The 130,492-nt window shown below is 41.1% G+C and overlaps 2 protein-coding genes, 1 long non-coding RNA gene and 4 pseudogenes across 10 annotated transcripts; 3 read left to right on the forward strand and 4 right to left on the reverse strand.

Annotated features, from left to right (window-relative positions):
- Window positions 1-30,975: 30,975 nt before the first annotated feature.
- On the forward strand, window positions 30,976-71,111 carry LOC112133472 (uncharacterized). The gene is made up of 3 exons (XR_002915146.2): window positions 30,976-31,209; window positions 64,805-64,946; window positions 70,898-71,111. It is a non-coding gene; the product is annotated as an uncharacterized LOC112133472 (long non-coding RNA).
- Window positions 71,112-76,395: 5,284 nt separating this feature from the next.
- LOC129059341 (TATA-box binding protein associated factor 11 like protein 2-like) lies at window positions 76,396-76,999 on the forward strand (annotated as a pseudogene).
- Window positions 77,000-81,096: 4,097 nt separating this feature from the next.
- LOC129059343 (histone H3.X) lies at window positions 81,097-82,206 on the reverse strand. The gene is made up of 2 exons (XM_054555438.1): window positions 82,078-82,206; window positions 81,097-81,985 (listed from the first exon to the last, which is right to left on the reverse strand). The coding sequence occupies exon 2, from the start codon at window positions 81,896-81,898 to the stop codon at window positions 81,488-81,490; it is 411 nt and encodes a 136-aa protein (XP_054411413.1). The 5' UTR covers window positions 81,899-81,985; window positions 82,078-82,206; the 3' UTR covers window positions 81,097-81,487.
- LOC129059342 (TATA-box binding protein associated factor 11 like protein 2) lies at window positions 81,566-100,136 on the forward strand. Of its 8 annotated transcripts, none has more exons than XR_010139927.1 (3): window positions 81,566-81,778; window positions 85,088-85,574; window positions 86,412-86,884. XR_010139927.1 is itself a non-coding variant. In XM_054555435.1 (3 exons), exon 3 carries the CDS (start codon window positions 88,831-88,833, stop codon window positions 89,353-89,355), a length of 525 nt encoding a protein of 174 aa, XP_054411410.1. In that variant the 5' UTR covers window positions 81,587-81,778; window positions 88,521-88,630; window positions 88,743-88,830; the 3' UTR covers window positions 89,356-89,962. The 8 variants fall into 8 exon arrangements, 7 of the variants coding, with proteins under 7 accessions (XP_054411409.1, XP_054411410.1, XP_054411411.1 ...); XM_054555435.1 differs by lacking the exons at window positions 85,088-85,574; window positions 86,412-86,884 and adding exons at window positions 88,521-88,630; window positions 88,743-89,962 and having other exon boundaries at window positions 81,587-81,778; XM_054555437.1 differs by lacking the exons at window positions 85,088-85,574; window positions 86,412-86,884 and adding exons at window positions 88,521-88,630; window positions 88,756-89,962 and having other exon boundaries at window positions 81,592-82,009.
- On the reverse strand, window positions 94,853-108,827 carry LOC129059652 (histone H3.Y-like; annotated as a pseudogene).
- Window positions 108,828-113,532: 4,705 nt separating this feature from the next.
- LOC129059344 (histone H3.X-like) lies at window positions 113,533-113,975 on the reverse strand (annotated as a pseudogene).
- Window positions 113,976-125,915: 11,940 nt separating this feature from the next.
- On the reverse strand, window positions 125,916-126,482 carry LOC129059653 (histone H3.Y-like; annotated as a pseudogene).
- Window positions 126,483-130,492: the final 4,010 nt, after the last annotated feature.

Genomic DNA, 130,492 nt, shown 5'->3' on the forward strand with positions numbered 1-130,492 from the left:
TGAGACGGAGTCTCGCTCCATCGCCCAGCCTGGAGTGCAGTGGTGCGATCTCGGCTCACTGCAAGCTCCGCCTCCCAGATTCACGCCATTCTCTTGCCTCAGCCTCCCGAGTAGCTGGGACTGCAGGCGCCCGTCACCACACCCGGGTAATTTTTTGTATTTTTAGTAGAGACCAGGTTTCACCATGTTAGCCAGGATGGTCTCCATCTCCTGGCCTCATGATCCGCCCGCCTTGGCCTCCCAAAGCGCTGGGATTACAGGTGTGAGCTACCACTCCAGGCCATTTTTTTTTTTTTTTTTAAATTTAAGTTCTAGGGTACATGTGCACAACGTGCAGGTTTGTTACGTAGGTATGCATGTGCCATGTTGGTTTGCTGTACCCATTAACTCGTCATTTACATTAGGTATTTCTCCTGATGCTATCCCTCCCCCAGCCCCCCACCCCACGACAGGCCCCAGTATGTGATGTTCCCTGTCCTGTGTCCAAGGGTTCTCATTGTTCAATTCCCATCTATGAGTGAGAACATGTGGTGTTTGGTTTTCTGTCCTTGTGATAGTTTGCTCAGATTGATGGTTTCCAGCTTCATTCTTGTCCCCGCAAGGACATGAACTCATCCTTTTTTATGGCTGCATAGTATTCCATGGTGTATATCTGCCACATTTTCTTAATCCAGTCGATCATTGATGGACATTTGGGTTGGTTCAAAGTCTTTGCTATTGTGAATAGTGCTGCAATAAACATACGTGTGCATATGTCTTTAAAGTAGCATGATTTATAATCCTTTGGGTATATACCCAGTAATGGGATCGCTGGGTCAAATGGTATTTCTAGTTCTAGATCCTTGAGGAATCGCCACACTGTCTTCCACAATGGTTGAACTAGTTTACACTCCCACCAACAGTGTAAAAGTGTTCCTATTTCTCCACATCCTCTCCAGCATCTGTTGTTTCCTCACTTTTTAATGATCGCCATTGTAACTGGTGTGAAGTGGTGTCTCATTGTGGTTTTGATTTGCATTTCTCTGATGACCAGTGATGATGAGCATTTTTTCATGTGTCTATTGGCTACATAAATGCCTTCTTTTGAGAATTGTCTGTTCATATCCTTTGCCCACTTTTTGATGGGGTTCTTGAAAATTTGTTTAAGTTCTTGGTAGATTCTGTATATTAGCCCTTTGTCAGATGGGTAGATTGCAAAAACTTTTTCCCATTCTGTAGGTCACCTGTTCACTCTGATGGTAGTTTCTTTTGCTGTGCAGAAGCTCTTTAGTTTAATTAGATTCCATTTGTGTATTTTGGCTTTTGTTGCTATTGCTTTTGGTGTTTTAGTCATGAAGTCCTTGCACATGCCTATGTCCTGAATGGTATTGCTTAAGTTTTCTTCTAGGGTTTTTATGGTTTTAGGTCTAACATTTAAGTCTTTAATCCATCTTGAATTAATTTTTGTATAAGGTGTAAGGAAGGGATCCAGTTTCAGCTTTCTACATATGGCTAGCCAGTTTTCCCAGCACCATTTACTAAATAGGGAATCCTTTCCCCATTTCTTGTTTTTGTCAGGTTTGTCAAAGATCAGATGGTTGTAGATGTGTGGTGTTATTTCTGAGGCCTCTGTTCTGTTCCATTGGTCTATGTCTCTATTTTGGTACCAGTACCATGCTGTTTTGGTTGCTGTAGACTTGTAGTATAGTTTGAAGTCAGGTAGCATGATGCCTCCAGCTTTGTTCTTTTTGCTTAGGATTTTCTTGGCAATGCGGGCTGTTTTTTGGTTCCACATGAACTTTAAAATAGTTTTTTTCCAATTCTGTGAAGAAAGTCATTGGTAGCTTGATGGGGATGGCATTGAATCTATACATTATCTTGGATAGTATGGCCATTTTCATGATATTGATTCTTCCTGTCCATGAGCATGGAATGTTCTTCCGTTTGTTTGTGTCCTCCTTTATTTCGCTGAACAGTGGTTTATAGTTCTCCTTGATGAGGTCCTTCAGATCCCTTGTAAGTTGAATTCCTAGGTATTTTATGGGAGAAACTTAGTTTTTAGTTTAACTATGAAACAAAGATGATAACAGCCCTTTCCCAAAACAAGCCCCCTTCTTGCCTGGGGGCTAGACTCACTATGTAGGACTAACAAATTAGCCACAAGATTAGAAATTATGATTTAGGAGTCATGCAGCTAAACATGCAGCCAAACAAATTCAGAGTGATTTGAGTAATCATAAAACTCTGGTCTCCTGTATAGCCGGCTCTGCATGAATTCAACTCTTTCTCTATTGCAATTCCTGTCTGGAGAAATAGATTCTGGGTAGTGGGCAAGGAGAATCTGCTGGGTGGTTACAGGAGTACGTAGCAACAATGTGTACCCTTTTCTTTACAACTCAAGACAATTTATCAATCCCACTTTACAAATTAGTTGAATACAGGACTCTCTTAACTGCTCATTCCAGTGGTTTTCAAAGTGTAGTCTCTGCACATTTATACACTGTTGGTGGGAATGCAAATGAGTCCAGCCCCTGTGGAAAGCAGTTTGAAGATTCTCAGAGAACTAAAAATAGAACTACCATTCTACCCAGCAATAAAATTGCTGGGTATATACCAAAATGAAAATAAATCCTTCTACCAAAAGACACCTGGACTCATATGTTTATTACAGCACTATTCACAATAGCAAAGACATGGAATCAACCCAGGTGCCCATCAATGGTCGATTGGATAAAGAAAATGTAGTACATATACACCATGGAATACTATGCAGCCATAAACAATGAGATCATGTCCTTTGCCACAATATGGATGCAGCTGGAGGCCATTATCCTAAGTGAATTAACTCAGAAACAGAAAACCAAATACCAAACATTCTCAGTAATAGGTGGGAGCTAAACACTGGGTACACATGGACACAAACACGGGAACAATCAACACTGGGGGGTCAGGCACAGTGGCTCACGCCTGTAATCCCAGCACTTTGGGATCCCAAGGCAGGTGGATCACATGGAGTCAGGTGATTGAGACCAGGCTGACCAACATGGTGAAACCCCATCTCTACTAAAAATATAAAAATTAGCTGTGCGTGGTGGCACACATCTGTAGTTCCAGCTACTTGGGAGGCTGAGACAGGAGAATTGCTTGAACCCGGAAGGTGGAAGTTGTAGTGAGCCAAGATCGTGCCACTGCACTCCAGCCTGGGTGACAGAGTGAGACTCCATCTCAAAAATAAATAAATAAATAAACAAATAAACAAACACTGGGGATTCCAAAAGTGGGGAGGGTGCCAGTGGGGCAAGGGTCTGAAAACAACCTATTGGGTACTATGTTCACTACTTGTGTGACAGGATCATTAGAAGACCAAACCTCAGCATCATGCAATACACACATATAACAAACCTGTGCATGTACTCCCTGACTCTAAAATAAAACAGAACAAAAAACAAAACCAAAGTGTGGTCCCTGGACCAGTAACATCAGCAATATCTGGAAGCTTGCTAGAATTGAGAATTCTCTGCTGCACCAAGACCTCCTGAATGGAAGACTTTGGGGTGATGCCCAGAAATCTGTATTTTAGCAAGCCTTCCAGATGACTCTATGTATGCTGAAGTTTTTACTATTTTGAGATTTTTGCTGATGTTTTTATAACAATATTGGTACTTTCAAATTCGTATTATCAACACTTATATTTTCATATTCATATTTGTAAAATGTTTCATCCTACACATGAGAAAACACACCTAAGATAAAGCGAGTGGCTTCAAATCACCCAGCCAGTGGGTGAGAAGCCAAAATCTTCCAGTCTGGGATGTTTTTCATTCCATTACATTGAAATGCAGAATTAATGTTTCCTTTACCTACGCATTAAAGGAGAGAATAGGGTTAAGCTCACCCAGGGAAGGTCACCTGGCTGGCCAGAGAGGTGGCCCCCACCTTGGGAAATTTACTGTCGATAGCGGCCCCACAGTCTTAGAGATCTATATTGTCTGAAATCCAAAAGGAGAATCCAACCCTTTCCCAAACAGAGGGATATTAACCAGGCCCAGGGCCATCAGTGCCAGCCTCTCTCAGCAGCTCATCCCCACTCGATGCCCAGAAAGCCAATTCATCATGGGAATTCTGTTTTTTTTCTGCAAAAGGTCAGGAGAAAATGAGTGAGTGTGTGTGTGTGTGTGCATTTAGTTACATTACTAAAATGTTAATCAAAATCAAGTTAAAAATGGCCTGATTGGTCCACATGATAATTGGGCCATTTTGAGGAGCAGAGGAGAGAATGCAGAAAATAGCTCTTTGTAAACTAAATAAAGGCAAGCAGCAGTATTATTATCATTTACGTGTAGACAGTCAAGGTGTTTCAAGTTTTTTTGACTAAATTTTGCTAGATTTATGGTACATACCCTTCGGAATTCAAGAAAGCTTTCAGCATTAGGTGTTCAGAGTTCAGATCTTTTAAACTGTCCTGGAGAATGAACTTGTTAACAGAAAGTTACATCCACACACATTCACTCTTGAATATGTGCTATGGAGTGTCTACCAAGAAATCCTGTTGGTTTAGTTGTGGCTGCAACAGCACGGTTTCGGGATAAAAAGGGAGCCTCTGCAGAGAGCAAGGGTGCTCAGATCCAGAGTCCCCAACTCTGTTCTCTGTCACAGCTGTGGTTCTCCAAGAACTTGCATTGGGCAACTTCCTTCCCTTCCCAGTCTGGCAAGTCCTACCTGGGTTCATTTCTTCCTCACTCGTGGTGTCCAGAGCACTTTGAGTATTTTGTGATGATGATGATTATTTTTCCTGTTCAGGGAAAATTTCCCTTTCTGCCCATAATACTATTATTTTTGGGCCACTTGTCTACACACTGCCACTATTCCCACCCATTCCCTACCCACCCATTCCCTCTCCAGTCCCTGCACACTGAGGACATCCCACTCTCCTGACACCAGCTTTCCTTGGTTAGGAGTCACATATTTGGGTTTTCATCTTCATTATTTTTTTACTCTTCCCAAAGTCTTTTTTGAGTTCAGAAAGCTGTATAAAATTTAGAAAAGATCAATTTTCTACTTTTATTTTGAACCAACTAGTATTTAGTTTATGAAAGTTGGGAATTCAAAACTCCAGTTGTTTTTGAATCTTTAAAGCTCAGTTTACAAACTTTCTTGTTTTTTTTTTTTTTTTTTTTTTTTTGAGATGGAGTTTCACTCTTTTTGCCCAGGCTGGAGTGCAATGGCACGATCTCAGCTCACTGCAACCTCCACCTCCCAGGTTCAAGCGATTCTCCTGCCTCGGCCTCCCGAGTAGCTGGGATTACAGGCATGCACCACCACGCCTGGCTAATTTTGTATTTTTAGTAGAGACGGGGTTTCTCCATATTGGTCAGGCTGGTCTCGAACTCTCCAGCTCAGGTGATCCGCCCACCTCGGCCTCCCAAAGTGCTGGGATTACAGGGGTGAGCCACCGCACCCTGCCCACAGACTTTCCTATTCTATTCTATTCTATTCTATTCCACTTAGCAGATTTTCACTATAATTTCTAAAGGGCCTGAGAATAATGTTGGTTCCATTTACAGACCTAGATAAATCCCATTTCATCCTGGTATATTACTCTAGTAAATAAGCATTTATACATTTTATAGTTTTTACTTTAATTTTGTTATCTGCCTTAACAAATAAAACTTTCCCTCATCCCAAATAACTATTATAAATATAAAAATATACTTTATAAGGAGAGCCTTAATTATCTTTGATATTCTAGTATAATGCCCAGACTTAGTATGATTTTATCTTAAGACCTGAAGTTTAAGTCAATGACTCAAACATACATTTTAAATGAACATTAAAATGTTGTCACTTCAACAGGCCAAATCATTCCAAGTACTTTGAAATGTTTGATTTGAGAAGTTTGTCATGAGAAGCACCTAAATGTGTATAAATTCCATTGTAATATAATGATGGCCAATGTTTATTGAACACCTTTTTTTGTGCGAGGCATTCTTCTACATTGTTATTATTATTATTATTTGAGAAAGGGTCTCACTCCGTCACCCAGGCCGGAGTGCAGTGGTGTGATCTCAGCTCACTGCAACCTCCGCCTCCTGGATTCCAGTGATCCTCCTGCCTCAGCCTCCCGAGTAGCTGGCACTACAGGCACATACCACCACACTCAGCGAATTTTTTGTATTTTTTTGTAGAGATGGTTCACCATGTTGTCTAGGTTGGTCTCAAACTTCTGGACTCAAGCAATCTGCCTGCTTTGGCCTCCCAAAGTGCTGGGATTATAGGCATAAATACATTTTTTTTAATGAAAAGTGTTTAAGGAAAATTTTAATGGTGGGATCTTGCTATGTTGCTCAGGCTGAACTCAAAATCTTGGGCTGAAGTGATCCTTCTACCTCAGTCCTATGAGTAGCTGAGACTACAGGTGCACACCACTACATCTGGCCTCTCGATTCTGTTTTAACACAAATAATATGCCAAGATCTTCAGGCTCTTAAAATTTTATTTGGTAATGCTATATTTTCCCAAGGTTAAAAGATGCTTCCCAATTTATGGAAGAGAGTAGGCTCCTTCCCTATTAATTCAGGTTACTTAAGACTGGGAGTCTTGTGAATGATCACAATGGGATACATGGAGCCCCGTGTTACAGTTCTCATTTCATGGACTTTGAAATGTAATAAGGGTGGGCCTCTTTGGTCCTGTAGCCCATTCCTCTGGCTTGATGTTTCATACACATAGCTCCCCAATTCTTCTCTTTATTCACAGAAATCTGCAGATTTTATCCAGGTTGATCACCTGATGGAACTTAATTTTTTTTTTGTTTTGTAAGAGTTGTAAATATATTTTTCCTTGACTTCTTAAGACCATTGTACCATCTAAAGACAATTGATGGAATCTCAAGATATTTTAAAGTATAGTTTTTATGAAGTGGTAAATATTTTTTTTCTTGATGTGATTCTGCATTCTTTCATGGTCTTAAGACCTTACAACTCTGATGAATATGTAAGATGATGTTCAGTTGAATTTTGGATGGCTCACTTGGCTTTCTCTGACTTGCTGTTACCATTTATGAGGCCATTCTAACAACAGAAACACATATGCAAACATTTATGCACAATGGAAAAAAAATTTGAGCTCACAGTCCTACTTTCCACTTTCTCTCCTCAAAAAGTGTAACTTTGGTTGGAATAGAAAGAGAGGAATTGAATCTTCTTTTATTCCCTTGTGGATTATGTTGGAGAGGTAAATTAATATTAAGAACTCTATGTAAGAAAAAGGGAATTCCAAAATTTGCAATGGAGTATATTGGTATATTGGTAAGGGATAGCATAATTTTAGCTATTTCCAACTCATCTTTCTTTCAACATTCATTACCAAATATTTACTGAGCCCCTACTATGGGTCAAGTATGGTTCCAGGTGATTTGAGATATACAAGTGAACCAAATGAACAAAGACAGATGATAAACAATCACCATAATACAATAGTAATTTATATAATATCCCAGAAGAGATAAAATGCTGTGGCAACAGGGAACAGTGGAGTAGGGTAGTGGGGGAAGAAGAAAGGCAGTGGTTACCATTTAAATAGGGAGGTCTGGGAAGACCTCACTGAAATGGGATAATTTGAGCAAAGATTCGAAGAAGTGAAGAGAATTAGCTATGCAGATATGTAGAGGAGAGGTTTCTAGGCAGAGAGGAGCTGCAACCAAGGCATCATTGAGGGCAGCAAGAAGCCACTATGCTGGATCAGGGATGAGAAGGAGAGCTCTAATGGGGACAATTCAAGGAGGGCCTGGAGGCCTTTATGGGTGTTGGCTCTTCCTCAGAGGGAACTAGGGAACCATTGTAGGGTATTGGGCAGAGCGGTGACATGATCTGACTTATGTTTTCAGAGGGTCATGTGTTTGGAATAGACATATGAGGAATGTCTATTCCATGTGATTACATGGAATCACAAAGAGTCTATGTCCTAAGTGAGGGAGAATGGCTTGAGCCAGTATGGAAGCAGAAGAAGGATTGAGCAGTGGTTAGGTCCGAGGTAGCCTTTGAAGGTAGAGCCAAGAGCATTTTTGACATTGGATGTGTGATAAGGTGTGTTTTATTTATAAAATAAACATATAGTTTGGTGGAAATTTTCCAACTCAGTCTATTGAAGGAATTTCCAGAACTAAGCCGGATTTTTCAGCTTTTGAATGAAAGGGTCAAATTGCAGTGCATGCAATTTTACACTTTACTCATTTACAACTTGTCATTTTATTCATGGCTGTGAATGGCACAGACTTTATGATATGCAACCCAGAAACGGTTTCAAAGACCCCAACAAAACCTACTCATATTCCACATTGAGATAATCATTTAAATTGAAGAGAAGCACATTCTTTGTGGTCTTTGGAAGCAGCTCAGCCCTTAATGATTGTGACTCAAACAGAGGCAACACAGTTTTCATTTGAACGTGTTATTCAGATACAGCGATGATAAAAAAGAATATTGAGCTGGAGGTAATTTTTAAGCATTTTTTTTTTGATAAGAAGGATATCTGCTTACCATTTAAAGAGACTCAACTTGTTACAGAAATATATAATAGAGAAAGGGAGAATCTCCTGTACTCTTGCTCAAGAGTTTGTTGAAGATGCTGAAGGGAGAAAAGACGGCTGGGCTGGAATGTGTCTACCTGCAGACGTTTCGAAACCCCTCTGAAGTTTAATCATGGGAGTTGTTGGGATTGCTCTGGCCACACACAGATTGTAATTAGTTTGAGCTTCGGCTTTGATTTGTTGGCCCAGGCTGATGCATTTCTGAGTGCCCAGGAGAATCACAGCAACTCAGCCCCCGCTAGGTGAGGATGCCTGGCAAGCTCCAGAAAGGTTCTGTTCCGTCCGGTGCAGGCAGCGCAGTGAGGCTCAATCTGACCGCTGCTGGCTCTTCTCAGGCCCACCGCCTCTCTGCCCCTGACCAGGAGGATTTGATGCCCTTCAAAATGTAGAGCCTATTGATCTGTTTTCTAGGCAACGAATGCTGAAGCCATGTCCACTAATGTGGCTGCAGAAGGTTAAATATGGATTTGGCAAGAATTACGAGCTGCCCACAAATGTTTTCGAGATGGTCTGAAATGCAGACATAAAGAGGCAGCTCAGTGGCGGGTTTTGTGGGCACGTGTGTATCTCCTGAGGTGAAAGTTATGTCCTTTGTGTTTAATTGGCTTTGCAGTATCCTGGATCTTCCTTATACAATACCCATACCTGACAAATTAGTAAAAATGGGAGGAACACAGGCAATGTCAAAGACAAAAAAAAAATTCTCTTTACACATGTCTTACACATTTTTCATATTATGCATGTATTAATCAGTCACCCTGTCATTCTCCCATTGCACTCGAGAAGGTAGAGTATTGACAGAGAGAGAAAGAATATAAAATCTTCTGTAGAAGGCAGACTTTTAACATATGGGGACAAAGAAAACAAGAATTTAGCAATATGTTACTAAGTGACAGATTTAGAAAGTTCTTTGTCATTTGATCTTCAGGCTTTTTTCTCCTCTTGCTTTTTATACAAAGCGTGGGTAATAAAAATAGTTCTGTTGGTTTTCATTTCGAGTCTGGTTTCACGTCTGTCTTTTATGTGGTGGTAGCTGTAGTATGCTTGAATTCATAGAAAATACCTCAGGGAATGCTTACAATCTACTCTTAGGATATTTTCTAGATTTTTGTTTAATAAAATGTATGTACATATGGCCTGATTCATATTAAAGTGGATTTTTGCTGAACATTTCAGCCTCGGAAAACCTAGGTATGAATCTTGACTGTAATAGCTCCCAGCCATGTAACCAGTAATAATATTACATCGCCTCTCTCAGGTCACATTTTTTATGTGTAAAATGCTGATAATCACATGTCACTCACATGACACTTCACAGGGTTGCTTGGTGTGTTTCAAGAAAAATATATGAGGTAGTGAATTGCAAATGATAAAGCCCACTAAAGACTAGTTATTAATATTGAAATATTTCTACCTTTATTTGAATATTACCATTAAGAGAACCTGTTTGAGAAAAAGTCCTAAAATGGAGTTTAGAGCTCTCCTTGAGTAAAAGAGATGTGGAAATGATGGGATGGTTCAGGCTTCTGGATTTAGGTATTAGCCCTGGAGACAAACTAAAAAGGGAGGGGAAATTTTTCTAAACAGGCTTATGGATAAGTAGATACCTCAGAGACGTGTCTTTGATTTTTCAGGTTGCTATAATTGATTTATTGTGCCTGTGTGAAGTTTGTGTGCAAATGTGATATTAACCCATAATTATATTCTAAAAATGTGAATTATATAGGCAATTAAATGTTATGAGACTGAAAGGTGATGCTATCCCAGAGGTATGATTTTGTAGGATCAGATTTCCATTGTGTGTGTTGGTTTCCAGAATTAAAAACAGCACCCTACTCCCTCACCAGCTCCACTGTAAAAGTAACATGGGTCTGCGTGATTTAGAAAACTTTCTCTTCTGCTGGTAGGGCGGGGCTTAAAAAAAAATTGAAACTCTGCTTGTCTCGATGATCACATCTAAAAGCATATGATGTGCCACCAGATACAGGAACAAGAAGTTCTGTTGGTTTTTCTCTGGCTTTTTTAAGAGGGTGAGGTAGAGATAATATTCTTTCATCTTCTGTGCAGTTCTAAGGGCATTGTGGATTCTCAAAAATTCCTAAACTACCCATGACAGTTTCAGATCTATGGCATGGAAGAGTCTCTGGATGGTTTAATAGATTTCACCAGTTATTTGCTTCCTGAATGAATATTCAGCTTTTGCCAAGTTCAGGAGAACAGAGCACTTTAAAAATCAGGAGAGTGAGAAAGCATATTTATTTTGTGGATGAATGACAATGACTGCAGATGTAGCAAGTAGAACCAAATCAAAAAGGCATTAAAAATGCTAGTTGATGCTAATTGATTTAATGTGTTGGAATATCCGAGAGTTCAAAAGTAGCTTCAAATAAGCTGCTTTGTGGTTGCAACCCAGTTTCATCACTTACCACATGGGAAACTTTGGGAAGGTTGCTTAGTCCCTCTGAGCCTCAGTCTCCTAATCTGCAAAATGAGGGTAGAGCTATTGTGAGGTTTCCATAAATTATTACATTTAAGGAACCTGAAAGTTTACCTAGAACATCACACTCACTCATTAATGCCAGCTATTAGTTAAATATTTTAGCAAAATAATTTAAGCAAGGAAATCTCTTCATATACTGAAATTCCTTGTAAAGCCAGAATAAAAACAATGTGTTCAAATTCTTTGGTTGGCTTTTTTTTTTTTTTTTTTTTTGACAGCGCCTTGCTTTGTCACTCAGGCTGAAGTGCAGTTGTGCGAGCTCACTGCAGCCTTGAACTACTGGGCTCAAGTGATCTTCCCACTTTAGCCTCCTGAGTAGCTGGGATTACAGGCATGCACCACCATTCTTGGCTAATTTTTATTTTTTTATTTTTAGTAGAGATGAGGTCTTACTATGTCGCCCAGGCAGGTCTTGAGCTCCTGAGCTCAAAGAATCCTCCCATCTTGGCCTCCCAAAGTGCTGGGATTACAGGAGCCCCCGTGTCCAGCTGTCTGTTGGCATTTGTATTATGACATTTGGCACAGTTGTTAACGTTAATAGAATTGCTGAGAAAAAAGGGTATTTTGCTAGGTGAACCCAGGCTTCATTTTTCCTGCATCCCAGCCCTCACTGTGATTTAAAGAGGGACACTGACATGTAACAATAAGAGAAAGTACTGATGTGTAACAACTGGGCTTGAAATGTTCCTTATACATAGCACAAGATAGGCGTGCAGCAAATTCCCATTAGCCAATTCATTTTCGAAACAACCTCTGCTATTGCTATCCCAGTTTCATATACAACATATATGGCATCTGGCCAATAACCATATCCCAAGAGTCTCTCTATCTACATGGAACTGACTCCTTCTCCATCCTATCAGACATACCTCTTTCTTTCATTTTTTCTGTTTCCTCCTTTCCCTCTCACAGTTTTACCGTACTCTGTTTTCTTTAATTTTTTGTTCTTTTTCCCTGTCATGTCTGAAGTTTTCCGGAAAAAAACTGTAGACATCCTCTACTACCAATTAAGTGACGGAAATACAGAAATTAGGCTCTCCTTAGCAGAGTATGCTTTACTCAATAAAGGAAGGATAGCATAATTTGGCCCTTCTAAATGTTAAAGTCACTGCACATATCTTTTGTTTGAATTAATCATGGTTTCCAGTCATTGTTGAAGTGAGGGTTAACTTATTTATTTCTGTAATTCTTCCTGCCCACATATGAATACAGGAAATGGTAACTTGATCCAAGCCAAAGACTCCAAAAAAAGGAAGTAGTGGTGGGTTGTGCTTCTGTTGCTCTGGGGTTATACATTTCTTAGTGCTCTTTGGAAAAATAAATGGAGATACCAATAGGCATAATTATCACAAAGCGAAGGAGGGAAAGAACAATGAAAGTGACATGAGAAGAATTGTGCACAGGTTGGCACTTCCGAATGTGGAAGTGTTGCTGCCAGGGAGGAACAGAACATACCGCTTTGGGCTGAGCTCTAATCCTGCAGAACAGGAGACCCGGCGGGGAAGGGGAAGAAAACGTGGGTGTAGCACAAAAGAAGCAGAAACAAAATGAAGCAGTTTCCAAGGAACAGGTGACTAGGGCTCACCTAGTTGTGAAAACAGATCAGCTTCTTTTCCAAGTTTTGTTTTACTATTGAATAAAGTACAGTGACTCCTTAGACACTGCCACAGAACCTCCTTGTCTTGATGAATTGTCCTTCTCCTTAGCTTGCAGTAATGGGATTGTATACTTCCTTCTCTAGCTAGACTGGCAGCCTGTCCCCCATGTGTTATTCCTCAAGTTGTGCAATTGCACAGCCATATTTTCTTCTTTGTTCAAAGGGTGTGCATAAGGCCTTGGAAACTTCACTGTTTTGAGCTGAAGTCAGTCTCTCTTACTCTGGTCTCAAGTTTCAGTGGGTATCTGCCTGTGTTCCAGACACATTTTCCAGTTGTAATTTTTCTTTCTACAATGCTTAAAAGTCAATGGGAATTGATCAAGATGTAAAAAAAAACTTAGAGTTGTCTTTGGAATACTTTCATACTTTGTGATGCCCTTCTTAGAATTAGGACATGGAGAACGTGTCTACCCTACCTCTTTAGGGCCCACACTAGGATATGTGGGACTCTGGGCAAGTATTTTTTTTTTTGTGGGTCTCCCATTTATACAAGCAATTCCTTTGAAAAATGCTTTGCAAAATTTTAAACACATACAAAGTTTAGTGATTGATCACTGAAGATTTAGAATGATGGGTAAAGAGGTACCAATGTATTTGTTTATTGTCCAGACTACTTGATAATTCTTTGCAGCATCCTGACACCACCTCTTTCCTTCTGGATCCAGGAATCATCTCTTCATATTAGTTATTGTCAAATGTGCTGTTCCTGAGTAATTCATATCTCCCACTGTGAGAAAAGGGTAGCAATCTTGTTATTATTCAAGACCTATAGCTTGTCAGAACCTGTCTGTGTTGAGACATTTTGACTCTTCTTGCCTCTAAAGTCCCCAGTGCTATTTGTTTCATGCTGGCTACATCGTTACTCATGATGCTGTACCATCCATCCTGCTGCCTGTGAATACTGGCTTCCGATGGCTTTTTCAGAGGTTGTGCCAGTGCTTCTTTGAAGGTGACCACAAATGCACAGAGTATGCAGGAAAATGTGCATAGTCATTTATTTTATGATCATGTTAAATTTACCCTTTGGAACTTTATGGTATAAATATAGAACAACACATTTTCCACCCATGTCTTCTCTTGAACCCTTGAGGCTGTAATCACAGCACTCCTAAAATGTGATCTCTTTTCATGTTGACTGCACCCCTGGTTTCCTCACACTGTTTCCACTGGTGGAGCAAGAAGAGTGATCCCATTTATGCAAGGAATCCCTGACCCTTATCTGGCTCAGCTTAACCAGGGAGGGCACAGTCAGCTGGAGGAAAGAATGAACATGGATTGGAAGAGCCTGCTGGTGTTGCAGAACAACAATCTGGAAAGCCCTTGGAGGAGGTGGGTGAAGCCACCCTCGAGCACTGTGGTGCAGCCTGCAGACGGATGGGGGATGACCCTGGGTTTCAGCAGCAGGGGGTGCACAGCATAAACCTGGCCTGCCACCGCAGGTGCTGCAGAGCAGAGACAGCACCACAGTAGCAGCAAGGGGGATAACTGAGGAGGCAGGGAACCTCACATGCAGCTCAAACCCAAGAGCTGGCTGACGGCTGTTGGGAGCCCGGAGTCCTGAACTCATCCTGTGACCAAGTGAGTGAGAATCATTCAAAATCAGGATGTCAGCACCATTCTGGCAGCCCAATTGCACACCATCCCATGATAGCAATCCTGTGCCAGTCAGCAGAATCAATCCACTCACTAGGCTGCTTTTCTGGAACTGGAGGTCAGCCCCAGGGCCCCAGGATGACCTTGCAGGCACGAAATCTGGAGCTCTTTGGAATGTGAAGCCCACCCCGTGCATAAGAAAGTGGGTTGGAAAGAACTCTAAAGCGGAGAAAGGGGGACTGGGTACAAGCAAATCCCCATTTGGGCTCAGGAAACCTGCCCAGACCACACTACCAGCTCCAGCCAGGCCCAGGAACCAGAGGGTTGGGGGTGGGTGTCTCAGAAACTATCATGAAAGACATTTTCACGGGCCCCTGAATCATGAGGACTGAGGGAGGAGCCCAGCTCACCTGGGTCTAAAGTGAGCCCTGCCGTTTGTTTCTTTCTGCAACAAAAAAGAGTGAAAAGGATAAAACAGAGGGTAGCCATGAAAGAGATGAGGTCAAGTATGAACCGCTCTTGGAAGCCTGAGTCCTGATAAGGGCTGTCCACAGGTTGGCCCCTATTCAAGGGCTAAAAGTTTTCCATCAACTAATTTAACTAATATATAAACAGTCAGAGCAGCAGCAACAGCAGCAACAAATGCTTTTATAATGAAGCTCTACCAATTCTGCACTGGAGGGAGAAAATGCAAGAAAGGACCTTATTTTGTCAATGGACAAAACTAGAATATGATTGTTAGATTAGAAAAAATTATTGTATCAATGCAAATATATGAAGTTGATAAGCCTATGGTGGTTGTAGAAAAGAATATGCCGTAGGATACACTGAAGTATTTAGGGGTAAAAAACAATGTTCAGAAAAAAAGTATCTATTTATCTGTCTATCAATCATCTGTCAGCCTACCAATCTATTGATCTACTGATCATCTATCATCTATTGCAAATGACAGAGCAAATGGGAATAAACTGTTAACAGCAGCAAAATCTGGGTAAAGGCTAAATGGATGGATGATCTTTGTACTATTTTTATTTTTGCAACTTTTTGTAATGTTAAAAATTATTTCCAAATAGAAAAGTTAAAAAGGTTATCCCAACACAATGTATCACTTCTGGTAAAATTAGTTATAACAATGTTTTCTTTCCTTCCCTTCCCCCATCTTCCCCTTCCCATCCCCCACCCCCTTTCCTTTCTTCCTCTTTCCATTTTCCCTTGGCATCATATAAATGAATACAGTCAGGAAACTTCTGGCATACTGGCATATTCCACAGATTGAAAGAATTTAAAATTAAAGAATTAAAGGGAAGTATTGGCTAGATCCAGGATGGGTGAGATGGCAACAGAGTTGCAAACAGAGGCAAGAGGATCCAGAACTCGACTTTGTGTTTCTGTAGCTAATAGGAAACTTGTATAGAGAACTTGAGTAAAAGAATCACAATAGGCTGGGCACAGTGGCTCACACCTGTAATCTCAGCACTTTGGGAGGCCAAGCTGGGCGGATCATCTGAGGTCAGGAGTTTGAGACCAGCCTGACTAACATGGTGAAACCTCATCTCTACTAAAAATACAAAATTAGTCAGGTGTGGTGGCGTGCGGCTTCCCTTCCCTTCCCCGTCCCCTCCCCTCCCCTTCCCTTCCCTTTCCTTCCTCCTCCCTTCCTTTCCCTTCCCTTTGTTTTTCTTTCTTTCCTTTCTGGCTCTATTGCCCAGGCTGGAGTACTGTGGTGCAGTCTCAGCTCTCCGCAACCTCTGCCTCCCCGGCTCAAGCAATTCTCCTGCCTCAGCCTCCTGAATAGCTGGGACTACAGGCATGCACCGTCATGCCTGGGTTCTTTTTGTGTGCGTTTTTAGTAGAGATGGGGTCTCGCCATGTTGTCCAGGCTGGTCTCGAACTTGTGAGCTCAAGTGATCTGCCCACCTGGGCCTCCCAAAGTGCTGGAATTACAGGTGTGAGCCACCGGTCCAGCCTAGAATGTCCATATTTCTAATCTAATGGTTGCCAGGGGCATCACAGCATGCCATAGTGGTTAGTAATGTGGGCTCTGGGAAAAAAGAGTTTGAGTTTAAACTAAGGTTTTGCATTTCCCACCTGGGTGATCTTGGACAGATGGCTTCATTTTATCATGTCTCAGCTTCCTTACCTGTAAATGGCATCTGATAGGAATATCTTCACCTGAAGGTACCAGAAAGTATGACTTACAGTAGCTTAAACAAAGAGAAACCCAAAGAGCAGGTGCTGCTGATCAATAGTGTGAGAGAAATGAGGTTTTTTGTCTCTGCCATACTTTGTGTGCGATTCTACTTTTCATACAAAAAGAAGGGAAAAGAGACATGGGAGAATTTTAGCTGAGTCGGCCTTTTTATCAGAAAATCAAAACTTTTCACAAATTTCCAATAAGCAGAAACTCCCTATGGGCCTGATTTGTGTCTCCTGACCACCTTTGCTTGAATTTGGGAGAGAAAGGAGATTATAGATAGGGCTTAAGTCAGATAATCGAGTGTGGGTTATTGTGTGTTACAGGATTCTGAATATTAAATGAGCGAACAGCTGTAACATTCTTAGAAAAATTCACAAGTGCTCAATTGTTAGCTTGTTATCATTATTGGTAATACTAATAGAAGTAGAATTTTTATGTACATATTGAAAATATCATCAGAAATAATTTTGATAAGACCTGTGGAAACAGGGGAAAAAGGACGAAGTCAACAGCTCCTTCCTTAGTTTCACCCTTGGAGAAGGCTTAGAAGGAAGTGAAGCATTGATGTGTAAACCACCTACATGCTTGCAAACACCTGTGACTGACCCGCTCCGTAGGCCAGGTAGGACTGTGGGACCTGCTTCTATAGAGAAGGGCTTGTAGATTTCAAAGAGGATGCTGGGATCCCAGAGTAGCACAAGTGGATGCACTTATTCACTTACTTTGATTATAATAATATATGTGGTCATCAGTTTCTCCCTTATTTTCCATGTGGATGGGCTATATTTATTTTGTTGGGGTTGGCTCAAAGTAGACACAACAATCTTTGCCTTGAACATTTTCGGTGAGCCATGTTGCCCCTCCTGGAAGTGGGGGTGCTTTGTCGGTCCACTGGGGCTCCACGTACACAAGTACACCCACATTTTATTGGTGGCTCTTTTCCAAGTTGCTAGCTTGGCGCTTTTCAAAATGTGCTGAATGGCTGTTTGGAACTTGTCTCTGCTGACTCCGCTGGGCTCAGTTTCAAATCTCTCCTAATCCACTAATGAACCTTTATTAAAGTGGGAGAGAGAGGTTGAATCAGTCTTTGGACGTGTTATTAAAATAAAGTAGGAGCAGTGAAATGATCAAAAGAGAACAATAACAAAGGAAAGCTCAGTCTCTCCACCACTCTCTATTCAGTTCTTTAAAGCTGATATTTTGGGGGAAGAAATGCCAATATTATTAGATTAGTTTTCAGTAGTCTTTAATTTTGTTTTATTTTAACTTTAATTTTGTTTTATTTTTCAGGGAAGAGACTGTCATTCACCAGCAAACCACTGCCCCCTCACTTTTTCTTTTTTGTAATTGGAAGTTCAGGTTGAACTGCTCTGTAGTTATTCACCCACTTCTGCCGGTCAAAGGCCCATGAGGATTTAAATGACTAAATAGGCCATAAAATGCTAAACTTTTAGAAGTCTAAAAAGTGTCTGCTGGATCAAACAGTCATCACGAACCACCCTTAGATTCCTCTGCCACCCACTTTGCTCCCTGTGTCTGGGACACCCTGAGTCCACAGTGACTCTGTGCCAAACTATAAAGAAACCACCATGTACCTTTTCAAAAATGTCCACTCATCCTTAAAGTCATGAATCAAGGAAGAGATGGCTTCCAGATATGCAACTGGACTTCCGACAGCCATCATCCTCTAAAATTTCCCTGTATTTTGACTGAAGTTATCCACTCACTTCTGCTGGTTCCTGGCTCAAATAAACACTGAGCAAGTAACTTTCCATTAGACCCAGAGGATAGACTAGGATAGACTTCTGAATGTCTGAAAATTCCTGGTCCCCAACAAAGCTGTGTTCTGCTCAATAATTTATTTCATAAGAAGAAGTTATAATAAGTCTAGTCATTAAATCGAAAGAGAAGAACCTTAATTAAGTATAATATTGCTTGGTAATTGTTTTTGTCCGTTCCATTCCTTCATTAACTTTTTGATTGGGAAAATAAAGATCATTACACAAATCTATTCTCAAATTTAGCCATGGATGATTTGATTTCTCTTTCTGTCTCTGTCTGTGCATACACACACACACACACACACACACACACACACTCAGAGAACAGAGTTGTCTCTTTCTCTCTCTGTATATACACAGAGCATATATATATGTATATATATATACGTATATGTGTGTATGTGTATATATATACATATATATATATAGAGAGAGAGAGAGAGAAAGATAAAGATGCTCCTCAACTTATGATGTGTTATGTTCTGATAAACGCATGGTAAGCTGAAAATATTCCAAGTCAAAAATGCATTGAATGCACCTAACCTTTCAAAAACCATAGCTTAGCCTAGTCCACGGTAAATGTGCTTCGATACTTAACATGTAAATGTGGAATACTTACATCGGTCTACAGTTGGAGAAAATCATCTATCACAAAGTCTATTTCATAATAAAGTGTTGAATATTTCATGTAGTTTATTGAATTCTGTACTGAAAATGAAAAACAGAATGGTTGTGCGGCTACTTGAAGTACAGGTTCTACTGAATGTGTTTCACTTTCACACCATTGTAAAGTTGAAACCATCATAAGTTAGGGACCATTTGTGTATATACCTATATGAGATATATGTAAGTAAGATATGTATGTAAACAACATATATGTAAATGAGTCATATAAAAACATATAAATAACACATAGATCTTGTTGAATCCTACTGTGTACAAGACATAATTTTTTATGCTGGGATTCAGCAGTGAAGAAAAGGGAGGAAAGCTCTTGGCTTCACAGAGCTCACACTCTGGTGAGGGAGACAACAAATATACAGAATATAAGGAGGTGAAGGCTGGGCATAGAGGCTCATGCCTGTAATCCCAACACTTTAGGAAGCCGAAGTGGAGGGATTACTTGAGGTCAGGAGTTCAAGACCAGCCTGGCCAACATGGTGAAACCTCGTCTCTATTAAAAATACAAAAATTAGCCAGGTGTGATGGTACATGCCTGTAATCTCAGCTACTTGGGAGGCTGAGGCATGAGAATCACTTGAAATCAGGAGGTGAAAGCTGCAGGGAGGCGAGATCGCTCCACTGCATTCCAGCCTGGGTGACAGAATGAGACTCTATCTCAAAGAAAAAAAAAAAAAAAAAGAAGAGGGGAAGTATCGTATGCAAAAGCAGAGCCAGGTGGGGGACAAGAGTCTTGAAGAGTTGTTATTTACCCATTTAGACGATATGGTCAGAGAGGCCTCCCTGAAATGGTAATGTCTGAGCAGAGACTTACAGGAGGAGAGAGAACAGGGTGAGAAGATCTCTGGGGGAGGAGTAGAAAGTGCAAAGACACAGAGGCAGCGATAAGCCCCATCCGGTTGGGACAGAGTGAAAAAGGGGTTCAGCTGGAGGGGCCTGAGAGGTGAGGGTGGCAGGGCAGGTGGAGGTGTAAGCTCAGCAGATGGTGGACCCCCTGGAGGCCATTGTGAGGCTCTGGTTCTCCCTCTGTGTAATTTCAAGATCCATTGCATGGTTGCAGCTGAGAAGTGAACAAGCCTTATGACCTGGTTTCTCTTGAAGAGGATCATTCTGGTAGGTGCCTTGAGAAAAACATAGGAGGGACTGGGAGGATGTAGAAAGTCCTATTTGTAAGGGTTTGCGATCTGGGTATATGTCCACTGAGCCGTGAACTTACCGTCTCGAGTTCTGTATTCTAGTTGGGACTCTTCTGCTAACTGCTGGAGGATATTGGCACAATCACTTAATGTTGTATTCAGAAGGGAAATAGAAGTGAACACTTAGCATTTAAGTTTGAGCCAGTTTCTTCTTAATCCTTATGATCTGTAGCCTGCTAGGATCCTCAAGTTTTTCTTTTTTTCCAACACCAGAGCATGTGTCTTTGCTTGCCCCACCTCTGTCCTCATAGTTTCTTTACTAACAGCTCTGACTTCCCTTCCCAACCTCTCTTAGCACATGCAGAAGATGAGAAGAGTGGACAATGGCTTTGCTAAGCCCTGAATTGTTCCGAAGTTTGAAGTTGTAACCCATGAGCTATCTCTTTTATGAAAACAGTCAAAACTGGATGTTAGAAAGGATCAACAAAATTGATAGACCGCTAGCAAGATTAATAAAGAAAAAAAGAGAGAAGAATCAAATAGAGGCAATAAAAAAGGATAAAGGGGATATCACCACCGATCCCACAGAAATACAAACTACCATCAGAGAATATTACAAACACCTCTACGCAAATAAACTAGAAAATCTAGAAGAAATGGATAAATTCCTCAACACATACACCCTCCCAAGACTAAACCAGGAAGAAGTTGAATCTCTGAATAGACCAATAACAGGAGCTGAAATTGTGACAATAATCAATAGCTTACCAACCAAAAAAAGTCCAGGACCAGATGGGTTCACAGCCGAATTCTACCAGAGGTACAAGGAGGAGCTGGTACCATTCCTTCTGAAACTATTCCAATCAATAGAAAAAGAGGGAATCCTCCCTAACTCATTTTATGAGGCCAGCATCATCCTGATACCAAAGCCTGGCAGAGACACAACAAAAAAAGAGAATTTTAGACCAATATCCTTGATGAACATTGATGCAAAAATCCTTAATAAAATACTGGCAAACAGAATCCAGCAGCACATCAAAAAGCTTATCCACCATGATCAAGTGGGCTTCATCCCTGGGATGCAAGGCTGGTTCAATATACGCAAATCAATAAATGTAATCCAGCATATAAACAGAACCAAAGACAAAAACCACATGATTATCTCAATAGATGCAGAAAAGGCCTTTGACAAAATTCAACAACCCTTCATGCTAAAAACTCTCAATAAATTAGGTATTGATGGGACATATCTCAAAATAATGAGAGCTATTTATGACAAACCCACAGCCAATATCATACTGAATGGGCAAAAACTGGAAGCATTCCCTTTGAAAACTGGCACAAGACAGGGATGCCCTCTCTCACCACTTCTATTCAACATAGTGTTGGAAGTTCTGGCCAGGGTAATTAGGCAAGAGAAGGAAATCAAGGGTATTCAATTAGGAAAAGAGGCAGTCAAATTGTCCCTGTTTGCAGATGACATGATAGTATATCTAGAAAACCCCATTGTCTCAGCCCAAAATCTCATTAAGCTAATAAGCAACTTCAGCAAAGTCTCAGGATACAAAATCAATGTACAAAAATCACAAGCATTCTTATACATCAATAACAGACAAACAGAGAGCCAAATCATGAGTGAACTCCCATTCACAATTGCTTCAAAGAGAATAAAATACCTAGGAATCCAACTTACAAGGGATGTGAAGGACCTCTTCAAGGAGAACTACAAACCACTGCTCAAGGAAATAAAAGAGGATACAAACAAATGGAAGAACATTCCATGCTCATGGGTAGGAAGAATCAATATCATGAAAATGGCCATCCTTCCCAAGGTAATTTACAGATTCAATGCCATCCCCATCAAGTTACCAATGACTTTCTTCACAGAATTGGAAAAAACTACTTTAAAGTTCATATGGAACCAAAAAAGAGCCCGCATCGCCAAGTCAATCCTAAGCCAAAAGAACAAAGCTGGAGGCATCACACTACCTGACTTCAAACTATACTACAAGGCTACAGTAACCAAAACAGCATGGTACTTGTACCAAAACAGAGATATAGATCAATGGAACAGAACAGAGCCGTCAGAAATAATGCCACATATCTACAACTATCTGATCTTTGACAAACCTGACAAAAACAAGAAATGGGGAAAGGATTCCCTATTTAATAAATGGTGCTGGGAAAACTGGCTAGCCATATGTAGAAAGCTGAAACTGGATCCCTTCCTTACACCTTATACAAAAATCAATTCAAGATGGATTAAAGACTTAAATGTTAGACCTAAAACCATAAAAACCCTAGAAGAAAACCTAGGCATTACTATTCAGGACATAGGCATGGGCAAGGACTTCATGTCTAAAACACCAAAAGCAATGGCAACAAAAGCCAAAATTGACAAATGGGATCTAATTAAACTAAAGAGCTTCTGCACAGCAAAGGAAACTACCATCAGAGTGAACAGGCAACCTACAAAATGGGAGAAAATTTTTGCAACCTACTCATCTGACAAAGGGCTAATATCCAGAATCTACAATGAACTCCAACAAATTTACAAGAAAAGAACAAACAACCCCATCAAAAAGTGGGCGAAGGACATGAACAGACACTTCTCAAAAGAAGACATTTATGCAGCCAAAAAACACATGAAAAAATGCTCACCATCACTGGCCATCAGAGAAATGCAAATCAAAACCACAATGAGATACCATCTCACACCAGTTAGAATGGCAATCATTAAAAAGTCAGGAAACAACAGGTGCTGGAGAGGATGTGGAGAAATAGGAACACTTTTACACTGTTGGTGGGACTGTAAACTAGTTCAACCCTTGTGGAAGTCAGTGTGGCGATTCCTCAGGGATCTAGAACTAGAAATTCCATTTGACCCAGCCATCCCATTACTGGGTATATACCCAAAGGACTATAAATCATGCTGCTATAAAGACACATGCACACGTATGTTTATTGCGGCATTATTCACAATAGCAAAGACTTGGAACCAACCCAAATGTCCAACAATGATAGACTGGATTAAGAAAATGTGGCACATATATACCATGGAATACTATGCAGCCATAAAAAATGATGAGTTCATGTCCTTTGTAGGGACATGGATGAAATTGGAAATCATCATTCTCAGTAAACTATCGCAAGAACAAAAAACCAAACACCGCATATTCTCACTCATAGGTGGGAAGTGAACAATGAGAACACATGGACACAGGAAGGGGAACATCACACTTCGGGGACTGTTGTGGGGTGGGGGGAGGGGGGAGGGATAGCATTGGGAGATATACCTAATGCTAGATGACGAGTTGGTGGGTGCAGCGCAGCAGCATGGCACATGTATACATATGTAACTTACCTGCACGTTGCGCACATGTACCATAGAGCCTAAAGTATAATAATAATAATAATAATAATAATAATAAAAAGAAAAAAAAATAAAATAAAATAAAAAAAAAGAGAAAAAAAATAAAAAAAATAAAAAAAAAGAAATATTTTGGAGGTTAAAGGAAGAGCGACTTGAACCTCCCTACCACCGAACTGTTTAATATTCTAGAATTTATGTTACACAGTAAAAGATAGACAACTCTGTCTGCAGTTCTGGGACTGGGATATGCCTGTGCGTACACGCATCTGCTCTGTTTTGGTTTCACTTCACTTTAGTTATTTGATTTGGTGTCTGCAAAACCCTGTGTGCGCATTTTTATGAGCCTTGGGACAATTTACTGCCAAGCTTGCTTGAACTCTAAAATATGCCTCCAGTTTCGGAAAACCACAAATTATTTACCAAGGAGGCAAGGAAATGGAGGTCACTGGGCTCATTTCTTACATAATTTTCAACTTCCTTTCTGAGGCCTGACATCTCCCGGCAGTCACAGTGATGTCTTCTTTAGATAGATTCAATAATGGGGAAGAACAGATGAAAAGTGGCGAAAGTTGCTAACTGCTGTGTTCCTCTGCTTGCTTTTCATGCTGTGTGCCAGGAATCAAAGCTGGAGGAATGGAAGGTAGATAGAAAGTAACCCTATTTCCTAGGTTATTGTGTTTATAAAGCGTTAAATAGGAAATGCTAAAAAAAAAAACAAACCCTCTACTTTGTGGGAAACAAGGTTATTTAAGGTAGGATAACAACAGTATTAAGCTAAAACAATAGAATAAATAATCACTAAAATGAAAGTACAGAACAGGTATAGAAAGTCAATCTTTGAAACATCAGCTGTTGTCAGTTTCTTTCAAGATAATTCAAGGGTGGCTAACATATAAGTAGCAGATACATTCAACATACAAGAGAAAAAGAGTGAGGATAAAAGGGGGTAATAAAATAAATAGGGGAATAAGTGATGACCATAGATCAAATGGAAAGGACAAGGAAGGAGGAAAAGATAGCTCCTATGTGTCTAGCTTGGAAAGATAATGACTCAATTGAGTGAATAGGGGAGACACATTGAGGGTTTGAAAGCCAGGAACTCAGGAATTTTTATTTATTTTTATTTTTATTTTTGAGACGGAGTGTAGTTCTGTCGCCAGGCTGGAGTTCAGTGGCCTGATCTCAGCTCACTGCAACCTCCGCCTCCCGGGTACAAGGGATTCTCCAGCCTCAGCCTCCTGAGTAGCTGGGATTACAGGCATGCTCCCCCACATCCGGCTAATTTTTGTATTTTTACTAGAGATGGGATTTCACCTTGTTGGCCAGGGTGATCTCGATCTCCTGACCTCGTGATCCACCCACCTCGGCCTCCCAAAGTGCTGGGATTATAGGCATGAGCCACTGTGCCCAGCTGGACCTCAGGAATTTTTAAAGACATGGCAACATTCTTGTTGTACGGGTTTACTTATGACAGATGGGTACATAGGTCTGTCCAAAGGGGCTGGGACACTTTGTTACGTTTGAGGCATTTTTTCTGCTAAATTCTCTTTTCCCTTTCTTCTAAGGAGGCAGGGTAAGGAGAGGTACCAGGTGCTGGTGGATTGTTTACCCTGGAGATTCCCGCCTTACGGAGGAAATAGCTGGTAGAGTCAGCAGAGACCTCTTCTGGTGGGCCTCAGAGTTGTGAGTTGAGCACTTGGAGCAGGGAAATATTGGATGTTTTCATGACATCAGTAGGATTTAATTCAATCAATGAATAGGACCCAGAAATAAATTAGCTGAGACAGTGGGGGAAGAGCGGCAGAATCCCAACTGTGCTTAGTTATAATTTGAGATGTAGAATAAAGAGTGCTCCAGGAAGCACGGCTCCAGGCAAATGATGAGTTTTTGAATCCCTTCATGTTTATGATTTCATTTTTTTTCCCTTCATGCTTATGATTTTAATTATCTCTGTTTCCCAAAGTGATTAGCGGAGACAGTTTAAGACGAAATGAATATATGTGCTGGAAGGGGAGGCAAAAGTAGGGTGACATCCTACTTCATAGTCAGGCTTGTGGGTGGGGATGGGATGGTGCAAGTGAAGAGAGAGAGGGCTTGGTAGTGTCTGAGAGGAGGAAGAAGAAGAGGAACATGAGCTTAGTTCCTGAAGAAAGAAATCGATGGGAATCCAGGCTGATTCCACTCGGATCTGCAACACTTCAGACAAATCCAGAAGCTGGCAACTCGAATGAATGTTTATTTCTCAATGGAATGAAAAAAGAACTGAGATGGAGCTGAAGATATTGTACTGTCTGAAATGATTTACCTTATGGGCATTCAGGCTAATGAATGAGTTCATTTCCACATCCATGTGTGGTCTATGTGAAGTTCATTTCATATCTGCAATGCTCTCTGTAAGAAATGTAGTCTAATGCCTGGCACTATTAAGGGCTCAGTAAATATTGTTTTCTTACTTCTGATTCTACTTCTGATTCTACAATTATACCTGATTCTCTATTATTCTGGTATGTGAGCAATCTCAGTCAAGCTTTCTACAGTGTATATCTGTGCTTTCTACAGTGTATATCTTACTTTCTACATACAAAGTGTATATCTTACTTTCAACATACAAAGTGTATATCTTACTTTCAACATACAAAGTATATTGTACAGTGTATATCTTACTTTCAACATACAAAGTAAGAGTTAAGGCCGGGTGCGGTGGCTCACGCCTATAATCTCAGCACTTTGGGAGGCCAAGGTGGGTGGATCACCTGAGGTCAGGAGTTCGAGACCAGCCTGACTAACATGGTGAAACCCTGTCTCTAGTAAAAATACAAAAATTAGCTGGGCTTGGTGGCACATGCCTGTAATCCCAGCTACTCAGGAGACTGAAACACGAGAATCGCTTGAACACAGAAGGCAGAGGTTTCAGTGAGCCGAGATGGCGCCATTGTACTCTAGCCTGGACAACAAAAGCAAAACTTCATCTCAAAAACAAAAAACAAAACAAAACAGAACAAAGTAAGAGTTAAGATGTAAAGTTCTAAACTCCACTTCTTTTGAATTATTTTCTCAATGTTCCAATTCACTCATACTTGTCAGGCATAAAGTTTCTCCTTAAAATTGGTTTTATTTATCTCAGTTATGGGACAATTAGAAACAAATAGTTTCTATTTGTTTTGAAAAGCAGCTACAACCTTCAAATGATAAACACAATTTATCCATCTTTCATCTGTTCCTTGTTTTGACTTTGTTGAAATGAATTTCCTTTTTAAACTAGCGATATTCAAATAATTTGTGAAATATTTTATTTGGGTTTAAAATAAGGACTGTGGCACATTGATCATCTAGCCCATTAGAAACAGCAAGTCTTTCATCTTCAGCAGTTTAGTTGTAAAATGCCTAGCTATCCTGAGTTGGCTGAGATTCTTGAATGTGAAGATTGCTAGCTTTAAGAGTTTTGGGAAATTCTTGACTATGTTTTCTTTACATATTTGTCTCTCCCTATTCTTTCTCTTTTCTTTAGTAACTCCAAGAATAGAAATAAAGGGGTTTGCACTGTGATTTGCATGTGACTGATATGTGTATTCTTTTGTGTTCTCTGTGCTCTAGTCAAATACTTCATGTTGATCTGTCTTTGGGATCACTGAGCCAATATTCAGCTATACTGTTCAACTCATCCAATGAGGTCTTCATTTCAAGTATTGTATTTTTCAGTCTTAGAATGATTGCTTTTTACAGATTTTGATTCAATGATTAAACCCCACATCTTTTCATCACTTTCATTCATATTGTCTTTCAATCTCTTTAATATATTGATCATTGTATCAAAATGTAATTTTAAGATGCTAAATAAAATATCATTTTCTTTTTTTGCATCTGCTTATATTGTTTGTATGTTTCACCTGGTAATTGATCACAATCTCTTGCCTCTTTTTATATTAGTAATATGTGACTGTATGCTAGATATTGTGGACAAAGCACATGTCAAAGCTCTGTATGATGCTACTTCGACCAGATAGGAATCTGTGCTTTCTCTGTGGGGCAGGTAAGGTGAGGAGGTCATCACCCCAATCCAAGAGGCTGAGCTAGATCAAGACTGGGTTGACATTTTAGTAAGATCCCCTCCACCTCTAGCTATGTTTTTATTCCTCAGGCCTGTCTCTTCCACTCTGTTGATTGACGGCTCTGAAAGAAAGTGGAAGTTTCAGGCTGTGTGGTATCCTGCCGTATGCTCCATCCAAATTTGATGAGCATCTTGGGGAGACCAGCCACGTTCTGAGCAGACTCCTTTCCTCCAGTGGAACTTTTCCTCCCAATTATTATGGGACTTCTGAAGATTTTAACTTACTTTGCAGAAACTCCTAACCTTTTACTCAGCCTCAATTTAGCAAGGGTACTATGAGGAAAATTGGCAAGGCATTTGGGGATACTTTTGTTTCCAAATTGTTGTGGTTGCTTCTATGAATGCCACAAGCTTTGCTGGCTTCTCTTTCCTTCCTACAGTGCTTCTGCATGAACCAGATCTGATATGTGTTTCAAATCAGCAAACATCCCAAGAAAGCAAATAGCCTGTGAAAGGTAGCTAATCTTGGCAAAACACTCTGCTCTCTGGAATTTTTGTTCTTTTAATTCTTTTTGTTTCCATAATTCACTGATCTCTTTAAATGGATTTTTTGCAAGTAATTTGTTGTTTTTAGTTAGTCTAACAGGATTGTGTTCTCCTGCAACCAACGGCATTCTACTGATAACCACAAGTCCCCTTAGGGTCAACTTTTAAGAAGCCTTGGGCAGCTATGTCCTTCCAACCTAACAGTCCATAAGATCTTCCCCTATTTTTCCAGAAGCTTCAGATGAAACTATCACAAAGAAAAGTATGGACATATGTGACAAATAGAGGTTACAAATTAAATTCTTACTGTCCAACATGAAAAACTTGACTGTCCTTTTTTTCTGTGTGTCTAGAGATACGAGGAGTCCACGGAGCCTCCCCTGCAAGCATCAGTACAGAAGTCGATGATAATCTGGATGCAAGCCCAGGAGTGTGGAGTCCACTGACTCAGAAGACCTGCATCTAAGGAATTGGCTGTCCTTATCCTTAAGAATGATGACTGTGTTTTCAATTCCAGTAGACCCTTTGATGTGTTCTGAATAAATATTCCTTTTGGAATTGAACTTCTAGAGCCCTTAACTTTGGCCCACTCTAGCTTTCTGTCTGTTTTTTTTTTTTTAAATAATTTTTTTTTGTAAAGATAAGGTCTTGCTTTGTTGCCCAGGCTGGTCTTGAATTCCTGGACTCAAGCAATCCACCTGCCTTGACCTCCCAAAGTGCTGGGATTATAGGTGTGAACCATTGTGTCCGACCGCTCTCTGGTTTTTCTAACATCATGTTATTCCAACTCTGTTCTTTATGTAAATTTCCCTGATCACATGGTTGTATCTTGGCATTTCAAAATCCCTGACAGACTTTGTTTTGTTTGAATTTTACAATGAACTTACATGACTAGGCACGGTCCCCAGTTCAGTTTTATAGACAAGGATTCTGCAGGTCAAGAAGTGAAACACAACCAATAACAGCAGGTGACAGGATTTAAACCTGGGTCACTTTACTTATTTTTTTTCTACCCTATCATTACCTGAATCTATCCTACCTCTGCAATGACAGATGGCCCTAGAGCAAGAACACTTCCTTACATCTGGTATACAGTCAAAAAGTAAAAATTCCACACAAATAAATATGGAAAGAATTTTTACCTGCTCCTATAGCTTCCTTTCAGGGACCTGGCACCCACAAAGGTTGGGTAACAGAAAGAGGACTTATGTAACTTAACTCAGAGCAGAAAAGTTGCAGAGACTGTCTTAGCATAATATAGCATGGAGTGGTCATGCTTGGATGTGTAAAACGTCTGATGGTCTTGGACATGGCTTGACCCCGAATTACATTAGTGGGGCAAGTTGCCTGGGGCAAAGCAAACTTATTGGACCCAAAGCTCTCATTTGAGAATTTTGTTGCCAAAAATTATAAAACATCAGCAATTTCATATGGTTCAGCCTAATATTTTATCACTCTTCCTTTTTCTATTCTAAAACAATAATTTTTAATAATGTAAGCTATACACGTACATGCTTTAAACATACAACACCCCGACTATTATATAGTGGATATTTCAAGAAGTAAATGTTCAGCATGTCTTCACCCCCACTTGAAGACATAATGTATGTATTAGGCTGTTCTTGCATTGCTATAAAGAAATACCTGAGGCTGTGTTATTCATAAGAAAAGAGGTTTAATTGGCTCACGGTTCTGCAGGCTGTACAGGAAACATATTGGGTCTACTTCTGTGGCGGCTTCAGGGAACTTTGACTCATGATGGAAGGTGAAATGGAAGCAGGCACCTCATGTGACCGAAGCAGGAGCAAGAAAGAGAGAGCGAGCGAGGTGCGACACACTCTTAAACAACCAGAACTCTCTCTTGAGAATTCACTCACTGTCTTGCAGACAGCATCAAAGGGATGGTCCTAAACCATTCATGAGAAATCCTCCTCCATGATCCAATCACCTCTCACCAGGCCCTACCCCCGACACTGGGATTACAATTCAACATGAGATTTGGGCCTGGACACAGATCCAAACCCTATCAATACATTAGCCAGACACTTGCAGCCATATGAAGAATACCCTGGTTACCCAGCTACAAATGCAGATGTTATTGATAAGGGAGGGGGGCAGGGAAGTGCTGGGAGGAGAAAGGCAGGTCTCTGGTGAGGGCTCCACCCCGGTGCCTGTGCCCACAGACCTAGGTAAGGGCAGGCACTCCTGCCTTTGCGCCCAAATGTTGCATTTCCCAAGACCACCCTGGCCCGCCACGCCCCCATCTTGTGCCTATAAAAACCCCGAAACCCTAGTGGGCACTCACACAAGCGGCTGGACATCCAGAGGACGTCAAGAAGAGCATGCCGACAGGCAGACCCTGGCAGGCCATCGAGTGGCGGAAGGACATGGAGTTTGGCTGGGCGGTCGGAGGTGAGCCAGGCAGCTAGGTGGCCTGGCTCCAGGAAAATACACCTTCCCACTCCATCCGCCTTCTGTCTCCCCTGTCTGCTGACAGCTACTTCCTCTCAATGAAACCTTGAACTCATTCTCCAAGCCCACGTGTGATCTGATTCTTCCGGTACACCAAGGTAAGGACCCTGGAATACAGAAAGTCCTCTGTCCTTGAGATAAGCCAGGGGGTCTAATTGAGCTGACTAACACAAGTCGCCTACAGATGGCAAAACTAAAAGAGCACCCTGTAACACACGTGTGCCCACTGGGGCTTCAGCTGTAAACATTCACCCCTAGACACTGCTGTTGGGTTGGAGCCCCACAACCCAGCTGTCCGCATGCTCCCCTAGAGATTTGAGTAGTGGGGCACGGAAGAAGCGAGCCACTCCTCCTGTTGCACACCCTGTGGGTGGCGCAAGGGAACGTTTCCTGTTTCATCAACAGGGATATTGTATCGGTGTCTTAAATAACACTAGCATTTTGCCATATTTGGAACTGCTACTGGGCCAGCTCTGTTTCCAGGCCTGCCTTTCAATCTTTTCCTTGCTTCTGGCATGAGTTACCATCTCTCTTGAGAAATCGGTTATGCATTTGAAAATACATGTAGCTATACATACTTTAAACATATCATTTAGCAAGGATGCTCCTTATCAGACTGTCTTTCACGTTGCTGGGAACAGAGAACACGACAATTACAGGTGAGCGAAGTAGTGTGATCTCATACATGATGAAAGCTAAGCAGGCAACAGTTTTTCCATAAGTAAGCATTTCAAAATGTATTTGTAGAAAGGCAGTAAAAGAATAAGGTGCAAATCAAGCTATTTTTAAACCATCGTTTTCAGGGCCAAGGAAGAAATTATGAGAATGAATTTTTTAGAAAAACATTATAAGGTCTTTAGTGGTGTTTTTAGTTGAAATAATTTAGAGATGATTAGGTATTGCTATTTTTGATTCAATTCTTTAGAACAAAAGCTTACAGAAATAGAAAGCTTTGCCATTTCTTTTCCCCACAACTTTAAAAAGTAAAGAGTGAGTGTTGGGTCACAATAACCTTTCTTTTTTAGTCTCCTTTTTGTGCAAATTCATCCACCACCAAATTACATCGTACTCCTTCCTCCTCTGTGACTACCTGTGGAAGAATGTTTATATAAATAAACCCAAAGGCCTGTCTTTTTGTCTGTTGCTCTGAGTAAATGGTGCAAAATAGATGCCTTAGTCTGGTGATTTGATTTAATACAAATGGATCTTGTTAGAACACTTCTTTACACCTGAGATATTGAGAGATTTACTTGTAACCTTCCTTGCTATGTGAACAGCAGTAGTATTTGCTGTTTCTAAGATGTGTTGTAGTTTGAAAGATTTTGTTTGTATCATGCCAAAGTGACTGCATTAAGAAGTACCTAGTTGACTGATTAAAACAAAACAAAACAAAACTCCTTTAAATCATTCAGCTGTTTGACCTATGCTAGTGTATAGGTGCTATGCATAATTATATATTTTGATGCTTTCTGTTTTATTATGTGGCAGTGTGTAGTCCCAGTATTTATGCTAATTATATAGTTCTTTGGACTCCAGTTTTTCTTTTTGTAAATTTGGATTAAAGTCTATCATGGCTCCTTTCAAAGAGAGCACTAAATGTAAATGGAGGGTACTTTGATACCATTAGAGGGATGGGACTGAGATCTCAAAGAAATAGGCTGCACTGGCTCTGGGATGAATGGGTCCTATGACTTGTAGGGCTTCAGAGCAGGACACACAACTCTAGGGCTAAAGCTCAGGGCATTGGCCATGCAGTTGAACATTTCTGTCAGTTCTTTCCTGGTCCTGCCCTGTGCAATTTCCAGCTTCTGTAAATACATGTTGAAGGTATGTATACATAGCAAAGGTGTGCCAAAGTGTACAGTTGCTCAGATTATTTGCACAACTTGGTTTGGCCCTGGCCAGTTGAAGGAGTCATGAGGAAATACCTTGCTGAGATGACTTCTGTCGTTCATTTCTCTGTGTATATTGGTATTAATTGATTTTTTTTGGCAGAGTTTAAAGTACTTTTGAACTTTTCCCCTTTCTTCTCTCTTCTGCTTCTTTTTCCAGACTGTTTCCAAGATTGGATGAAGAGAATCAATTGACAATGCTGTGAAGAGAGGGATTTGGAGCATGTAGGGGGAGGTAGTGTTGACTTCCTTGTGCAATCTAAGATTAAGTGGGGGATGCAGTTGGAAGGCAAGAGAAGTAAGACTCCTCCATCTTCCTGGTCCAGAGAAATTATGCTGGATCCCCTACCCTTAATGAGAAAGGAGGTGTTTGTGTTTCCACCATATTTGAGATCTGATTGCTAATGTAGCTACCTTTAAAGAATTCTGCTATTTACAATAAAGGTGAGATCTTCTTCCTCCATCCTGTGTTACACAGCCTGGGATTGCACCCTTGTTCCTGGCACCTTTGCATTGCAGGAGCCTGCCTTTGACTTTCTTTCCTCTCCGCACATCTTCTATTCCTGCTGCTTCTCTTTTCAGAAAATGCTGAGCTTCTAGGCTAGTGTCCCTCCCAATGGATGAATATTCAGCAGAGAATGGAGAGCTTTCTACCATAAGAATCAGTATGTGGCTGTTTATAAAGTTATTGCAGTTTTTTGAAGAGTGGCTGCAATTAGTTTTGGTGTTAGGCAGCAAAAACCCCAAAATGTTCTTTTTGATTTCACATTGCTTGCATAATACAGATACCCATTTACTGGAAGAAATCTTCATGGGTAAGTGTATGAGTGGGTATGCATAAGTGTGTGTGTGTGTGTGTTTGTGTGACTCCACATATATTTCTAGGGTGCCTTCTATGTGCCAGGCATGGTGTTAGTTGACATATGTAATTGAGAGTAAAACAGTCATGATCTCTGCTGTTAACCAATTTACAATCTAGGATAAAATAGACCTTCCATGTTCAAATCCACAATGACATTAATTGCAATATGTTCATTGTTGTGTTTGAATAATAGCTAAGAAAACACAAAGAACTTACAAGATGGCTTAACAGAAGAACTTTATCTAGCTTAGAAGCCTGGATAGCCCCTTTCTAAGAAAGCGTTATGAGTAAGGATGAATAAGAATAGGCTAGATAAAATACGAAGCCAGGAGTTGGAGGTGGACACGGAGGAGGGAGGTGACATTGTACTGATGGAGAGATGTGGAGAGCTGAGGAGGCTGATGAATGTAGAGAAAGTTGAAGTGTCACTGGATTGCAGTTCTTGGTAGGTAAAAGTGTTGTATGAGGGGACGAAAACAAGGCCATTGGAAAGGGAAGTTGAAGGTGGTGGTGGTGGTGTTTATGAAGGTATTTATATTATTGCAGAATTATCTGAAGTACAGTTTCCAATGTTGACCAAATTCATGGTGTGACTGTGGAAGTTGGTGCTTGAGGTGAATGATGACAACTATCAGTGGGTATCAGGGTAAGGAACTGCTGGGCAAGGTGTTGATGGTGCATCCAAGTGATGTTAAATCTGCTTAGCATGATGGTAGGGTTGGGTGAAAAGGAGACTATGAGTTGGGTGCTAAATTCTTTAAGGAGTGACCAAATGAGTAAGTGACGACTAGAGGGAGAAGAGGCTCTTATTGTCAACTACTCAAATGAGCAGCTTACAAAAGAGAATGCAGTCATTTGTCTGCAAGTGGCATTGGGTAGTCAGGAGGACATTGCCTTGGTTCTGATACTGGGCTATTTGGAGTTTGACGGAAAACATCTCCCAGCCCCCGCTTGAGAGGAGAAGCAGTATCCTTAGGGGACAGTGGGTTTCAGTGAAGTCAAGAAAGTGTGTGATGTGTGTGTGTGTGTGTGTGTGTATGTGTGTGTGATAACTTTGAGATAATGATGGGTTAGAAACATGTAGATTAAGGTAAGAAGAGACTACCCTCAGGCATTCATCCAAACTTTGAATTTCTTCTAGAAACCTCCTATCAACTCACAGTCAAGTGATCCAGCAATTGCGAAATCACTCTCTTCTAATGTGTACCATTTCACTTCATAGCTCTTTCTGTTGAATAAATGATACTCTATATAATAGACACGCAAACATTCTAGTATTTTCTATGCAAATGTGTAAAAAAAAGTGTTTGGGGGTATGAAGTCAGAGTAGGTAGGCTGAAAGATTATTTTATTTATTTATATTTGTTCCTGTAGTGCTCATGTGATTTAAAATATAAAAATTAGATATATATGTTGGAAAAGTGCATCAAAACCTGAAAAATTAATTTACAAACATTTTATGCTATGGCTGGAGTTATGAATGTAACTCGTCTGAAGATGCTTCCTGATTATTGTGCTTCATTTTCTTCTTATTTGTACTGTAAACATTGTACAGTTTTTATTTGACAGATGAACATTAGCACTGAAGAAGCAAATTGAATAAAATATAGACATTTAAGTTAATTTAAAATGTAAGTTTTTTATTTTTGGTTGGGGTCTTGACTACATCCTGAAAACATAGCTGATGTTTTTATTACCTTAGTGTAAGCTGTGTAGTCAAAAGAATAGTGGGAATGGTCACTGTGTGTGGATATTGTTGTTCCCGAGGTAAATTCTGTCCTAGGCAACTACTAACCAAAGGATCTTTCAGAAATGCCCTCCCAAACCACTGCCCATTGGATAGCAAACGCAGTATCTATTTTAGAGGAAATTATTGCATCAGATTAAAATGGTTAAATTGTCTTAATATGCCAGGATCTTATCTCTTCATGAAAACATTTTTTATTAACTTTTTTAAGGAGGACAACTGTTCTTTAGATTTTTCCCATGAGAACTGGAGATTAAACTTTGATTTTTCTCCTTTTATCCTCCCCGACAGAAGCTGTATATTTTGAGGATAACCACTTGGTTAAAAGCAAAACAGCCCTAAATAAACACACATACCTTAAAATGAATGAGCATTTCTGGTATAGTCTTAGATTTCACAGTGTCAAACTGACTGGGTTGAGAAAGCCACCAGAATTTCATAGCTCAAAGTTCAGGTTTTATACAGGGTTTATATGTCCTGTAGAATATTTTGTTTGCTGCTGTTTGAAATGATAATATCTTCTTCTCTAGGAAACTAATGTTTAACAGATAAGTGCAACCAGATTGCTAACAGGAGCTGCAGGAAAAAATTTCACCATTTTGAATGGGGTTTGTGTTTACTAGTACACAAAATGTATGCCTGTATTATCGCTTATGTGAAATATTTATAATTGTTAGAAAGATAAAACCCATGTTTGCCAGGAAAAATCAATTTTTTCCATATCTCTCTTTGTGCACTGTGGTTTTAAAATTTCCTTTTCATTTTTAATGGTGTTTTCAGTTTAAAAAAGCTTATTTGAAAAAATTAAACAAAGAATATATGCATTTATTGTGCACAATGTAATATTTTAAAATATGCATATATTTGGAATGGCTAAATGTGGCTAATTTTCATATATATATTTATGATTTTTGTGGTGAGGACACTTAAAATCTACTCTGTTAGAAATTTTCCAGAATACAATACAGTACATCGTTATTAACTGTAGTCACCATATTGCACAATAGAACTCTTGGACTTACTACTCCCGTCCAGTTGAAATTTTGTATACTTTGACAAACATCTCTCCAACCTCCACCTCTCTCCCCACCAGTTCCTTGTAACCGCCATTCTACTTTCTGCTTCTGTGAGTTCAACTTCGTTAGATTCCACGTGTGATATTTGTCTTTCTATGCCTGGCTTATTTCACTTAACATAATGTCCTCCAGGTTCACCCATGTTTCACAAATGACAGAGTTTCTTTTTTAAGGTTGAACAGTATTCCATTGTGCATATATATCACGTTTCCTTTATCCATCCCTCCATTGTTGGACATTTGGGCTGATTCCATCTTTTGGCTATTATGAATAATGCTGCAATGAACATGGGAGTGCAGATATCTCTTTGACACATGGATTTCATTTCCATTGGATATACGTGGTATGCTCAGAGATGAGATTGGTGGATCATATGGTAGTTCTTTTCAAATTTTTTTGAAGAATCTCCATATGGGTTTCCATAATGGATGTACCAATTTACATTCCCATGTGCATTGTTTTCTGACATTGATAAAGCAGTAGATCTATTCATTTCACAAACCTTTATTGTATGCTTAGTATGCATCAGCATAATGGGAGGTGCAGTTGATACAAATAAAAGGCACAGTCTTGCTCAGAAGCAGATATGATAACTATTTATTAAGCAAAGATGGCAGAGGTGGGCAACTGACCACATGTGAGAAGAGTAACAAGGAGAGTCGAATCTAGGATGATGTATATTTTGGCTTGGGCTATTGAGCTGATGGGGAATATGTATTTTTTGAAGTGGAATATACTGTCACCTTATTTCTAAGTAGGGTCAAGTTGGAAGCCAAATAAAACTTTCCAATATTGGTTCTTCTAGCACATTAATAAAATGTACCTTGTGATTATGAGCAGCTGGTTTGAAGATTGATTCATTTCTACTCCTGTTACCTTGATAAATAAGAAATAAATTTCATGGACAAGAACTCATCATTTGAAATAGATGGTAACAGTTGGATTGTCATTGATTACATGAGGTGATTTACAAGGAGGTCCAGCATATGCATGTAGTGTGCTAATCCTTGCCATGTCTGTTTTCTGTTAATTAATACAAATGTTGTTGTGTAGTTTTTGGTATTCTGACTCAAATTGAGAAAATGTATACACTTTTACATACGTGTATTAATGTAAAACTTGGACCTGGAAAAGCAGAGGTTTCTAATAAATTAGCCAACATTTTCTTTGAAGAATTTGTGGTACCCTGAAGCACTTTCTCTAATTATTGAATTGTTATTGTTGGAGGTCAATTCTCCACAGACTTTTTGTATTTCTGCATCTCTTGTGAGTGAGTGACTAATTGTTCTTCATTCTGAACTATCTTTTCAGGGATATTTGTGTTGTGAACAGTCTTGGAACATAAAGCCAGTGTCTCTCTCTGGAGCAAAGGCCAGGCATGCTCACTGCCCATTATAAAGGATTCAGATTCCCTAAATTCAATATTCCTCTTCTATAGCACAATCACTGAACATGTAGATGCCATCTGGTTCTCTTTGCATTACTTTGCAAAAATGGAGGCCTGGTTAACTGGTATAAAAAATGCTAATACTTTTGCTACTGCTATTGTCATGAGTACCAAACTATTCTTTGTCTGTGACCCAGGAGTCTTGTGTCTTCTACCAGCATTCATGAAACTTTTGTCAGGCTAACTGGTTAGTTTGCAAGAAGGGTGAACTCTCAGACCCTTTGCAGTTTTTGTTTGTTTATTTGTTTTGTTTTGTTTTGTTTTTTGAGATGGAGTATCGCTCTGTCACCCAGGCTGGAGTGCAGTGGTGTGATCTCAGCTCACTGCAACCTCTGCCTCCTGAGTTCAAGAGGTTCTCCTGCCTCAGCCTCCCGAGTAGCTGGGACTACAGGCGTGTGCGACCACGCCCAGCTAATTTTTTGTATTTTTAGTAGAGACGGGGTTTCACCATGTTAGCCAGGATGGTCTCGATCTCCTGACCTCGTGATCCACCCGCCTCGGCCTCCCAAAGTGCTGGGATTACAGGCGTGAGCCATGGTGCCCGGCCTCCTTCGCAGTTTTTGATGGTTAATGCACTTTAGTGTCTTATCTTCCAATCCATGACTCTATTCAACCATAAAATATGAAACATTCCAACTTTTCCAGCATTGAGAGGATGGAACTCTAAGTTGTAGATTGACATGGTTTGGCTGTGTCCCCACCAAAATCTCAACTTGAATTGTAGCTTCCAGAATTCCCAAGTGTTGTAGGAGGGACCTAGGGGGAGGTAAATGGATCATGGGGACTGGTCTTTCCTGTGCTATTCTTGTGACAGTGAATACATCTCATGAGATCTGATGGGTTTATCAGGGTTTTCTGCTTTTGTTTTTTCCTCATTTTTCTCTTGCTGCCACCATGTAAGAAGTGCTTTTCACCTCCTGCCATGATTCTGAGGCCTCCCCAGCCATGTGGAACTGTTAGTCCAATTAAACCTCTTTTTCTTCCTAGTCTCGGGTATGACTTTATCAGCAGTGTGAAAACAGACTGATACACAGATGAAATAACAAAAAGTCAAAAACTACTACATCTGTTTGTCCTTGTGATTGCAAATGAATATGGTGCCTATGATACCTCACATTTATTACATATCACGATTTTTGAAACCTCTCGCTGAGAAATATTGGAGTGTAAGTGTACATTTAAAGCAATGGCTTTTGTGAAATGTGAATATTTACTACCACTCATAGTTCATTTATTTTCAGTGCATTTAACTTTTATCTAAGCACCACAAAGAAGTGTTTTGCTTTCTTCTTACATTCAAGTTTATTGAGGTGTAATTTATGTGTAATAGATTGCATCCAGTGTACAGTCTGATGAATATTGACAGTTTAACATGCCTGTAAGATCACCATCACCATCAAGACACAAAACACTTCCATCACCCCCAAAAGCTTACATGTATTCTTTGACTAAATGGATTTCGATAATGTGTGTAAGCCCTTGATATTGAGCAATTTGGGAATAATTTCTACTGAGGAGTTTTTTGCTAGTTTCCTATTTTATTTACTTTTTTAATTATCATAAGCATTAATATTTTTTTTCCTTGGTTATTCAGTTTGATTTCTGTTTTCCTTTTAAGGGTCCTCTTTTTGGTATTTCCTTCTCTTTCATATCTGTTGGAGCAGAAAGACCAAATAATATTTTCATGAACTCACGTAAATGAGATAAATAGAATAAATTTGAAAAAACATCAAGATTAAGTTGCCTCGAAGGAAAAAAAAAAGTCACACAAAAAAGAAGGTGGGAATTAGTGTACTTGAGTATGGAAATTGGTTAAGCCATAAAACTATAATGACATTTATTTTTGTAATTCAGTTATGAATTATGCTTAAAATGTGTACTTTATTCACTTTAATTATGGTGTTTGATTTTAAAGTTTTTCCTTCTCTCAATTATTGATACATTTTCTAGGGAAGCCTTTCTCAACTATTTGTTTTCATCTGACTTTTTATAATCATGACTCTCAAAAATCTAAGGATGGATTTTGAACAGCCTATTTCTCTCAGCAGTGTAAAATGAGTCACGTGGGTCACATTTGTCTTGAGTCCCTTCAAAGACTGGAATGTGAGTAGAAATCGCAGAGCAACTTTCCCACGGCACTAATTGCATGTGAAGGACAAGACACTTCCATATTGTAATACCATAGTGCAAAAAAAAAAAAAAAGTCTTTAGTTAGAACAGTTCCATTTGTCATACGCCTTCTAATTTGTAAAACAAGAATTTTTCTCTCTTCTCCCACCCTGTTGGAGGATCAGCTTTATTTTTCAAAATTTGGATGGAAATCAGTCTTCAGTCTGCTCTATCTGAAAAGAGAAGAATGCTTGCAACAATTTGAAACACTATAAATTGGAATACTTGAAGTCAGTTATCTAGGATTTTTATATCACTCCTCTTCCAACCTCCCGCTTCTCACTGATGAGGTTTCTTTCTTACTTTGAGGGGAAGAATACATAGCAACTGTAAAAATGTAAAATAAAGTGAGTTCATCTGATTAGTCTGCAATCTCTCTCTTTTCGTTTGCATCTGGAAATTCTCAAGTAGACACATAGAAACTTGCAGCAAGCATGCTTTCTTCCTGTGTGTTTGTCTGCATCTTCCATGCCATTTTCCAGCCATGCTTGTCTTTTGTTGGGAATTAGATGGTCAGAATGAGAATAATTTAAAACATTTTTTAAAAACCTTATTTTTTAAGAACACTTTTAGGTTCATAGCAAAATTGAGAGAAAAAAACAGAGATTTCCCGTATATCCCTCCTGTCCCCCTCACCTGGCCTCCCCCATTATCAACACCTCTGACCAGAGTGGTACCCTTGTTACAATCCATGAGCCTATACTGACACATGATTATCACCCAAAGCCCAGAGTTTACTTTAGGGTTTCCTTGGAGTTGTATGTCCTAGGGGTTTAGACAAATTTGTAATGACATGTACACAGAAAAATAAAAATTTTAGCTCAACATCTCACCTTTCCTGTTCAGTATTAAATATGAAGCAATTGTGCCTTTTCCAAAAATAGTCTGCCATAAGGAGCAATAAGTAATCAGAATTTAAGGCGGAGGAAAACGGAAAATCAAGAGGCCTGCTTTACACGAACACACACACGTTTTATAACTTCTATTATACTTTAGAACGTTATTCCACTGGATTCTGGATTTCTAGATATCACACGAAAGTTTAACTGTAATTAGGAAGTACTTAGCCCAGGGTGTGGCAGGGTAGTCTGGGCTCTGTTTAATAGAATTGGGTCAACTTGCGATGCATTAAACACTCAGAGCAAGTATTTTTTTTGGGAATCATCCACCTGAACAGGGAAATTTTCTAATTTGCACTAAAGTGCAGTACCTGCTCTCAGAAAATGAGGAATTGAAGACAATCACACTCCCCCTCCTTTGCAGCAAAAGCATTTTTTACACTGGAGATCTCTGTGGAATTGTGCCTAGTTGGTATTATCTATGCAGGTTATAAGTATGAGATGTTTTGATCCAAGAAAAAAAGCATTTTTTGCCTTTTTCTTGTTTTTGTTTGCTTGCTTATTTTTATTTTTTTGTTTTCACTACTGTACCAGTCCAAGGAATCACTGGCCAAAAAGGAGGACAAAGTCATAATTGGGAAATAAAGGAGGCTGGCGGGAACTGGAAAGACCTGAATAAGTGGTTCATCAAACTGAGAAAACTGAGAAAGCAAAGCTCAGGGAAAGCAAAGCTCACTACTAAGAAAGCAAGGTTCACTACTGAGAAATTGTAGTAAGGATGGGAATGGGGTTGAAAGAGATGCAACTTTATTGTAGACAAGAGAAAGATCAGTTCAGTCACTAACTCATAAAGGCAGTGCATCTGCCCTGGTTTTCCTTTCATGAACAGCTAAAATACTAGGTGGCACTGGACATGGCAAAAGCACATAATAGGATGAGGAGGTTGGTTTTGAAATTTGGACTAGGTCAAGATTTCTGGCTCATAGAAGTTAGTTGATCGTGGAGCAGTCAATGTGCACAATGGGTCTCAGCAGCTAAGGCAGGCAATGGGGAAGTCAGGCAACGGATCAGAAACCCGGAGGAGAGGTGTGGTGAACCCAGAGTCTAGACCTACAGGCTGGGAAGAAAAGATCAATAAGCCTGGTCAAAGATTCCAGGAAGGAAAGATTTGGATATCAGCACAAGTGCTGAGTTGTGGGGTGTCAAGTACAAGAATGAAGCTTGATTCCAAGCTCAGTGCCGCAGGATCTTCTCTTTTCTGTGTATGCACAGAACTGATGTACAGTTTCGACAAGGCCTGAGCATGCGGTTTGCAGAAAGTAAGTTCTGCCTGACCTAAGTGTGGTGTTTGAACAAATGGAGAGAAGTAAATTTCTGATGCATAATTCGAACTGGAATATATTTATAATTATAAAGGAAAACCAGAGGGGCACTGTCAAAGTGGATGGTTATGTTCAGGTAAGAAAAAGGTGTAATCCTCCTCAAAGTATCATTTCTTCATATTAAAGCCTAGAAATATTTTCTCATTCATTTATTCATTAGTTCATTTATATGTTCATCAAATATTTATTAAATGTCTACTACATGTCGATATGTTTAACATCTTGCAAATTCACTTTAATTAATAACTTTCATTATTTGTCTTTTTCAATTTTCAATAATGAAGTCCATCTCTCTAATAATGTTAGCAATTAAAAATGGAGCCACTGTTGAGGTAAGTTCAAGCTCTGGGGAATTATGAAATTTACCAGAAAACATTGATGACAATGGAGAGAAACAGGATAAAATTATAAGAGCCTGAGGTGATGGTTTATAACTAAAATATTGATTTGAGAATGAATTAACTGAACCACTTAGCTACGATAATAGTGAGGTTGGACATCCGTAATGGGAGTCATGACTGATGGCACGGTCATATAGAAGCTGGTCAAAATCCCCAAACTGGATGAAGAAATCAATTTGGTGGCTTCCTTTACATTTATTATTTGAAATAATTTTAGCAGGAAATACTAGACTAAAAAATGTAATGGCATTTTTTTTCTGGGCTCCGGCTCAAGTGGTTTGCCAGAAATAAAGTCTAAAAGGCTCTCCTTACTGTTATATTTGTGACTTGCGTGTATGAGCCAGTTATTGTATTCTCCTGAAAGAATGGCTGTTTTTATTTAGTTCTGATTTTACCACAATGTGTGTGTGTTAGTGTGCATGAAAACACAGCATAGGATGTGTTGGGGTTGCAAGGAATAAACCTAGAACTGAGGCACGCTCCTCTATAAGCAAAGACTATTTTGAGTAGCAAATTATTTTAAACTACGAATTCTACCCAGGTGGTATTATAGTATTTTTCTTGGCCAAACTAAATGTGAATTATTCATCAGATAAAAATTCTATTGAAAGGAGATAAGGTAGGGATTTGGAAAGAGAAGTGTTGCTTATTTTTGTTTTGTTCTGGTAAACATGAGGGACTTTGGACAGCCAATGGGCAAGATGATGATATTGGCAATAGGAAGAACCATAAAGAAGAGGGAAGGGAAGTGGAAGGTTTCAGAAGGGAAGTGAGAGGATTCATGTTTGCCTTGGAACTGAAGTGCCACTACACACCGACTCTTCTTCCCAAGTTAAATTATAAGGAGAATTTGTATTTATACATTTAGGTGTCCTTCAATTTAATCCTTTATACCAGAACCATGTTAATTCAGCCCAGTCTTTTTCTGATGGGTTACTCCCTATCTTCTCCTCCATTTGGTGGGAAGAGAAGAGGAACAGACAAGAGGAAAAACAAACTAAAAATAAAAGTACTATGAGAAATTTATGGCTGAGCATGGTGGCTCACATTTTAATCCCAGCATTTTGGGGGGCCAAGGTGGCTGGAACGCTTGAGTCCAGGAGTTTGAGATTAACATAGACAACATAGCAAAACCTCATCTCTACAAAAAGTACTAAACATTAGCCAGGCATGGTGGTACACGCCTATTGTCCCACCTACTCGGGAGGGTGAGGTGGGAGGGTCACTTTAGCCCAAGAAAGTTGAGGCTGCAGTGAGCTGTGATCACACCACTGCACTCCAGCCTGGATGACAAAGTGAGAACCTGTCTCAAAACAAACAAAAAAAGAAAATTCATGGCCGGGCTTGGTAGCTCATGCCTGTAATCTTAGCACTTTGGGAGGCCAAGGTGGGCAGATCACCTGAGGTCAGGAGTTTGAGACCAGCCTGTCCAACATGATGAAACCCCATTCTGCTAAAAATAGAAAAATTAGTCAGGCATGATGGCCTGTAGTCCCAGCTACTCAGGAGGCTGAGGCAGGAGAATCGCTTGAACCTGGGAGGCATAGTCTGCAGTGAGCCAAGATTGTGCCACTGCACTTCAGCCTGGGCAACAGAGCAGGACTCTGTCTCAAAAAAAAAAAAAAAAAAAAAGAAATTCATAAGAAATATTTATCTGCATTTTCTTTGTTGTTAATGTCCTTAATTATTCATGAATACATGGATCTTTTCCCGATTTCTAGGACCCAGTGAATGCTAAAGCTATGCTGTTAAGAATAAACTCTCTTGACACAATGGATTCACGTTATATGCCCATTTAAGACATGCAAATTCTACTATAGCTTGACAAGAAATAAGAATTTACATATAGAAAATGACTATGCCTTTCATGTCACCCAGTGAGCATGTGCTCTGCCATGAGAATGAGATGGGTGATGTAAAGCTGTAATCTCAGCCTCAGTTTCTGGGTGTTACTCATGGCATGAGCATCTGAGTGTGCTGAGATTCTGGTAGTATTATTTAACCAGCCAGCTAATGGACTGGCCAACCAACTGACCTTTAAATACTGACCCTTGGCTAGGCAAGGTGGTTCACTCCTGTAATCCCAGCACTTTGGGAGGCTGAGGCGGGAGGATCACCTGATGTTGGGAGTTCGAGACCAGCCTGACCAACAAGGAGAAACCCCGTATCTACTAAAAATACAAAGTTAGCCAAGTGTGGTGGCGTATGCTTGTAATCCCAGCTACTTGGGAGACAGAGGCAAGAGAATCACTTGAACCTGGGAGGCGGAGGTTGCTGTGAGCTGAGATCATGCCATTGCACTCCAGCCTGAGCAACAAGAGTGAACTCCATCTCAAAAAAAAAAAAAAAAGAAAAAACTGACCCTTATTTGGTCTTTATTGCCCAAATACCATTTCCTGTGCTCTTTTCTTCTTTTTTTTAATTTTTAATTTTTTATATTTATTTATTTATTTTTGAGACAGAGTCTTAGTCCATTATGCAGGCTGGAGTGTGTTGGGGAGATCTCAGCTCACTGCAACCTCCACTTCCTGGGCCCAAGCAATTCTCGCACCTCAGCCTCCTGAGTAGCTGGGATTATAGGTATGCACCACCACAGCCAGCAAATTTTTGTATTTGTATTTGTATTTTATTTTATTTATTTATTATTTTTCTTTATTTCTTCTATTAAAAAATGGGATACATGTGCAGAATGTGCAGGTTTGTTACACAGGTATACGTGTGTCATGGTAGTTTGCTGCACCTATTGACCCATTCTCTAAGTTCCCTCTCCTCACCCCCCCACTCCTCAGCAGGCCCTGGTGTGTGTTTTTCCCTTCTCTGTATCCATGTGTTCTCATTGTTCAACTCCCACTCATGAGTGAGAACATGCAATGTTTGGTTTTCTGTTCCTATGTTAGTTTGCTGAGGATGATGGCTTCCAGCTTCATCCATGTCCTGGCAAGGGACTTGATCTTATTATTTTTTATGGGTGCATAGTATTCCAAGGTGTATATGTACCACATTTTGTTTACCCAGTGTATCATTGATGGGCATTTGGAGTGGTTTCATGTCTTTGCTATTGTAAATTGTGTTGCAATAAACATATATGTGCATGTGTCTTTATAGTAGAATGATTTATATTCCTTTGGGTATATACCCAGTAATGGGATTGCTGGGTCAAATCGTATTTCTGGTTCTAGATCCTTGAGGAATCACCATACTGTCTTCCACAATGGTTGAACTAATTTACATTCCCACCAACAGTGTAAAAGTATTCCTATTTCTCCACAGCCTCACCAGCATCTATTGTTTCCTGACTTTTTGATAATCACCATTCTGACTGGCGTGACATGGTATCTCATTGTGGTTTTGGTTTGCATTTCTCTGCTGATCAGTGATGTTGAGCTTTTTTTCATGTTTCTTGGCCACATAAATGTCTTCTTTTGAGAAGTGTCTGTTCATATCCTTTGCCCACTTTTTGATGGGGTTTTTTTCTTGTAAATTTGTTTACATTCCTTGTAAATTTGTTTACATTCCTTGTAAATTCTGGATATTAGACCTTTGTCAGATGGGTAGATTGCAAAAATTTTCTCCCATTCTGTAGTTTGCCTGTCACTCTGATGATAGTTTCTTTTGTTGTGCAGAAGCTCCTTAGTTTAATTAGATCCAATTTGTCAATACTGGCTTTTGTGGCAATTGCTTTTGGCATTTTTGTCATGAAGTCTTTGCCCATGCCTATGTCCTGAATGATATTGCCTAGGTTTTCTTCTAGGGTTTTTAAGGTTTGGGGTTTTACATTTAAATCTCTAATCCATCTTGAGTTAATTTTTGTATAAGGTGTAAGTAAGGAGTCCAGTTTGAGTTTTCTGCATATGGCTAGCCAGTTTTCCCAGCACCATTTACTGAGTAGGAGATCCTTACCCCGTTGCTTGTTTTTGCCAGGTTTGTCGAACATCAGATGGTTGTAGATGTGTAGTGTTATTTCTGAGGTCTCATTTCTGCTCCATTGGTCTACATGTCTGTTTTGGTACCAGTATTATGCTGTTTTGGTTATTGTAGCCTTGTAGTATAGTTTGAGGTCAGGTAGTGTGATGCCTCCAGCTTTGTTCTTTTTGCTTAGGATTGTCTTAGCTATACAGGGTCTTTGATTCCACATGAAATTTAAAATAGTTTTTTTTCTAATTCTGTGAAGAATGTCAATGGTAGTTTGATGGGAATAGCATTGAATCTATAAATTACTTTGGGCAGTATGGCCATTTTAACGATATTGATCCTTCCTATCCATGAGGATGGAATGTTTTTCCATTTGTTTATGTCCTCTTTTACTTCCTTGAGCACTGGTTTGTAGTTCTCCTTGAAGAAGTCCTTCACATCCCTTGTTAGCTGTATTCCTAGGTATTTTATTCTCTTTGTAGCAATTGTGAATGGGAGTTCATTCATGATTTGGCTCTCTGTGTGTATATTGTTGGTGTAAAGGAATGCTTGTGATTTTTGCACATTGGTCTTGTATCCTGAGACTGCTGAAGTTGCTTATCAGTTTAAGGAGTTTTTGGGCCGAGATGATGGGGTTTTGTAAGTATATAATCATGTCATCTGCAAACAGAGACAACTTGATTTCCTCTCTTCCTATTTGAATACTCTTTATTTCTTTCTCTTGCCTGACTGCCCTGGCCAGAACTTCCAATACTAGGTTGAATAGGAGTGGTGAAAGAGGTCATCTTTGTCTTGTACCAGTTTTCAAAGGGAATGCTTCCAGTCTTTGCCCATTCAATATGATATTGGCTGTGGGATTGTCATAAATTGCTCTTGTTTTTGAGGCATGTTCCATCAATACCTAGTTTACTGAGAGTTTTTAACATGTAGGGATGTTGAATTTTATCAAAGGCCTTTTCTGCATCTATTGAGATAATCATGTGGTTTTTGTCCTTGGTTCTGTTTACGTGATGGATTATGTTTACTGATTTGTGTATGTTGAGCCAGCCTTGCATCCCAGGGATTAAGCTGACTTGATCATGGTGGATAAATTTTTTGATGTGCTGCTGGATTTGGTTTGCCAGTATTTTATTGAAGATTTTTGGATCATGTTAATCAGGGATATTGGCCTGAAGTTTTCTTTTTTTGTTGTGTCTCTTACTGGTTTTGGTATCAGGATGATGCTGGCTTCATAAAATGAGTTAGGGAATAGTTCCTCCTTTTCAATTGTTTGGAATAGTTTCAGACGGAATGGTACCAGCTCCTCTTTGTATTTCTGGTAGAACTCAGCTGTGAATCCATCTGGTCCTGGGCTTGTTTTGGTTGGTAGGCTATTAAATACTGCCTCAATTTCAGAACTTGTTATTTTCTATTCAGGGATTTGACTTCTTCCTAGTTTAGTCTTGGGAGGGTGTATGTGTCCAGGAATTTATCCATTTCTTCTGGATTTTCTAGTTTATTTGCATAGAGGTGTTTATATTACTCTTGGATAGTAGTTTGTATTTCTGTGGGGTCAGTGGTGATATCCCCTTCCTCATTTTTTATTGCATCTGTTTGATTCTTCTCTCTCTTCTTCTTTATTAATCTAGCTAACGGTCTGTCTATTTTGTTAATTTTTTTAAAAAACCAGCTCCTGAATTCATTGATTTTTTTGGAAGGTTTTTCCTGTCTCTACACCCTTCAATTCTGCTCTGATCTTAGTTATTTCTTGTCTTCTGCTAGCTTTTGGATTAGTTTTCTCTGGTCTCTCTAGCTCTTTCAATTGTGATGTGAGGATGTTGATTTGAGATCTTTCTAGCTTTCTGATGTGGGCATTTAGTGCTATAAATTTCCCTCTTAACACTGTTTTACCTGTGTCCCAGAGATTCTAGTACATTGTCTCTTTGTTCTCATCAGTTTCAAAGAACTTCCTGATTTCTGCTTTAATTTCATTATTTACCCAGGAGTCATTCAGGAGCAGGTTGTTCTATTTCCATGTAATCATGTGGTTTTGAGTGAGTTTCTTAATCCTGAGTTCTAATTTGACTGCACTGCGGTCTGACAGACTGTTTCTTATGATTTCAGTTCTTTTGCATTTGCTGAGGAGTGTTTTACTTACAATTATGTGGTCGATTTTAGAATAAGTGCCATTGGCACTGAGAAGAATGTATATTATGTTGATTTGGGGTAGAGAGTCCTGTAGACGTCTACTAAGTCCACTTGATCCAGAGCTGAGTTCAAGTGCTGAATATTCTTGTTAATTGTCTGTCTTGTTGATCTAATACTGACAGTGGGGTGTTGAAGTCTCCCACTATTATTGTGTGGGAGTCTAAGTCTCTTTGTAGGTCTCTAAGAACTTGTTTAATGAATCTGGGTGCTCCTGTATTGGGGTACATATATATTTATAATAGTTAGCTCTTCTTGTTGAATTGTTCCCTTTACCATTATGTAATGCCCTTCTTTGTCTTTATTGATCTTTGTTGGTTTAAAGTCTGTTTTGTGAGAGGCTAGGATTGCAACCCGTGCTTTTTTTTTTTTTTTTTGCTTTCCATTTGCTTGGTAAATTTTTCTCCATCCCTTTATTTTGAGCCTATGTGTGTCTTTGCATGTGAGATGGGTCTCCTGAATACAGCGCACCGATGGGTCTTGACTCTTTATCCAATTTTCCAGTCTGTGTCTTTTAATTGGGGCATTTAGCTCATTTACATTTAAGGTTAGTATTGTAATGTGTGAATTTGATCCTGTCTTCATGATGCTATTTGGTTATTTTGCACACTAGTTGATGCAGTTTCCTCATAGTGTCATTGGTCTTTATATTTTGTTGTGTGTGCAGTGGCTGGTACCAGTTTTTCCTTTCCATATTTAGTGCATCTTTCAGGAGCTCTTGTAGGGCAGGCCTGGTGGTAACGAAGTCCCTCAACATTCGCTTGTCTGGAAAGGATTTTATTTCTCCTTCATTTATGAAGCTTAGTTTGGCTGGATATGAAATTCCCGGCTGAAATTTCTTTTCTATAAGAATGTCAAATATTGGCCCCCAATCTCCTCTGGTTTATAGGGTTTCTGCTGAGAGATCCACTGTTAGTCTGATGGGCATCCCTTTGTAGGTGACCTGGCCTTTCTCTCTGGCTGCCCTTAACAGTTTTTCCTTCATTTTGACCTTGGTGAATCTGATGATTATGTATCTTGTGGTTGATCTTCTCATGGAGTATCTTAATGGTGTTCTCTGTATTTCCTGAATTTGCATGTTGGCTTGTCTTGCTAGGGTGGGGACATTCTCCTGGATAATATGCTGAAGTGTGTTTTCTAGTTTATTTCCTTTCTCCCTGTCTCCTTCCGGTACTCCAATCAATTGCAGGTTTGCTCTTTTTATGAAGTCCCATATTTCTTGGAGGCTTCATTCATTCATTTCCATTCTTTTTTCTCTAATCTTGTCTGCATGTCTTATTTCAGCAAGGTGGTCTTCCAACTCTGATATCCTTTCTTTTCCTTGGTTGATTTGGCTTTTGATACTTGTGTATGTTTTATGAAGTTCTCATGCTGTGTTTTCAGCTCCATTAGTTTGTTTATGTTCCTCTGTAGACTGGTTATTCTAGTTAGCAATGCCTCTAACCTTTTATCAAGGTTCTTAGGTTCTTTGCATTGGGTTAGAACATGCTTCTTTAGCTCAGCGTAGTTTTTTATTACCCATCTTCTGAAGCCTACTTCTGTCAATTCTTTTATCTGATCTCTTATCTAGTTCTGTGCCCCTGATGGAGAGACTTTGTAATCATTTGGAGAAGAGGCACTCTGGCCTTTTGGGTTTTCAGCATTTCTTCACTGATTCTTTCTCATCTTTGTGAGTTTGTCTAGTTTCAGTCTTTGAGGCTGCTGACCCTCAGATGGGGTTTTTGTGGGGGCTTTTTGTTGCTGTTGATGCTGTTGTTGTTTTTTGCTTGTTTGTTTCTCTTTCAATGGTCAGGTCCTTCTGTAGGGCTGCTGCAGTTTGCTGGGAGTTCACTTCAGGTTCTATTCATCTGATTCGCTCCGGTGCCTGGAGATGTCACTCAAGGAGGCTGGAGAACAGCAAAGATGGGTGCCTGCTCCTTTTTCTGGGACCTCTGACCTCGAGGGGCACTAACTTAATGCCAGCAGGACTGCTTCTATATAAGGTATCTGACAACCCCTTTTGGAGGGTCTCATCCTGTTTGGTGGCACGGGCAGCAGGACCCATTAACAAAGCACTTTGTGTCTTGGTGGAGGGGTTGTGCTTCTCTGGGGGGCAACCCATTCTCTAGGCTGCCTGGATTCCTCAGAACTACTGGGAGGAAAGGTTTGCAGAGATTGTGGCCACCCCCTTCCAGAGGAGCTAGGCCCAGGGAGATTCAGTTTATTTCCCTGAGGCTCTGGCTGGAGTTATTGGAGTTCTGCAGGGAAGCCCCGCCCAGTGAGGAAGGATGGGTCAGGGTCAGGCCTGAAGAGGCCCTCTGGCCGCTGACTGCCACAACTGGTGTGTTAGGCTGTGGGTACAAGTCTTGGGAGCAAGCCGTCCAGTCTCCTTGGCTCCAGCAGGGGAAAAGAGCAGCCTGGAGCTTTAGAGATGGATGCCACCCTTCCCCCACCCAGGGAGCTTCCGTGTTAGGCAGTTGCAAGTCCTAGTGCTGGCTGCTGCCCCTCTTCCAAGGAGCTCAAATGGCTTAGCAGGCAGCCTCAGCTGTGTTGCTGGTTGACCCTCCTCCCAGAGGTTCGGTGGGTTTAAGCAGATTCCAGCTGTTGAGAATCTGTGTGTTCTGGGGTTGGGACACTAGGCCCCGGTGGCATGGGTTCACAAGTGGGATCTTCCGATCCATGGGTTGCACAGTTCTGTGGAAAAAGCACAGTTTCCCTGGCTAGGTAGCACGCTCACTCACTGCCTCCTTTGGCTGAGGGGAGGGTGCTCCCCTGCCCCACGTGGCTGCAGCACCACACTGTTCTTCCTCCTCTCCGTGGGCCACACCGGCCTTCTAGTTAGTTCTGATGAGAGAACCTGGATACCTTGGTTGCCGGTGAAGGAGTCACGTGCTTATTTTTTTTTACTTTTTAAAATTTTTTTTTAATAGGAGCCACCCAATGCTGCTGTTTCTAGTCGGCCATCCTGGCCCCTCCTATTTCTGTATTTTTAGTAGAGACAGGGTTTTGCCATGTTGGCTAGGCAGGTCTCAAACTCCTGGCCTCAAATGATCTGCCCACCTCGGCTTCCCATACGGGCGTGAGCCACTGCACCCAGCCACTCTTTTATTCTTTTCTGCAGATTGGGCTTTTCATCTGTTGTCATTTCCTTCAGCCTGAGGAACTTGCTTTAACATTTCTGGTAGTGAGGTTTTGCTTACAATAAAATTCTCTAAGCCATTGTCTGAAAATGGCTTTAATTCACCTTCATTTTTGAAAAATGAACGGTTAACATTTTTCATTTAGCATTTTAAAGGTATCACTTCATTATCTTCTTTCTTTTTTCTCATGAGAAGGCAACCATCATATTTATTTCTGTCACCCTGAATGTAATGCATAATTTTTTTCTTTAATTGTTTTTAATATATTTTATTTTAATGATTAGTTTTCACCAGTTTGGCCAAAAAGTTCCTAGATGGGTTTATCTTTGTGTTTGTCCTGCTTGCAGTTTGCAAATTTTTTGGATCTGTTGATGTATTTTTATCAGTTTTAGAGTAGGTTTTAGCTATTATCTCTTCAAGTATTTCCTCTGTTTCATTCTAATCTCTTTCTGGGACCTCAATTACACATATGTTAGATGATAAAATATTGCCCCAGAGGTCTTGTATGCTCTGTTCCTGTGTGTGAATTTATTCTTTTTTTTCTATATTTCTGTTTTTAAGTTAATTTGCTTATTCTTTCTTCTGTAGGTCTGGCCTGCAATTAAACTGATTTAACAAACTTTTTATTTATGGTGATGTATTTTCAGTTTCATAATGTTTATGATTTGGTTGTTTTTTCTTTTAGGTTTCTACATCTGTGCTGAGGTTCCACATCTGTTCACCTATTTTGTCCACCTTTTTCCCCAAATTTTTAATCAGAATTTTATTAACTGTTTTAAAGCCTTTGCTAATTTCAACATCAAAGTCAACATGTCAACATCACCAGTCTGAGGGTCTGCTCCTATTTACTATTTTTTTTTCTGTTAGTTGTGGGTCGTATTTCCATGTGTTTTTGTATGCCTAGTAATTTTTGATTGGATGATAAACCTTTTGTTATCTTTTTATAGAGTGTTAAATTTTGCTTTGGAAGGAGACTAAGTTACTAGCATATTCCGTTGATCTTTTGGAGGCTTGGTTTTAGAGTTTTTGAATGGGCATCTGTTTTAGTTTTTCCCTTAGTTCTGTGCCATAGACCTTAGTCACGGTATGTGTTTCTTACTCCTAATGTGTGGTCCTTGTAGAGTCTTAATGAGCAGCAACGGTATTTATCAAGCTCCTCTAACCTAGCCAGACTTGAGCTGTAGGCTGGAGAGTCACTAGGTAGCTGCTGAGATAGTTTCTCAGTTCTTTATCCTTTCAGGTGCTGCTTTCTTCTGGATTTCTTGGATTCTCACCATGAAAATAGACAGTTTAGGTAAAAGCCAAGGATTCCAGGACAGTTTGTTTGCAGATTTGGCAGTATCCCCTCTGTGTCTCCCTTTTTTTCTGAATATTTTTCTTCCAATTTCATGTTCTGCTAGAATCTCTGAACTTCAGTCTTCCTGTCCTTTTCCCAATAGGATTACATTTCTTGGTTGATTTTCATTTTCTCCGTGTACTGCAGGGAGCCTAAACGTGTTATCAGGGGAAAAGCCAACTAATTACGGAGCTCACCTACTGTGCTCCTTCAGTTTCTGCCTGCTTTGGATTGTACACCAGTGCCTTCAAACAGTTTAAAAAAATTTTGTCTGGAGTTTATAATTCTTATTATAGGAGATTTAGTCTGATACCAGCTATTCTACCACAAATGGAAATAGAATTTTTGCATAAACTGATATCTAATATTAGTTGCCTGCCAGTCCTTTGTCATGTGCTGTGGGAGAGATTTATGTACCTTAACAATGATCCCCATAACAACACTACAAGGTAAGTATCATCATTGTCATCATCATCATCAATCATCACCATCGTATTACTGAAAAGAAACTGAGGCAGAGAGTGATAAAAAACTTGCCCAAGTTTATAAAGTACGGGACAGATGCAGGATTCAATGTTGTGTGTGTGTATATATATATATATATATATATTTTTTTTTTTTTTTTGAGAAGTAGTCTTTTTTTTTTTTGAGATGGAGTCTCACTCTGTCACCCAGGCTGGAGTGCAATGGCATGGTCTCAGCTCACTGCAACCTCTGCCTCCTGGGTTCAAGCGGTTCTCCCACCTCAGCCTCCCGAGTAGCTGGGACTACAGGCATGTGCCACCACACCCAGCTAATTTTGTATTTTTAGTAGAGACGGGGTTTCACTATGTTGGCCGCGCTGGTCTTGAACTCCTGACCTCGTGATACGCCGGCCTCCGCCTCCCAAAGTGCTGGGATTACAAGTGTGAGCCACTGCGCCTGGCCTTGAGACGGAGTCTTGCTCTGTCGCCCAGGCTGGAATGCAGTGGCAGGATCTCTGCTCACTGCAAGCTCCGCCTCCTGGGTTCACGCCCTTCTCCTGCCTCAGCGTCCCGAGTAGCTGGCATTACAGGCGCCCGCCACCACGCCTGGCTAATTTTTTGTATTTTTAGTAGAGACGGGGTTTCACTGTGTTAGCCAGGATGGTCTCGATCTCCTGGCCTCGTGATCTGCCCGCCTCAGCCTCCCAAAGTGCTGGAATTACAAGAGTGAGCCACCGCCCTGGCCCCCGCCCGCAATGTTGTATATATTTTATATAACGCTTGTAATTATGCCAGTGATCGTCAGACTTGGTTGGCTGCAGATTGAAATTTCTTGAGGAGTTTTAAAACTACTGATGGTTTGATCCCAACTCTATAGACTTTTTTTTTTTTCTTTTATTATTATTATTATTATTATACTTTAGGTTTTATGGTACATGTGCGCAATGTGCAGGTAAGTTACATATGTATACATGTGCCATGCTGGTGCGCTGCACCCACCAACTCGTCATCTATAGACTTTTTAAAAAAATAACCAGTTGTAACTATGATTTGGCTATTGAGATTTTAAAAGTTCCTCAGATGTTTCAAATGTGCAGCTGAGACTGAGAACCACGGTGCTATGCCATGGTTCCCATGATACCAACTAAATCCTGTAATCAGGTCCGTTGATGTTAATTTAATTTTTTTCTTTCTAAATAATTACAGAATAAAAAGATGTTTTATATAGTTACTATTCTGATACCATAATGATTAACAATGAAAGAAAGACTTTTTGAATATCTGAAATCAGTTTTTTTAAAAAGCCAATCCATTGCTAAGGGTTCTGGTTGCCATTATCTATATATGAGTGATAATGCTTATGAATGTAATGTATATTTCTATTTATCATGTAATAAGAGCTTTATACTTGTTCACTTGTTTTGTGAATAAGAATAGGAAATAAAAGTAATCCAAGAGCTATTGGATTACTTTTTTATCTTTGTTACTTAATATGAAGAAAATAAATAGCTAATAATGGGAATAAAAGCCAGCCCAGCATGCGAGTCACTTGCCGATGCCTAATGACCAGTTGCTGATAGCAGCTGCTTCATGTTGATAGTGCAGTAAGGGGGCAACACATTGTGGGTGACGAAAAGTTTCTACAGAGAGTCTGGGGGCCTCAGTTTCGGTTTGAGATATTAGCCTGGTTTTCTAGTGTGACCTGAAACTGCCTCAACTTCTCTATACCGAGGTATAGAGACAGTTCCAAGACAGCAGTTGGAATTGAGGCCCTTCTGGCTCCAATGTTTTATAATTATAAAATTATTTCCTCCCTGAAATACTCTTTCTCTGCTTTCTCTGAAGACAGTAGAACAGTCAAAAGTCAAAGTATACCATTTGAATATGTTTTTAACTGCACCTATTTTGGTGAATAAATCCTGTAATAAACTGATGATTTGGAAGTAGAGTGGATGCTGCTAAAAGCTCAGTTCATCTGAGAAAATTCCAGATAGAGGAAGCTTGATGTAGGCAGAGAAAATGAAGAACTGTGGTAAAATTTAATGAATAGCTGATGAAGCCCATCTGACCCTCTGTGTCAGGAGGTAACCAAATGTGTCTTTGTTGAGAAGTCCTGTGACACAGAGCTGTGCTTCCACCTGGCAGGAGATGCTGGTACTGGTGGCTGCCTGCATTCAAGCCCCTCTTTCCAGAATGGTAACATTGTGATTTGCTTTAGTCAGGGTTCCTATTCTTGCTGGGGGAGGTATGGCTGTGATAGAAAGGTAATAAACCCACCAGGAAAGGCTGATTTGCCTTGGCTGGCTGCAGCATTGAATTGGGAACAATAGATGGGATAATAATGCAGTGGTTGGAGGCTGTTTGGCTTTGACCTGGGTATCATTCATAGGTTGAACACAAAGCTGTTTTTACTCATAGTTAAACATTTGGCAATTGCTGATCAGTAACAATGTACTAGATGTCCTACTGGAGTAGCATGGTTCAGTGGGAAGAACATTGATTGAACTAGAATGTAAAAATATTTGTACTTAAGTGTGTCTGTTTTGCTATTGATTGCTCTTGTGAATTTGGATTCATCCTTTGCCATCTTGGCGTGTGTGTGTGTATGTGTGTGTGTGTGTGTCTGTATTCATTTGCTTTGAGATGTGAAATCAGGGGAGAGGGTAACTTCAGTAAGATGAGTTTGAAATACTTAAAGGAATGAACCAAAATGAAGGTCAAAATAAAAAAATTAAGAAAAAAAGATCAAAGATATGAAAAAGCTGAATGACAGTATATTTTTATGTAAAATATTTTCTAGACAGAATATTTGAAACATTGAGGTCCCAAAGCTCCAATGGTTAAGGCCCCCAAACACCAATGGTTAAGAACATAAATGCAATGAAAAGACAAAGGATTGTTGACTCATATATTTACTAGGTACATTACATATTACTTTACTTTTTACAGTCTTTGGGTAGTGTTAATTATGTGAGTATATTACCCTGTTCTCTTGTTTGTAAATCAAGGTTGCCAGTTTACAGGTGGAATTTGAGGCCATATTCCATTCTTTGAAGAAGCTCTCCAACATATCAGAGCTCTGCACATTTTACTCACTTGTTGCTAACTCTTACTTGGAATAAAGACATGCATTCTGGAAAGAATCTTTAGTGTGCGTGTGTGTTTGTGTGTGTGTTGATTATTTATACTTAAGCAGCATTTTTATATACCTTCATTTTAACAAGAAGAACACATATATGTGATAAAGGCAGCATAGGTGATGTTGGGAGGAACATGAGTAGACAGTATGAATTCCAGGATTCTTCAGATCAGAAGTATTTAAGGGTGTGATATAGGTGTAACCCTGTTTATGTTCTACAGAATAGGGGAATTTGTTTTCAGCTTGGACTAAATGAGTAGTTCTTCGTTTGATTACCTGCCACAGGAGTTCAAGGGTTCAAACTTTTAGAATGGTGGTTTATAGCACCTGGAAGTGGGGAGGCATGGGGAATGGAGGGGATGCAGCCTCAAAGGCGGGTAGTCAGAACAAAGCCCTCTACCAAGAATAAGGAAGGTGCAGGATTGTATGACTAGAACTCTCATCCCCAGTCCATTCCCAGGAAAATACAGCATATGAGCTGAAGCAATTCTTTCACTGGGAAAGAGTCAATGCTTTGAATAAACCTGGGGAAAGTGCATAATCAGTAACAAACTTTCTATCAAAAAAACCCCTACAACACAGTGAAGGGGCAATCTAAATATTGAGGCCAGGTTGTATGAGATAGGAATTACATAAGATACATAAAAGGGAGGATAAGAAAGCACTGAAAGAAGCTGTATCCAGAATGCAAGCTCTGATAATTTACTGTACTTGGGGCCCAGTTCTAAGCTGTAATTCTCACTCTGGCACAGGTGTTACAATATTTCACCTACTGGGAGTGCAGCTGCTCTCCCTAATCCAGAGGCAGTACTGGGAGTGCAGCTGCTCTCCCTAATCCAGAGGCAGTACTGGGAGTGCAGCTGCTCTCCCTAATCCAGAGGCAGTACAAGAGACAGAATAAGAGTTCAAGCTGTGCACAGTCCCTAATGCTGACTCTTCCACCTATTATCCATGATGCTGGGCAAATTTCCTATAGTCCCTGTACCTCAGTTTATTCAATTGTAAAATGCAAACATTAAAGTACTTCCCTTGTGCATTTTTGTAAGTACTAAATGAGATAATTCATGCCAGGAATTAGGAGAGTGCTCAATCAGTGTTAGCTATCAGTAAGATGGTGATTTCCTCTGAGAGAATGAGAGGCAAAAGGATTTCGATTATTGAAAATGTAACTGGGCCCTGGTGAGCCAGGAGATGGCTCATCATGAAGATGTATCACTATATGAACAGACAAAAGGATGCAGACAACTAACAGTACTTGGATTGGAATGAGAAAATTGACAATTTTGAGAGTTTCAAGAAGTATTGAGATTATTCTAACTTCTAAATTTCAGCCTCCATTGGAATTTACCACTTTTCTTATAGACATAGATACAGGTTGATATATAGATATAGGGATATCTATTTTGGTTTTGGTTCCTGGAGTGTAAGCTCTCTGAGGCAAGATCTTTGTCTGACTCTTCGTTCTAACCTCCCCTGTGCTTGGTGAAATATAGTGTCAAGATAGAAATACACTTTCGGTTGTGATAACATTCTGTAAACGGCTCTTGTTTTCTGGAGTTGCTTATTGTGGAATGCTAGACTTTGATGACAGAATTTATACAGTGATCTACATTGCTCTCTGTAACTGTGATTACACATTTTTTTTAAAACCCCATGGCATTTTGAGATGACTAAAAGTTTGATTGAGTATGACTGAATTATACCATGTAATATAAAGTATATTCATTTTACCAGGAAGTTAATGGAAGCTTAAATTGCTATAAAACCTTAAAACATGATTGCATATGATAATAAACTCATTTGCCTTCTAATTAAAGATCAGTGAAAAGCCCTCAGTTGGATATGATATAGAAAAATTTCTATTCAGATTTATCCTAGAATCCACTTTTTGTGTTCTACAAGTTCTTTAGAACGTATTTCTCTACTACTTATTTCTCTCATTGTTTCTGTTTTTGAGCCATGATAAAATCCAGTGGCTTAAGACTAGAAAACCCAGAAAGAAATCCATACATCTGTAGTGAACTCATTTTTGACAGATGTGTCAAGAACACACATTGGGGAAAGGACTTGTTTCTTCAATAAGTGGTGCTGGGAAAATTGGGTATCTGTATGCAGAAAAACGAAACTAGACCCGTATGTCTCGCCATATACAAAAATCAAATCAAAATGTATTAAAGACTTAACTCTAAGGCCTCAAACTATGAAACTACTAAAATAAAACATTGGGGAAACTCTTCAGGACATTGGTCTGAACAAAGATTTCTTGAGTAATACCCCACAAGCACAGGCGACCAAAGTGAAAATGGACAAATGAGGGCATACCAAGTTAAAAACCTTCTGCAAAGCAAAGGAAACAAACAACAAAGTTAAGAGACAACCCACAGAACGGAAGAAAATAATTGCAAACTATCCATCTGACCAGGGATTAATAATTAGAATACCCAAGGAGCTCAAACAATTCAATAAGAAAAAAAATCTAATAATCCAATTAGAAAATAGGCAAAAGATTTGAATAGACATTTCCCAAAGAAGACATACAAATGGCAAACAGGTATATAAAAACCTGCTCAATATTATTGATCATCAGAGAAATGCAAATCAAAAGTACAATGAGATATCACCCCAGTTAAAATGGCTTGTATCCAAAAGACAGGCAATAATGAATGTTGGTAAGGATGTGGAGAAAACGGAACCCTTGCACACTGTTGGTGGGAATGTAAATCAGTAACCACTATGGAGAACAGTTTGGAGGTTTCTCAAAAAACTAAAAATAGAACTACCATATGATCCAGCAATACCACTGCTAGATATATACCCAAAAGAAAGGAAATCATTATATTAGAGAGAGATCTACAGTCCCATGTTCATTGAGGCACAATAGCAAAGATTTGAAAGCAATAGCAAAGATTTGAAAGCAACCTAAGTGTTCATCAACAGACGAATGGATAAGGAAATCTGGTAATATACACAATGAAGTGCTATTCAGCCATAAAAAAGAATGAGATCCTGTCATTTGCAAGGACATGGATGGAACCGGAGGTTATTATGTTAACTGAAATAATCCAGATACTCAAACTTTGCACGTTCTCACTCATTTGTGGGAGCTAAAACTTGAAACAATTGAACTTGTGGAGATAGAGAATAGAAGTATGTTACCGGAGGCTGGGAAGAGTAGTGGGGATGGGGTTAGGGGGAAGTGGAGATGGTTAATGGGTACAAAAATATAACTAGACAGAATGAATTAGACAGAATGGTGGTAGAACAGGGTGACAGCCAGCAATAATTTATTGTACATTTAAAAATAAGAGTATAATTGGATTGTTAGTAACACAAAGGAAGGATAAATGCTTGAGGTGATGGATACCCCATTTACTCTGATGTGATCATTATGCATTGTATGCCTGTGTCAAAATATCTCATGTACCCTATAAATATATACAGCTACTATGGACCCATAAAAATTAAAAATAAAAAATTATTTTTAGTGCAATAGCTCGTGCTTGTAATCCCAGCACTTTGGGAGGCTAAGGTAGGAGGACTGCTTGAGTTCAAGAGTTCAAGACCAGCCTGGGCAACATAACAAGATCTTGGCCTCTACAAAAAATAAAAAAAAATTAGCCGGGAGTGGTAGTGCATGCCTATAGTCCCAGCTACTTGGGAGGCTGAGGTGGGAAGATTGCTTGACCCAGGAGTCTGACGCTGCAGTGAGCTGCAATTGCGGCACTGCAGTCATCCTGGGGGACAGAATGAGACCCTGTCTCAAAAAAAATTTTTTTTTTGAAATTTGTTGGTTAGAATGCTTCCTTCAGTGTTTCTATCAGGTCCCTCCTTAGTATCCTATACATATAATATAGAATTACATACAAAATACAAAAATTGGAAAACTTAGATGGATAAATTCCTAAACACATACACCCTCTCAAGACTGAGCCAGAAAGAAGTCCATTCCCTGAACAGACCAATAACGGGCTCTGAAATTGAATCAGGAATAAATAACCTACTAAACAAACAAACAAACAAAAACCAGGACCAGACAGATTCATAGCTGAATTCTACCAAATGTACAAAGAAGAGTTGGTACCATACCTATAGAAACCATTCTAAAAAATCGAGGAGGAGGGACTCCTTCACAACTCATTCTATGAGGCCAGCATGATGTTCATACCAAAAACTGGAAGAGACACAACAAAAAAAGAAAACTTCAGGCCAATATCCTTGATGAACACTGATGCAAAAATCCTCAATAAAATACTGGCAAATCAAATCCAGCAGCACATCAAAAAGCTTATCCACCACGGTCAAGTACGCTTCATCTCCAGGATGCAAGTCTGGTTCAACATATGCAAATTAATACATGTGATTCATCACATAAACAGAACCAAAGACAGAAACCACATGATTATCTCAATAGACATAGAAAAGGCTTTTGATTAAATTCAACACTCCTTCATGTTAAAAACTCTCAGTAAACTAGATAGTGAAAGAACATACCTCAAAATAATGAGTTATCTGTGACAGACCAACAGCCAACATTATACTGAGTGGGTAACAGCTGGAAGCATTCCCCTGGAAAGCCAGCACAAGATAGGATGCCCTCTCTCACCACTCCTATTCAATATAACATTGGAAGTCCTAGTCAGAGCAATCAGGAAAGAGAAAGAAATAAAGGGCATCCAAAAAGGAAGAGAGGATGTCAAAATATCTCTGTTTGTAGATGACATGATTCTATATCTAGAAAACCTCATAGTCCTGGCCCAAAAGCTCCTCCTGCTGATAAGTTCAGCAAAGTCTCAGGATACAAAAATCAATGTACAAAAATCATGAGCTTTCCTATATACCAGCAACAGCCAAATCTCGAGCCAAATCAGAAAGACAATCCCATTCACAATTACCACAAAAAGAATAAAATACACAGGAATATAGCTAACCAGGGAGGTGAAAGAATTGGCAAAATATTGTTTAATTACAAATTATAAAGAGAATTGCAAAACACTGCTCAAAGAAATCAGAGAAGACACAAACAAATGGAAAAACATCCCATGCTCATGGAGAAAAAGAATCAATATCATTAAAATGGCTATTCTCTCCAAAGAATTTACAGATTCAGTGCTATTTGTATCAAACTACCAATGACATTCTTCACAGAACTAGAAAAAACTATTTTAAAATTTATATGGAACCAAAAAGGAGCCTGAATAGCCAAGGCAGTTGTAAGAAAAAAGAACAAAGCTGGAGGCATCATGTCACCCAGCTTCAAACTATAGTACAAAGGCTACAGTAAGCAAAACAGCATGGTACTGGTATAAAAACAGGCATATAGACCAAGGGAACAGAATAGAACGCCCAGAAATAAGGCTGCACATCTATGACCATCTGATCTTTGACAAAGCTGACAAAAACAAGAAATGGGGAAAAGACTCACTATTCAATAAAAGGTGCTGAGATAACTGGCTAGCCATATGCAGAAGATTGAAGCTGGACCTTTTCCTTAGATCATATGTGAAAATCAACTCAAGATGGATTAAAAACTTAAATGTAAAACTCAAAACTATCAAAACCCTGGAAGACAACCTAGGCAATACCTTCCTGGACATAAGAACGGGCAAAGATTTCATGACAAAGACACCAAAAGCAATTGCAACTAAAAGCAAAAATTGACAAGTGGGATCTGATTAAACTTAAGAACTTCTGCACAGAAAAGGAAGCTATCAACAGAGTAAATAGCCAACCTACAGAATGGGAGAAAATACTTGCAAACTATGCATCTGACAAAGGTCTAGTATCCAGTATCTGTAAGGAACTTAAACAAATTTACAAGAGAAAAACTAACAACCCCATGAAAAAGTGGGCAAAGGACATGAATGCACACTTCTCAAAAGAAGACCTACATGCAGCCAACAAGCATATGAATAAAAGTTCAATATCACTGATCATCAAAGAAATGCAAATCAAAACCACAATGAGATACCATCCCACACCAGTCAGAATGGCTATTATGAAAAAGTAAAAAAATAACAGATCCTGGCAAGGTTGTGGAGAAAATGAACATGTATACACTGTTGGTGGGAGTGTAAATTAGTTTAACCATTGTAGAAAGCAGTATGGTGATTCCTCAAAGAGCTGAAAGCAGAACTACCATTTGACCCAGCAATCCTATTACTGCTTATATACCCAGAGAAATAAAAATAATTCTACCATAAAGGTACATGCACACAAATGTTTATTGCAGCACTATTCACAATAGCAAAGACAGGAAATAACCTAAATGCCCATCAATGACAGATTAAATAAAGAAAATATGGTATATATACACCATGGAATACTATGCAGCCGTAAAAAATGAGATCTTGTCTTTAGAGAGAACATGGGTGGAGCTGGAGGTCATTATCCTCAGCGAACTAAAATAAGAACAGGAAATCAACTACTGCATGCTATCACTTATAAGTGGGAGCTAAATGATGAGAACTTATAAACACAAAGAAGGAAACAATGGCCTGGCATGATGGTTCATGCCTGTAATCCCAGCACTTTGGGAGGCCAATATGGGTGGATCACTTGAGGTCAGGAGTTTGAGACCAGCTTGGCCAACATGGTGTGAAACCCCATCTTTACTAAAAATACAACAATTAGCCAGGCTGGTGGTGCATGCCTGTAATCCCAGGTATTCAGGAGACAGAGGTGCAAGAATCACTTGAAACTGGGAGGTGGTTGCAGTGAGCCGAGATCGTGTCACTGCACTCTAGCCTGGGTGACAGGGTAAAACTGTGTCTTGTGAAAAAGAGAAACCAAAAAACAAAGAAGGAAACAACAGACACTGGGGTCTACCTGCAGGTGGAGGATGGGAGGAGGAAGAGGAGCAGACAAGATAACTATTGGGTACTGGGCTTAGTACCCAGGTAATGAAATACTATGTACCACAAACCCCCATGACACGTTTTTACCTGTTTAACAAACCTTCACTTGTACCCCAAACCTAAGATAAAGGTTAAAAAAAATTCACTGGTCTAAATGCTTCCTTCAGAGCACCCATGAGGTCCCTCCACAGTATAAAATACACATGTATTGGCCAGACGCAGTGGGTCACGTCTGTAATCCGCACTTTGGGAGGCCAAGGCGGGCAGATTGCCTGAGATCAGGAGTTTCCGACCAGCCTGGGCACACAAACTCCATCTCTACTAAAATGCAAAAAATTAGCCAGGCATGGCGGCATGCGCCTGTAGTCCCAGCTACTCAGGAGGCTGAGGCAGGAGAACTGCTTGAACCTGGGAGGTGGAGGTTGCAGTGAGCCAAGATCACGCCATTGCACTCCAGCCTGGGTGACAGAGCAAGACTCTGTCTCAAAAAAAAAAAAAAAAAGCTACATGTATTACATACACAATCATATATTGTATGACACAGTGAAACTATCTCAAAAAAAAAAAGCCACATGTATTACATACACAATCATATATTGTATGACAGAGCGAGACTCTGTCTCAAAAAAAAAGCCACATGTACTACATACACAATCGTATATTGTAAAAAATAATTTATATATAATTTTATAAAATATTAAATATATTACCCAAAATAGTATTGTATACTAATACATATGAAATAGTAGTATATACATGTAATATATAATATTTGGCAGTATTTAAATGCTATGGGATAAAGACAATAAGGAGAAAGTGGCTAAAAGATAGATATACATGTATGTGTACATAAATTTCAATATGTTAGCATATACATATTAATACGTTTGATGTTATTACTGTGTACTAATATCTATCTATATTTAGCTTGTTAGTAAATATGCTTGCTCAAGGCTAGGTTAGAGCCTTTGTTAATTATGTTGCTAAGGCGCTCTTGCTTTCCTCTGATATCCATCACCAGGCAGAGCTTCAGTTTATTTCCCATCACTGTCTCTAATTATTTGGTAGATGTACTATGGCTCGTTGCCTCTCATTCTGCTTTGAGAGGTTCTGTCTTCACCAGCTGCCAGGGTATTCTGTCCCTGGGTCTCCGCCACACTGAGGTATAGGGGAAGCTTGTTCCACTCCCACTCCCCACTTTTTTTTTTTTTTTTTTTTTTTGCTGGAAGAATCATCTCTGAAGGTTTTTCCCTGACAACACACTCTCCTTGAACTGAACATGTCTAAGCACAGCTGGTTTCATGGACATTTGATCTGTGCAGTTGCACAGGGTCCATTCTCAGAAGAGCCTGGTACTTGACTTAATTCTCTGCTGTTTTGATATTCTGGATAATTTTTGAACAAGAAGCCCTACATTTTTATTTTTCACAGGTTCCTGCCAATTATAGAGGCAGTCCTATTTCAAAATGCCATTAAGCATCCTTCTGAGCTGCGGAAGGTCACAGGACCAGTCTTCAGCCATGCCCATTACAGTAGCAGTGACAGCACACCACTTTGCTCATGATATGGATCAGTAAGTGTTTAAGTGAACTCTGCTTTATCTGCAGATGTTAAGCACTCACTCCACACCCCCTCCCACACTGAGGCCCATGCAGTGAAGGGTAAGGGACCTTCTTATAGCCTCATGTGATGAATATTGAAAACTCTAAGACTGAACCTTACTTCATGCAAATAAGTTCTTGAAGGAATCCTCTTAAAGTCTGTCATCATGTTATTAGAGACACAAATTCTCTTCAACTCTAAGGTAGCAGCCAGTAGGATGTTGCATAGCTGAGTAGCTTTAACAGAAGGAAGGAAACGTAGCACTGCATTAGTTTCCCAGGACTGCCGTAACACATCAGCACACATTAGGTAGCTTAAAACAACAGAAATTACTTTCCTCACAATTCTGGAGACCAGAAGTCTGAAATTAAGGTATCAGCAGAGCCTTACTCCCCAGAGGCTCTAGGGATGAATGTGATCATTTCCTTTTCCAGCTTCTGGTGGCTGCAGATGTCCCTTGGCTTGTGGCTGTGTTTCTCCTTAATCCATCTTCATGTCACCTACTCCTCTTATGTGTATCTCTCCTCTGTGTGTCTGTCCCCAAACTCAGACCCTTTCCTAAAAGGATACAGGTGGTTGCATTGAGAGCCCAGAACATGTGATTGCACTGAGAACCCAGACAGATGATACTGGATGTGCATCTTTTTGAGTGCCACCATTCAGCCCACTACAGGCACCTATGTTGATAGGAGTGTTTAAGATATTCAAGCAGGAGGCCAGGTGCGGTGGCTCACGCCTGTAATCCCAGCACTTTGGGAGGCCAAGGCAGGCAGATCACCCGTTGCCGGGAGCTTGAGACCAGCCTGACCAACATGGAGAAACCCCGTCTCTACTAAAAATACAAAAATTAGCCAGGCTTGGTGGTGCGCACCTGTAGTCCCAGCTACTCGGGAGGCTGAGGCAGGAGAATCACTTGAACCTGGGAGGCGGAGGTTGTGATGAGCCAATATCGCACCATCACACTCCAGCCTGGGTGACAGAGAGAGACTCCATCTCAAAAAAAAAAAAAAAAAAAAAAAAAAAAAAAAATTCCTGCAGGCAACGTGACAACATTTGGGAAGGTGTTCAGTGCACATGCAAGAAACCTTCATTTTTAAATGAGGTGTCCTTAAAGCACAAAACCCAAAGCTGTCTGTCACCTTCTCAAAGCTGATTCAGAGATCCATGTTTTCCATGTTTTCAGGAGTAGAAGGATTTGTGGTGTGCTCCTTTCTCTGCGATTTTTATAGCAAACCTTAAAGATGTCTGCCCTAAATGTTCTACATTATTCTAGCTTGCTCACTTGTTAAAAGGCTGTAGTATATATTTTGCACAAATGGTTCATCTCAATTCTCTTGACCCTTGGAAAGGGCTCAATACACAGTCAGCTCTGGTTAAATTTCATGTTTAATACATGAGTTTATATGCTGTCATTTTCATCAATACTTTTGTGTAAGAAACTAGAAAACATGAAAAAGTCACTTAGTTTCTCTAGTTCCATTGAAGGGTGATGAGATTAGGTTAATTTTTGTTCAATTCCTTTGAATTGAGAATTCTTTATTTTGTAAAGTAGCACGTAAGCACTATGAGGGTAGAAATTAAAAAGAAACTTTTTATTATGGAAAATTTAAACATATGCTAGATAATGTGTCCCTGTGCACTCATTACCCAGATTCAACATTTAATAATTCAATTCAAAGTTAGCATCATCTAACCCCTCTTGTCATATTACTAAACATATAATAAGCAGTTTGTTGACAATTTAATCTCCAGTTTAAAAACATATACTGTGCAAAGAATTCTGCTTTTATCAAGATCTTCACAACCAAAGCCTGTAATGCAACATTTAGATGCATAAATGCTACAAAGTTTTGGGGAAATAAAACACCTTCAAAGTTGGCGCCAGACCTATGGTGTGAGGAATACATTTTTTTATTCCTCTTTCCGTTGTGTTTCTTCAATTTTTGAAATTCTGTGAGCTGAAAATGAAGGGAGAAAATGGGAGGTGTATTAATTGCATAGAGATGGTTGTAAGAGGCAAGAATGGATGAGGTTGTCAGGAGAACCAGGAAAAGGAGGAAAGTAAGAGGCTGAGAGAGCGACCCTGATAATTGATGACCATTCAGCCAACTAGAAAAGGATGAGCTTAGTAGGAGATTTAGAAGTATGTCGGCCTAGCGCGGTGCTCACGCCTGTAATCCCAACACTTTGGGAGGCTGAGGCGGGTGGATCACAAGGTCAGGAGTTCGAGACCAACATGATGAAACCTCGTCTCTAATAAAGATACAAAAAATTAGCTGGGCGTGGAGCATGCACCTGTAATCCCAGCTACTCAGGAGGCTGAGGCAGGAGAATCACTTGAACCCAGGAGGTGGAGGTTGCAGTGAGCCAAGATGGCACCATTGCACCCCAGCCTGAGCGACAGGGTGAGACTCTGTCTCAAAAAAAAAAAAAAAAAAAGGAAGTACGTCAACACAGGGAAATCAACCTAGAATAGCTTGGGAACCTGATCCAGAAGCCACAGGAAGAGGATTTTTTTTAAAGGAAGTGAGTGGTGAACATTGTCAAATCCTGCATTTGACATATGAGAGGAGTGTCAGTGGCATGACGAAGGCAGAAGCCAGACTTGAGAAGTCAACAGAAGTTGACCGAGAGGAGACAGGCCAGATTGACAACTCTCAGAAGGAGCCCAGTTCTTAGGTGGGAGGAGAATAGCCAATAGCTAGTGGGTAGATGAGGAGAGTGTAGTTAATTATTTTCAAGGCAGGAGATATTTGACAGTATTTAACTGCTTCTGGGATAAAGGTAGTAGAGAGGAAAGACAGAAATAAATAAGGGACATTTTCAGAGAGGCTACTGTGGGACTTAGACCACAGGTAGAGAATAATTATAGGTGGGGGAGGAATCATCATTGTGATGAAAGAGAAGGGAGAAATCTGAAAAACCTGATCTGGACACAGATGTAGACACCTTTAAGGGTAGGAACTGATGCGTTTCCATCTAATATATATGTGCTTTATATATATATATATATACACACACACACATACATACACATATATAGGTGTGTATATATCTATATAGGCATATAGATATACATACCTATATATAAAAATTATATATAATATATAATATATAAGTACTATACATTATACATATATATAATTTTTTAAGGGAGGTGACAATGTGGTCTGCTGAGAAGCTGGAGACTATTGCTATAATCTCGTGAACACTAAATACTTATGGAATAAATGCTAATAAGCAATGTTAAAAAAACAGATGTATTCTTAACAATTTGTTGGTAATTACCTTTTTCTCCCTTTTTTTTCTTTTTAGCTTGCATTTTTTCCCCTTTTTAATAACACTCAGTGATGGTACCTAAACAGAAATTATAAAATAAAAAATCATTTATTTTTATGGAGAAAAAGTAAAATAATTATTTATTTTTGTGGAGAAAAAATAAAATAAAATCAACTAACCGAAGTGTTAAATCTAAATTGGTCTTACTATATTCCAGAGAGTTTTAGTGGTAATACAATCCTTACACAACACATACATGCTCACACACACCCCCCCCCCCCCCCCCAGAAATCAAATCATCCAAGGTAAATGCACCCTACAGTCAACCTGAAAGCCTTTAGGAATAAATACGTGTTTCTTACCATGCTCTGTGATTGTTACCCCCTTGGATCTTCACGCCCAATGCTAAAAACAAGTGAAGCATATAAATCTCTAAGACCCAGAGTTTGTCAGCTGATTCTCAGTATTCAAGGATGGGGGGAGAGCTGTTAGAGGAACAAGGCAGGGGAAAGCTGGCACAGCATTGTTAGAGATCTCAGTACTGTGGTTCAGAGGAGGCAGCTTGCTTCGATAGGGAAGAGTTAGGGGATGGAGGGGCATAGTTGGGTTTGAATTTTCTTGTTCCACTCCTAAGGAAATGCCAGTTCCTATAGAGCATATGGCTCTTTCTTTTCTGTTCCCTTGCCCCTTATTTTCTTCTTCTTTTATTTTCTTCTGTCTTGATCTTTCCATACTCCGAAGTTAAAGGATGGGGGTGCCCACTAGAGAGCAGAGTCAATTCAGATCTGGTAGAATGAAGAGTTGGAATGAATCTTCCCAGTCCATGTAGCTCCTGTGTTCTACCATGAAGGGAACTCATCTTTCTTTTCCAGCTGCCTTTTATATTGTTCAGCTAAAAAAGGAAGCATCAAAATAATTTGTAAGCACTGTGTTGGTTTTTGTAAACTTCAGCTTCGTTTTAGAGTCATCAGTGAGCTAACTTCTGCTTATACCTATTTGATACCCAACAAGAAATCTTGCGACAATAAAATGAAACACTTATGGTCTCTGAATATCATAAGCACTTTCAATTATGTGTTTAAATTCAGTGCCTGTGTAATAATTAAAGAAGTTACAACAGGATAAACCAAGTAGGAAATAAATGCCTGGAACTATGCTTGGTAGATTTAGGGCACCTAAGGCATTGACTGGTTTTCTGGAAGACCATGACAGTTAAGAAATTCCCCTGCCAGGGATAAAATTAAAAAAAAAAACCTTTAAAATATCAGATCTTTCATGTCTAGGCAGGAAGAGTTTAAATTTTGTACATATTCACACCATTTCCTCCACGATACATAGCATGTAGAAAAATGTTCAATAGATATTTGTTAAAAATATTTTTTGAGTATGTATTCAAAACAGAGGATACATCTAAAAAGAGCCTGTCAAGGATCTGAAAAACAGCCACCTAATTGGTATGTTTCTTTCTTATTTTTAATTTGAAAACCAGAGCCACATCATTAGTTTGGGGGAGTAACAGTTTTACCACTTTCCTCTGCCAGCACCTTTATAGATGTATCCAGAAAGGCTCTGATTGTCATGAATGCTTTTGCAAACATTCTGCAAAATAATAATGGCAGTTCTGACATAAATTTTTTTTAAATTTAATTGGGCATAGAACAGAAATGGAAGAAATGCTTTAAAAACATTACAAGGGATTTCAGAGCAAGAATAATGCTCTGAAATAAGCATAATGGGATGAAGAATGATGACACTTTTTAGTGGAAAAAATTTTAAGTGCTTTTATCCTTTTAAAAAGCAATTCAAAAATTATCCTGACACTGATGCTTAGAAAGTGTCTGTAATTTTTCTCTGGAGCACTATAAAATATGAGCTGGTTTTCCCCCTCTGTGATAGTTTACATGGAAGGTTATCTAATCTGTGCAGAAGATCACGTCCTTTTTTTTTTTTGAGGCTGAGTCTTGCTCTGTCATGCAGGCTGGAGTGCATGGGCGCAATCTCCGCTCACTGCAACCTTTACCTCCTAGGCTCAAGCTATCTTCCCACCTCAGTCTCCCAAGTAGCTGAGACCTTAGGCACAGGCCTCCACGCCCAGATAATTTTAGTATTTTTTGTATTAGCCTGGTGCAAAAGGAATTGAGGTTTTTGTAATAAATACAGGTTTTCACTATCTTGCCTAGGTTGGTCTCTAGATCCTGGGCTCAAGTGATCTGTCTGCTTTGGCCTCCCAAAGTGCTGGGATTATAGGTGTGAGCCAGTAAAATATTTTGGAATAAACCAGCATATATCTTGTTATTTATAAACTTTATTTATGTGCTATATTTTGTATATTAAATATTAGAAATTTAATTCTTGCTTTTTAGATAAAAATAAGCATAAATGGACATTAATTTTTTTCTTTATGCCTCAATTATCTCGCATATTTCTTGGGGTATATAGCCTCTTCATCCCCACTTCATTTTAGAAATCATAAATGTAGGCCCTTCTCTAGCCTGTAGGTAAAGAACCACATAGTCTTTAAGAGAGAAATGGGGGATATAAAAAGCTTAGATACATTCAGTCTCTCCTTAGAGTATAATGAGAGATAACTGTATAAAGTAGTTTATTTTTATTAATAGATTATGTATCTCTGTTTTATTTCAGGGGTTAATTTTCAAGTTTTGGATGGCTCTCCCTCTTTGAGTTACCATTTGTTTCTGCTTATAACCTACTGATCATGCCTTTCATACTAGTAAATATTGAAAAGGGAAAGCCTTAGGTGGCTTGCGAAGACTCTGATGCAAATATGTGTTGCTGAGATGGGGAAGTGAAGGTGTTGGATTATGCATGACTTTCACAGGTGTTCTTATACCACATTCATGCTCCCTCAGGTGAGTTAAGTAAAACTGTTTACTTAGTATCAAGGTATAATAAGGTCTCAGAACTTTGAGTCACTCTTTTCATTGACTGTCATAGATTCCATTTTAAGCTCTATTTATTGAAGACTATCACTATGTTATTCTCATTGTTAATCTTATTTCCGAAGCACCAGTAATCCAAGTGATTAGATTATCCTTAATGTTACAGCAAGGAAAAATTTTCAACAATGTTAATATTAAATGAACTTGAATTAAATATCATTGTCACATGAGTTCCAGGTCTTGCTGTCGTGTTCTGCATTCAATTAAATACCAGAAGGCAAGTCAAAGAAGCCCATATCAAACACGGACCAATTTTTACATTGAAGTATTAAAATCTAGTTTCTTTAATACTTAGTATGATGTTAATTAGAGGCCAATATAATAAAATGTAAATTTATTTTTATTTTCTCAACAAAAAATAAAGAAAACCCATCAAAAGAAAGCTTCAACTACTTGATTCAAGTACAGACTAATATCTTCATATGCAGTGAAGTGCTGCCAAGTTCTCAGATTCTTTTAGGACCTTTGATTTTGTACCAGCAAAATCAGAATTAGGAAAGAAATGTTGAGAAGGCAAATTGCTTAGAATTTGAGTAATTCTAAGTTTAACATTTATATTAATTTATTGAACTGAGAAGCTGAGTAATTCTCAGTTTAGTAATTAATGGCATAAATAAAGTATGGGGGGCATTGGTCTTTAATCTTTAAAAGTTTTTAAATCTTTATAGTCTTCATATATTTTTATGTAGACATCTAAGTTTTCTTTTTTTTTTATGTTCATTGCATCTTTATTTATAATAGCAGAAAATTGGAGACAACTGAATATCAACATCAGGGGAACAGTTAGGTAAACCGGGCTACAGGTACTTGATAGAATAATATCCTGGATTTTAAAATTATATTTATAAATGATGTTATATACTTATGCTGTAAGATCAAGTGACAAACACTGGGTACAAAACTGAATATACAGAAGGTTGGGAAATTAAGTTAAAATGCACAGAGAAAATATGAAAAGAAAATGCAATGAAATGTTAGCAGCTCTGGGTGGTGGAATTATGGGTGATTTTTATTTTCTTCATTATACTTTCTAAATCATTTGCAGTGAACACCTATTACTTTATAATTAGGAAAACAAAGGAAAATGAAAACAAATGGAAAAGAATGAATCATGCCTTCCTCTCCATTCTTTTAATTTAATTTAATTTAATTTAATTTAATTTTATTTTATTTTGAGATGGAATCTTGCTCTGTCACCCAGGCTGGAGTGCAGTGGCATGATCTCAGCTCTCTGCAATCTCTGCCGCCCGGGTTCAAGCGATTCTCCTTTCCCAGCCCCCCGAGTAGCTGGGACCACAGGCACACACCACCAAGGCCGGCTAATCTTTTTGTATTTTTAGTAGAGACAGAGCTTCAGCATCCTGGCCAGGCTAGTCTTGAACTCCTGACCTCGTGATCCACCCGTCTCGGCCTCCCAAAGTGCCGGGACTACAGGTGTGAGCCACTGTGCGCAGCCATTTTTGTATTTTCAGTAGAGACAGGGTTTCACCTCTTTGGCCAGGCTGTTCTCAAACTTCTGACCTCAAGTGATCTACCTGTCTCGGCCTCTCAAAGTGCTAGGATCACTACCGTGCCAAGCATATGCATTAAATTTAGCAATCACGTAAGTGTGAGGAAGAAAATACCTAAATAAATGGGCAAGAAGTATTACATTCCTTGCTAAACAGTGTAGGGTGGTGGCAAAACACTTTTAAATCTGTCAGATCTACCATAAGAACTTGCCGCCACTTTTTTACTGGCTGGAGATTTTTTTTTTTTTATTAAGTATTTATTGATCATTCTTGGGTGTTTCTCGGAGAGGGGGATATAGCAGGTCATAGGGTAATAGCGGAGAGAAGGTCAGCAGATAAACACATGAACAAAGGTCTCTGGTTTTCCTAGGCAGAGGTCCCTGCGGCCTTGGGCAGTGTTTGTGTCCCTGGGTACTTGCGATTAGGGAGTGGTGATGACTATTAATGAGCATGCTGCCTTCAAGCATCTGTTTAAAAAAGCACATCTTGCACCGCCCTTAATCCATTTAACCCAGAGTTGACGCAGCACATGTTTCAGAGAGCAGGGGGCTGGGGGCAAGGCCATAGATCAACACCATCCCAAAGCAGAAGAATTTCTCCTAGTACAGAACAAAATGGAGTCTCCTATGCCTACTTCTTTCTACACAGACACAGTAACAATCTGATCTCTCTTTCTTTTCCCCACATTTCCCCCTTTTCTTTTCAACAAAACCGCCATCGTCATCATGGCCCACTCTCGATGGTCGCTTTCTCTTAGGAGCTGTTGGGTACACCTCCCAGATGGGGCCGCATGGCAGAGGCGCTCCTCACCTCCCAGACAGGGCGGCCCGGCAGAGGCGCTTCTCACTTCCCAGTCGGGGCGGCCAGGTAGAGGCGCTCCTCACTCCCAGATGGGGCAGCCGGGCGGAAGCGCTCCTCACTTCCTCCCAGACCCAGTGGCGCCAGGCAGAGGTGCTCCTCACCTCCCAGATGGGGCGGCGGGGCAGAGGCGCTCCTCACTTCCCAGATGGGGCGGCCGGGCAGAGGCGCTCCTCACTTCCTCCCAGACGGGGTGGCGGCCGGGCAGAGGTGCTCCTCACTTCCCTGACGTGGCGGCCGGGCAGAGGCGCTCCTCACTTCCTCCCAGACGGGATGGCAGCCAGGCAGAGGCGCTCCTCACCTCCCAGACTGGGCAGCCGGGCAGAGGTGCTCCTCACTTCCCTGACGTGGCGGCCGGGCAGAGGCGCTCCTCACTTCCTCCCAGACGGGATGGCGGCCAGGCAGAGGCGCTCCTCACCTCCCAGACGGGGCGACCGGGCAGAGGCGCTCCTCACTTTCCAGATGGGGCGGCCTGGCAGAGGTTCTCCTCACTTCCCAGACGGGGCGGTCGGGCAGAGGCGCTCCTCACATCCCAGACGATGGGCGGCCGGGCAGAGGCACTGCTCACCTCCCAGACGGGGCGGCCGGGCAGAGGCGCTCCTCACTTCCCAGACGGGGCGACCGGGCAGAGGCGCTCCTCACTTCCCAGACGGGGCGGCCGGGCAGAGGCGCTCCTCACTTTCCAGACGGGGCGGCCTGGCAGAGACTCTCCTCACTTCCCAGACGGGGCGGCCGGGCAGAGGCGCTCCTCACTTCCTCCCAGACAGGGTGGCGGCCGGGCAGAGGCGCTCCTCACCTCCCAGACGGGGCGGCCGGGCAGAGGGGCTCCTCACATCCCAGACGATGGGCGGCCAGGCGGAGACGCTCCTCACTTCCTAGACAGGGTGGCGGCCGGGCAGAGGCTGTAATCTTAGCACTTTGGGAGGCCAAGGCAGGCGGCTGGGAGGTAGAGGTTGTAGCGAGCCGAGATCACGCCACTGCACTCCAGCCTGGGCAACATCCGTCTGCAATCCCAGCACCTCGGGAGGCGGAGGCAGGCAGACCACTCGAGGCCTGGAGCTGGAGACCAGCCCGGTCAACACCACGAAACCCCGTCTCTACCAAAAACACAAAAACCAGTCAGGCGTGGCGGCGCGCGCCTGCAATCCCAGGCACTTGGCAGGCTGAGGCAGGAGAACCACAGGAGCCCGAGGCAGAGAGGTTGCAGCGAGCAGAGATCACGGCAGTACAGTCCAGCTTCAAGTCCAGCTTCGGCAACAGAGGGAGACCGAAGAAAGAAGGAGAGGGAGACCGAAGAGGGGAGAGAGCAGAGGCAGAGGCAGAGGCAGAGGCAGGGTTCTAAGTTTTCATTACGAGTTTAAATAATGCAAAAGATGTTTGACATATTGCAAATTCTGTTATTTAAAAATAAAATAACTAGATCATTATTTTAAATATGTTCAGCATAATGGCAATAATATAGTAATTTCATATCTTCTACCAAATATTTTAAAATATATGAAAGCTCTTTAAAAGTCAGGTATTTTAGTGTCTACTTTATCTTCTGAACTAATTTTATGCTTTTTACCCAACATAATTTTCTCCAAATGTGATACATATTTTTGTGCTTGAAATAATTTTATCTCTTATGTGCTTCTCTGCAACCTGTGTATACATATATGTATATAATATAAAAATTGAAATAAATATTTCCATATTCCCCTTACCAGCCCAGTTTATCCTCAGAGTACCTGATAAACAACTTGTTGCTGAATCAGTGGGGGATTTTTGCTCAGACATTTAGGTTGTCTAACATGCGACTTCACAAAATGTCAAATTTTCAGAGAAAATATGTTCTTTATTATTGTGAAATGCAAACATTCAGAATATCTGAGGCAGACAGAATTCTGAAATGTCCCATGCATTTCCTGCCCCTCAGAGGCACACCGGGAATCTGCCCCTCCCCTGAGCGTGGATGAAACCATGAAATTAACGTGCCTATAAATCCCTGATTAGCTTAGGAATACCCTGAAACAATGGACATTAAGTACTGGTCTGATTCAATCATCTGAGCTATCATAATGAGAGATAATTGTATATAGCAGTTGATTTTTATTAAAAGATTATGTATCTCTGTTTTATTTCAGAGGTTAATTTTCAAGTTTTGGATGGTCTCCCTTCTTTGAGTTGCCATTTGTGTCTGCTTATAACCCCTGAAATGACAGAGCTCTCCAGCCAGAGGGAGATTTGCCCCCTTCCCCCATGTGGGAGATTCTCCTGTGCCGGCTCTGCAGATCCAGGGAGCCCCATGACCAGACCTGGGAGAAACTTTGGAAGCTGAGAGCATCCTCACAGCAGCAGGCAGAACAGACAAGCGGGCCTGGGTCTCACAACCCTAAGGCAATGGAATCAGATCACAGCCAGACCTTTCCCAGGTCAAGGCAACATCCACGCAGCCAGGCCCACCCTAGACGTCCATTGTTCGACCTTGTGCAGGAGGCAGTCACTCGGCCTAGTGGGACTTCTGACCTGTGAGCTGGGATTTGATTTAAATATCCAAAATTTGTGAGAATTTATTATGCATTGATCTAAAACTAATATACTCTCCATCCACAAGTTTCTTCACATTGCGGAAGTGAGAAAAACCAGGGTGTGTGTTTGTGTGTGGGAGTGGGAGGCAGGGAGCTGTGTCCAGTTGTGGCTAAACTATGGCTCGGCAAACACAGCAGCCAAAATCTTTGAAAGGTTCTCACTGCAGATCCATAATCAAACCACCACAGCCGGAACTTCTGCCTCTACAGCTGCTGTCATGGAGCAGACTTGAATCTCATCCATGGAGACAGGCAGGCAAGCAGGTATGTCTGCTGAGATGTTTGCCATGCCCCGAGGTCTGAAGGGCAGCAACAAGGATGGAATTCCTGAGGACCTAGATGGGAACTTGGAAGAACCCAAGGATCAGGAAGGTGAGCTCAGGAGTGAGGATGTCATGGACCTCACAGAAGGGGACAAAGAAGCCTCAGCCTCAGCTCCTCCTGCAGCCAAAAGACTGAAAACAGATACGAAAGGAAAGAAGGGGAAGCCCACTGTGGATGCAGAGGAGGCCCAGAGCATGACAACCCTGCTGTCTGCCATGTCTGAGGAGCAGCTGGCCCGCTAAGAAGTGTATCACTGGTCAGCTTTCCCAAAAGCATGCATTGCAGGTCTGATGCAGTCTATCACCAGCTGATTGGTGTCTGAGAACACCGCCATTGCCATGGCTGGAATAGCCAAGGTCTTTGTTGGAGAGGTGGTGGAAGAGGCCCTGGACGTGTGTGAGATGTGGGGAGAAACGCCCCCGCTGCAGCCCAAGCATTTAAGGGAAGCTGTTCGCAGGTTAAAGCCCAAGGGCCTCTTCCCCAACAGCAACTACAAAAAAATCATGCTCTAGGCCCAAGGCCAGAGGGAAGGGTCTGTTTGTGCAGGAATAAGTACTACATCCAGTCTGCTATGATAGGACTATGTTTGCTGGAGCTTCTGAATCTGTCTACCCTGGATTTAGCCACAATCTTTCTCAAACTGTGACATTGTTTCATAATCGCCTTGACTAAATATTTGGGTTGCCTAGGACATATTGAGTCATTTTTATGTGTCTTTCTAGTTGGAAGAAGAAAGATGCATGGGTCTTGATCATCCTGTAGACAGATAGCTGCTTTCAGAGAGGGAAATCCCTTCCAAGAGTCTTGTATGGTTTCCTACTGAAGCCTGGAGTTGCTGTATCTTAGCTTGTATGCTTATGTCTGCATTTCAATAAGTGAAGCCTCCAAAAACTTTTCCCTAGTGATGTTCTGCCCTGAAGGCTGTGCCTGAGCAGGGGCACTGGAATTGTTGTCCTTGTATGTATTTCAAATTCTGGTATGGATTTTGGTGAGTCATCTTAAAAACAGTTAAACTGTTTTCCAGCCTGCAGAAATAAAGATAAAATCACAAAGCATTTTTTTTCTCTCATTTGACTGTTCTCATATTCCTACCTACTGTGCTTTATATCAGCTAGTGATCCTTTACATTATTATAAAGTAACATAATACAGGAGCATCTTATAAGACTAGAGTGACAGAAACAGAATCCAAAAACCACCTTTCTGCAAAGAGCCATTTGTAATGATCATCTGAGCAGTTGAAAAGACACAAATAGAAAGAGTGTATTGATACTTCAGGTTTGCTGTGGTGCTTCTATAGGTACCCAAATTTGGTTCAAAACATTGCTTTAGAGTATTCTTTTTTTTTTTTTTGAGATGGATTCTCACTCTATCGCCCAGGCTGGAGTGCAGTGGCACGATCTTGGCTCACTGCAAGCTCTGCCTCCCAGGTTCACACCATTCTCCTGCCTCAGCCTCCTGAGTAGCTGGGACTACAGGTGCCCACCACCATTTTTTGTATTTTCAGTAGAGACGGAGTTTCACCGTGTTAGCCAGTATGGTCTCGATCTCCTGACTTCGTGATCTGCCCGCCTAGGCCTCCCAAAGTGCTGGGATTACAGGCGTGAGCCACTGTGCCCAGCCTAGAATATTCTTGATTTTATTCATTCTACCAGTGATCTGTTCAGAAAATCAAACCCAAGTATAGCAACAGAGGAAAAGAAGTTATTAAAATACCAGACAAAGTAGGTTCATCAGGAGTTACAAAGTTATTCCACACTCCACTTGTTCACACTTTACCTTTTCTGTGGAAAAGGGTACTTTTTCATCATAGAATAAACACCTGAGATTTATTATGGAATCACTGTGAACCTTCCCAGCACAGCTCACAGATATCCACGGTGCTATTTCAGTCTGTTTACCTTTGCCATGTGCCCCCTGAATCACAGAGTATAAGCAAAAAGGATCTAAAAACCCCCACAGTTCAGTCTCTCACATTGAGTGGAGAATAACATCTAGTCTTTCTTCTTGAAGCCAAAGATACCTCCACAAAATGTTGTTTTATTTCCTCATACACTCAGCTTTTGCTCTTAAAATAGAATTTATTGTACATAGAATCTATCTTTGGCTGAGCATTACATAAATTTCTACATTTTACCAAGCATGGGGAAATTCTGTTTCATACCTCCATATTCTGACATTATTTAGCTTTCATTTTATTTTACCAACTTCCGTGTAAAGACATCTAACAAGTTAGACCAGCGTGTCTTAGAGACACAAGGAGGGCACAGGTTCTTGGAAGAACTGATGGAGATGGGAGGGCTCTCTCAGGAATTAAAGTGCTCGAGCAACCAAAAGAAGTAAGATCCAAGAGACTCATTATCTCCCAGTCTTTAGATTGCTCTCAGCTCATTCCTTTCCCATGGCATTGAAGAGTCTTGGGAGCTGTGTTCTGGCAGACTTGGCAGGCCTAACAGTCTCTTAACACTAGAGAAAAGAAAACCTGGCCCCAGTAGCCTGAAGTGGGGATGAGCCACTGCAGAGAGCAGTGACAGTGGAGATTGGACACACAAGCTTAGAATGCTTTTCCTGCCCCCCATAGAACTCAATGCTTTGAGTGGGGTCTGAGTAAAGCTGAACTGCTGAAGACAGAAACAAGTTCTCATCAAGATCTCAGAGGTCAGCTCAGGAGCAGGAACACAGTGCTGTTTCTCAAAGAGGAAAAATGGATTAGCTGGGAAGGTTCAGTGTCCCTACACATTCAAAATCTTCTCAATATGTAATATCATATAGCCACAGCTCTCAAGAAAGGAATCTGTAGAAGGTGGTATCCTTCTAGGCAAAATCTGTGATAGCTTTCATGGCTGGTTGTATTACATGTTAATGACAATAAAGTTTTTCCTGGAGCTTCATTACTATTCTTAAAGTCTATCTCATAATGTGCCTTTGGAGACTGCCTAGAAAAATGTGGTGTCTGGTAAGGTGGTGATGAAATTTCTAACAAGTAAAGTGACTGTACTTGACTATTTTCAATAATTCAATATTTTGGGATAAGCTTAACATCCTCACTGCCTGCCTTTGCCCCCACAAAGTACTTAGCATATGGCCAAATAAAGTTTAAGCAATCTATCTCCACTATTCTGAAGCACATAATATCTAGGGTCTAGTCTTTAAAAGTACAAAGCAAAAAGTTTAAAAGTATAACTCACAAAAAGTTGTATCCAAACTAAAAAAGCTGAAATGATAAATTGATGGATTTGTGTTTTCTACAGAAGACAGTACAACGCCGAGTGCTAACATACATATATAGGAGAGAAGAGAGCAGGGCTTTTATAAAATGAATGCAGTCAAATCTTTTGTAGTAGTTTCTTAAGTAACATGAGTATTAGAGAGACGATTCATGAAATTTTAAGTTAGTGCCATGTCTAGGAATATCAAGACATAGCTAGCATTTTGTAAAAAATATTTTTTTCTAAACAAATCTATTAATGAGATAGAAAAGGTGTTTCTTTTTTCTAATTACTTAGTTTTTCTTAGTCACATATTCAAGGGAACATACTAATGTTGGGTAAAATGGTGTTTGTCAAATTCTACTTCTCACTTTCACCTACCATGCCATGTTCAACTATTGTACTTGTGAGTATTGGAAATTCAAGTATTGTTATTTTAATATACTTTCACCAAAGTAGTATTTTTTATGAGAATGCCATAATCTCATCAGTAAGCCCTTTTAAAAATATCCAACAGAAAATATAAACTAGTAACTGATTATGATAAGAAAAGAAAACCCAGAAATAATCCTAAGGCAGAACAACTTCAGGCTTCAGTGTGAAATCATCACAGTCTCTTGGGAGTCGTTTCCCTCTCAAAGCAGCTGTCTGTTCAAAAGGTGCTCAGGGACCATGCACTTTTCTCCTTCCAACTAGGAAGATGTAGAAAAATGACTCAATTCACTCAAGGAGGAACAAATATTTAGTCAAAGTGATTATGATAAAGGTTGCCTCCATGATCTAGGTGAGACTGCCAGAGTTTGAGGAAGATGTTAAAATGGAGGGTGAGTCCAGGGTAGACTGAGATACGGAAGCTCTAGCACACAGAGTCTTCTGTCATGAGAAGATGGAGCCAGTACTTCTTCCCTCAGGAACAGGATTACTTTTCTAGTCTGGGGCTGGAAATCACATAATTTTTTGGTACTTGATAAAAATGTGGCTCTTAAACTTGAATGTACAGGCGGGCATTCTCAGGGGCATCTCTTTTTCAAATCTCACACATGTCCAGAGCCTCTTCTACAACCTGCCTGACCAAGGCCTTGACCATTCCAGCCATGACAATGGTCACACTCCGGGATATAGACCACCAGGAACGGACTGCATCAGACTCCCAATGGGTGCCTCTGACTCCCTTCAACACACAGATATACCCCACTGGATTTTACCCACACAGCTTCCACAATGTGCAGTAACTTGTAAATAGAAAAGTCTATTCACATTTTAGAAAATAAAGTTTAATGTATTTTCATAGCCAACTCGGAGAAAGAGCACAGGAGAAAAGAAGCACTGAAAACATCTAGTCGGATACATAAAACCTCCAAATATACTTGGAATCTATTGTTTCAAAAAATGCAATAAACACCGTTTAGCTCTCATTAATAAGAAATTTATTTTGTTTACAGAACATATATGCAGACATAGTAAAGAAAACAGAAACCAATTTCTTTATAATTTTATAGAGTTGAACGGAAACTCGCTCACAGAGACATTTCCACTTGACACTAGTGCCTTGAGAGCCTCAAAGTAGATGAGACGTTTACTAGCAAGCACACACAAACACAACCGCCACCTGATTTCTGCCTACGTTTCCACTGGCAATCCTATGCTTAGCTACCTTTGGACCCCCGGAGGGAAAAGAAACCAAAACAGAACAAAAGTTCTCACATCAGAACTACCAGTTACAGGGGGAAGAGAAAAAATAAAACACAACCAAACAGAAAAGAAGTCCTCTAGAGTGCAAGGTTTCCCAGGAGCGTGGGCTCTTAAGCACCCTCTCCACGGAGGCGGCGGGCCAGCTGCATGTCTCTGGGCATAATTGTGACGCGCCTGGCATGGATGGCACACAGGTTGGTGTCTTCAAAGAGTTGCACCAGGTAGGCCTCGCTGGCCTCCTGCAGGGCGCCAATGGCCGCGCTCTGGAAGCGCAGGTCCGGCCTGATGGCCTGGGCGATCTCCCGCACCAGGCGCTGGAAGGGCAGCTTGCGCAGGAGCAGCTGCGCGGACTTCTGGTACTTTCTGATTTCCAGCAGCGCCCGGGTGCCAGGCTTGTAGCGGTGAGGCTTCCTGATCCCTTCTGTAGGCGGCGCCCTTTTTCTGGCGGCTTTGGTGACCAGGGGCTTCCTGGGGGCCTGCCAGGCGGTGGCTTTGCGGGCGGTCTGCTTGGTGCGTGCCATGTTGTGGGGTCTTGTGCTCTCTCCTCTCTGAGGCTGAGCCTGGCCTGCCGCAGGTAGTACTGGCGTCAGAAAACAAGGGCAGTGGTGCTGTGGACAGGAATCAGAGGGCCTGTGAGTTGAGATCCATGCGCATGAGTCTGCCACACCCTTAGCCCCTGTCAACCCAGCTCCACACTTACCAGCTCTCAGGTCTGTGGGTCGCAGGCCGGGCTGCTTAGTCTTCCCGGAGGGTCCTGGGTTTCCTTGGTCTACACAGCAGCAGCCAGAAATTTCCCTCGCAGGCAGTCTCTTTCTGAATGGAGATCTCTGTGGTCTCAGTAAAGCCCTGCCTCTTATAAGGAGCTCAGATGATTGCATTAGACTCACCCAGCTACCTTCCATTGTACTCACTGCTTCACTAGATCCTCAACCTAATCAGGGCTGTGAAAACCCAATCAAGTCGCTGGGTTCTGCACACACCCCAGGGAGGGAGGAACCTCTGCCGTGTGCATCATGGGAGGGATGATAGGTGCGAGTTAGATAAAATCTGAGTGTCAAGGAGATTCTGAAAGTTTACACATCATGACCATCATGGAAGTCATTACAATGAAAAAGACATTTGAATAAAATTGCATGTTACACGACATCGGTGACTGCTGCAAAACACCAAGGGTGTGATCATGAGGTGTCTCTCAGGTTCCCTGAGGATGAGGTGAAACGGGGAGGGAAAGATGGAAAACCTAAATGGTCACTCTTCTAACGGAGATGCTCCTGGGGGCATTTTTCTCCCCCAAAATGACATTCATGGGAATCTGCGGGTAGCCTTCAGGCAAAGCTGTGGCTTTTTGATCAAATGGTCCTATGTGCCTGTCACTGAGGCTCTCTGGCTCTTTTTTTTTTTTTTTTTTAACTTTGGTACCATAACAGTATATTGTTAACTATAGTCACCACGTTGTACCATAATTCTTGAGCTTGTTCCCGCTATGTAACTGACGTGTTGTGTGTTTTGACCATCATCTCCTCAAATTCCCCATCCCCAGCCACCACAGGCCCAGACAACCATCTTTCTTATTTTTTTGCATTTATCAGATTAACTTTGTGAGATTCCAGGTACATGGAGACCATGTAGTATTTGTATTCTTATGCCTGGCTTATTTCACTTAGCATGATGTTCTCCAAGTGCACCCATGTGTACACAAAAGACAAGATTTCCTTCTTTAAGGCTGCATAGTATTCCTTTGTGTATGTATATCAGATTTTCCTCATCCTGTTATCTGCTTTTGGACATTTAGGTGGATCCCCTATCTTAGGTCTTGTAAATAGTGCTGCAATGAACATGGGAGTACAGATATCTCTTCAATAGACTGATTTTGTTTCCTTTTGATATACACTTCCCAGTGTGGGATTGCTGGATCATATGGTAGCTGTATTTATGTAGTTTTTGGAGGAAGTTCCATACTGTTTTCTACAATGGCTCCCTAATTTACATTCGCAGGAATAATGCAAGGGTTCCCTTTCTTCCACATCCTCTTCAGCAAGTGTTGTCCTTTGATGTTTTGATCATAGCCATTCTGAAGAGAGTGAGGTGATGCCTTCTTTTAGTTTTTATTTGCATTTCTTTGAAGATTGGTGATGTCGAGTATATATATATGCCTGCAGATCACTTGTATATCTTCTCTCCCGAGATGTCTATTATTTAGGTCCTTTACCCAGTTTTAAAACTGTGTTGTTTCTTGCTGTTGAGTCCTTTGAGTTCATGGTATATTTTGAACAGTAACTAATTAATCCCTTGTTGGATATAGTGTTTGCAAGTATTTTTTCTCATTATGATTTTGTCTCTTCATGGTGTTGTTTCCTTTACTGTGCAGAATTTTTTTTTCATTTGGATGCAATCCATTTGTCCATTTTCCCTTTTGCTGCCTATGCATTTGGGACATATTTCAAAAATTATTGGCTTAACCAATGTCAATGAGGATGTCCCCTGTTTTCTTCTAGTAGGTTCATAGTTTAAAGTTTTGACTATATTTTGGTTGATTCTTGTATATGGTAAGAGATTAGGGCCCAATTTCATTTTACTGCCTGTAGATACCCAGTTTGCTATCACCACTGATGGAAGAGACTGTCCTTTTGTCATTGTGTGTTGTTGGTGCATTTGTAAAAATGTAATTGGCTGTACACATTTTGAGTGATTTCTGGGCTCTTTGCTATGTTCCATTGGCTTTGATTTCTGTTTTGATGCCATTCTTGTGCCATTTTTGTTCCTACAGCTTGATAGAATACTTTGAAGCAAGGAAGGCATGGATTTTTTTATTTTCTCTATGGTTTGCCCTATGACAGCACCACTCAGACCGATGTCAAAGAGATATAGATTCTTTATTTTTTCGGTTTTTTACTGATTGTTAAGACAGAGTAATGACATGGAATCTTTTTTATGGGCCATCCTGAAAACTGGAACTCCATTTTATTGTTGCTATTTGTTAGAGTTTATCTTATATTCAAGATATTTGATCATTACTTGTTCATATAATGACAAATAGGGTTCAATTGTAGAAAATACTCAATGGTCAAATCCTACAGAGAGAGAAAATTTTGTTTTTTATTTCTGCATTTCTTATATAATCATTTGAAAAATAAAGTAAAAATAGAATATTATCTGGAATAAAATATATTATTATTATATGCATTTCTGTTTTAGAGAAGGACAAAACAGAGATCAATATGTTATTTCAGTCATAAACAAAGGTTACTTTGGGACCAGTTCTTTGGAGGTGAAGGCATGGAAATGAATGCAGAGATTAGACAGGGTTTCTGAGGTCTGTGTTTCTCTGTCTAGTTTTCCATGTGGCTCCTAGAGTGTGTCACTATTCTAGTGTCCTCAAAGATCGTTCTCTGACATGAAACAATTTTGGCGGGAATGTGAAAAAAATCATTTTAGGGGAAAATCTGGTATTTAATTTAATTGTTATTTTTGCAAGCTCTAAAACTGTTGATTCCCCAGGCAAAGTTATGAAAAGTATAAATGTGTATAAGGGGAACTATTCCAATGCTTTTAGAAAGCCAAGGCCTTTAGGAAAAAGTATTATAAGGGAAGACTCTGTTTTATCTCCTACAAAGCATATAGGAGCAAAAACATCCTAAATCATAGCAACTTCAGAATTCAGTGTGATTTCATCAGTCTCTGAAAAGTTTCTTTTCTCTTTGTAAAAACAGCTCCCCATTCACACGATGCTCGAGGCTCATGCACCATTCTCCTTCCAAGCAGGAAGCCCCAGAACAATGCCTGCGCATGCGTGGACCTCAGAGCTCCAAATACGATGGTGATGATTGTTATTATTTTTGAGACAGGGTCTCACCCTCTTGGCCAGGTGTGAGGGCAGTGACGCCATCTCTGCTTACTGCAACCTCCACCTCTGGAGCTCAAGCGATTCTCCTACCACAGACTCCAGAGAGAGTACGTGAAACAGCAGGAACTAGTGACCACGCCCAGATAATTTTTTTTTTTTTTTTTAAAGAGAGGCGGTCTGGAACTTGAGTTCAAGTGATCTGCCGGATCGGCCACTCAAAATGCTGGGATAACAGGAATAAGCCACTGTGCACTGTCTGAGATACAAATATGATTGAAAGGGATGATCAAACAGGCTGCTGCCTTCATCTGGGTGTAACCAATGTAAGATGTAAGAAAGACGTTAAATCCCCGGTAAGTCCAGGATGGGCTGAGATACTGAAGCTCCAGCATAGCAAGGATGCTCTCATAGAAAGACTAGAACCAGTAGTTTCTCCTCTAAAATCAGGCCTTTCCATCTGGGCTGGGATCCGGAGGAAGATGAGTTTTTTGTTTTTTTTTTTCTTCCTCGATGTTGGGGGAATGGGCCCTGGGCTGTCCCCTGTGAAAGGCGTCCCTCCAATGCTTGGGTTGCAGCAGGGACGTGTCTCCCCACATATCACACACATCGAGGGCCTCTCCTACCAGCTCCTGGACCAAGACCTGGGTCATTCCAGCCATGGCTACAGCCGTGACCACGTTCTAGGACACTGAACTGCTGGTGATGGACTGCATTGGACTTCTAAAGGCGGCCTCTCTCCCTTTTCCACCCACAAACAAACCTACACTGGGTTTTCTGCCTCCTGTAATGTGAAGCAACTTGTGGATAAGGAGTATTTTCACATTTTAGAAAGTAGAGGTAAATGTATGTTCATAGCAAGCTAGCAGGAGCAGTCTGTGAGACAGGGAACATTGCAAACATGGAGCTGCATATAGAAAAAGTCAAAGTGTGGATCCCATCTACTGTTTGATCAATTGCAGGAGCCATTGTCTTTTTGGCACCTATACATTTACTTGATTCTCAATAATATTAAGGAACTCATTTCTCCACAATTGCTCTTGATGTGAAATGCAGAAACGTGTTCACTGAGACATTTCCACGAATGCATTAGAACCTCAAAGTAGATTGAAAGTTTACAAACAAAACAAAATTGAAACTCAGTCACTAACTGTGATTTCTGCTTCTGTTTTTACTCCCAATCATATGCTTAGCTACTTTTTGACCCCATGTGAGAAATGATACTAACTCTGAACACAACTTCTAACATCATATCTATCATTAAGAGAGAGAAAGCACAACACAACAAAAAGGAAACCATTAACAGAGAAAAACACAACACAACACAAAGGAAACAATTTGCAATGCAAGACTTCCCAGGAGTGTGAGCTCTTAAGCACCCTCTCCATGGAGGCTGTGGGCCAGCTGCATGCCTCTGGGCATAATTGGGAAGCTCCTGGCAAGGATGACAGACAGGCTGGTGTCTTACAAATGTTCCGATGTAAATATGTGTTGCTGGAAAAGAGGTGTTTCACCATGTTGTCCAGACTGGTCTGGAACCACTGACCTCAGGAGATCCACCCACCTCGGCCTCCCAAAATGCTGAGGTTACAAGCATGAGCCACCGCGCCTGACCAGTAATTTCATATCTTCTACTGACTATTTTTGAATAAACAAAAGCTCTTTAAAAGTCAGATATTTGAGTGTTGGCTTTATCTTCTGAAGTAATTTTTATGCCATTTCTCAACATAATGTTCCGTAAATGTGATTTAAATCTTTGTGCATGACATAATTTTACGTCTCTTTGGTGCTTCTCTGTGACCTATGAATACATATACATGTAATATATAAATTGAAGTCTGGGCGCAGTGGCTCATGCCTGTAATCACTTCACTTTGAGAAACCAAGGGGGGCAGATCACTTGAAGTCAGCAGTTCAAGACCAGCCTGGCCAAAATGGTGAAACCTCATCTCTACTTTAAAAAATACAAAAATTATCCTGGCATGGTGGCGCGCACATTTAGTCCCAGCTACTCTGGAGGCTGAGGCAGGAGAGTTGCTTGAGCCAAGGAGGCAGAGGCTGAGATGAGCTGAGATTAGGCCACTGCAATCCAGCCTGGGGGACAGAGGGAGACTCTGTCTCAAAAATAAATGAATAAATAATATAAAATAAAATAAAATTGAAATAATATTTTCATATTCCCCTTACCCAGCCTGGTCTATTTTCAGAGTATCTGATAAACAACTTGTTTCCCTATGAGTTAGAGATTTTTTTCTCAGACATTGAAGTTTTCTAATATGCAACTTCATAAAATGTCTCATGTTTACAGTAAATGTTTTCTTTATTGTTGTGAAATGTGAACTTTGCGATTCTGTGAGGAAGACAGAATTCTGAAATGCCCCCTGCATTTCCCACCCCTCAGAGACTTGCCCTGCATCTGCCCCTCCCTTAGGTGTGGGCGGAACCTTGAATTGATGAGCCCGCCCAAATCCCTGATTAGGTTAGGGATACCCTGAACCAATAGCTGTAAAGTGCTGGGTCTAATTCAATCATCTGAGCTCTTTATAAGGGACTGAACCTCCCTGAGATTACATTCCCCTGTGGGTGATGTCTCAGCTCTGGCTGTGCAGACCCAGGGAGCCTCACAGCCCAGACCTGAGGAACACCTGTAGAAGCTGAGAGCTCCTCACGGAAGCAGGCAGAACAAACAAGTGGGCCTGGGTTTCACAACCCTAAGGCATTGAATTCTGCCACCAACTCGAATCAGATCAAAGCCAGACCCTTCTCAGATAAAGGCAACGACCGCATAGCCAGACCCATCCTGGAGGTCCCTCGTGTGACTCTGAGCCGGAGGCTGTCACTTGGCCTAGCACGACTTCTGACCTGTGAGCTGGTGTTTGTTGTAAATATCCAAAATTGGTGAGAATTTATTCTGCATTGATCTAAAACTAATATACTCTCTTTAATGCGCATCCGTGTGAAGAGACCACCAAACAGGCTTTGTGTGAGCAACATGGCTGTTTATTTCACCTGGGTGCAGGTGGGCTGAGTCCAAAAAGAGTCAGCGAAGGGAGATAGGGGTGTGGCCATTTTACAGGATTTGGGAAGATAATGGAAAATTACAGTCAAAGGGGGTTGTTCTCTGGTGGGCAGGGGTGGATCTCACAAAGTACATTCTCAAGGGTGGGGAGAATTACAAAGAACCTTCTTAAGGGTGGGGGAGACCACAAAGTACATTGATCAGTTAGAGTGGGGCAGGAACAAATCACAATGGTGGAATGTCATCAGTTAAGGCTGTTTTTACTTCTTTTGTGGATCTTCAGTTACTTTAGGCCATCTGGATGTATACGTGCAAGTCACAGGGGATGCGATGGCCTGGCCTGGGCTCAGAGGCCTGACATTCTCCATCCACAAGTTTCTTCACATTGTGGAAGTGAGAAAAACCAGTGTGTGTGTTTGTGTGCGGGAAGGGGAGGCAGGGAGCTGTGTGAAGTTGTGGCTAAACTATGACTCAGCAGAAACACAGCAGCTAAAATCTTTGAAAGGTTCGCATTGCAGATGCATAATCAAACCACCCCAGCCGGAACTTCTGCCTCTACAGCTGCTGTCACGGAGCAGACCTGAATCTCACTCATGGAGACAGGCAGGCAAACAGGTGTGTCTGCTGAGATGTTCTCCATGCCCCGGGGTCTGAAGGGCTGCAACAAGGATGGAATCCCTGAGAACCTAGATGGGAGCTTGGAAGAACCCAAGGATCAGGAAGGTGAGCTCAGGAGTGAGGATGTCATGGACCTCACAGAAGGTGACAATGAAGCCTCAGCCTCAGCTCCTCCTGCAGCCAAAAGACAGAAAATGGATAGCAAGGAGAAGAAGGAGAGGAAGCCCACCGTGGATGCAGAGGAGGCTCAGAGGATGACAACCCTGCTGTCTGCCATGTCTGAGGAGCAGCTGGCCCGCTACGAAGTGTATCGCCGGTCAGCTTTCCCAAAAGCACGCATTGCAGGTCTGATGCAGTCTATCACCGGCCGATCGGTGTCTGAGAACACCGCCATTGCCATGGCTGGAATCGCCAAGGTCTTTGTTGGAGAGGTGGTGGAAGAGGCCCTGGACGTGTGTGAGATGTGGGGAGAAATGCCCCCGCTGCAGCCCAAGCATTAAAGCCCAAGGGCCTCTTCCCCAACAGCAACCACAAAAAAATCATGTTCTTCTAGGCCCAAGGCCAGAGGGAAGGGTCTATTTGTGCAGGAATAAGTACTGCATTTGTCTTCCAATGACAGGACTGTATTTGCTGGAGCTTCTGCATCTTAGTCTACCCTGGATTTACCCACGATCTTAGTGTCTGAAAATGTGAAGTTGCCCTTACCTGGATGAAGACAGCAGATTGTTTCATAGGAGCCTTGGCTAAGTGTTTGTGCATCTTAATGGGATATTGAGGCATTTTTCTATGTCTTTCTAGTTGGAGGAATAAAGGTGCCTGGGCCTAGAGCATCCTGTGGACAGGTAGCTGCATTCAGAGAGGGAAGCCTTTCCCAGGAGATTTGGATGGTTTCATGCTGAAGCCTGGTGTTGCTGTGTCTTAGCTTGTATGCTTATGTTTGGGTTTCAGTAAATGAAGCTTCCAGAAATGTTTCCCAATTGTTGTTCTTCTGTATATTTTCAATGCTCATGTGTATTTTTGTGAGTCATCACAAAAACAGTTAAACTGTTAAACTGTTTTCCAAACTGCAGAAATAAAAATAAAATCACAAAGCATTTTTTTCTCTAAGTTGACTCTTCTCCTATTCCTGCCTACTGTGCTTTATGTCAGCAGGTGATCTTTATTATAATTTAATATAGTATAGATGCATCATAGAAGGCTAGAGAGAAACCAATTCCAAAACCACCTTTCCTCAAGCCACCTTTTGTAATGATCATATGTGCAGTTTAAAAGACACAGAGAGAGCCTATTGATACTTTACATTTGCTACACATGGTGATACTACCAGTGCTTCCAGAGACACTGAAATTTAGTTCAGAAGATTACTTTAGAGTATTCTTGATTTTATTCATTCTACCAATGATCCACTCAGAAAATGAAACCTGAGTACAGAGACATCGTAGAAGTTATTAAAATATCGGACCAAGTAGGTTCATCACGAGTTACAAAGTTATTCCATACTCTACCTGTACATACTCTGCTTTACCTTTATGATGGAAAAGAGTAATTTTTCATTATAGAATAAAGACCTGAGATTTATCATGGAATCACTGTGAATCTTCCCCACACAGCTCACATATATCCACAGTGCTATTTCTGTCTGTTTACCTTTGCCATGTGCCCCCTGAATCACAGAGTATAAGCAAAACTATCTAAAAGTCCCCATAGTTCAGCTCTAATATTGAATGGAGAATAACATGTACTATTTCTTCCTGAAGCCAAAGATACCCCCAAAAAATATAGTTTTATTTCCTCATACACTCAGCTTTTGCTCTTGAAATAGGACTTATTGTACATGGAATCTGTCTTTGGGTATTACACAAATTTCTAAACTTTACCAAGTATGGGAAATTGTGTTTCTTTCTTTTTTTCTTTTTAAGTATTTATTGATCATTCTTGGGTGTTTCTCAGAGAGGGGAATGTGGCAGGGTCATAGGATAATAGTAGAGAGAAGGTCAGCAGATTAACACATGAACAAAGGTCTCTGGTTTTCCTAGGCAGTGTTTGTGTCCCTGGTACTTGAGATTAGGGAGTGGTGATGACTCTTAACGAGCATGTTGCCTTCAAGCATCTGTTTAACGAAGCACATCTTGCACCGCCCTTAATCCATTTAACCCTGAGTTGACACAGCACATGTTTCAGAGAGCACGGGACTGGGGGCAAGGCCATAGATCAACAGCATCCCAAGGCAGAAGAATTTCTCCTAGTACAGAACAAAATGGAGTCTCCTATGCCTACTTCTTTCTACACAGACACAGTAACAATCTGATCTGTCTTTCTTTTCCCAAAATTTCCCCCTTTTCTTTCCAACAAAACCGCCATCGTCATCATGGCCCATTCTTGATGGTCGCTGTCTCTTCGGAGCTGTTGGGTACACCTCCCAGATGGGGCAGCTGGGCAGAGGTGCTCCTCACATCCCAGATGATGGGTGGCTGGGCAGAGGCGCTCCTCACATCCCAGATGATGGGCGGCCGGGCAGAGGCTCTCCTCACTTCCTAGATGGGGTGGTGGCTGGGCAGAGGCTGTAATCTTAGCACTCTGAGAGGCCAAGGCAGGCGGCTGGGAGGTGGAGGTTGTAGCGAGCCAAGATCATGCCACTGCACTCCAGCCTGGGCAACATTGAGCATTGAGTGAGCGAGACTCTGTCTGCAATCCCAGCACCTCGGGAGGCTGAGGCGGTCAGATCACTCAAGGCCGGGAGCTGGAGACCAGCCCGGTCAACACAGCGAAACCCCGTCTCCACCAAAAATACACAAACTAGTCAGGAGTGGCGGCGCGCGCCTGCAATTCCAGGCACTAGGCAGACCGAGGCAGGAGAATCACAGGAGCCCGAGGCAGGGAGGTTGCAGCGAGCTGAGATCATGGCAGTACAGTCCAGCCTCGGCAACAGAGGGAGACCAAAGAAAGAAGTAGAGGGAAACCAAAGAAAGAAGGGGGGAGAGGGAGAGGGAGAGGGAAATTGTGTTTCATACCTCCATATTCTGACATTGTTTAGCTTTCATTTTATTTGACCAACTTCTGTGTAAAGGCATCTAACAAGTTAGACCAGTGTGTCTTAGAGAGACACAAGCAGAGCACAGGTTTTTGGAAGAACTGATGGAGATGGGAGGGCTCTCTCAGGAATTAAAGTGCTTGAGCAACCAAAAGAGGTATACTCCAAGAGACTCATTATCTCCCAGTCTTTAGATTGCTCTCAGCTCATTCCTTTCCCATGGCATTGAGGAGTCTTGGGAGCTGTTCTGGCACATGTTGCAGGCCTAGCAGTCTCTTCACACCAGAGAAAAGAAAACCTGGCCCCAGTAGCCTGAAGTGGGGATGAGCCAGTGCAGGGAGCAGTGACAGTGGAGATTGGACACACAAGCTTAGAATGTTTTTCCAGCCCCCCATAGAACTCAATGCTCTGAGTGAGTCTGAGTAAAGCTGAACTGCTGAAGACAGAAAGAAGTTCCCATCAAGATCTCAGAGGTCAGCTCAGGAGCAGGAACACAGTGCTGTTTCTCAAAGAGGAAAAATGTATTTGCGGGAAGGTTCAGTGTCCCTACACATTTAAATCTTCTCAATATGTGATATCATATAGCCACAGCTCTTGAGAAAGGAATCTGTAGAAAGTGGTATCTTTCCAGGAGAAATCTTTGATAGCTTTCATGGCTAGTTGTATTACATGTTTATGACAATAAAGTTTTTCCTGGAGCTTCATTACTATTCTTAAAGTCTATCTCATAATGTACCTTTGGAGACTGCCTAGAAAAATATGGTGTCTGATTGGTGCTGGTAAGGTGGTGATGAAATTTCTAACAAGTAAAGTGACTGTACTTGACTATTTTCAATAATTCAATATTTTGGGATAAGCTTAACATCCTCATTGCCTGCCTTTGCCCCCCAAAAAGTACTTAGCATATGCCCAAATAAAGTTTATGTGATCTAGCTCCACTATTCTCAAGCACATATTATCTATGGTCTAGTCCTTAGAAGTACAAAGTAAAAACTTTGAAAGTGTAACTCACAAAAATTTGTACCCAAGCTAAAAAAGCTGAAATGATAAATTGATGGATTTGTGTTTTCTACGGAAGAGAGTACAACGCAGAGTGCTAACATACATATATAGGGGAGAAGAGGGCAGGGCTCTTATAAAAGGAATGCAGTCAAATCTTTTCTAATAGTTTCTTAAGTAACATGAATATTAGAGAGACAATTCATGAGGTTTTAAAGTGCCCTGTCTAGGAATATCAAGAGCTAGCTAGCATTTTGTAAAAAATATTTTTTTCTAAACAAATCTATTAATGAGGTAGACAAGGTGTTTCTTTTTTCTGATTACTAATATTTTCTTCATCACATATTCAAGGGAACATACTAATGTTGGGTAAAATGGTGTTTGTCAAATTCTACTTCTCACTTTCACCTACCATGCCATGTTCAACTATTGTACTTGTGAGTATTGGAAATTCAAGTATTGTTCATTTTAATATACTTTCACCAAAGTAGTATTTTTTATGAGAATGCCATAATCTCATCAGTAAGCCCTTTTTAAAAATCCAACAGAAAATATAAACTAGTAACTGATTATGATATGAAAAGAAAACCCAGAAATAATTCTAAGGCAGAGCAACTTCAGGCTTCAGTGTGAAACCATCACAGTCTCTTGGGAGTCGTTTCTCTCTTAAAGCAGCTGTCTGTTCAGAAGGTGCTCAGGGACCATGCACTTTTCTCCTTCCAACTAGGAAGATGTAGAAAAATGACTCAATTCACCCAAGAAGAGACAAATATTTAGTCAAAGTGATTATGATAAAGGCTGCCTCCATGATCTAGGTGAGACTGCCAGAGTTTGAGGAAGATGTTAAAATGGAGGGTGAGTCCAGGGTAGACTGAGATATGGAAGCTCTAGCACACAGAGTCTTCTGTCATGAGAAGATGGAGCCAGTACTTCTTCCCTCAGGAACAGGATTACTTTTCTAGTCTGGGGCTGGAAATCACATAATTTTTTGGTACTTGATAAAAATGTGGCTCTTAAACTTGAATGTGCAGGCAGGCTTTCTCAGGGGCATCTCTTTTTCAAATCTACACATGTCTAGAACCTCTTCTACAAACCTGCCTGACCAAGGCCTTGACCATTCCAGCCGTGACAATGACCACACTCTGGGATATAGACCACCAGGAATGAACTGCATCAGACTCCCAATGGGTGCCTCTGACTCCCTTCAACACAGATATACCCCACTGGATTTTACCCACACAGCTTCCACAATGTGCAGTAACTTGTAAATAGAAAAGTCTATTCATATTTTAGAAAATAAAGTTTAATGTATTTTCATAGCCAACTCAGAGAAACAGCACAGGAGAAAGGAAGCACTGAAAACATCTAGTTGGATACATAAAACCTCCAAGTATACCCAGAATCTGTTGTTTCAAAAGAAAGTCTATTGTTTCCAGGTCAATGTATGTTCATAGCAAAGTAGCAGGAGCAGTCTGTGAGACAGGGAACATTGCAAACATGGAGCTGCACATAGAAAAAGTCAAAGTGTGGATCCCATCTACTGTTTGATCAATTGCAGGAGACATTGTCTATTTGGCACCTATACTTTTACTTGGTTTTCAATAATATTAAGGAACTCATTTCTCCACAATTGTTCTTGATGTGAAATGCAGAAATGTGTTCACTGAGACATTTCCACGAATGCATTAGACCCTCAAAGTAGATCGAAAGTTTACAAACAAAACAAAATTGAAACACAGTCACTAGCTATGATTTCTGCTTCAGTTTTTACTCCCAATCATATGCTTAGCTACTTTTTGACCCCTTGTGAGAAATGATACCAACACAGAACACAACTTCTAACATCATATCTATCATTAAGAGAGAGAAAGCACAACACAACACAAAAGAAACCATTAACAGAGAAAAACACAACACAACACAAAGGAAACAATTTGCAATGCAAGATTTCCCAGAAGTGTGAGCTCTTAAGCACCCTTTCCATGGAGGCTGCGGGCCAGCTGCATGCCTCTGGGCATAATTGGGAAGCTCCTGGCAAGGATGACAGACAGATTGGTGTCTTACAAAAGTTCCGATGTAAATATGTGTTGCTGGAAAAGAGGTGTTTCACCATGTTGTCCAGGCTGGTCTGGAACCACTGACCTCAGGAGATCCACCCACCTCGGCCTCCCAAAATGCTGAGGTTACAAGAATAAGCCACCGCGCTTGGCCAGAAATTTCATATCTTCTACCGACTATTTCTGAATAAACAAAAGCTCTTTAAAAGTCAGATATTTGAGTGTCAGCTTTATCTTCCAAAGTACTTTTTATGACATTTCTTAACATAATTTTCCCTAAATGTGATTTATATCTCTGTGCATGACATAATTTTATGTCTCTTTGGTGCTTCTCTGTGACCTATGAATACATATACATGTAATATATAAATTGAAGTCTGGGCCCAGTGGCTCATGCCTGTAATCGCTTCACTTTGAGAAAACAAGGGTGGGCAGATCACATGAAGTCAGCAGTTCAAGGCCAGCCTGGCCAAAATGGTGAAACCTCTTCTCTACTTTAAAAAATACAAAAATTTATAGCGGCATGATTTATATGTTTATTGTGGCACTATTCACAATAGCAAAGACTTGGAACCAACCCAAATGTCCAACAATGATAGACTGGATTAAGAAAATGTGGCATATATACACCATGGAATACTATGCAGCCATAAAAAAGGATGAGTTCATGTCCTTTGTAGGGACATGGATGAAATTGGAAATCATCATTCTCAGTAAACTATCGCAAGGACAAAAAACCAAACACCGCATGTTCTCACTCATAGATGGGAATTGAACAATGAGAACACATGGACAAAGGAAGGGGAACATCACACTCCAGGGACTGTTGTGGGGTGGGGGGAGGGGGGGAGGGATAGCATTAGGAGATACACCTAATGCTAAATTGCGAGTTAATGGGTGCAGCACACCAGCATGGCACATGTATACATATGTAACTTACCTGCACATTGTGCACATGTACCCTAAAACTTAAAGTATAATAATAATAAAAAAAGGAAAGAAAGAAAAGAAAGAGGAAAAATACATCAAAATAAAAAAATGCAAAAAAAAAAAAACAAAACAGAAATTACCCCAGCAGTGTGGTGCACACATTTAGTCCCAGGTGTTCTGGAGGCTAAGGCAGGAGAATTGCTTGAGCCCAGGAGGCATAGGCTGTAGTGAGCTGAGATCAGGCCACTGCACTCCAGCCTGGGGGGCAGAGCAAGAATCTGTTTCAAAAATAAATAAATAAAATAAAATAAAATTGAAATAATATTTTCATATTCCCCTCACTCAGCCCAGTTTATTTTCAGAGTATCTGATAAACCACTTGTTTCCCTATGAGTTAGAGATTTTTTTCAGACATTTAGGTTTTCTAATATGCCACTTCATGAAATGTCTCATTTTTACTGTAAATATTTTCTTTATTGTTGTGAAATGTGAATTTTGTGATTCTGTGAGGAAGACAGAATTCTGAAATGCCTCCCGAGTAGCTGGGACTACAAGCGCCTGCCACCACGCCTGGCTAATTTGTGTATTTTTAGCAAAGACTGGGTTTCACCGTGTTAGCCAGGATGGTCTCAATCTTCTGACCTCGTGACTGAGTGCCTTGGCCTCCCAAGGTGCAGGGATTACAGGCCTGAGCCACCGCGCCCGGCCTGTACTTGACTATTTTCCAGAATTGACTATTTTGGGATAAGCTCAACATCCTCACTGCCTGCCTTTGCCCCCCACAAGTAATTAGCATATGCCTAAATAAAGTTTAAGCAAGCTAGCTCCACTATTCCCAAGCACGTATTATCTAGGGTCTAGTCTTTAGAGGTATAAAGTACAAAGCTTATGAGTACAACTACACAAAAAGTTGTACCCAAACTGGAAAGGCTTAAGTGATCAACTGATGGATTTGTGTTTCCTGTGGAAGAGGGTACAAGGCAGAGTGCTAATGTAGATATATAGGGGAGAAGAGGGCATGGCTTTTATGAAATGAATGCAGTCAAATCTTGGAAAGAGTTTCTTAAGTAGCATGAATAATAGAGAGATGATTCATGCAATTTCAACTTATTGCCATGTCAAAAATATCAAGACACAGCTAGCAGTTTTTTAAAAATACATTTTTCTCAACAAAACTATTAATGAGACTGATGAGGTGTTTCCTTTATTTTTTTTCTTCCAATTACTTGGGTTTCATAGTCACATATTCAAGGGAGCATACCGCTGTTTGGTAAAATGCGAGAATTCCACATCATGTTTTTGTTTGTTTTTAAAGATGAAAGAGCTGAACAACCTTGTTTTGTGTTAGCAATACCACCAGATTATTCAAATTTCTTTAGAATTGTACTCCAAAAATTTCACTGTGATTTAGTTTCAAAAATTGTTTGTAATGACCTGTGAATTGCCAGCTCATTAGGACATTCTTCAGTTTGGCTGAAACCAAAAAACCTGAAACCATCGAAATTGAAAAAAATGGAGGTTGCCAAATTCTGCTTCTTACACTTTCACTTACCATGCCATGTCCAAATATTGTACTTGATAAGTATCAGAAACTTAAGGTACTGTTAATTGAAATATAGTTTGTCCAAAGTAGTATTCTTTGGGAGAAAGCCATAATCTCATCAGTAATGCCTTTCTAAAAGATCCAACAGAAAATATGAACTAGCAACTCATCATGACAAGAAAGTAAAACTCAGGAAAAATCCTAAGGCAGAGCAGCTTCAGGCTTCAGTGTGAAACTATCATAGTCTGGATGCAGTGGCTCACGCGTATAGTCCCTTCACTTTGGGAAGCCAAGGTGGGGCAGATCACCTGAAGTCGGCAGTTGAAGATCAGCCTGGCCAAAATGGTGAAACCTCGTCTCTACTTTAAAAAATACAAAAATTTGCCTGGCGTGGTGGCGCGTACATTTAGTCCCAGCTACTCTGGAGGCGGAGGCAGGGGAATGCCTTGAGCCCAGGATGTGGAGACTGCAGTGAGCTGAAATCAGGCCACAGTAATCCAGCCTGGGGGACAGAGCAAGACTCTGTCTCAAAAATAAATAAATAAATAAATAAATAAATAAATAAATAAAACAACTTGAAATAATATTTTCATATTCCCCTCACCCAGTCCATTTTATTTTCAGAGTATTTGATAAACCACTTCTCTGTGAGTTAGAAATTTTTTCTCAGACATTGAAGTTTTCTAATGTGCACCTTCATAAAATGTCTCATTTTTAGCGTAAATAGTTTCTTTATTGTTGTGAAATGTGAACTTTGCGATTCTGTGAGGAAGACTGAATTCTGAAATGCCCCCTGCATTTCCCACCCCTCAGAGACTCACCCTGTGTCTACCCCTCCCTTGAGTGTGGGCGGAACCATGAATTGATGAGCCCGCCCAAATCCCTGATTACATTAGGGATATCCTGTACCAATACTGCTAAGGGCTGGGTCTAATTCAATCATCTGAGCTCTTTATAAGGGAGGACTGAACCTCCCTGAGATGACATTCCCCTGTGGGAGATTCCCCAGCACTGGCCGTGCAGACCCAGGGAGCTTCGCAGCCCAGATCTGGGCAACACTTGTAGGAGCTGAGAGCATCCTCACGGCAGCAGGCAGAACAGACAAGTGGGCCTGGGGCTCACAACCCTAAGGCATTGAATTCTGCCACCAACTTGAATCAGATCGAAGCCAGACCCTTCTCAGGTGAAGGCAGCGACCACACAGCCAGACCCATCCCGGAGGTCCCTCGTGTGACTCTGAGCAGGAGGCAGTCACTTGGACTAGCAGAACTTTTGACCTGTGAGCTGGGGTTTGTTTTAAATATCCAAAATTTGTGAGAATTTATTCTGCATTCATCTAAAGCTAATATACTCTCCATCCACAAGTTTCTTCACATTGTGGAAGTGAGAAAATTCAGTGTGTGTGTTTGTGTGTGGGAAGGGGAGGCAGGGAGCTGTGTCCAGTTATGGCTAAAATGGCTCAGCAGAAACACAGCAGCTAAAATCTTTAAAATGTTGTCATTGCAGATCCATAATCAAACCACCCCAGCCGGAACTTCTGCCTCTACAGCTGCTGTCACGGAGCAGACTTGAACCTCACCCCTGGAGACAGGCAGGGAAACAGGTGTGTCTGCTGAGATGTTCGCCATGCCCCGAGGTCTGAAGGGCAGCAAGAAGGATGGAATCCCTGAGGACCTAGATGGGAACTTGGAAGAACCCAGGGATCAGGAAGGTGAGCTCAGGAGTGAGGATGTCATGGACTTCACAGAAGGGGACAAGGAGGCCTCAGCCTCAGCTCCTCCTGCAGCCAAAAGATGGAAAACAGATACCAAACGAAAGAAGGAGAGAAAGCCCACCGTGGATGCAGAGGAGGCTCAGAGAATGACAGCCCTGCTGTCTGCCATGTCTGAGGAGCAGCTGGCCCGCTACGAAGTGTATCGCCGGTCAGCTTTCCCAAAAGCACGCATTGCAGGTCTGATGCAGTCTATCACCGGCAGTTCGGTGTCTGAGAACGCCGCCATTGCCATGGCTGGAATCGCCAAGGTCTTTGTTGGAGAGGTGGTGGAAGAGGCCCTGGACGAGTGTGAGATGTGGGGAGAAACGCCCCCGCTGCAGCCCAAGCATTTAAGGGAAGCTGTTCGCAGGTTAAAGCCCAAGGGCCTCTTCCTCAATAGCAACTGCAAAAAAGTCATACTCTAGGCCCAAGGCCAGAGGGAAGGGTCTATTTGTGCAGGAATAAATATTGCATTCCTCTTCCAATGACAGGACTGTATTTGCTGGAGCTTCCTTATCTCAGTCCACCCTGAATTTACCCACGATCTTAGTGTCTCGAACTCTGAAGTTGACCTTACCTAGGTGAAGACAGCAGATTGTTTCATAGTAGCCTTAGCTAAATGTTTGGGCCTCCAAGGGCATATTGAGGCATTTTTCTATGTCTTTCTAGTTGGAAGAATAAAGGTGCCTGGGCCTTGAGCATTCTGTGGACAGGTAGCTGCATTCAGAGCGGGAAGCCCTTCCCAGGAGATTTGTATGGTTTCATGCTGAAGCCTGGTGTTGCTGTGTCTTAACTTGTATGCTTATGTCTGGGTTTCAGTAAGTGAAGCCTCCAGAAATGTTTCCCAATTGTTGTCCTTCTCTGATTTTCAGTGCTCATATGTAGTTTTGTGAGTCATCACAAAAGCAGCTAAACTGTTTTCCAAACTGCAGAAATAAAAATAAAATCACAAAGAATTTTTTTTCTCCAAGTTGACTCTTGTATTCCTGCCTACTGTGGTTTATGTCAGCAAGTGAACCTTTACTTTATTATAATGCAATATAGTAGAGATGCATCATGTAAGACTAGAGAGAAACCCATTCCAAAACCACCTTTCCTTAAGCCGCCATTTGTAATGATCATATGGGCAGTTTCAAGGACACAGAGAGAGCCTATTTGTACTTCACGTTCACTGCATATGATGATATTACCAGTGCTTCCGGAGACACTGAAATTTATTTCAAAACATTGATTTTGAGTATTCTTGATTTTATTCATTCTACCAATGATCCACTCAGAAAATCAAACCTGAGTGCAGAGACATTGGAGAATTTATTAAAATATCGGACCAACTAGGTTCATCACGAGTGACAAAGTTATTCCATACCCTACTTGTACATACTTTGCTTTACCTTTATAATGGAAAAGAGCAATTTTTCATTATAGAATGAAGACCTGAGATTTATCATGGAACCACTGTGAACCTTCCCAGCACAGCTCACATATATCCATGGTGCTATTTCAGTCTGTTTACCTTTGCCATGTGCCCCCTGAATCGCAGAGTATAAGCAAAAATGACCTAAAAGACCCCATATTCAGCTCTAATACTGAATGGAGAATAACATGTACTCTTTCTTCCTGAAGCCAAGATACTTCCAGAAAATATTGTTTTATTTCCTCATACACTCAGCTTTTCCTCTTAAAATAGGACTTATTGTACAAAGAATCTGTCTTTGGGTATTTCACAAATTTCTAAACTTTACCAAGTATGGGAAAATTCTGTTTCATACTTCCATATTCTGACATTGTTTGGCTTTCCTTTTATTTTACCAACTTTCTTTAAAGGCATATAACAAGTTAGACCGTGTGTCTTAGAGACACAAGGAGGGTACAGGTTCTTGGAAGAACTGATGGAGATGGGAGGGCTCTCTCAGGAATTAAAGTGCTCAAGCAACCAAAAGAAGTAAGATCCAAGAGACTTAATATCTCCCAGTCTTTAGATTGCTCTCAACTCATTCCTTTCCCATGGCATTGCAGTGTTGGAAGCTGTATTCTGGCGGATGTGGCAGGTGTAGCCCTTTCAGAATACCAGAGGAAAAGAGAACCTGGCCCGAGTAGCCTGAGGTGGAGACAAGCATTTGTAGAGAGCAGTGCTGATGGTGATTCCACACACAAACTTAGAACATTTTTCTGGCCCCTCATAGAACTCAATACTTTGAGTGAGCTCTGAGTAAAGCTGAACTGCTGAAGACAGAAACAAGTTCCCATCGAGGTCTCAGAGGTCAGCTCAGGAGCAGGAACACAGCGTTGTTTTCTCAGAGAGGAAAATTAGATTAGCTGAGAAAGTTCAGTGTCGTTACACATTCTTTTTTTTTTTTTTTTAACTTTAAGTTATGGGATACATATGCAGAATGTGCAGGTTTGTTACAAAGATATACATGTGCCCTAGTGGTTTGCTGCACCTATCAACCCATCATCTAGGCTTTAAGCCCCAAATGCATTGGGTATTTGTCCTAATGCTCTCCTTTCCCTTGCCTCCCACCCCTTGAGAGGCCACGGTGTGTGATGTTCCATTTTGTTTGTCCATGTGTTCTCACTGATCAACTCCCACTTATGAGTGAGAACATGTGGTGTTTGGTTTTCTGTTCCTGTGTTAGTTTGCTGAGAATGACGGTTTCCAGTGCCATCCATGTCACCGCAAAGAACATGAACTCATTCTTTTTTATGGCTGCATAGTATTCCATGCTGTATATATGCCACATGTTCTTTATCCAATCTATCATTGATGGGCATTTGGGTTGGTTCCAAGTCTTTGCTATTGTAAATTGTGCTGCAATGAACATACATGTGTATGTGTCTTTATAGTGGAATGATTTATAACCCTTTGGGTATATACCCAGTAATGAGATTGCTGGGTCCAATGGTATTTCTGGTTCTAGATCCTTGAGGAATGGCCACACAGTCTTCCACAATGGTTGAACTAATTTACACTCTCACAGACATTGTAAAAGTGTTTCTACATCTCCACAGCCTTGCCAGCATCTGTTGTTTCCTGACTTTTTAATAATCACATACTAAATCTTCTCAATATATAATATCATATAGCCACAGCTCTCAAGAAAAAAATCTGTAGAAAGTGGTATCTTTCCAGGAGAAATCTTTGACAGCTTTCATGGCTGATTGTATTACATGTTAATGACAATGAAGTTTTTCCTGGAGCTTCATTACTATTCTTAAAGTCTGTGTCATAATGTACATTTGGAGACTGCCTAGAAAAATCTGGTCTCTGATTGGTGCTGGTTAAGTGGTGACAAGATACCTAACAAATAAAGTGACTGTACTTGACTATTTTCCAAAATTTACTATTTTGTAATAAGCTTAACATTCTCAGTGCCTGCCTTTGCCCCCAGAAGTAATTAGCATATTCCTAAATAAAGTTTAAGCAACCTATCTCCACTATTCCAACACATATTATCTAGGGTCTAGTCTTTAGAAATATAAAGTACAAAGCTTACAAGTACAACTACACAAAAAGTTGTACCCAAACTAGAAAGGCTTAAATGATCAGTTGATGGATTTGTGTTTCCTATGGAAGAGGGTACAAAGCAGAGCGCTAATATACATATATAGGGGAGAAGAGGACAGGGCTTTTATGGATGGCACACAGCTAGGTGTCTTCAAAGAGGTGCACCAGGTAAGCCTCACTGGGCTCCTGCAGGGCGCCAGTGGTAGCGCTCTGGAAGCGCAGGACCAGGATGATGGCCTGGGCGATCTTGCGCACCAGGCGCTGGAAGGGCAGCTTGAGGAGGAGCAGCTGCGTGGACTTCCGGTAGTTTCTGATTTCGCGCAGTGCCACGCCTGTAGCGGTGAGGCTTCTTGATCACTCCTGTAGGCGGCGCCCTTTTGCCGGCGGCTTTAGTGGCCAGGGTCTTCTCGGCGCCGGCCAGGCGGTGGCTTTGCGGGCAGTTGGCTTGGTGCATGCAGTGGCCTGGAGCTGCGGCCTCTCTACTGTCCTTGGGCTGAGCCAGGTTAACTGGAGGCAGCGCTGGTTTCAGACAACAATGATGGTGGGGCTGTGGACAAAAATCAGAGAGCCTGTGAGTTGAGACCCATGCAGAAGACTCTTCCAGACATTTAACCCCTTCCAACCCAGCCCCAGGCTTACCAGCTCGCAGGTGTGTGGGTCAGAGGTCCTGCTGCTCCCTCTCCCGGGAGTCCTGGGCTTCCTTGGTCTACACATCAGCTGTGGGGAATCTCCCTCCCCCCAGGCAGCCTGGCTCTGGCTGGACATCTGTGTAGTCTCAGCCAAGTCCAGCCTATTATAAGGGGCTCAAATGATTGCATTAGACCCACGCAGCTACCTTCCATTGCTCTCACTGCTTCGCCAGACCCTCAACCTCATCAGGGTTGTGAAAACCCAATCAAGTCCTGGGTTCTGCACGCAGCCCAGGGAGGGATGAACCTCTGGACTGTGCCTCATGGGAGAGCTGATAGGTGAGAGTTAGCTAGAATCTAGGTGCCAAAGAGATCCCGAAAGTTTACATTTCATGATCATCATGGAAGTTACAGTGAAAAAGACATTTCAATACAGTTGCACATTAGATGACTTCCGTGACTGCCGCAAAACACCAAGGGTGCCATGGTGAGGTGTCTCTCAGGTTCTCTGAGGATGAGTTGAAACCGGGAGGGATAGATGGAAAAGCAAAATGGTCACTCCTCTATTATGGATGCTCTGGGGGACATGTTTTCTCTCCCAAAGTGACATTCATGGAAATTTGGGAGTAGCCTTTGGGGGAAGCTGAGACTTTTTGATCAAATGGTCATATGTGCCTGTCACTGAGGCACCCTGGCTCCTTTTTTTTACCTTGATGCCAGGGCTGAGCCTTGTTTCCATTGCCCACTTTGGAAACGGCATGAGGCCCAGTGAAGGCCCTGAGTTCACTGAACTGCTGAACCCAGGTAACAGCTGCTACCTTCATACTTCTGGCTCCATGAGAAAAACTAAAGCAAAGAAAAACAAACAATCAAACAATACACATACAAAAGGCCCCTATTTCGATACACTATTAACAGGCTTCTCTGAAACTTGCAGTAGAAATGTAATGCCCTTGTATGCAACGCACGTACCTTGTACAGAACAGGAAATCCCATGATAATCAATATTCACAAAATAAATTCACATTCCTGTTTTAAAAGGAGAGCTACTTTTGTAGAAAACCTTTAGGTTCACAGGAAAATCGGGCAGAAGAAACAGAGGTTTCCCATATCCTCTATCCCCACATATGCATAGCCACCTTCACTATCAACTTTCTGCCCCAGAGTAGTAGTTTGGCTACAGTCATTCAGCCTACATGGACACATCACTCTGACTCCAAGACCATAGCTCTTCTTAAGGACTCACGTGGGTGTTGTACATTCTATGGACTGAAGCAAAGGCGTAATTACATGTATCCACCGTTATTGTATTCTGTGGACTAGTTACATTACTGTACAAATGCACTGTGTTCCGTCTCTGCACTTCCCTTTCACTCTTGGTCTCTTGCAACCACTCAACTATTGATTTATCTATTTATATTTAAAACACACACATCTCATTGTATGTATTTCTTATGTACAAAATGCTGTTATAAAGTATGTACACATTGTCTAATATCTAAATTAGGTAACTGACAGCCATTACCTGACATATGTATTATTGTGGTGAGAACACTTCACATCCACACTAATAGTACTTTTCAGGAATTCGGTCTATTTTTAACTATAGTTACCATGTTGCAGTATAGTCCTTGAGCTTATTCTCCCTATGTAACTGAAATGTTGTATATTTTGACAAACATCTTCTCATTCTTTCACCCACAGCCGCCCAGCCCCTGACAACCAGAATTCTTCTTTTTGACATCTATTAGATTAGCTTTGTGAGATCCCACATATCATTGAGATGACGTGGTATTTGTCTTCCTACACCCGGCTTATTTCACTTAGCATGATGTTTTCCAGGTGCACCCGTGTGTCATAAATGACAAGGTGTCTTTCTTTAAGACTGAATAGTATTCCATTGTGCATATATATCAGATTTATCCCATCCTGTCATCCATTTTTGAACATTTAGGTGAATTCCATATCTCAGCTATTGTGAATTAACATGGGAGTGCAGATATCTCTTCAATACTGATTTCATTTTCTTTTGGTATATACCTGGCAGTGTGGGAATCCTGGATCATATGGTAGCTCTATTCTTTCCGTTTTTGGAGGAACGTCCATCCTGCTTTCTATAATGTCTGTCCTAATTTACGTTCCCATGAATAGTGCAAGGGTTCCCTTTCCTCCACATCCTCATCAACAAGTGTTGTCATTTGACTTTTTGATCATAGACATCCTAATGAGTGTGAGGTGATATCTTCTTTCAGTTTTAATTTGCATTTCTCTGATGATTAGTGATGTTGAGCATATATATGTATATACATACCTGTTGGCCACTGTATGTCTTCGTTCCAGAAATATATGTTATTTAGGTCCTTTGCCCGGTTTTTAAATCGTGTTGTTTCTTGCCATTGAGTCATTTGAGTTCCTAGAGTATTTTGGACAGTAATTAATTCCTTATATGATGTAGGGTTTGCAAATATTTTCTCTCATTTTGATTTTTTCTCTTCATGGTGTTGATTGTCTTGTCGGGTTTGCAGATTTTTTTTTTAAGTTGGATGCAATGCATTTGTCTATTTACCCTTATGTTGTCTGTGCTTTTGGGTCGTATTCCAAAAGTTTTTGGCTTAACCAGTGTCAATGAGGATGTCCCCTGTTTTCTTCTAGTTGGTTTATTGTTTCAAGTTTTTAATTTATTTGGATTTATTCTTGTGTACAGTAAGAGATAGGGGTCCAACTTCATTTATTTTCATGTGGCTACCAGGTTTTCCTGTCACCATTGATGGAAGAAACTGTGGTTTTGTGGTGGTGGATTGTTGGCACCCTTTTGAACCATCAGTTGGCTGTATATGGATGGACTGATTTCTAGACTCTCTGCTCTGATCCAGTGGCTTAGGTGTCTGTTTTTATGCCAGTATTATGCCATTTTGGTTCCTACAGCTTGATAGCATACTTTGAAGACAGAAAACCATGAAATCTTTTTATTTTCTCTTTGTATTTGCCTCTGACATCATCACTCAGAGAGATTTCAAAGGAGATATTGATTCTTTGCTTTTTCAGTTTTTTTCTGATTGTGAAGATAGAGTGATGACATGGAATTTCCTAAGGAGTCACCCCGAAAACTGGAACTCATTTTATTTTTGCTATATATTTATTACTGTTTATCTTATATACAGGGTATTTGGCAATTACATGTCAGTATAATTACAAATAGGCTTCAATTACACAAAATATTTAATGCTCAAATCCTACAGTGAGAGGACATTATATTTGTAATACAATAATCTGAAAAATAAACTAAAAATTAAACATCATGTAGTATAACAATATATTGTTATTATATGCATTTCTGTTTTAGACAAGCACAAAACACACATCAATATGTTATTTCAGCCATTAATATAGGTTACGCTGGGACCAGCTCTTTGGAGGCGAATGTGTGGAAACGAATGAAGAGATTAGACAGGGTCTCTGGGGTTTGTGTTTCTCTGTCTTGTTTTTCATGCAGCTCCTAGAGTGTGTTACCATCCGAACATCATGAAAGATCACTCCATGACATAAAACAATCTTGGTCTCAATGTGAAAAAACCCATTTTAGAGGAAAAGCTAATTTTTAATTTCATTTTTATTTTTGCAAGCTGAAAAACAGTTGATTGATTTCCCAGGAAAAGTTATGTAAAAGTATTAAATGTTTACAATGTAACTATTCCAGTGCTCTTAGAAAGCCCGGGACCTTCTGGATAGAGTATTGTAAGGGAAGACTTACTGTTTGTTTTATCTCTTTAAAATCACATTTGAGCAGAAACATCCAAAGTCATAGCAATTTCAGCATTCAGTGTGAATCCACCATAGTCTCTTAAAAGGATGTCTTTTTTTCTCTCTGAAAACAGCTCCCCATCCACAGGATGCCCAAGTCCCATGCACCTTTCTTCCTCCAACTAGGAAGTCCCAGAAAAACACCCGCTAATGCATGGACCTCACAGAACCAAATATAATGACAGTGATTGTTAGTTTTTTGAGACAGAGTCTTACTCTGTTGGCCAGGTGGAAGGGCAGTGATGTCAATTTGGCTCCCTCTAACTTCCACCTCCAGAGCTCAATCAGTCCTTCTACCTCAGCCTCCAAGTAGGTGAAAGCACAGGCACCAGCAACCACACCCAGCTAATTTTCTTTCTTTCTTTCTTTTTTTTTTTTTTTTGGAGAGGAGGTTTTGCCAAGATTCCTGGCCTGGACAGGAACTCCTGAGCTCAATCAATCTGCTGCCCTTGGCCACCCAAAGTGCTGGTTTTACAGAAATGAGCCATTGTGCCTGGTCTGAGATATAAATATGATTGAAAGGGTTATGAAACCGGCTGCTGCCTTCATCTGGGTGAGACCAAGATCTTCCCAGAGGAAGAAGATTATTTTATTTTATTTTTGTACTGGATGTTGGGGAAGCGGCATCTGGCCTGTCCCCTGTGAAAGGCCTTTTTCCAATGCCCAGGGTGTAACAGGGGCATTATCCCACATCTCACACATGTCCAGGGTTTCTCCTACCACCCCCCCCGACAAAGATCTGGGTCATTATAGCCATGTCCATGGCAGTAACCTGGTTTTAGGACACTGACATGCACCTGACGGAATGCATCGGACTTCTACAGGGTGCCTCTCTCCCTTTTCTACCACAAACACACCCACACTGGTTATTCTGCCAACCCTAATGTGAAGCGACTTGTGGATACAGAGTCTATTCATACAGAGTCCATTCACATTGTAGAAAGTAGAGATCAATGTATGTTCATAGCAAGCTAGGAGGAACAGCCCAGACGACAGGGAACATTGCAAACATGGAACTGCATATGGAGAAAGCCAAAGTGTGGCTCTCATCTACTGTTTGATCAATCACAGGAGACATTATCGGTTTGACACCAATAAGTTGATTTGGTTTTCAATAAAATTAAGGAACCAGTTTTTTCACAGTTGTTATTGATTTGAACTACTGAAACGTGTTCACTCAGACATTTCCACTTGACATGAATGCATTAACTCCTCCATGTAGATCGAAAATTTACAATTAAAAGAAAATAGAAAAACAGTCACTACCTGTGATTTCTGCCTCGGTTTTTGTTCTCAATCGTATGCTTAGCTACTTTTAGACCCCGTGCGGGAAATGATACTGATACTGAACACAACTTCTAACATCATATCTATCATTAACAGAGAGAAGAGGAAAAACACCACAGAACGCAAAGGAAACCATTTACAATGCAAGATTTCCCAGGAGGGCTCTTCAGCACCCTCTCCACGGAGGCTGTGGGCCAGCTGCATGACTCTTGGCATAATTGGGACGCTCCTGGCACGGATGAAACACAGGTTAGTGTCTTCAAAGAGGCGCACCAGGTAGGCCTCATTGGTCCCCTGAAAGCACCAACGGCCGCGCTCTGGAAGCGCAGGTCCCCGCTGATAGTCCGGGGGATCTCGCGCACCAGGCGCTGGAAGGTTAGCTTGTGCTGGAGCAGCTGAGTGGAGTTCTGGTACTTTCTGATTTCACTCAGCGCCATGGGGCCAGGTCTGCAGCTGTGAGACTTCTTGATCCCTCCTGTAGAGGGCGCCCTTTTGCCGACGGCTTTTGTGGCCGGGGGGCTTCCCGGGGGCCTGCCAGGTGGTGGCTTTGCGGGCGGTCTGTTTGATGAGCCTCATGGGGGCGGGCAGTGGCCTTTCCCCTCTCCTTGGGCTGAGCCTGGCCCACTGCAGGCGGCACTGGCCTCAGAGAGCAAGGGCGGGGGGGCTGTGGACAGGATTCCGAGAGCCTGTAAGTTGAAATCCATGTACAAGATGCTCCCACACACTGAGCCCCTTCCAACCCACCCCAGACTTACCAGCAGGAAAAGAGGCAAACCGAAATGGGCACTCCTGTATCAGGGATGCTCTGGGAGCATTTTTCTCTCCCAAAGTGACATTCATGGAAATCTGCGCGTAGCCTTCAGGGGAAGCTGAGGCTTTTTGATCTAATGGTCATATGTGCCTATCACTGAAGCCCTCCCTGGGTGTTTTTTTACCTTGATGGAGGGGATGAGCCTTCTTTCCATTGCCTGCTTTGGAAATGCCATGAAGCCCCGTGAATCCAGCCCTGAGTTCACTGAGCTGCTGAACCGAGGTCTCAGCAGCTACCTTCATACTATTGGCTTCATGAGTAAAAGCAAAGCAGAGTAAAGAACACAAACAAATAAACAACACACCAACCGAAGGCTCCTATTTCAATACACGGTGCACAGGCTTCTCTGATAACTTATAGTATTAATTTAATGCCCATGCATGGAATGCATATACCACACACAGAACAGAAATTTCCAGGATAATCAATACTCACAAAATAAGTTCACATTTCTCTTTTAAAAATAGAGCTCATTTTGTAACAAACCTTTAGGTTCATGCCAAAATTGGGCAGAAGGAACATAGGTCCCCAATATCCTCTCACCACACATATGCATAGCACCCTTCACTATGAACTTTCTGCCCCAGAGTGGTACGTTGTCTACAACCTTTCAACCTACGTGGACCCATCACTCTGACTCCAGCTCCATTGCTCTCCTTAGGATTCACTTGGGTGTTGTATATTCCATGGATTCAAGCAAAGGCATAATTACATCTATCCACCATTATTGTATTCTATGGACTAGTTTCACTTCCCTGCAATCGTACTCTGTCCAGTCTCTGCACTTCTCCTTCACTCTCGGTCCCTTGCAACCACTCAACTATTGACTTGTGTATTCATATTTAAAGTGTGGACACATCTCGTTGTATATATTTCTTATGTAGAAAATGCTGTTTTAAAGTATGTACACATTGTCTAATGTCTAAATCTAGGTAATTGACATTCATTACCTCACATATATATTACCGTGGTGAGAACACTGCACATCCATGTTAATAGCATTTTTCAAAAATACGATCTATTGTTAACTATAGTCATCATGTTATCCAATAATCCTTGAACTTATTCCCCCTATGTAACTGAAATGTTGTGTATTTTGACCAATGTCTTCTCAAATTCCCCACCCCCTGCCACCACAGCCCCAAACAACCACCTTTCTTCTCTTTCACATCCATCAGACTACCTTTGTGACGTTCTACATAGCATTGGGATTATGTGGTATTTATGTTCCTACCTATGCCTGACTTATTTCACTTAGCATGATGTTCTCCATGTGTGAGAAATGGCAAGATTTCCTTCTTCTTTAAGGCTGTATAGTATTCCCTTGTGTATCTATGTCAGATTTTCCTCCTCCTGTTATCTGCTTTTGGACATTTAGGTGGATTCCCTATCTTAGATCTTGTAAGTAGTGCTGCAATCAATGTGGGAGTGCAGATATCTCTCCAATAGACTGATTTCATTTCCTTTTGATATACACCTCCCAGTGTGGGCTTGCTGGATCATATGGTAGCTGTATTTATTTAGTTTGTGGAGGAAGGTCCATACTGTTTTCTATAATGGCTGCCCTAATTTACATTCCTAGGAATAATGCAAGGGCTCCCTTTCCTCCACATCCTCAGCAACAAGTGTTGTCCTTTGATGTTTTGATCATAGCCATTCTAATGAACATAAGGTGTTATCTTCTTTCAGTTTTTATTTGCATTTCTCTGGAAATTAGTGATGTTGAGTATACATATATACCAGTAACAGCAGGTATATATGGATATATACCTGCTGGCCACTTTCATGGCTTCTCTTCAGAAATGTCTATTATTGAGTTCCTTTGCCCAGTTTTTAAATTGTATTGTTTCTCGGTTTCGAGTCCTTGGAGTTCCTGGTATATTTGGGACAGTAAATAGTTAATTCCTTATTGGATGTAGGGTTTGCAAATATTTTCTCTCTTTATGATTCTGTCTCTTCATGGTGTTGATTGTTTTGTCGGCTCTGCGGATTTTTTGTTTTTCATTTGGATGCAATCCATTTATGTATTTTCCCTCTTGCTGTCTCTGCTTTTGGGACATATTCCAAAAATCATTGGATTAACCATTGTCAATGAGGATATCCCCTGTTTTCTTCTAGCAGGTTATACATTTGTTACCGTTTTTCTTATATTCAGGATATTGGATCAATTACATGTCAGTAGAATTACAAATAATGTTCAATTACACAAAATATTGAATGGTCAAATCCTACACTGAGAGGGAATTTTATTTCTAATTTTTGTGTTCTTATAGAATAATTTGGAAAATCAAGTAACAATTGAACATTACCTAGTATGAATATATATTGTCATCATATGTATTTCTGTTTTAGAGAAGCACAAACAGAAAGAAACATGTTATTTCAGCCATAAACCTAGTTTACACTGGGGCCATTCCTTGGAGGTGAAGGCGTGGAAAGGAGTGCCCAGATGAGACGGGGTATCTGGGGTCTTTGCTTCTCTTAGTTTTCCATGCGGCTCCCAGAGTGTGTTATCATTCTGACATCATCAAACATCACTCCCCGGCATGAAACAGTCTTGGTAGGAAAGTAAAAAGAGTCATTTTAGAGAAGAAAAGTTTTTAAATTTCATTTTTATTTTTACAAGCTGGAAAAGAGGTGCTTGATTCCCCAGGAAAAGTTATGGAAAGGCACTAAATGTTTCCAAGGGCAACTACTCCAGTACTCTTAGGAAGCCCAGCACCTTCAGGATAGAGTATTGTAAGGGAAGACTTTGCTGTATCTCTTTAAAATCACATATGAGCAAAAATCCTGAGTTATATCCACTTCAGGATTTGGTATGAATCCACCATAGTCTCTTAAAAGGGTTTCTTTCTTCTCTCTGAAAACAGCTCCCCATCCAAAGGATGCTCAAGGCCCATGTACCTTTGTTCTTCCAACTAGGAAGCCCTGGAACAATGCCTCCTCATACATGGACCTCAGAGACCCAAACATGATGATAATGATTGTTATTTTCTTGAGCCAGGGTCTCACTCTGTCAGCCAGGTAGGAGGGCGGTTGTTCCATCTCAGCTCACTGTAATCTCCACTTCTGGAGCTCAAGAGATCCTCCTACCTCAGCCTCTGGAGTAGCTGAAACAGCAGGCACCAATCACCACATTTAGCTTTTTTTTTTTTCCCCATTTTAATTGTAGAGAGGAAGTTTTGTCATATTGCCCATGCTGGTCTGGAACTCCTGAGTTCAAGCGATCCACCAATCCCGGTCTCCCAAAATGCTCTCTGATCTTAGAAATAAGCCATTGTGCCCCATCTGAGATACACATATGATTGGATGACATTATTAATCAGGCTGTTGCCTTCATCTGGGTGAGACTAATGTAAGATGTAAGAAAGATGTTAAGTCATGGATAAGTCCAGGATGGGCTGAGATACTGAAGCTCCAGCCTACAGAGGGCTCTGTCATAGAAAGACTGGAACCAGTACTTTCTCCTCGAAGATCAGGCCTTTCTTTCTAGGCTGGGGCCCAGAGGAAGATGACTTTGTTTTGTAGTAGGTGTTTGGGAAATGGTCACTGGGCTGTCCCCTGAGACAGGTCTCACTCCAATGCTTGGGCTGCAGTGGGGCATGTCTCCCCACATCTCAAACACAACCAGGGCCTCTCCTACCACTTCCTTAACCAAGACCTGTATCATTCCAGCCATGGCCATGGCTATGACCACGTTCTAGGATGCTCAGCTGTTGCTGATGGACTGCATCAGACTTCTAACGGGTGCCTCTCTCCATTTCCCACCCACAAACAGACCCAGACTGTTTTTTGCCTCCCATAACATGAAATGACTTGTGTATAGAGACTCTATTCACATTTTAGAAAGTAGGGTGTAATGTATGTTCATAGCAAAGAAACACAGGAATAGCCCAGGAGACAGGGAACGTTGAGAATATGGAGCTGCATATAGGAAAAGTCAAAGTGTGGATCTCATCTGCTGTTTGACCAAATGCAGGAGACATTATTTATTTGCCACCAATAAGAAATTTATTTGGTTTTCAATAATATTAATGAACAAATTTTTTCACAATTGTTCTTGATTTGAACTGTTGAAAGGCGTTCAGTGAGAAATTCCCAGTTGACATGAATGCATTAGACTCTCAATGTAGATGGAAAGTTTACAAACAAAAGAAAACAGAAACACTCATACCCGTTATATCTGCCTGTGTTGTTACTCCTAATCATGTGCAGGGCTACTTTTGGACCCCATGAGGGACATAAAACCAAAAGTGAAGAGAACTGCTAATATCAGAACTATGATTAACACAGAGACGTTGAAAAACACAACCAAAGGAGATCGAAGCCATCTAGAGTGCAGCATTTCCCAGGAGCGTGGGCTCCTCAGCACCCTCTCCGCGGAGGTGGCGGGGCAGCTGCATGTCTCTGGGCATAATTGTGACACGCCAGGCATGGATAACACATGGGTTGTTGTCTTTAAAGAGGGGGACCAGGTAGGCCTCGCTGTTCCCCTGAAATCACCAATGGCCGTGCTTTGGTAGCACAGGTCTGGATTGATGGCCTGGGCGATCTCGCCCATTAGGCATTGGAAGGTCAGCTTGTGCAGATGCAGCTGCGTGGACTTCTGGTACTTCCTGGTTTTGTGCAGCATCAGGGTACCAAGCCTGTGGCGGTGAGGCTTCTTGATCCCTTGTGTAGCCAGGAACCTCTTGCTGGCAGCTTTGGTGGCCAGGGGCTTCCTGGGGGCCTGCCAGGTGGTGGCTTTGTGGTCGGTCTGCTTAATGTGAGCCATGGTGTAGGGCTGTGGCCTCTCCCTTGTCACTGGGCTGAGCCTGGTGAACTGGAGGCAGTGCTGGTACCAGACAGCAACGGTGGTGGGGCTGTGGGCAGGATTCAGAGAGTCTGTGTGTTGGGATCTATGCAGAAGATGCTCCCGTACACTTAGCCCCTTCCAACCCAGCCCCATACTTACCAGCTCACTGATCAGTGGTCCGAGGTCCCTGTATTCAGTCTCCTTGAGTGGCCTTGGGATTCCTAGGTCTAAACACAGCAGTGGGGAATCTTTCTCCCAGGCAGTCTTGCTCTAGCTGGAGATCTCTGTGATCTCAGCCAAATTCACTCATTTATAAGAGGCTTGGATGATTGCATTAGACCCACCCAGCTACCTTCCACCAGGTTCTGTGCTTCAGCAGATGCTTAACCTAATCAAGGCTGTGAAAGCCCATTAAGTGCCTGCATTCTTCCTCACCCAAGAGAGGGACTGACCTCTGGATTGTGCATTGTGGGAGGGATGGTAAATGAGAGCTGTCACTTAATGTTTTTTGTGCCGAATGGATTCTGAAAGTTGACATTTTATTTACATCAAGGAAATAGTTGCTTAAAGTTGCATGTTAGGCCAAGCACGGTGGCTCACGCCTGTAATCCCAGCACTTTGGGTGGGAGGCCGAGGTGGGTGGATCATGAGGTCAAGAGACTGAGACCATCCTGGCTAACTTGGTGAAACCCCGTCTCTACCAAAAATACAAAAAATTAGCCAGGCGTGGTGGCATGCACCTGTAATCATAGCTACTTGGGAGGTTGAGGCAGGAGAATCGCTTGAACCTGGGGGAAGGAAGTTGCAGTGAGCCGAGATCACGCCACTGCACTGTAGCCTGGGTGACAAAGTGACACTCCATCTCAAAACAAAAACAAAAACAAGTTGCACGTTAGACAACTTACATGTCTGTGGAAAAACACCAAGGCTTGAGATCATGAGGTCTTCATCAGGTCCCATGAGGATGAAGTGAACTGGGAAGGGGAATATGGAAACCTGAAATGGTCACTCCTCTATGAGGGATTCTCCTGGGGCATTTTTCTCCTCAAAGGTGATGCTCCTGCAAATCTGCTGGTAGCCTCCTGGGGAAGGCAAAGCTGTTCTGAGAAAACGGTGACATGTGACTGTCACTGATGCCCCCTTTGTCTTCTTTTCCACTTTGAGTGTGGATTTGATGCCTGAACTGAGCTATCCTGTTGTTGCCCAGGATGAAAACACCATGAGGTCCTGAGAAGTCAGCCCCGACCTCTCTGAATTGCTGAGCCCAGGTCAGAGCTTAGCTAAGTAAATATTGGAAACATTTCATTATTTGAATAGCTTCAGCAGTACCAAATTGTTTTGGGCACCATAGATGAATTGTACGGTGGTGAAGTCTATTTCAGTTTACCCTTAATGAACTTTTGTGATACCTGTAATAGAAATTATTGTTCCATTCAATGCAGACCTCATGCACAGAATCATAAATTTCATGATATCAATATTACAAAATACATTCCTGTTAGCGTTTTTTAAATTAGATCTTAGTATTATTATTTTCTAGTTGTCTAGTTTTTAAAAAAAATTATGTTTCATTAGCTTGTAAAAACCACTCATAAGTGGTTTTTGTTCCATACATGAATTGTATAGTGTTGAAGTCAAGAATTTTAGTGCACTCATCACGTGACTACTACACCTACATTGCACCCAGTAGGCAGTTTTTCATCCCCCCATCACCCTGCCACATCTGAGTCTCTAATGTCCGTGTTACCACTCTGTATGACTTTCCTACCCACAGCTTAGCTCCCACTTCTAAGTGAGAATGTGCACCATTTGGCTGTAGATTCCTGAATGACTCCACTGAGAATAATGGCCTGTAGTTTCATCCAAATTGCTGTAAAAGACATGATTTCATTGCTTATGGCTGAGTAGTAGTCCACGGCATATATGAACCACGTTTAACTTGACTCACTCATCAGCTGGTGGGCACTTAGGTTTATTTTATATCTTTGCAATTGTGAATTGTGCTAGGATAAACATATGTGTGCAGGTCTGTTAGGTAGAGTGAGTTCTTTTTCTTTTGTGTGTCTACCCACTATTTGGATGACTGGATCCAATGGGGGATGTACTTTGAGTACTTTGAGATATCCTCATGCTGTTTCCCACAGAGATTACACTAATTTGCATTCCCACAGCAGTGCCTAAGCATTCCCTCTTACCACATACACCCCAACATCGATTGTTTTTGACTATTGAATAATGGTCATTCTGGTGGGGTAAGGTGATACCGCATTGTGGTTTTACCTTGCATTTCTCTGATGATTAGTGATGCTGGGCATCTTTTCCTCTGTTTTTTTTTTTTTTTTTTTTTTTTTTTTTGGCAATTGTGTCTTCTTTTGAGAAATTTATATGCACATCACTTGCCCACTTTATAGTGGGATTATATTTGTCTTTTCTTGTTTATTTGTTAGAATTCCTTGTAGATTCTGGATCTACTCAATAAGAAATTTGATGATAATAAAATGAAAAACTGATGGCATCTGAATATGTAAGGCAGTTTCAATTATGTGTCCACATTCAGTATTTGTGTAATAATTAAAGCAGTAACAATACAAGAAACCGTCCTGGAACTCTACTGGATAGACTTAGAGAATCTAACACATTGACTTGTTTTCCGACAGACCAAAACCATTAAGAAATTCCCAGCATGGCTAATGTAAACAAAAATTCTGAGTAATACTTGAAAATATCAGATTTTTAAATGTCTAGAGTGGGAGAGTTCAACTTCACAAATACAGCATTTCCTCCAGGATACATAGCATGTACGAAAGTGTTCAATAAATGTTTGTTGAAAAATAGTTTTTTCAGTCTGTTGTCTACAAAGGGGATGTCAGCAATCAAGAAAACAGCCATCTAATTAGTATGTTTCCTCTTCTTAAGTTAACAATTAGAGCCACATAATGGTTTTAGGGTGTAACAGTTTTACCACTTTCCTCTGCCAGCACCTTTATGGATGCATCCGGAAAGGCTCTGCTTGTTATGAATGCCTTTGTATACATTCTGCAAAATAATAATGGTGGTTCTGACATAATGAAAAAAATTTTTAATTGGCAATAGACAGAAATGGAAGAAATGCTTAAGAAAATTAAAAGGGATTTCAGGGCAAGAATTATAGTAATGGGATAAAGAATGATAATTATTTTCATGGGAAACACTTTAAATGCTTTCATCCTTTTAAAAGCAATTCAAATATGTTCCTAACATTGATGCTTAGAAAGCAGCTAAGTGTGTTGTGGGGTACAAGGTGTCTGTAATTTTTCTCTGGAGCACTATAAAATATGACCTGGATCTGGCCCATAGGTTTCTGTGGAAGTCTATCTAATCCATTCAGAAGAGAGTGGATGGCTGAAGTTACTATCATCTGTGAGGTTTATTATTTGAAGAGTTAATCTAGGAACCTCTTCTTATTTTTTTCTACTTGCATCTTATCAGTAAGAGCTTTTGTTAAAAAAAAAAATGAGATAGGTTCTTGCTCTATCACCTAGGCTGGAGTACAGTAGCAAGATCTCTGCTGATTGCAACCTCTGCCTCCTGGGCTCAAGGGATCCTCCCACCTCAGCTTCCCAAGTATCTGGCACCACTGGCATGCACACCGCGCCTGGCTAACTTATGTATTTTTTATAGAGAAGAGGTTCTGCTCTGTTGTCCAGGCTGATCTCAAACTCCTGGGCTTAAGTGATCTGCCTGCCTCAACCTCCCAAAGGGCTGGGATTACAGGCATGAGCCACCACGCCCGGCCAGTAAAACATTTTTGAATAGCCCAACATACATATCTTGTTATTTATAAGCTTTATTTATGGGTTACAGTCATTTTGTATATAAATATTGGTTAATTTAATTCTTTTTCCTTAGATAAAAATAAACATAAATCAACATTAAATTTTGTTGTTTATGCCTCGATTATCTTGCAAGTTTTGGTGGGTATATGGCCTTCTTAACTTTTCATTTAAGAAGTCATTAACTTAGACCTCTCTCTAGGGTGTTTATTTCTCTAGATAGAGACGCACTAGAATTTAAGAGAAAAATGAGGAGTATATGAAGCTTAGATAAATTCAGTGTCCTTTTAGAGTATAGTGAGAGATAACTGTATATGGTAATTAAATTTTATGAGAAGTTTATCTATCTGTGTTTGCTTTATTTCAGTGGTTAATTTTCAAATTTTGGATGGTTCTGCCTCTTTGAGTTGCCATTTGTTTCTGCTTATGACCTACTGATCATGCCTTCGGTACTAGTAAATTTTGGAAAGGAAAGGCCCTACGTGACTTACAAAGGTTCCGATGTAAATATATGTTCTTGGTAAAGAGGGGTTTCACCATGTTGTCTAGGCTGGTCTCGAACTGCTGACCTCAGGAGATCCACCGAACTCGGCCTCCCAAAATGCTGAGATTACAGGCGTGAGCCACCGCACCCAGCCAGTAATTCCATATCTTCTACCAACTGTTTTTGAATAAACAAAGCTCTTTAAAAGTCAGATATTTGAGTGTCTGCTTTATCTTCTGAATTACTTTTTATGCCATTTCTCAAAATAATATTCCCTAAATGAGATGTATATCTTTCTGCATGACATAATTGTATGTCTCTTTGGTGTTTCTCTGTCACCTATGTATACATATACATGTAATACATAAATTGAAGTCTGGTCACAGTGGCACATGCCTGTAATCCCTTCACTTTGTGAAACCAAGGGAGGTAGATCATTTGAAGTCAGCAGTTCAAGACCAGCCTGGCCACAATGGTGAAACCATGTCTCTAATTAAAAAAAATAAAAAAAATTATGCGGGCATGCTGGCATGCATATTTAGACCCAGCTACCCTGGAGGCTGAGCCAGGAGAATTGCATGAGCCCAGAATGCGGATGCTGCAGTGACATGAGATCAGACAACTGTAATCCAGCCTGGGGGACAGAGGGAGACTCTGTCTCAAAAATAAATAATAAAATAAAATAAAATAAAATAAAATAAACTTGAAATAATATTTACATATTCCCCACACCCAGCCCATTTTATTTTCAGAGTATTGAATAAGCCACCTGTTTCCCTGTGAGTTAGAGATTTTTTTTTCTCAGACATTGAAGTTTTCTAATGTGCAACTTCATAAAACGTCTCATTTTTAGCGTAAATAGTTTCTTTATGGTTGTGAAACGTGAACTTTGCGATTCTGTGAGGAAGACTGAATTCTGAAATACCCCCTGCATTTCCCGCCCCTCGGAGACTCGCCCTGTGTCTGCCCCTCCCTTGGGTGTGGGCGGAAGCGTGAATTGATGAGCCCGCCCAAATCCCTGATTACCTTGGGGATATCCTGAGCCAACAGCTGCTAAGGGCTGGGTCTAATTCAGTCATCAGAGCTCTTTATAAGGGAGGACTGGAGCTCCCTGAGATGACATTCCCCTGTGGGAGATTCCCCAGCACTGGCCGTGCAGACCCAGGGAGCCTCACAGCCCAGACCTGGGCAACACTTGCAGGAGCCGAGAGCGTCCTCACGGCAGCAGGCAGAACAGACAAGTGGGCCTGGGGCTCACAACCCGAAGGCATTGAATTCTGCCACTAACTCGAGTCAGATCGAAGCCAGACCCTTCTCAGGTGAAGGCAGCGACCACACAGCCAGACCCATCCCGGAGGTCCCTCGTGTGGCTCTGAGCAGGAGGCAGTCACTTGGACTAGTAGAACTTCTGACCTCTGAGCTGGTGTTTGTTTTAAATGTCCAAAATTGGTGAGAATTTATTCTGCATTGATGTAAAACTAATATACTCTCCATCCACAAGTTTCTTCACATTGTGGAAGTGAGAAAATTCAGCGTGTGTGTTTGTGTGTGGGAAGGGGAGGCAGGGAGCTGTGTCCAGTTATGGCTAAAGTGGCTCAGCAGAAACATGGCAGCTAAAATCTTTGAAAGGTTCTCGCTGCAGATCCATAATCAAACCACCCCAGCCAGAACTTCTGCCTCTACAGCTGCTGTCACGGGGCAGACTTGAATCTCACCCGTGGAGACGGGCAGGCAAACAGGTGTGTCTGCTGAGATGTTCGCCATGCCCCGAGGTCTGAAGGGCAGCAAGAAGGATGGAATCCCTGAGGACCTAGATGGGAACTTGGAAGAACCCAGGGATCAGGAAGGTGAGCTCAGGAGTGAGGATGTCATGGACCTCACAGAAGGGGACAAGGAGGCCTCAGCCTCAGCTCCTCTTGCCACCAAAAGACGGAAAAGAGACACCAAAGGAAAGAAGGAGAGGAAGCCCACCGTGGATGCAGAGGAGGCTCAGAGGATGACAGCCGTGCTGTCTGCCATGTCTGAGGAGCAGCTGGCCCGCTATGAAGTGTGTCGCCGGTCAGCTTTCCCAAAAGCACGCATTGCAGGTCTGATGAAGTCTATCACCGGCAGTTCGGTGTCTGAGAACGCCGCCATTGCCATGGCTGGAATCGCCAAGGTCTTTGTTGGAGAGGTGGTGGAAGAGGACCTGGACATGTGTGAGATGTGGGGAGAAACGCCCCCGCTGCAACCCAAGCATTTAAGGGAGGCTGTCCGCAGGTTAACGCCCAAGGGCCTCTTCCCCAACAGCAACCACAAAAAAATCATGCTGTAGGCCCAAGGCCAGAGGCAAGGGTCTGTTGGTGCAGGAATAAGTACTGCATTCATCTTCCAACCACAGGACTGTGTTTGCTGGAGCTTCCGCCTCTCAGTCCACCCTGGATTTACCCACGATCTTAGTGTCTGAAAATGTGAAGTTGCCCTTACCTGGATGAAGACAGCAGACTGTTTCATAGGAGCCTTGGCCAAATGCTTGGGCATCTTCATGGGATATTGAGGCATCTTTCTATGTCTTTCTAGTTGGAAGAATAAAGGTGCCTGGGCCTAGAGCATCCTGTGACAGGTAGCTGCGTTCAGAGAGGGAAGCCCTTCCCAGGAGATTTGTATGGTTTCACGCTGAAGCCTGGTGTAGCCGTGTCTTAGCTTGTAGGCTCATGTCTGGGTTTGAGAAATTGAAGCTTCCGGAAATGTCTCCCAATTGTTGTTCTTCTGTACATTTTCAACGCTCATATGTAGTTTTGTGAGCCACCACAAAATCAGTTAAACTGTTAAACTGTTTTCCAAACTGCAGAAATGAAAATAAAATCGAAAAGCACTTTTTTTCTCTAAGTTGACTCTTCCATTCCTGCCTACTGTGCTTTATGTCAGCAAGTGACCCTTTGCTTTATTATAATGCAATATAGTAGAGAGGCATCACGTAAGACTAGAGGGAAACCAATTCCAAAACCACCTTTCCTCAAGCCGCCGTTTGTAATGAACACATGGGCAGTTTCAAAGACACAGAGAGAGCCTATGGATACTTCACGTTCGCTACACATGGTGATTTTACCAGTGCTTCCGGAGACACTGAAATTTAGTTCCAAACATTGCTTTAGAGCATTCTTGATTTCATTCATTCTACCGATGACCCACTCAGAATATCAAACCTGAGTACAGAGACATTGGAGAAGTTGTTAAAGTATCGGACCGAGTAGGTTCGTCACGAGTGACAAAGTTATCCCATACTCTACTTGTACATACTCTGCTTTACCTTGATGATGGAAAAGAGTAATTTTTTGTTATAGAATAAAGACCTGAGATTTATTATGGAATCACCGTGAATCTTCCCAGCACAGCTCACAGCTATCCACAGTGCTGTTTCAGTCTGTTTACCTTTGCCATGTGCCCCCTGAATCGCAGAGCATAAGCACAAAGGATCGAAAAGACCCCAGAGTTCAGCCCTAATATTGAATGGAGAGTAACATGTTTTTCCTGAAGCCAGAGATACTCCCAGAAGCCAGAGATACTCCCAGAAAATATAGTTTTATTTCCTCATACACTCAGCTCTTGCTCTTAAACTAGGACTTATTGTACATAGAATCTGTACACAAATTTCTAAACTTTACCAAGTATGGGGAAATTCTGTTTCATACCTCCATATTGTGACGTTGTTCAGCTTTCCTTTTATTTTAGCAACTTTCTTGTAAAGGCACGTAACAAGTTAGACCAGCGTATCTTAGAGACACAAGGAGGGTACAGGTTCCTGGAAGAACTGATGGAGATGGGAGGGCTCTCTCGGGAATTAAAGTGCTCGAGCAACCAAAAGAAGTAAGATCCAAGAGACTTAATATCTCCCAGTCTTTAGATTGCTCTCAGCTCGTTCCTTTTCCATGGCGCTGAGGAGTCATGGAAGCTGTATTCTGTCAGATGTTGCAGGTCTAGCACTTTCTGAAGAGTAGAGGAAAAGAGAAGCTGGCCCAGGCAGGTTGGTCTGCTGAGGTGAAAACAAGCAATTTTTCCCGGAGCTTCATTACTATCCTTAAAGTACATTACTATTTGTACTGTACATTTGGAGACTGCCTAGAAAAATGTGGTCTCTGATTGGTGCTGGTTAAGTGGTGACAAGATAACTCAGAAGTAAAGTGAGTGTACCTGACTATACACACACAAACACACACACACACACACATATATATATGTAGATTTTTTTTTTTTTTGAGGCGGAATCCCACTCTGCTGCCCAGGCCGGAGTGCAGTGGCGCAATCTCGGCTCACTGCAAGCTCCGCCTCCCGGGTTCGTGCTCTTCTCCTGCCTCAGCCTCCCGAGTAGCTGAGACTACAAGCGCCTGCCACCACGCCCGGCTAATTTGTGTATGTTTAGCAGAGACGGGGTTTCACCGTGGTAGCCAGGATGGTGTCGACCTCCTGACCTCGTGACCGGGCGCCTCGGCCTCCCAAGGTGCTGGGATTACAGGCCTGAGTCACCGCGCCCGGCCTGTACTTGAGTCTTTTCCAAAATTGACTCTTTTGGGATAAGCTTAACATCCTCACTGCCTGCCTTTGCCCCCCACAAGTAATTAGCATAAGTCTAAATAAAGTTTAAGCAAGCTAGCTCCACTCTTCCCAAGCACGTATTATCTAGGGTCTAGTCTTTAGAAGTATAAAGGACAAATCTGACGAGTACAACTACAGAAAATGTACCCAAACTGGAAAGGCTTAAGTGATCAATTGACGGATTTGTGTTTCCTATGGAAGAGGGTACAAGGCAGAGTGCTAATATAGATATATAGGGGAGAAGAGGGCAGGGCTTTTATGAATTGAATGCAGTCAAATCTTGGGAACAGTTTCTTAAGTAGCATGAATGTTAGAGAGACGATTCATGCAATTTCAACTTATTGCCGTGTCTAAAAATATCAAGACATTGCCAGCAGTTTTTGAAAAATAAATTATTCTCAACAAAACTATTAATGAGACAGATGAGGTGTTTCCTTTATTTTTTTTCTTCCAATTACTTGGTTTTCATAGTCACATGTTGAAGGGCGCATACCGCTGTTTGGTAAAATGCGAGAATTCCACATCATGTTTTTGTTTGTTTGTTTTTAAAGATGAAAGAGCTGAACAACCTTGTTTTGTGTTAGCAGTACCACCAGATTGTTCAAATTTCTTTAGAATCATACTCCAAGAATTACACTGTGATGTAGTTTCAAAAATTGTCTGTAATGTCCTGTGAATTGACAGCTCATTAGGACATTCTTCAGTTTGGCTGAAACCAAAAAACCTGAAACCATCGAAATTGAAAAAAAATGGGGTTTGCCAAATTCTGCTTCTTACACTTTCACCTACCACGCCGTGTTCAAATATTGTGCTTGATAAGTATCGGAAACTTAAGGTACTCTTAATTTCAGTATAGTTTCACCAAAGTGGTATTCTTTGTGAGAAAGCCATAATCTCATCAGTAATGCCTTTGTTAAAATCCAATGGAAAATATGAACTAGCAACTCATCATCTAGTATAATATATATTATTTCCATACATAGTTTTGTATTAGAGATGCACAAAACAAATATCAGTATGTTAGTTCAGCCATTAATATAGGTTATATTTGGACCAAGTCTTTGAAGGTGAAGTCATGGAAATGAATGCAGAGATTAGACAGGGTCTCTGGGGTCTGTGTTTCTCTGTCTAGTTTTTCATGCAATTCCTTGAGTGTGTTACCATCCTAACATCATCAAACATCACTCCCTGACATGAAACAGTCTTGGTAGGAAAGTAAAAATGTCATTTTAGAACAGAAAACTGGTTTTTAATTTCATTTTTATTTTTGCAATCTGGAGAGCAGTTGGTTGATTCCCCAGGAAAAGTTATGGGAAAGTATTTAATATTTACAAGAACAATTATTCCAGTGCTCTTAGAAAGCCCAGGGCCTTCAGGATAGAGTATTCTAAGGGAAGACTTTCTGTGTGTTTTATCTCTAAATCCCATATGAGAAAAATTCCTAAGTCATAGCAGCTTTAGCATTCAGTGTGAATGCACCATAGCCTCTTCAGAGGGTTTGTTTTCTCTCTCTGAAAACAGCTCCTTGTCCACAGGATGCTCAAATCCCATGTGCCTTTCTTCCTCTAACTAGGAAGCCCCAAAACAATGCCTACCCATGCATTGACCTCAGAGGTCCAAACATGATGATGATGATTGTTATTATTTTGGAGACAGGGTTTTGCTCTGTCAGCCAGGTGAAATGACAGTGGTGCCCTCAGCTCACTGCAGCCTCCAACTCCAGAGCTCAAGTGATCCTCATGCTTCAGTTTCTTGAGTAGGTGAATCCTCAGGCTCCAGTTACCATGTCCAGCTAATTTTTTTTTCTTTAATTATAGAGAGGAGGTTTTGCCATGTTTCCTAGGCTGATCATTAACCGTTTAGCTCAAGTGATCTCCCTGCCTCAGCCTCCTAAAAGGCTGGGATATTAGAAATGAGCCACTGTGCCTGGTCTGAGGTATAAATATGATTAAAAGGGATTATGAAAGAGGCTTTTGCCTTCATCTGGGTGAGACCAATATAATCTGTAAGAAAGACGTTAAATCATGGTTGAGTCCAGGATGTGATGAGATACTGAAGCTCCAGCCTGCAGAGGGTCTTGTCATAGAAAGACTGGAACCAGTACTTTCTCCTCTAAGATCAGGCCTTTGTATCTGGGCTGGGGCCCAGAGGAAGATGATTTTTATTTTGTACGCGGTGTTGGGGAAGTGACCCGTGGGCTGTCCTCTGTGAAAGGTCGCACAAGAAAAGCCGTGACCCCGCACCGTGGTGCACACCAAGCCCACCGCCCACAAAGCCACCGTCTGCCCCCCAAGGAAGACCCTGGCCACCAAAGCCGCCGGCAAGCGGGCGCCGCTCACAGCAGCGATCAAGAAGCCTCAGTGCTCCCATCTCCTTGGGCTGAGCCTGGCCAGCTGCAGGCTGTCCCCAGCCCTCCAAGGCTTGGGCTGCAATGGGGATTTGTCTCCCCACATCTCACACACATCCAGAGCCTCTCCTACCACCTCCCTGGCCAAGACCTGGGTCATTTCAGCCAAGGCCACGACCGTGATCAGGTTCTAGGACACTGACCTGGAGCTGATGGACTGAACTGAACTTGTAACGGGTGCCTCTCTCCCTTTCCCACCCACAAACACACACTGGTTTTCCTGCCTCCTGTAATGTGAAGTGACTTGTGGATAGAGAGTCTATTCAACTTTCAGAAAGTAGAGTTGAATGTATGTTATAGCAAAGTAGCAGGAACAGCCCGGGAGACAGGGAACATTGAAAACATGGAGCCGCATATAGGAAAAGTCAAAGTGTGAATCTCATCTGCTGTTTGATCAAATGCAGGAGACATTATCTATTTGCCACCAATAAGACATTTATTTGGTTTTCAATAATATTAATGAACAATGAATCTTGAACAATTGTTCTTGATTTGAATTGTTGAAAGGCGTTCAGTGAGAAATTCCCAGTTGACATGAATGCATTAGACCCTCAATGTAGATGGAAAGTTTACGAACAAAAGAAAACAGTAACAGTCATACCCATTATATCTGCCTCTGTTGTTACTCCCAATCATATGCAGGGCTACGTTTGGATCCCGTGAGGGAAATAAAACCAAAAGTGAAGAAAAATGCTAATATCAGATCCAGGATGAACGCAGAGAAGAGTAAAAACACAATCAAACGGAAACGAAGCCGTCGAAAGTACAGTGTTTGCCAGGAATGTGGGCTCTCTGCGGAGGCAACAGGCCAGCTGCCTGTCTCTGGGCATAACTGTGACATGCCTGGCATGGATGGCACATGGGTTGGCGGCTTCAAAGAGGCGTACCAGCTAGGCCTCGCTGGTACCCTGAGAGCACCAATGGCAGCGATCTGGAAGCGGAAGTCCGGGTTGATGGCCTGGGTGATCTCACACACCAGGAGCTGGAAGGGCATCTTGCACAGGAGCAGCTGCGTGGACTTCTGCTGGTACTTTCTGATTTTGCGCAGCGCCAGTGTGCCAGGCCTGTAGCGCTGAGGCTTCTTGATGGCTCCTGTGAGCGGCGCCCTCTTGCCAGCGGCTTTGGTGGCCAGGGTCTTCCTTGGGGGGCAGACGGTGGCTTTGCGGGTGGTGGGCTTGGTGCGCGCCATGGTGCGGGGTCACGGCCTTTCCTGTGTCCTTCGGCTGAGCCTGGTGAACAAGAGGCAGCGCTGGTACCTGACAGCAATGATGGTGGGGCTGTGGACAGGATTCAGCGGCAGACTCTCCCCTCTCCTTGGACTGAGCCTGGTCAGCTGCAGGCTGCCCTAGCGTCAGAGAGCGAGGGCAGTGGGGCTATGGACAGGATTCAGAGAGCCTGTGAGTTGAGATCCATGTAGAAGATGCACCCACACGCTTAGCCCTTTCCAACCCAGCCCTGGACTTACCAGCTCCCAGGTCTGCGGGTCAGAGGCTCCACTGCTGCTTCTCCTTGGTGGGGTTCAGGCTTCCAAGGTCTACACAGCAGCAGCCAGGAATCTCCCTTCCAGGCTGTCTGGCTCTGGCTGAAGATCTCTGTGGTCTCAGCCAAGTCCAGCCTCTTATAAGAGGCTCAGATGATTGCATTAGACCCACCCAGCTACCTTCCATTGCTCTCACTGCTTCACTAGACCCTCAACCTCATCAGGGCTGTGAAAACCTAATCAAGTCCTTGGGTTCTGCACACACCCAACGGAGGGAGGAACCTCTGGATTGTGCCTCATGCGAGGGATGGTAGGTGTGAGTCAGCTGGAATCTGGGTGTGAAAGTGATTCTGAAAGTTTACATCTCATCATCATCATGGAAATAGTTACAATGTTACAATGAAAACGACATTTGAATAAAGTCACACGTTTGATGACTTTCATGACTGCTGCAGAACTCCACTGGGTGCCACCAGGAGGTGTCTCTCAGGTTCTCTGAGGATGAGGTGAAACAGGGAGGGAAAGATGGAAAAGCGAAATGGTCACTCCTCTATCCGGGATTCCCCCAGGGATATTTTTTCTCCCCAAAAGTGACACTCATGAAAATCTGCCTTGGGGAGAAAGCTGAAGTCTTTTTGATGAAATGGTCACATGTGCCTGTCACCGATACCCCCTGGCTCCTTTTTACCTTAATGCTAGGGCTGAGCCTTGTTTCCATTGCCCACTTTGGAAATGCCATGAGGCCCAGTGAAGCCAGTCCTGACTTCACTGAGCTGCTGAACCAAGGTCACGGCTGCTGCCTTCATACCCCTGACTGCATAAGAAAAAGCAAAACAAAGCAAAACCAACCAACCAACCAACAAACCAACCAACCAACCGACCAACCAACCAAAGGCCTCTATTTCATTACACAAGGTTTTCTTATACTTGTGGTAGAAATTAATGCCCAAGCATGCAATGCGTGTACCATGCACCCAACAGGAAATTCCAGGATAATCAATACTCACCAAATAAGTTTATACTATTTTAAAAATAGAGATCATATTGTAGAAAAACTTTAGGTTTATGGCAAAATTGGGCAGAAGAAACAGAGGTCCCCTATATCCTCTACCCACCTACACTATCAACTTTCTGCCCTAGTCATTATTCTGACTTCAAGACCATTGCACTCCTTAGGATTCACTTGTGTGTTGTACATTCTGTTGGTTCAAGTAAAGGCGTAATTACATGTATCCACCAGTATTGTATCCTAAGGAAGAATCTTGTGGAGCAGTTTCACTTCCGTCCAAATCCACGGTGTCTTGTCTCTTCACTGCTCCTTCAGCTTTCATCCCTTGCAACCACTCAACTATTGATTTATTTATTCATATTTAAATAGACACATCTCATTGTACCTATTTCTTATGTACAAAGTGATGTTTTAAATTATGTACACATTGCCTAATGTCTAAATCTAGGTAACTGAGAGCCGTATGACCTCACATATGTACTATACTGGTGAGAACACTGCACATCCATGCTTTTAGCATTTTTCAAGAATACGATCTATTGTTAACTACAGTCACCATGTTGTACAATACTTCTTGAGATTTCTTCCCCTGTGTAACTGAAATGTTGTGTATTTTGACAAATATCTTCTCAAATCATGCACCCGCAGCCACCCCATCCCCTGACAACCACCATTCTTCTTTTTGACATCTAGTAGATTAACTTTGTGAGATTGCACATACCATTGAGATCATATAGTATTTATATTCCTCTGCCTGGCTTATTTCACTTAGCATGATGCTCTCCAGGTGCACTCATGTGTCATAAATGACAAGATTCCCTTCTTTAAGGCTGCATAGTATTCCCTTATATATATTATATATCATATATAATATATATGCAAATAATATATATCTCATATATACATATTTTTTTCCTCATCCTGTCTTCCACTTTGGACATTTAGGTAAATTCCACATCTTATCTATTGTAAATAGTGCTGCAATCAATGTGGGAGTGCAGATATCTTTTCAATAAAATGATTTCATTTCCTTTGGATATACACCTAGCAGTGTGAGACTGCTGGATCATATGATAGCTCTATTTTTTCACTTTCTGGAGAAATGTCGGTAATGTTTTCTATAATGGCTGTCCTAATTTATGTTCCCAGGAATAGTGCAAGGGTTTCCTTTTCCTTCACTTCCTCATCAACGAGTGTTGTTCTTTGGCTTTTTGATCATCAACATTCTAATGAGTGTGAGGTGATACATTATTTCTGTTTTAATTTGTGTTTTGCTGATGATTAGTGATGTTGATATATATATATCAACATATATATGATGTTTATATATCTCAACATATATATGAAGTTTATATATATAGACATATATATATATATATATATATATATATATTATATATATGTTGGGCACTTGTATATCTTGTTTTCAGAAATGTCTATTATTTAGATTCTTTGCCCAGTCTTTAAATTGTGTTGTTTCTTGCTATTGAGTCGTTTGTATTCCAAGTATATTTTGGACCGTAATTAATCCCTTATATAACGTAGGGTTTGCAAATATTTTCTCCATTATGATTTTGTCTCTTCATGATGTTGATTTTTTCCTTTGCTGTGCAGATTTTTCTTTTTCAGTTGGATGCGATCCATGTGTCTGTTTTCTCTTTTGTTGTCTGTGCTTTTGGGTCATAGTCCAAAAATCATTGGCTTTACTGGTGGCAGGGAAGATGTTCCCTGTTTTCTTCTATAGGTTCACAGTTTGAAGTTTTTAATATATTTTTGTCTATTCTTGTGTATAGTGAAAGATAAGAGTCTAATTTTATTTTTCTTCATGTAGATACCTAGTTTTCCTATCAGCATTGATGGAAGAGACTGTCCTTTTGTCATGTGTTGTTTGCACCTTTGTAAACAATCAGTTGGCTGTACGTGTATGGATTGATTTCTGGGTTCTCTGCTCTGTTCCAGTGGCTTAGGAGTCTGTTTTTATGCAAGTATTATGCCGTTTTGGTTCCTACAACCTGATAGCATACTTTCAAGATAAGAAAGCATAAATCGTTTTATTTTCTCTACAGTTTGCCCTGTGACATCACCACTCAGTGAGATGTCCAAATAGATATTGATTCTTTACATTTTTAGTTTTTTACATTTGTTGCCATTTGTCTTATATTCAGGGTATTTGATAAATTACATGTCAGTATAATTGCAAATAAGGTTCAATTACACAAAATGTTTAGTGCTCCAATTCCACAGGGAGAGGACATTTTATTTTTAACTTCTGTTATTTTGGTACAATAATTTGAAAATAAAGTAAAAATACAATATTATTTAGTATAAAAATACATTATTATTGTATATATTTTTGTTTTAGCAAAGCACAGAATAGAGATCGATATGTTATTTTAGCCGTAAACATAGGTTACACTGGGACAAATTCTTTGGAGGTGAAGGCATGGAAATGAATGCAGAGATTGGACAGGGTTTCTGAGGTCCTTGTTTCTCTGTCTAGTTTTCCATGCTGCTCCTAGAGTGTATTACCCTCCTAACATCTTCAAAGATCGCTCCCTGACATGAAATAGTCTTGGGAGGAAAGTGAAAAAATAATTTTATAGGAAAAAGTGGATTTTAGTTTCCTTTTTCTGTTTGCAAGCTGGAAAACAGGTTCTTGATTCTGTAGTTAAAATTATGGAAAAGTATTAAATGTTTACAATGGCAGCTATTCCAGTGCTCTTAGAAAGCTC

This window comes from Pongo abelii, chromosome 4 (genome assembly GCF_028885655.2).
Source record: "Pongo abelii isolate AG06213 chromosome 4, NHGRI_mPonAbe1-v2.0_pri, whole genome shotgun sequence".
In the NCBI taxonomy this organism is placed as follows: domain Eukaryota; kingdom Metazoa; phylum Chordata; class Mammalia; order Primates; family Hominidae; genus Pongo; species Pongo abelii.

Coding starts and splice junctions, on each gene's coding strand:
- LOC129059342 (XM_054555430.2), top strand. CDS start 99,033: ATGTTCGCCATGCCCCGAGGTCTGAAGGGCAGCAAGAAGGATGGAATC.
- LOC129059343 (XM_054555438.1), bottom strand. CDS start 81,898: ATGGCACGCACCAAGCAGACCGCCCGCAAAGCCACCGCCTGGCAGGCC.